At 45.0% G+C, this 125966-nt stretch overlaps 7 protein-coding genes across 16 annotated transcripts in view; 3 read left to right on the plus strand and 4 right to left on the minus strand.

Moving 5' to 3' along the window:
* Window positions 1-7297: 7297 nt before the first annotated feature.
* Window positions 7298-9391, minus strand: LOC146182446 (heat shock protein 68-like). The gene has a single exon (XM_084577562.1). It carries the CDS (start codon window positions 9344-9346, stop codon window positions 7424-7426), a length of 1923 nt encoding a protein of 640 aa, XP_084433688.1. The 5' UTR covers window positions 9347-9391; the 3' UTR covers window positions 7298-7423.
* Window positions 9392-14303: 4912 nt separating this feature from the next.
* LOC146182447 (heat shock protein 68-like) lies at window positions 14304-17065 on the plus strand. Its single transcript, XM_084577563.1, has one exon. The coding sequence runs from the start codon at window positions 15017-15019 to the stop codon at window positions 16937-16939; it is 1923 nt and encodes a 640-aa protein (XP_084433689.1). The 5' UTR covers window positions 14304-15016; the 3' UTR covers window positions 16940-17065.
* A 2353-nt stretch (window positions 17066-19418) lies between these two features.
* Klp68D (kinesin-like protein 68D) lies at window positions 19419-53245 on the plus strand. Of its 7 annotated transcripts, none has more exons than XM_084577564.1 (22): window positions 19419-19632; window positions 21171-21282; window positions 21377-21462; window positions 22059-22166; window positions 23462-23586; window positions 25238-25362; window positions 25466-25549; window positions 26387-26466; window positions 28517-28586; window positions 29107-29199; window positions 29733-29865; window positions 29989-30076; window positions 30198-30293; window positions 32125-32320; window positions 34911-35108; window positions 35876-35995; window positions 37492-37610; window positions 38295-38411; window positions 40395-40446; window positions 41376-41515; window positions 44759-44830; window positions 51378-53245. In XM_084577564.1, the coding sequence occupies exons 2-22, from the start codon at window positions 21262-21264 to the stop codon at window positions 51487-51489; spliced, it is 2235 nt and encodes a 744-aa protein (XP_084433690.1). In that variant the 5' UTR covers window positions 19419-19632; window positions 21171-21261; the 3' UTR covers window positions 51490-53245. The 7 variants fall into 7 exon arrangements, with proteins under 7 accessions (XP_084433690.1, XP_084433697.1, XP_084433692.1 ...); XM_084577566.1 differs by lacking the exon at window positions 19419-19632 and adding an exon at window positions 19648-19849; XM_084577567.1 differs by lacking the exon at window positions 19419-19632 and adding an exon at window positions 19831-19954.
* Window positions 53246-60441: 7196 nt separating this feature from the next.
* Window positions 60442-63376, minus strand: LOC146182449 (small ribosomal subunit protein eS28). The gene is made up of 4 exons (XM_084577574.1): window positions 63265-63376; window positions 62983-63030; window positions 62307-62430; window positions 60442-60514 (listed from the first exon to the last, which is right to left on the minus strand). Exons 1-3 carry the CDS (start codon window positions 63286-63288, stop codon window positions 62308-62310), a joined length of 195 nt encoding a protein of 64 aa, XP_084433700.1. The 5' UTR covers window positions 63289-63376; the 3' UTR covers window positions 60442-60514; window position 62307.
* Window positions 63377-63547: 171 nt separating this feature from the next.
* Window positions 63548-72929, plus strand: LOC146182450 (NADH dehydrogenase [ubiquinone] 1 alpha subcomplex subunit 7-like). Of its 2 annotated transcripts, XM_084577572.1 has the most exons (4): window positions 63549-63694; window positions 63839-63885; window positions 68788-68940; window positions 72805-72929. In XM_084577572.1, exons 1-4 carry the CDS (start codon window positions 63629-63631, stop codon window positions 72845-72847), a joined length of 309 nt encoding a protein of 102 aa, XP_084433698.1. In that variant the 5' UTR covers window positions 63549-63628; the 3' UTR covers window positions 72848-72929. The 2 variants fall into 2 exon arrangements, with proteins under 2 accessions (XP_084433699.1, XP_084433698.1); XM_084577573.1 differs by lacking the exon at window positions 72805-72929 and having other exon boundaries at window positions 63548-63694; window positions 68788-68944.
* A 20606-nt stretch (window positions 72930-93535) lies between these two features.
* Window positions 93536-95999, minus strand: LOC146182451 (uncharacterized). The gene is made up of 2 exons (XM_084575955.1): window positions 95702-95999; window positions 93536-94662 (listed from the first exon to the last, which is right to left on the minus strand). The coding sequence occupies exons 1-2, from the start codon at window positions 95997-95999 to the stop codon at window positions 93536-93538; spliced, it is 1425 nt and encodes a 474-aa protein (XP_084432081.1).
* A 17955-nt stretch (window positions 96000-113954) lies between these two features.
* LOC146182452 (dnaJ protein homolog 1-like) overlaps window positions 113955-125966 on the minus strand; it is a 33576-nt gene continuing 21564 nt past the window's right edge. For 2 of the 3 annotated variants that reach the window (XM_084576002.1, XM_084576004.1), the window contains exons 2-3: window positions 118234-119045; window positions 113955-114211 (exon numbers count right to left, since the gene is read on the minus strand). In XM_084576002.1, the coding sequence (XP_084432128.1) occupies window positions 113960-114211; window positions 118234-119045 (1064 nt within the window). In that variant the 3' untranslated portion in view covers window positions 113955-113959. Of the gene's footprint in view, window positions 114212-115331; window positions 115854-118233; window positions 119046-125966 lie in introns of those variants that run through there. The other variant, XM_084576003.1, reaches the window with a different exon arrangement.

Raw genomic sequence — 125966 nt, forward strand, 5'->3', positions numbered from 1 at the left:
CTTTGTCACTGCAAGTGCTGGGGACTGAAGCTTGCAACTTGAGTGCTTTTTGCAGCACTTGCTGCTGAAAGATCTACTCTAGTTTTGCTTATTGTATTTTGCAAGTAGTGCATGTAGCCTTCAAGTGATGACACCTTTATTTTACCTCTAAAAGCAAACCACATTCTGCCTTGGTTAAAGAGATACTGTAGCCAACTGCATTGATTTATTCATCTGAAAAGAAATTGATTCCTTCATTCTTTCATTTCTCGGTGTCTTAAGAAGCTCCTGAAATGCTGCTCTCAGTAGCTATCAAAAGTGTGCTTTGCGTAGAGAAAAATTCCACTGTGAGCATGTATGCCACATGCAGGTCCTCATAAGTTGGTCGATAATTTACAAATAACTGTAAAGTCCCATTCTTGTATGTCACGGTCACTACCATCCCCGGCCTCTCACATGAATTTCATTTTCCAAAATTATAAGGCACATTCTAACGTCAGCAGTAAAGGGTTTTCAATGGCTCGCCAAGAACTAATAATTTTGGGAGGCAAAACAGCCAAGGACATGGCCCGGCTCGTGTGCGTCACTTCCATATTCTCTCCTCTATATTTTGGCCATGGCAGGGATGCGAGCAATAAAAAAGAAATTCAACTGTGCCAGGTTGGCAAGGTGATGCTTTTGTGGGTCTATGATTTTTTTCTCTATATGCTCAGTGTATGAACTGGAAGGGAAACTGCAGAGCCTGTTTTCAATTGCTGATATCTCTCTTGCTACATGTGAAAATTTTTGTGGGAACTGGTGGCAATTAAAAAGAAGTGTTCTGGCTTTCCCTGTCTTTACCCTTTAGATTCCCCTTTAAAATTGTCCAGAAGCAAAAGAACCATTTATGGTTGAAAAATATATAATTTAAAAATTTTCTTTGCCACTCAATTCAAACCTTTGGTGTCTACATTGAGGATTAGCTGCCATTGTTTTGAAGTGATGGCGCTATAGCAGTGCATTCGAAATACCTGTCCAAAATTTGGTATCGAAGCATACAGTTTCGTTGCAAGAATTGAGCCGTGGTGGAGGCACCTATGCATTGTATTTTGGGTCTCTCCTAAAATATGCAAGAACCACTCACAGTGAGAGTGGTCTCTTTTTTTTTTGTTAGAATGCTAAATTCGTTTGGTAGAGACTAGCTTCAGTTTGTCCTCAATGCCCCTTTATGCATAGTATGTTTTGTGAATTTACTTGTTCGTAGCCCTGTAGCGCCTTCCCCCCAGCTGTGCCAGAAGCGCATGGCCAGCGCATGGCTGCTCGAAGAAGAAAATAAAGAACACGCCTGGCTATGGTGCATGGAGCCACAATTGGCTATTTGGTTTTGGCCTAGATCGGGACTGTCTAGTTCCTTTGCTCTTGAGGCATTAGGCCTACAAGTAGTAACCTGCGCCGGAATCATGTCAACTGAGTGGGAGTGATCGGCATGCACCGCTTATCCCATGTCTCCATACTATGGCCTGTTGTTTTGAACTGTTTTTGTGCATAAAGTGTTGTACTGTCACTTGATGTGGCATTACGAGAGCGAAAGTTTTGTTGACTGTTACATTTACTGCAGAAAAGCACTGATGGCGCTGGAATGCAGTGTGTTGCATCAGCAGTGTTCACTCATTGTGATTGTATACACTTCTCTTATGGCAGTATGCACTTCAAGAAACTCACCAGCCAAATTTCATATAACTCAGCATTAGATAATAGAATGTCATTGTAGTAAATTTATTACATCAAGGTCGACCACTACAACATCTTTTTAGTAGTGAGGAATTTGCTGCATGGAGGTTTTTTAGACTCGTTCTGCTTAAGGTCGCCTTATTACACATGACACCGCATATGTAGACTGCCTTTGCACTTTCCAGGTGGTTGTAGCACCAAATAAGCCTGATGGATAGTTGAGAAAATCAAAATATTGAAAATAATCTGTCTTGCAATGCAGGACAGGTTGAGACTGATGCTGATCATGGTGCATCCTCTGGACCGGATCCTCAACCTGAAGAGTGCTCCGAAACGGTTCTTCATACCACCGAAGAAAGCCCGGAGGATCAAAACGCAAGCGCACAGCAACACAAGTGCAGCTACTGCCTCAAAGTCTTCAAACAACGAAGCCACTTAATTGCGCACCTCCGCATCCACACCGGTGATTGCCCTTTCCGTTGTGACCATTGCGATCGAGGGTTTTCTCAGAAGAGCAATCTGGTCGCACACCTCCGCACCCACACGGGTGAGCGCCCATTTCGTTGCGACTATTGCAGCAGCAGCTTTCCAAACAGACACCATCTGGTGGGCCACCTTCGCACGCACACAGGCGAACGGCCATACCATTGCGACTACTGCGGGGGCAGTTTTGCAGTGAAACAAAGCCTTACACATCATCTCCGCACCCATACGGGTGAACGTCCATTCAGTTGCAAGTACTGCGACAAGCGTTTTTCATTAAAGCAGAACCTAGTGGCACACATGCGAACACACACGGGCGAAAAGCCATTTAAATGTGAGCTGTGTCCCATGGCCTTTGCACGTGGTTATGACCGCGTGAAACACATGCGAACCCACAAGGTTGAAAAATTGCCATTCAAGTGTCGCTTCTGCCCTAAGAGGTTCATAGGGAAGCTCTATCTAAGCTGCCATGAAGAGAGAGAACACGGTGCAAAAACCTAAGTTGTCCAGAGTCCTGGTTCCTCTTCCCAATATTGACTGGGAAAAGCCTTGCTGCTGCTGTACCTCTGATTTCTATTCAGAGTTTAGCATTGAACTAATGCCCTCCATCTACTCTTTAAATACTTTGTTTCTGCAAGAACCACAAGCATACCGAGTGCCTACACATACATGTTTGCTTGAAATCAAGGCCTTGTGGGACAGCATCATATCAAATTTAAAGCAATGCTGTCAGCAATGAAGCGTTTTTGTACTTTGAGTATGCATCATATCAGTGCTATTTATGAGCCTTCTGTGCATAAAAGTTTTCGAGCAGGGATGGTATGCTCACTATAGGTGCATAGGTAGAAATGAAAGGCCCCATTCACCAGAAAATCCGGCCTCAGTGATGTGAGGGAAAAATCACGAGCATGGCGCTTGGCAGGCAGTAGCTGCCAGCTGGCATGGTCGCACACTGATTGGACGTGAGTTGCCTGACATTATGTTTGGCAGGAGCTGCCAACTCTGGCCTGTCCTTTCATATGGGAGGGTGATATCAGAATCAGCCTGCCGGGACCCTTGCATCCATGTTACCCCTAGGCCATGCAGGCAGATTCATAGGGAATTAAAGCAGGGCTTTTATGTGCAGTAGTAGCCTACACTGTCGCGTCAAACCCGGGCAGAGCTTAGGGGGTCTTCAGGATACCTCAGCTTTTGTATTTGTATGCTAGAAAAGCTCTGTTGTATTGTTTCTGTTAATGCACTTGAAGTGTTAGCAGGAGAAATGAAAAAGGACAAAAGGTCTGGCCTCAATATGACATAGCTTTGTTTCTTCACTTAAGCCTCAAAGGTTTTCTTGGTTTGTACGAATAAAATGTAGACTGCACTGCATCATACTGTGCCCTGTGTCAAATGAATGCCTCTGTGTTGCATATAAAGTGGGTGCATTTGTGTAAAGTTGTGACCTCAGTGTTTTTGTTGTCTTCCAGAAACTGTAGTTTAGCTGACACAGCTTTTAAGCTTTGTTAGCATTTTTGGCTAGCTGGACAGTGCAGAGCTGGCCATCTCGGTCTGAGTTGAATTTAGGTCTCATGGCGTAGGTAAATGTGCAGATTTTGCTTGGATTTTAATTTCTAACCCACACCTCCTAAGGGGGCGGGCAGTGTCTCTAACCAATGTTTGCACAATGCTGCCTGTAAAGTGAACTGTACGGAGTCTGCAGGGCACTGAAAATTTTTGTTAAAGTGTTACAGTATCAGTTGTTTTTGGTGTCAAAAATTGTTCTTGCATCACGAAACTGAACTGCCTGTCATAACTGGGATTATGTGGCAGCATAATGTGACCTGTGTTTGTCAGTTCAGTATAGTAACAACCAATTACCTAAGTGGGTATTCTACACCTTTCAAGACTGTTTGGCAAAACCCACGTGCTTTCCACTTTCTTCATTAAATCTTTGCATCTAAAATAAAGCGTACACATTAGCGAGTTGAAGTTATTTGTGCATTTGTTATTAGATAGCAGCAAGCATTTAAAAAAAAAAAATCAAATGAAAATTTTGAGAGGAGAAATACAAACACTAGGTTTTATGCGCTAGAAAAGCACGAACTGAAGTTTGAAGGCAGCTATCATGTTTTTCTTGTGTGCATCTCTCCTTTGTTTTCACTTTGCGCACATAGCAGAGAAAAATGCACAATGTGAAATATAATGTCCTATTTGCATATAATCTCGAAGGAGGGGAACATGCACAGGACTATCGAGTGGCATCAAGTTAGTGACCCATGCCTGATTGATGGTAACTCCTTTAAATGTGAAGTGAAAAGGAGGATGCCATTCAGAACAGAAAAGCTGTGCTGCTTAGGAATAAGAAATGCATTTGACGCACAAATGTAATGAAGAAACTGCTGAGGATCGCCTTCGTGAGCTGTGGCCAAAAAAGGAGTGAGGAACAGAGTGGCATCTTCACGTGAAGCGCAGTTCATGATGTTCTTGTACACATGGCGGAAGCTTTTCTGCTGGATAATGCTTCACTTGAAATCGATGCCGACCACTTATTTGCCACGTGAGGCAACACCACAAGAGAAGCATAATGAGATAGGTGCTTAAAGGTTTGTTACTAAAAGCACACTGTGTACTATATGTATTAGCAGCAATATGTGCCACAATGCATATTTATTTCTCCTGCAGGGGGTAGCCTAGTGTTCGCACTGGCAAGTTTTTTGGCAGGAGCGGGTATACTAGCAGTGCTGTAAACATAGTACGGCTTGTCTGAATAGTACTGTGCAAAGAAAATGAGCGGGCACTTATGTGCAGAAGCTGTGCTGACTCTTGCACTAATAATGGTTCTCAACAAATTTGCCAAGAATGGGCAGCAAAGCTCTAAACATGTGTTTAAAGTACACGAAGAGAAAGTAAGCATACATGTCTGCTGGATGTTCCATGTTCTGTTTCTGGTTGGTTGGTTAGTTTGTGAGGTTTAACGTCCCAAAGCGACTCAGGCTATGAGACGCCGTAGTGGAGGACTCCGGAAATTTCGACCACCTGGGGTTCTTTAACGTGCACTGGTATCGCACAGCACACTGGTGCCTTGCTTTTTGCCTGCATCGAAAAGCGGCCGCTGAGGCCGGGATTCGATCCGGCATCCTTGGGAACAGTAGTCGAGCGCCGTAACCACTGCGCCACCCCGACGGGGCATATTTTGTTTCTAAAGCCTCGCATATGTTCTCATGATGAAATTTACAAGGCAACATCAGATGCTCTGAGTGATAGAGGGAATCAAAGTACAATGTTTTTCATCGTCTTCGATTGACAGTGCAACTTCAGCACATAAATATGTCTACACGAGTAAATACTTCCCTGCCAGGCAGTGCTGGCTTGGGAAACAGATACCTCATAAAAAGGTATATGGCCACCATGAAGCACTCTATCCAGAGTTTTTTATAAAGTGGCTTGCTGAACCACATGCCCTACTGTAGAGGAGTTATAGATTGATGATGTGCAAAACCTGGCTGCAAAGCAATCATGAGCAGCAATTTTTCGACAGTCATGGTGTCTCCATGCTGCAATTCATCCAGGGAGTTCTTGGGTGGCATACACTGCCCCCTCACTTCCAATTGGTACTGGCACTGCACGCAGCTGCTGTTGCTCGAAGCCAATCTGCACAGTGGTGGGGAAAACGTGTCAACCACTGTCCACCAAATAAGCACCACATTAGCCTATAGTCTATGGTAGCTTTAGCAACTGGATTTTATTTCACTGGTGCACCTTGCAAGAATGTACGCCCTATATATAGTCTTGAGCAAGCACAGTAGCGATGTAAGACAATGGCTTTGAAATGCACAGTAACAGCATGTAAGCATTGCAAACACAAGTGTTTGCATCGCATTTTTTTTGGTTTCGCATTGTTATTAGTGTGCTGTAGTCTTCAGTCTCCATATGCCTTTAAAAGGTTGTTGGGTAAATAAGTTGCGATGCACATGACACGAGAAATCTGTGTTAAATGTATAAGATTATAGCAGCTGTGTGTATATTTTTTTTCTATTGATGCTGTTCGTTCATGCCAGAATTTCCATAAAGCTTAGGTGTTGAGGTGAATTTGCTGTGGAAAGTTAAACCCATAAACCAGACTCAAGATTAAAAATAAGACATTAAAGCAAGCAGCTGCAATAGACAGTCAAATGAAGAGGAAAGGCAAGCAGATTGATTGCCGCATAAGCGGAAGAATCCTAATTTTTATAGCTAACATTTGGTTTGTTTTATAGGTTTTAACGTCCCAAAGCGTCTCAGGTTATGAAAGATGCCGTAGTTGAGGAGTCCAGAAATTTCGACCGCCTGGGGCTCTTTAACGTGCACTGACATTGTACAGAACACTTACACCTAGCTTTTTGCCTCCATCAAAAAGCAGCCGCTGCGACCGCGATTCAGTCCCGCTTCCTTAGAGACAGTATTCGGGCGCCTTAACCACTACACCACCATGGCGGGTAGCTGGCATTTGAGACAGCCTTGAAAGATGTAGCTTTGTTTGTATGCCGCAAGATTACAGAAGCATAGCAGTGGTTTCTGTAGGCCGTGTCACTCAGTATTAGGCTGCACTTATCCTTGAATTGAGATCCTGAAACATGTATGCTCAACTGATGTACCCAGCCAGTAGATTCCTGCAAGTTATGAAATGTGCCCATAACAGTTTTGTGGTCACCAATTGGGCTCAAACACCAGGAAAGTAGCTACTACAACATGCACAGGTCGCTTTTCTCGGGTCACTGTCCTCTGACAAAAGAAAGCAGTTATACTTAATATGTATGCAATTCTTTCTCCACTGTAACCCTGAACTTTAATATTGTTCACAACTGGGTGAGCAAAGTTGGAGTGAAAATAGAATATATATATATATATATACTTACCAGTGACTACACTGCTGCAAGAAAATCTTGACAGAAGAAACAAGGCAAAGGAAGGAGATGAGACGTAGGACCGAGGCACTCATATTCTGCCTTTAGCCACTAGTTCAAAATATATGCACAAGCTGACTTGCCGAGACATCTTTTGTGTCACACTCCGCAAGCAGCAATCTTCAGTTCGGTGACAAAGCGAACCAGCCACCGTCGCCAAACTATTAACACACAAACCACATCCTTAAAAAAATAACTGTCCCTTTATTACGGTGTCAGAAGAAACAGCCTCTACAACAGGTACAATAAATAATTTAGATGACTATGAGGGTGTGAGCAAGGAACAACATGAGAGGTGAATGACTATAACTATAATCACTGTTCATTATTCAGTCCACTTCTTCGACAGTGGGTCCCGAATGGTGCGGAGCTGCCGAGGCGTGCTTGGGTCCCTGCGGCTGCTGTTGGTGGAGCTTGCTCATGATGGGCATGCAGGCCTGCTGCAGCTCCTTGAGACGGTGCTCATACTCGTCCTTCTCAGCCAGGCTGTTGGCGTCGATCCAAGAGATGGTCTCCCGACACTTGGACAGCACGGATTCTTTGTCAGAGGATGACAGCCTGTCTCCCGCCTCTTCAGCAGCCTGCTTCACACCGTAGACGTACGACTCGAGGGAGTTTCTGGCTGTCACCCTCTCACGCTGCACATCGTCCTCCTGCTTGAACTTCTCGGCCTCAGCAAGCATGCGCTCGATGTCCTCCTTGGAGAGGCGGCCCTTGTCGTTGGTGATGCGGATGCTCTCCTGCTTGCCCGTGCTTTTGTCGCGAGCAGAGACCTGCAGAATGCCGTTGGCGTCAAGGTCGAAGGTCACCTCGATCTGGGGAACGCCTCGAGGCGCAGGTGGAATGCCGTTCAGGTTAAATGTGCCCAGCAGGTGGTTGTCTTTGGTCAGGGCGCGCTCCCCTTCGTAAACTTGGATGGTGACCGCCGGCTGGTTGTCCGAGTAGGTAGTGAAAGTTTGCGACGTTTTGCAAGGGATCCGCGAGTTTCGCTCCACAATGCGCGTCATCACTCCGCCTGCGGTCTCGATGCCCAGAGACAGCGGCGCCACGTCCACCAGCAGCACGTCGCGGATCGTGTCGCTCGAGTCGCCGCTCAGCACGGCAGCCTGCACCGCAGCTCCGTAGGCCACGGCCTCGTCCGGGTTGATGCCCATAGACAGCTCCTTGCCGTTGAAGAAGTCCCGCAGCAGCTTCTGCACCTTGGGAATGCGCGTCGAGCCGCCCACAAGCACCACGTCGTGGATCTGCGACTTGTCCATCTTTGCGTCACGCAGGGCGCGCTCCACGGGTTCCAAGGTGCTGCGGAACAGGTCCATACAGAGCTCCTCAAACCGGGCGCGGGTGATCTTGCTGTAGAAGTCGATGCCTTCGAAAAGGGCGTCGATTTCAATACTGGCTTCGGCCGAGCTTGACAGGGTCCGCTTGGCTCGTTCGCAGGCCGTGCGCAGTCTTCGCACAGCTCTCGGGTTCACCCGAAGGTCCTTGCGGTGCTTGCGCTTAAACTCCTGCACGAAGTGCTCCACCATTCGATTGTCAAAGTCCTCACCTCCTAAGTGAGTGTCTCCTGCCGTGGAGCGGACTTCGAACATGGAACCCTCGTCGATTGTGAGCACGGAAACGTCGAAGGTGCCACCTCCCAGGTCGAAAATGAGGACATTCTTCTCACCGCGCAGGTTCTTGTCCAGCCCGTAGGCAAGCGCGGCTGCCGTGGGCTCATTGATGATGCGCAACACGTTGAGGCCAGCGATGGCTCCGGCGTCCTTAGTGGCCTGCCTCTGCGAGTCGTTGAAATAGGCCGGCACCGTAATGACAGCGTCGCTCACTTTTTTTCCCAGGTAGGCCTCCGCGGTCTCCTTCATCTTGGTCAAAACCATGGCGCTGATCTCTTCCGGATTGAAGCGCTTCCGCTCACCCTTGAACTCGACGCTGATTTTGGGCTTGCCTCCGTCGTTCTCCACCTTGAAAGGCCAGTGCCGGAGGTCGTCCTGGATCTTTGGATCGTCATAGCGGCGTCCGATCAGCCTCTTGGCGTCGAACACCGTGTTCTCTGGGTTCATGGCCGCCTGCGCCTTGGCTGCATCGCCGATTAGCCTCTCCGTGTCGGTGAAGGCCACGTAGCTCGGCGTCGTCCGGTTGCCCTGGTCGTTGGCGATGATTTCGACGCGACCGTGCTGGAAGACGCCCACGCACGAGTACGTGGTGCCCAGGTCGATGCCGATGGCCGGCACGTCTGACATTGTTCGGCTAGGCATGGTGATTGTGTTGTGAAAGTTGCGTTCAATTCAGAACACTCGATCGCTTGACACAGGGTTGCCAGGTCCAAAAAACGAAAAGTCGCCACAAAAATGGGAAAAGTAGCCAGAAAGTAGCCAACCAGAGGAAGAGCAATAAAAAGTAGCCAAAAAGGAGCCATGAGGCCATGCATGGGGCAGTAAATAGAGCGCTCACTGCAAAAAGACAACCAAAAACATTCGTTTAATCGTCATTTTATTCCAACGCTCGTGAAGAAACAAATGCCACTTGCGTCTTATAGAAACTAAATCACGTAGAAAAGATTTCTGAAAAAAAAAAAAACTGGCTGCGTAAGACTGCGATATTATATAAACAGACATAAAACTAAACTGACCAGATAAACACACATGTTATCAGAAACTTGTCTGTGATGATTAGAAACAATATAAAATGCATAAAATTATGTCCACGAAAATGTAAGTATAAAATGTTAGTGGAGTTGGATGTCTCAAACAATGTCTACAAAAGGAGAACACGATGAAAGGAAACTGCAACCACTCAGGTGCGATGTTCAGGCCTGCCGTAAATAGTTGAGTTGACCTTCTCAATCATCGTTTGGGTTTATCAAGGATATGGCCAATGTGCAGGGGGTGTTCACATGATCACACACACTTCTTTTTGATCATGACTACTAGGCGTTGGACGGGAACCTTCGGTTTCTCAAGTATAATATTACATTATCGAGAGGCGTTTACCTTGCCTAGAGATATAGAAATCATTCTTTCATAGGTATACCGAGTATATTCGTAAGCTTCCTTGACACTAGTGCCTAATAATATTCGGCGAATTGCGGTCAATGAATGGTTGTCCGCGCTCCTTGATCGCATTGAAAGTGCGCAACTGTTTTATTTTGCGAACAAAGTATAAGTGCAAAAGCCACTTTCACACTGATGAGACAAACCTATGGACGGAAGATGCACTCATGACTAATTTATTGTCAGCGGGTGCACGCTAAATAAGACGTACTGCAAGCAAATATGCACGGGCAAAGAAAAACATTTCGAAGCAGTTCGTGGAAAGCCTAGTTAGTATGTTAGCTCTGTTGTGATTTTTATCTAAGTTTGGCTAGCTAGCATAAACCTTTTACATTTGCCCTTAGTTTGCCATCTATAATGCAAAGTTTGGCTTTAAGTGCAGTTAAATAATTAGCACTAATTAATTTGGTTCGATAACTACCACAACTCATTTGCACTCAACCTAAGCTTTCGAAAGGTATATGACGATGCATATAGCTCACTAACGCTAACTAATATGGATTGCTAACTAATTCAGAGCATTTGGAGACATCCTAAGCTTTTCAACGGTATATGACTTGATCGTCTAGCTCAAAGTTTGGTTTTATACAAAATTAAATAATTAACGCAGATTAATGAGGATCACTAGCACAGTGCCATTACACTTGGCCTAAGCTTTCCAGCGGTATATGACTCGATGCTGCAGCGGAAATTTGGGTTTCAAGTGCGATTTACTAAATATCATTTAATTTCGCCCGTAGTTGGTCAAAATAAGTGTATAATTAACCAATGACCCAAACTCAAGGTTTATCACGTGACATATACTATGCTTAGCCAAGATAGCTTGAAAGTAGCGAAATAAACTAAGCGGCCGCTTTTACTTTCTCTGATCTTAAAGTTCAAAGCACCAGCCTGGGTCGTTCTCTCGTTTTGCGAAGTTTTACCGCGGTGACGGAGTTCACACTAAAAAAAAAGATAAAAAAACCCAAACACAGCCAGACAGAGGCAGTACTAGACCCTGCAGCGCAGACCTGGCCTAAAAACGCGCGCTTCGATCACTCACTGCTGCCGCCGGACGGCGGGCGCCAGGGAGAAAAAGCGTGTCGTGCGCAGAGCTCGTAGCCGCCGCGCCCCTTAGCCGCGCGAGGAGAATTGAAGAGGAAAGCGCGGCGCGGAGGAGAGTGTCGCTACTTTCAAATTATCAAGGGGTTTTAGCGGATGGATGTTAAGAGCGTCCGCTTTGAAACACAGTGGGGACAGTCGTCACCATGCAGAGTTAGTTGTATTGCAGTGCTACCGTTGATAGATTTGCTATCTGTCTATCTATAAAAACGAGCATCCTGAACAGCGCGCAAACGGGCTCGTTGGAATAGGCGAAAATTTTTCAAAGTAGCCAGAAAGTAGCCAAGTAGCCAACCTAAAATTTTTGTCGCCAGGCGGCTCAGAAAGTAGCCAATTTGGCGTAAAGTAGCCAAATCTGGCAACCCTGTGCACTCGATGAAAACTGCCGGACGCTTGTGCGGCACGGCATTTATACCATTCGCGCGCTTTTCTAGAAACGCCCAGAAGCCTCGTGTGTATTGCCAACCAATCAGAGGAAAGCAGGGCATTGACATCACATTTGCTGCTCTGCGATTGGTCGGGAGCTGTAAGAACGTTCCGGAAAGGTCTCGTGTCGTCTGCTTCCAGCTCACGAGAGAGAAAAATATATGGTGCTTAAGTTTTCGGCCGCATGCGTTCGTTCTAACAGATAACCAGCATTTGACGCAAATACGGTCACTTTACGAATCCAGCACAGTTATTATTCATTTAGTCGCCACATCAGAATGTTTACGTTTACCATTGCAGACGCAGCAACGCAGCCTACACATCCGCTGTCCGTTTTGTGGGATGGAGACGGTCGCGGCTCAGCGTATCGTGTATCGTGGCGAATACCCTAACTGTTTTAAATTAAGGAAGGATTTCAGACACAAAATTTCGCTTCGCGCTAAGCATTCTCGAAATGCCAGATATCTAGCGTCCGTATGCAAACGTAGCGGCCTGATAGGCTGGTATGGACAAACGAGAGTGCGCGAGAACATTCGAGAACTTGCGAGATCATAACAATCGAGGGAGTGGAAGATGGCCGCTCCCAGCGACAGCGTAACCGTAACAGCGTCACGCCAGCCGTTGAAGTTTCGTGTGGTTGTGTAGTCGGCCCGTCTGTCAGACGTTTCGGTCGCTAGAATTTGTAAGGCTTTCAATGTCGCATTTTCTTTTTGAAATGTAAATAATCACGGCGCGCCTGGTTTATACCTGGCTTGTCAAGCTCGTCGTTAGACAAGCACTCCCTGCATGTCCTAGTTGCAACCCCGTCTGGTTACCGTTTTAAGGGTATCGAATCCTGCCTGAAATTCTTGACGCTTTCCCTTTGTATGCTGTAATGTCATGACCCTGTCTAAGAACCAGCATCTTTTACTCTTGTCCAACGCTACCGATGCCAGATTTTCTCTGATACAAGACTCTGGACCATGAATAGACCAACTATATAGCCCAACAAAAAGTTTGCTGTAGAATGTATGGTTATGTGGAATATCCGCCATGTCACAGTGAAGTGATCAGGAATAACCGACATGTATATATCCATATAAATTAGCATTGTCATATATATATATATATATAGGACCAGACATCCACAAAAATTCCAGGGATGTTCTGGCCACTGTCATCAACCCAGCCGATTCTATCATGCCTACAAGAATTAAAGTGTGCGCTAACGGGGAAACAGCGATGGCATCACCTATTAACATTGTTGCATGCAGCCATATGGAGATGAACATCATCTATTTATAGTCATGCATAATGGCAAAAGTTGTGTCAAATAATTGTCAAGAAAATATCTTTCCTTGCCTGATAAAAAAAATGAAAATAAAATTGTTTTTTTTTTTTTGCTTTTGCTCATATAATTTGGTTGCTTGTTTAGAGTCATATGTTGCGCGATACCTATTATGGACATGCAAAAGTTGTTAAATAATTGTCAAGAAAATTTCTTTTCTTGGCTGATAAAAAAATGAAAGTAAAATTTATATATATATATATATATATATATATATATATATATATATATATATATATGTATATATATGTTTTTTTTTTCCCTTTGCTTTTGCTCATGTAATTTGGCTGCTGGTTTAGAACCATATGTTGTGCGACACCTATTGTGGACATGGCCGGCTACGGTTTCTGTTAGACAATGGTAGGGCAGTGGATTTTCACCTGCAAATTTTGCAGACATTTAAGTAAGACAGGCCTGCACTTCTTTTTCTTTCTCCCATGTCCTCTTACCCTTTCTTAATATGCCTTATGGCAAACATCTGGAATACCTGAAATGCTTCTTCAAGAACTTCAGAAGTGAAATTGGCAGTTTGCCTGCTTGAACACAGCACATCCGTAATGTATCACATGGGGACTGAGAAGTGGCTGCTTCTAGGGACGGCGGTCACGCAGCAGGATACTCATAGAAGGTAGAGCACACAAAAAGAAGAAAAAAAAAGGGGGGGGGGGGGGAGGGGGGGGATATGTCTCTGTGCATTGCTTTTCATGAACGCACAATAAAATGACAAAATGAGCGATACAGACGGAGAAAGAACTAGATTAGGAAGAGTGCTACTTGTCTGATTAAGCTCCCAGCAAACATTTCGAGCAGCCCGGCAAATCTTAACTTGGCGCCTTGTATCTCTATGGACAGCATTCATCATTATACGTTGGAATGAGACATATCAGAAGTCATGTAAGCTTGCGCTTTTACTTATTTGTGAAACAATTAAGGCGAAATGTACGGAAAAATGACATCCACCTATCCTGACATGCTAAGCGGCGAGCACAAAGGTAAAAAAAAGCATGAATTACCAGGTCAGCCGCACGGCAGCAGAAAATATTTCTAAAAAATCATACATGAATGAAAAATGTACAGTATATTGGTCTTGCCAAGAAAATTTTAAATAATTTTAAAGCCAGGTATAAGCCGGCTTTAAAAATTTTTAAGAAATTTTAAAGCCAGGTATAAACCGGGCGCGCTGTGATTATTTACATTTCAAAAAGAAAATGCGACATTGAAAGCCTTACAAATTCTAGCGACCGAAACGTCTGACAGACGGGCCGACTACACAACCACACGAAACTTCAACGGCTGGCGTGACGCTGTTACGGTTACGCTGTCGCTGGGAGCGGCCATCTTCCACTCCCTCGATTGTTATGATCTCGCAAGTTCTCGAATGTTCTCGCGCACTCTCGTTTGTCCATACCAGCCTATCAGGCCGCTACGTTTGCATACGGACGCTAGATATCTGGCATTTCGAGAATGCTTAGCGCGAAGCGAAATTTTGTGTCTGAAATCCTTCCTTAATTTAAAACAGTTAGGGTATTCGCCACGATACACGATACGCTGAGCCGCGACCGTCTCCATCCCACAAAACGGACAGCGGATGTGTAGGCTGCGTTGCTGCGTCTGCAATGGTAAACGTAAACATTCTGATGTGGCGACTAAATGAATAATAACTGTGCTGGATTCGTAAAGTGACCGTATTTGCGTCAAATGCTGGTTATCTGTTAGAACGAACGCATGCGGCCGAAAACTTAAGCACCATATATTTTTCTCTCTCGTGAGCTGGAAGCAGACGACACGAGACCTTTCCGGAACGTTCTTACAGCTCCCGACCAATCGCAGAGCAGCAAATGTGATGTCAATGCCCTGCTTTCCTCTGATTGGTTGGCAATACACACGAGGCTTCTGGGCGTTTCTAGAAAAGCGCGCGAATGGTATAAATGCCGTGCCGCACAAGCGTCCGGCAGTTTTCATCGAGTGCATCAAGCGATCGAGTGTTCTGAATTGAACGCAACTTTCACAACACAATCACCATGCCTAGCCGAACAATGTCAGACGTGCCGGCCATCGGCATCGACCTGGGCACCACGTACTCGTGCGTGGGCGTCTTCCAGCACGGTCGCGTCGAAATCATCGCCAACGACCAGGGCAACCGGACGACGCCGAGCTACGTGGCCTTCACCGACACGGAGAGGCTAATCGGCGATGCAGCCAAGGCGCAGGCGGCCATGAACCCAGAGAACACGGTGTTCGACGCCAAGAGGCTGATCGGACGCCGCTATGACGATCCAAAGATCCAGGACGACCTCCGGCACTGGCCTTTCAAGGTGGAGAACGACGGAGGCAAGCCCAAAATCAGCGTCGAGTTCAAGGGTGAGCGGAAGCGCTTCAATCCGGAAGAGATCAGCGCCATGGTTTTGACCAAGATGAAGGAGACCGCGGAGGCCTACCTGGGAAAAAAAGTGAGCGACGCTGTCATTACGGTGCCGGCCTATTTCAACGACTCGCAGAGGCAGGCCACTAAGGACGCCGGAGCCATCGCTGGCCTCAACGTGTTGCGCATCATCAATGAGCCCACGGCAGCCGCGCTTGCCTACGGGCTGGACAAGAACCTGCGCGGTGAGAAGAATGTCCTCATTTTCGACCTGGGAGGTGGCACCTTCGACGTTTCCGTGCTCACAATCGACGAGGGTTCCATGTTCGAAGTCCGCTCCACGGCAGGAGACACTCACTTAGGAGGTGAGGACTTTGACAATCGAATGGTGGAGCACTTCGTGCAGGAGTTTAAGCGCAAGCACCGCAAGGACCTTCGGGTGAACCCGAGAGCTGTGCGAAGACTGCGCACGGCCTGCGAACGAGCCAAGCGGACCCTGTCAAGCTCGGCCGAAGCCAGTATTGAAATCGACGCCCTTTTCGAAGGCATCGACTTCTACAGCAAGATCACCCGCGCCCGGTTTGAGGAGCTCTGTATGGACCTGTTCCGCAGCACCTTGGAACCCGTGGAGCGCGCCCTGCGTGACGCAAAGATGGACAAGTCGCAGATCCACGACGTGGTGCTTGTGGGCGGCTCGACGCGCATTCCCAAGGTGCAGAAGCTGCTGCGGGACTTCTTCAACGGCAAGGAGCTGTCTATGGGCATCAACCCGGACGAGGCCGTGGCCTACGGAGCTGCGGTGCAGGCTGCCGTGCTGAGCGGCGACTCGAGCGACACGATCCGCGACGTGCTGCTGGTGGACGTGGCGCCGCTGTCTCTGGGCATCGAGACCGCAGGCGGAGTGATGACGCGCATTGTGGAGCGAAACTCGCGGATCCCTTGCAAAACGTCGCAAACTTTCACTACCTACTCGGACAACCAGCCGGCGGTCACCATCCAAGTTTACGAAGGGGAGCGCGCCCTGACCAAAGACAACCACCTGCTGGGCACATTTAACCTGAACGGCATTCCACCTGCGCCTCGAGGCGTTCCCCAGATCGAGGTGACCTTCGACCTTGACGCCAACGGCATTCTGCAGGTCTCTGCTCGCGACAAAAGCACGGGCAAGCAGGAGAGCATCCGCATCACCAACGACAAGGGCCGCCTCTCCAAGGAGGACATCGAGCGCATGCTTGCTGAGGCCGAGAAGTTCAAGCAGGAGGACGATGTGCAGCGTGAGAGGGTGACAGCCAGAAACTCCCTCGAGTCGTACGTCTACGGTGTGAAGCAGGCTGCTGAAGAGGCGGGAGACAGGCTGTCATCCTCTGACAAAGAATCCGTGCTGTCCAAGTGTCGGGAGACCATCTCTTGGATCGACGCCAACAGCCTGGCTGAGAAGGACGAGTATGAGCACCGTCTCAAGGAGCTGCAGCAGGCCTGCATGCCCATCATGAGCAAGCTCCACCAACAGCAGCCGCAGGGACCCAAGCACGCCTCGGCAGCTCCGCACCATTCGGGACCCACTGTCGAAGAAGTGGACTGAATAATGAACAGTGATTATAGTTATAGTCATTCACCTCTCATGTTGTTCCTTGCTCACACCCTCATAGTCATCTAAATTATTTATTGTACCTGTTGTAGAGGCTGTTTCTTCTGACACCGTAATAAAGGGACAGTTATTTTTTTAAGGATGTGGTTTGTGTGTTAATAGTTTGGCGACGGTGGCTGGTTCGCTTTGTCACCGAACTGAAGATTGCTGCTTGCGGAGTGTGACACAAAAGATGTCTCGGCAAGTCAGCTTGTGCATATATTTTGAACTAGTGGCTAAAGGCAGAATATGAGTGCCTCGGTCCTACGTCTCATCTCCTTCCTTTGCCTTGTTTCTTCTGTCAAGATTTTCTTGCAGCAGTGTAGTCACTGGTAAGTATATATATATATATATATATATATATATATATATATATATATACTATTTTCGCTCCAATTTTGCTCACCCAGTTGTGAACAATATTAAAGTTCAGGGTTACAGTGGAGAAAGAATTGCATACATATTAAGTATAACGGCTTTCTTTTGTCAGAGGACAGTGACTCGAGAAAAGTGACCTGTGCATGTTGTAGTAGCTGCTTTCCTGGTGTTTACTGAGCCCAATTGGTGACCACAAAACTGTTATGGGCAAATTTCATAACTTGCAGGAATCTACTGGCTGAGTACATCAGTTGAGCATACATGTTTCAGGATCTCAATTCAAGGATAAGTGCAGCCTAATACTGAGTGGCACGGCCTACAGAAACCACTGCTATGCTTCTGTAATCTTGCGGCATACAAACAAAGCTACATCTTTCAAGGCTGTCTCAAATGCCAGCTACCCGCCATGGTGGTGCAGTGGTTAAGGGATCGAATCCCGGTCGCAGCGGCTGCTTTTCGATGGAGGCAAAAAGCTAGGTGTCGGTGTTCTGTACGTCAGTGCTCCCAGGCGGTCGAAATTTCTGGACTCCTACGGCATATCTCATAGCCTGAGGCGCTTTGGGACGTTGAAACCTATAAAACAAACCAAATGTTAGCTATAAAGGCCCCAATATAGTCCGACGTTTTCGACGCGACTGGCTCAGTCGGCGACGTCGGCCACGGCACGTCGGCTACGACGGGTGCGTCAAAAAACTGCCGCTTCTACAGTCTGGCGCGGCTGGCGTGACCGGTGCCGTGTCGCGCATGCGCACAACACGCCCTCGAGGGCTGGTACGTTTTCGGTGTGCATTTTCGAGCAGACGACAGGTCACCTACAGGGGCGAACCGGCTGCCTATCGAGGCACTAATTACTGTTGTGATCAAGGCAATGATGCGATGTGTTTACTGCGAATGTTCAAATGACACAAAGCATGTACAGCCAGCCGTGGAGACGTCCAGCCCAGCGACTGTCTGAGCCCGCGTCGACGACGGCTACAGACGGAACAATGATTGTGTACGTGCGTGTTTTACTGAAAACTAATCATAATTTAAGTATCTGTACGATTACAGAAGAGTTATAGATTACACAGTAATGAGGATCACTTTCTCGGCCGGCAGCACTTCCTGTAGAATTCCATAAATTTCGCGAATTCCCTGGTTGTTGAGCCGCTGACGTTCCGTGTGGCCAAGTCGAGTACGGCCTTCGATTCCGGCGTGTGCAGGTCACAACTCTATGCGAAGCCGCTTCCGCAGATTTTGGTATTCTTCCACTGATTGTACTGTAGATAAGTGAAACAACACCATCGTTACACCTCCTAGAGCAATGCATTAGAACGTGTATGGCACACGCACCGCAGCGAAGAAGTCACAGCTGTGCCCGGCCGCACTACTGACAGTTCGCATCCCAGGCATATTTCTTTCCTCTGAACTACTCTGTAGTCAATCCGCTTGGTATCATAGACGCAGGGCTGCCCTCGAATGCCTTCTAGCAGCTTTTCCACAACAGTGTCTGAAATGCGCGCGCGGTCGATGTCTACATGCAAGCCGCCATCTTCACTGCGCGTGAGGAATGCTGGGATGCGTGGCCGACGCGGTCGGCGAGAAATAGGCGAGATTCTATTTGCGCGTCGGCGACGTTGGGCTGCGTCGGCTCGCGCTCGCTACGTCCATCACGCCGTGACATTGGACTATAGACCTCAGTTTTTCGCCGACGTAACGTCGCGGAGGCCGACGTGCGCGCGCGCGTGCGTTACGTCGGACTATATTGGGGCCTTAAAAGTTAAGATTCTTCCGCGCTTATGCGACAATCAATCTGCTTGCCTTTTCTCTTCATTTGACTGGCGAATGGGCCATAAGGGCGGCGCGGGTTGTACAAAGCATGGTACAAAGGTTGTCGCCACTATGAACGGTGGAACTACAGACAGTGAACTAGAATAATATTCTAGCGCGATGTCTATGGTAAATTCTCTGGTTCAAGCTGGGCTCAAGCGCAGTGCTCTAATTCAAGCACGGTGAAAAGCCAACGGGAGTCCAAGACGCAGCATAAGCTGTATCCTCGTTGTTATGGTAACGGAGACCACACTTCGCTCACTGGAAGCAGGGAGGGAGGGGCCACGCATCGCTCTCGCTGCAAAGCTGCTACTGAAAAAAAAACAAAAAAAAAAAAAAAAAACAAAGAACGAAAAAGGAATTCATAAACCACAGTGGCTGGCTCCACCGTCATGGCTGGCAGCGGTCCGTGATCCTGGCCCAAAAAAGAAGTTCTACAAAATGTCTCAGCCGACGTAAAGGTACGCTTGTCCGTGCGCTTTACGCAGAGAACCCTAGGAGATTCGAGATGACGTCATGGCTTTTCTCACTGAATGGGAGTTTGCTTTGCTTCATTTTAGACCAGTTGGCACCTTTCAAAATGAGCTGTTGCACAGCTCCGATATCTCATATTCTCACAGTATTAAGCACACTGTGCTGATTCAGTTGATCGAGGTGACCGAGGTGCTACTTTACTAGGTAGGGCTCTGCTTCACGTTTCAGTTTTAGCACTCCGTTGGATATATGGAATTATCAGCCCTTGATAGCCACTCGGTAACTGCGGCTCAGAATTGTGATTTGCAGGTATTAACTTTGATCCAGTCCGAGTAAAGTAAGACCGCAATTCAATCCGATTTGGCTACTACTTTCTTTGCATGTGTACTGTGTATGTTTGCCGATGGTGCGTGAACGCGTGCTCAGAATGCAACCTCATCTGGATTATGCGTTATTACCATATTTATATGCTGCCACTGCAGGTGTGCACGAAGTCCCCTACACAGTGATGGTGCCTCGTGTATTTACTGCAGGGCACCTATGTCACTTGCCAGTTTAGCGCGCTGCTGTTATTATGGCGTAAACGAGCTCATTTATAGTTTGGTTTGTTTGTGTGGTTACACCCTCACTGCGCTTTTCTCGTATCACAGATTTATGTTGTTTTATGTCGCTGCTCCTTGCGGCTAACTGTGATGAAACGTGTTTTTAGGTAGCGGTGGCTTTTGACCATTTACGGTAATGTGAGTGAATGTGACCGTTTACGAACAGTATCGGCCGTGAAATTGAAATGAAAAAACTCGAGTATTACGTACAGAGGGTGAGAACGAAGGTAATATAGTCGTGATTTCGCTAATATTTGTAGTCTAAAACTTTAACTTGTCAATATTAAAGTATGCTGCGTCAGTGCTTTACTTGTTATCGTCTTATGATCGAGCAAATTGAATCTGACCTATATGATCAATTAAAAGTGCAAGTATTAATTTAAGTGGACTTTGTTGCAAGCAGAGCATTATGGCATCAGTGTTTTTCTTTTATTTATGAATCTCTGTAGACTCATTCTCTTTCAGTTGATGGTCATGAAATCTGTTCTATCGTCAATGTCACAAATTTGAATTGAATGGTATGAATAAAAAAAAAAAGTGTATTTTTAAATCAACTTTCCGCAGAAATAAATGCATATTTTTCTGCGGAACGAATAATAATGTTTTAACAGTCTAGTTTTACTGTGAAAAAAACATATTTGGGTGGAGTTGTCTTCAGTTAGATTCTGTGGAGAGAGCAATAATTTGACAGACCTGTCGCCGTCCATTTAATTCTTTTCTTGCGGTGCTAACAGGCACTGGAGCATTAGCAAGGTGAGGAGGAAATTGTTAATTTAGTGCGTGGCCATCTACTTGTTAAGGAACAGAAGCGAGCTCTGGTCCTATCGGCTCTTTCAGAATGTGGTATTGATTGGTATTTATGAACACTTTTGTTAGCTGTGCAGTTCTTTACCTTGCCATTGTCTTTATTGATTTTCTTTCAGATGCTTTTTCCTTAAGTCAAGCGGAATTACCCTTACCTTTTCAAACACTCTACCACACATGGGCCAGTGACCTTCAGAAACCTGGGAAGAGATGGGCAAAACTGTAGACATGGTGAGGAACTTGGTTTTCCTTTTTTTTCTAGACATAGCTATGTCATTTGGCCTTGTTATAAAATGCCTGCTTCTTTTGTGAATCCCTTTCACAGGCGAGGTCAGCAAAGTCTGAATCCGTCAAAGTTGTGGTCAGATGTCGGCCACTTAGTGAGCAGGAAATTGCCGGCGGCCATGAAAGGTAATACCCCCAACCTGACTTCTTTTCTTCTGCAGTTTTTTAGTGCAGGTTTGAGTGCTTTTCCAAAAACTGAAATTGATTTGGGCTGCTGTGTGTTGTGAAAAGCTTGTGCAAAGCTATGCAAGCTCTTTTCTGGCTGGCCTGATTCTTTTAACACATTAGTAATATTCTTATTTGCTTTCTGTGTTTGGAAAGTACACATTTTAAAGGGGGTTTAAGCATCAGCAAGAAATTACCACACATGTACCTTTTTTTTATCGAGGGTTTTAACGAGGGTTGCTTAGTAGACAAATAGGAAAGTGCTGGAAGTACTGTACTGCTACAACCTAAAGCTCTACTTTTGTGCTGTTTTGTAGTAAAATTTTAAACTGCTATGAAAAAAAAAAAAAAAGGTACATGTGTGTTTATTTTTTCTGATAAGTAAGCCCCAATGATGATAGAGCATGATGTTATGCAGCATACCATGGAAGTCTGGCTTCATCATTTATTCTTAGCTTCTGACCTACTGTATTTTTTTGTGCTCCTGAATTTCAAAGTAATGTGCAAGGGCCACAGTAGGTGCACAGCATCTGATGGGTCGCTCTTTGCAATTGCAGGATTGTTGACCTCTACCCAGACACTGGAATTGTAACCATACGCAATCCAAAAGCGGGAGATGTTGATTCTTTGAAGCAATACACATTTGATGCAGTCTACGATTGCAAGTAAGTCCTTGTCCTAGTAATCACTTGCAAAGGATTGACCACACAGAGATGAATACCAGTATAGAGCACTGATAACTTAGTTTAACATCATGTTTGCTGAAGACACTGGACACCTATCACATGTACTTCTTAGCCGGCTTCGTGCAACTTGTAAAATACTTATTCCCTACCTAAATATTACTGAATGCCTGATAATAGGTTTCGCAGTATGTGACTGCTAAGAAAGTCGCTCCCACGCAACTTCTGAAATACTTTTTTAGGTGCTGGTTTGGTGATGTGTGCAATGTGCTTTTGACTGCGTATAGCAGTTTCATCTCACATTATGCCTATATATTAGTTTTATGGGCTGTTAATTATTTGAATGTGTGTACTCACGTATGCACATTTTGGCTGTAAAGGATGTTGTAATGGAGTGCCGTTGATTAAATTCAACCATCTGATACAATATCTTCCGTTACCATTGTCAGACACCATGTTATTTTCAACTTTACAGTAAAATATAAAGATTTTTCTTTGTATGCTTGGGACTGCTTGCTAAAAATGTCTTTATATTTATGCACACCGCACACTTCCATGGTAGCCCTATACTTAAAAAAAAAAATTAACCTCACATAAGGCCACTTAATTGTTTTCTTCATCACGCTAAGCTGTTTCCACAATGAAAAGTTGGTAGCAGTATTCTTCAGTAAAGCTTTCCATTGTGTAAGGGAAGAGAAAAGTTGCAGCGCAAGACAACGCTTCCTAGTTGCACTGCAAAACTTTTTGTGGCATCCACTATTATTTCTTGTTTTCAACGGTGATCGTTTTTTTTTTGGCACGAAATCGCCTTACCATTTCGTCCAGCATGGATTTCAAACGTAACTGGTATCGCTGACTTTTTGAAACGCTTCTGGCCTGTATTTCGAGTTTGCGTCGTTTTCAGAAGCGTCATTTTCACCATTTCTACCCTCATCTGATTGGTGGAAATGCCTGAACCGGAAATGCTGGCAACTGAATTGACATCTGGTTTCATCGTTTCCACCAATCACATGACTCGAGGTCAGGGCAAAAGCGACGCCCCTGAAAATGACGTGAACTGGGAATACGGACCCTAGACGCTTCAAAAAGAAAAAGTTTTAAAAGCTACATGCACTGCATAGGTTACACTTGCACTGTATAGGTTACACTAAAGGTTACATTTGCTTTTTAACTGCGACTATCTAGACAGCACACCTTTAGCTTTGATTGATGAAGCTCGTGGATTGTTGCTGCTGTACCAGATATAAGTGCACTTCTTACTTTTGTCTCCTGTACAGCTCGAAACAGGTGGATCTCTATGATGAGACATTCAGGCCACTGGTTGACTCTGTGCTGATGGGATTCAACGGCACTATTTTTGCATATGGCCAGACTGGGACTGGAAAAACATACACTATGGAAGGTTGTATGCAGCTCTTCTTCTCACTCTCGCTTGGCTCTTATTCTGTTTTAGTTCAGCCCATTGTGGCGAAAAATTGGACGAAAAATTGAATAGCTCTTGGAGCATACGTGGACATCCCTCAGATGTTTTGGTCCCCATTCGCAGATTCTTATTCCAGAAGAAGCGAAGTATAATCTTATAGGATCTTCACAGAAAAGCAATGTTGTCTTTTTTATCACGTAGAAGCCATATGTGTTAGCATGGGCAGAATTATCTGACCTCTTACTATTGCATCAAGTTGTCAGTAAAAAAACTGAATGGTTTTGATGTTGCTTAAATCACCAGCCATTGCTAATTCACGAGGAATCTTGGTACTTAATAACCGCTTGTGAATTGGTTAAGAATTTCTAGATGGAAATTCTTATAACCAGTTGTAAATGTCAGGTTGGTAGTAATTGAAGTGATGAATATCTGCACTAATTACCCCAGAGCTGATTGTTACATCAAGGGGCATAGACACCAAATTTTTGGATGTGTGCTTTCCTCTCTGTAACGTTGCACACCCTGTGACATTTATGTGTGGCCACTAAATAGTAGTTTGTAATCGAAGTCCTTTCCTTGCTTGTTTTGGTTTCAACAGCGGAACACTAGCCATGATATCAAACATCGTTATGAACCACACGAGCCATGGCAATAGGTGCAATATATCGCTCTCTCGTCATTTAGGTTCATTACGACACTAAAACTAGCCTTCCTAAGAGCCGGCATTGCAGCGAGTCAATGAGGAGCGGTAATATTGCAACCGTCTTAATGCCTAACGTGACCGATGCCATAGCCATTATTCAACTGCTGAAGTTAAAACCGAAACAGGTAAGATTATTTCATTTAAACTTATGTAGCAGTTATTGGTGAATACCTTCCATTCATAGGTGTACACTAATGTCTTGTGCAAAATTGCTTGCAACCGAAATTTGGTGACTGTGCTCCTCTAAGATTCTTATTTGCCTCTACATCAAGTATACCAGGTGTTGCCCTACTAAATCAAAAATAATGATATCGGTGCATTCACAGTGGCAGTGGCCTTTAAAAGGGCACTGAACAAATTTAGTTCAACCCGTAGCGATAGGCTATGGCATTCGAACAACGAAAACAGCACTCCCACTAAAAATGTAGCTTGAATATTAGCTGAGAAAAAAAAATTCGTCTTGCTATTGCTTCTCAATTTCACAGGTAAAATCTTACAGAAACCTTTTTTTTTTAAGAATAGCAACCGGTTTGCCTTAGCACCCAGCCGAACGTCTCCAGTTCATTCCAGGAGTGCTGGTTCTATGTTTTCATTCTTTCGTGTGGACACATTCAGGTGAAGAGGGGTTCGTGTGCTGTGGGATGTCAGTGCATGTTAAAGATCCCCAGGTGGTTCAAATTACTATGTAGTCCTCTACTATGGCTTCTCTTTCACTTTCGCTCCCACCTTCCTCCCTTCCTTTAGGGTGTGGTTCAGGTGGCCACAAACAAGTGTGACAGATAGTGCACCTTTCCTTTCTTGTGAACCAGTTATTGTTATCTTTTTTTTTTCTTTGTGATTGTCATTCATTTTAAATGCCGCTTTACTGTTCCTCTCAAGTAAAGGTGGTCGGTCTGTTCTTGCTCCACCCTCTCTCCCCTCGGACAGGTATTGCGAACAACCCAGAGTGCCGGGGTGTCATTCCGAACTCCTTCGAGCACATTTTTAGCCACATCGCGAGATCTCAGAATCAGCAGTACCTTGTCAGGGCCTCTTATCTTGAGATTTATCAGGTGAGCCTGCTCTCAGTTCAAGTCTCGCAGCGTTTTGTTGTGCATGTGCTTCGTCAGCAAACTCATCCTCCTGTGAGCAATGTTCTCTTATTGTTTGTTGCAGGAGGAGATTAGAGACCTGATCTCAAAAGACCAGTCGAAGAGGCTGGAACTGAAGGAGAGGCCCGACACTGGCGTTTATGTTAAGGTAAGTGTCGCGTTGCAGATGGTGCTAAATATGCTACAACACGCAGCTTGCTTTTAATAATATGATAGGAACATTTATTCCAGTTTATGGAATGCAGAAACTGAGGACGTACAGACTAAAGGTGTTGCAAACACCTGACAAGGGCCTGTAGTCCTGAAAAAAAGAAAAAAAAAGAGCGTCGAACAGCAAGCAGCAGCTTTTTTAATACTGTGTGCGCAAGTCTTTTGCAGTTAACAAACAAGCAGCGTAAAACATAACTCAAGACCGACATAGGTATACAAGAAGAAAACAAACAAACAAACAAAAAAAGAACACAGAGCTAGGGGGGAAACATATGTAAAATTCTCAGAGTTGGGTTTTCTCTTGTTCATCTACGCAGCTAGTAATGCATGAACTTCATGCTTAAATTTATTCTTGGCGTCGTTTCGAAATGCTAGATATAGAATTTCGCGGGGTTTACCGTATTCAGTATCTTATAGGTGTGCTTTTGGAAACAGTAATTTGTATGGGGCCTGTAAGCTTTGTAATTGTTTCGCCGGAAGCTATAAGCTGGACACGAAGTTGGGCACTGCTCTTCAGTCTTGTTTATTAGCTGTAACTACATTTTTAATCTGCTTTGCTAGTTTCTTCTTGTAACTGTGTTCAATTGTTAACAAGCTATATCAGGAAAAAAGGTCAGACGTGCGCTTACTAAAAGGAACGTTTGCTATGGCGTGAATAGCTCTCCGCTGCAGAGTATAAACCTTTTCCTGGTTTGTAGTGGCTGTTGTGGCTGTGCAACTAAACCATAACACATACTAGGAGGAATTTGTTGCAACTGTCACATTTTCGATGCAGGACTTGTCTTCGTTCGTCTGCAAGAGCATCAAGGAGATTGAGCACGTCATGGCAGTTGGAAATCAGAATCGATCCGTAGGGTATGAATTCCTTATCTTCCATTTTTGAAACTATTTCACTGGTTAAAGGAAAAGGGAGAGCCAAGCTAAAACATAAGTCCATGGTGCACTTAAGCTTCTGTGCAATCGAATCCTGTGCTTCAACTCTAGCCCAGTGTTTCTGTGTTGAACAGGCAGTTTACAGCTTGTTGCGGTTGCGGTTTGTTAGGCTGATTCTTTTTTTTTCTGAAGCTGCATTGTTCTCTAGGATCATCTGAGCACACTTCTCTTTTGTTTTATGAACTCTTGCAAACTTAGTTATTCAATAGTTAAGACTGAATAAGGGTAAAGGGGGTAAGCCTCAGTTCACAGGTTGAGCCAACGTTTCGACAAGTGGACTTGTCTTCGTCTGAGACAAGTCCACTTGTCGAAACGTTGGCTCGACCTGCGAATTGAAGCTCACCCTCTTTACCCTTGTTCAGTGCTCCTTCATACCGTGTAAACCATCTTCTTCCTATCGTTCTACCTTATTCAGTAGTTTCAAGATAGCATTTCATCCCTGGTTCAGAACGTCTCTTCATTTTTACTGGACTCACTTTTCAAAATTTCAGGTACTCTTTTTGAGGCGTTTGTTCCTGAATCATAAAATTGATTAACTTGATTGCCGTGAAACCATAGTATTTATTTCACAATCAAAACTGACTGGTAATAGTCGTATATGCTGATTTACTGGTCGATGACCAGCCCTATGACGAGCACTTAATCTGAACTTAAGCAGCAATTAGAGCTTAAATTAAACTTATGAGCCCAGCACTGATTATGAAGTTCAGTGCTGGGCTCTGTTTAATGAGTCACTTCTTCAAGGAACAGAACACTGGAATTGAGGTGTCGATTTTTTTTCCGGTGCAGTGGAAATATTGATGTCTAAAATTTTCGATTCCTAACAGTTTTGCTAGAAACGCTGTAGAAACATTTTACCGAGAATTTTTCGATCAGTGCACGTGCCCGTTTTTATGTAGTCCGATGCTGGAAACCATGAGCAGTGACTGCGATGATGACTGGTTGTCAACAAAAAAGACGTACTGAAAATTAATATAACTTTCATTGCCAGACAGTAATCAGACATTTTTTTGTGAAGAGTAACGCCTTTTTCAATTTTGCACTCAATGCTGTTGCGGCACAATAACGCAGGACGCGTCTACGAAAATTTTAGTGGGCACTATTAGCGCTTCATTCACAAGTGCAAACACTGTGGCACCATCTAGTGCCAAAACCTGAAAGCATACCTCACGGTTTGAAAGGAGGAGTGGTTTTTATTTAAGGACGCACTGGAGAGAGCGCAAAATATAATAAATTATGACAAGTACTCTTAGAAGAGAAAAGAACAATGTGCAGTTACAAAAATCAGCGATATTTTGCTGTCATGCTGTCACGTGAGGTACTACACTGAAAGTAATAGGGTTTCTCCGCTAGATAGCGCCTCAGTTGCTTTTATGTGATTTTCAATGGCAAATTAAAATTGTAAAACCTCTTTTCTTTGGTATTGTAGTGCTCGATTTGTACTATATGAGGCAAGATCTTTTCATCTCCACCATAATCTCATGACATATTTTGGCCAGTGTTCTGTCCCTTTCATTTGCCGTGTCGGTCCCATTAATTCAAGAGAAATTTCTCTCGTGTTTATGTTATTTCCCTGAGAGATCTCCTTCTTCAATGGCATTACATAAGCGGCAAGCTACAGACTAGTGAATAATGCTAACGCAAGTGTGTAATGTGACTGTATTTACAAAAAACCATTATGTGAAAGTAACTCGTGCATGAAGCTCGTAATCACTTTCACCTGTCTGTCTGTTACTCCTACTTATTGCTATCATTTTCTTTTTTGCTTATCTTAATGTTAAATTAGTTTATTTATATGCCTGCCAGGTAGAGACATTGTTTCATGCCTGGTTTGTACTGGAGATTTTTAATTAACCACTTCTGCTCATATCTCATTCCCTGCACAACCTCCTTGAGATTGACCTTGAAGAGCACAGCAAATCTGCATTTGTTAGTGTCCGACAGTCCACCATCGTCTTTTTTTTCCTTGCAGGGCTACAAACATGAACTTGCACAGTTCGAGATCGCACGCTATATTTATAACCACTGTGGAGCACAGTGAGGTAAGCCATCCTTCCCAGAAGGACTTCCTATTCGTGTGATTTAAGCGTTAGTACCCTTTATGGCACTGACCTCAGACTCATTTCCTCACGTGGGCCACATTAGCTGACATTTGACTTAATGGGTTCTTATCAGAAAAGGTAGGAAAGTAAAGACGAAAATGGCAGCCATTTTTTTTGTGTGCCCCTCATAACCTTGGAAGTCTTTGATACGTACAAAAGATGTGTTTGTCCTTTATCGCAAATAAATGCTCACCAATCAACCATGGTGAGCGTCATGCAATGAAACGCAATAAAGAGCTGCTAAGTGGATTAAACAGAAACCAAGATGTTATTGGCACTGTGCTTCAGAGATGAAGGTTGGAATTTATGTTAGTGGGCTGCACACCAGTGCCTTGTGGGTCATATATTAGCGAGCTGCTGTTCTACAGTTAAGAGTAGCTTTGAAACCACGAGCGTTATATTTATTGCACATGTGCAGATATATAACCAAAAAATGCGCTGTTTCAAACAATTCCAACAGCTTGGTCCTGACGGCAAGCATCACATCCGAGTGGGGAAGCTTAACCTCGTCGACCTGGCTGGCAGTGAGCGGCAAGCCAAGACAGGGACATCTGTAAGCCACTTGTGTATCCAGTCCGCCGTTTCACAAAAAGCAGCTTGTCTTGTGTGATCAGATTTTGCCTTGATCATTGCTTAAAGTGAAACTCTTTGTGATGACCCGTCAGGTTGGCACTGCAAAATGGCAAATGCATATAAAGGTCCACTTTCACTCCTACCATCCTTCCTTCTTTTAAGGTGGGGTTCAGATGTCCACAGAAACAAGTGTGGCAGATGCTGCGCCTTTCCCTTCCTGTGGACCAATTATTGATTATTATTATAAATGTTAGGCATGCACTGAGTTATTTTTATATATGTAAGATGGGGGCTCTGCTTTACAGAAGTTCAGAGTTCAGTATAGTGCTGTGTACATGATGGCATGGGTGAAGAGAGAACGACACTGCAACTGTTCAGGGCTTTACTGCATAACTGTCACTATTAAATCTATTTTACACTCTCGAGTTGCTAATATACATGGTGGGCTTGCAAAGGCGTTATTGTTTCATTTTGCTAATGGCGTTTTCGTGCTTGTTTCTTTTTTGTTGCTAGGGTGACAGACAGAAAGAAGCCATTAAGATCAACCTCTCGCTGTCGGCCCTGGGCAATGTCATATCAGCGCTTGTTGACGGCAAAAGTTCCCATGTGCCTTATAGGGACTCCAAGCTGACACGACTATTGCAAGGTGGTTGTTGAGATGATCATCTTTACCATGTACTTCTTTTATCAGCTTTTTTGTATTTGATGTTCATTAACCAATGCTCCCACATTTTGGTCTCTTGGTCAACCCCCTCCACTCCTTGACCAGACTCTCTAGGGGGCAATGCAAAAACCATCATGGTGGCCAACATTGGACCAGCAAGCTACAATTATGAGGAGACCCTGACAACACTAAGGTATGACGATCAGGTCCTGGCTCTCTGAAACAACAAAGATACATTACTGCTGCTGGCTTTTATATCTGAGTACCTTGACATGTTTAGTTTTTTTTTTTCCCTTACATTCCACTCGGGACAGGTATGCCAACCGGGCAAAGAACATTAGGAACAGGCCTCGGGTGAATGAAGACCCAAAGGATGCGCTGCTAAGGGAATTTCAGCAAGAGATATCGAGGTGAGTTGGCATGGTGGCTGTGTACTTTGCTAACCTTCAGCGTCTGTACAAAGCAGCATTTAGCGCTGTATTGTTTTTCGCATCGGTAATGCTGTTTGCTCCTTTGTTTACTCAACAGCTTTGCAGGAAAAAGTTAAGCAGAGCGGCTGTGCTGATTCCTGGTGCCTCTTTTCCTTATTCTTTTTCCTTTCTGTGGTAGGGAGAGCAGTAATGTTTGGGATAGTGCTGCAGCGTAGACAGTGATGACTTTGCTGCACTGCTATCAGATTTCTTGCTTTGAAGTATTACTATACATTGAGACAACATTAACAATGAAATGAAGCTCATGCCTGTTTACTAGTGAAGGCATCTCACGTGGAGATGGTTTTACCATGCTCAAATGTACATATTGCATATGCGGCAAATAAATTATGGTTTTACTGCAAATGTCAGAGTACTCACAGGCCTTCGTGGATCAGCAAAATTTCCTATTTGGGAAATAACCTGATGCTTCCTTTCATGCACAGTAAAATATTGTTACGAGGTAGCGTGACAAGCGATGGTAACACGGCGACACAACAGAAACAGAACAACGTGATGACATGACGATAAAAATATGCTTTAATGGCCAGTGGGCCTAGCGCGAGCACTCCGCCCCGCGCCACTGCCCGCTTCGTCATCTTCGTAGCAATATCGTTAATTTGACCCTCATTAATTTGGAAATTCGTATAATTCGAACTAGGAGCGTGGCCTCGGCCGACAGCCATGTAAATCTATGGCATCGGACGCTCTTTATTTAGGACATGGTCAGCTCTCGCTTCAGGTAATTCGGACGGGCGATCACGTCGCTGACTAAGCCGGGAAAAACGGTCATTCTCACTTTGGTTTCATCTCGGATCTAGACAACCATCGTACAGCAGTTCATTAGATAAAATTACTTTAATGGAGATGTTCGTAGGCAGTTTTTTCAGGCCCATCTGATAATTTGAACTTTCAGTTAATTTGAATATTCTTCCTGTTTTCTTGAAAGCTGAATTAACGAGAGTTTACCGTATTGTGACTGAAGTGTCAGCTTATTGCTGATTGTCATAAATTACGTGGATTGATTTTCCTTTACTGCTGTGAATCCTCCTGCTTACTCTTTCAAAAAATAAAATGACAGGGGTGCTCTTAAGCCTCCTTGTGCGTGGAAATACGGAAACATTGCGAGTTCCAGGCCTAGTTTCATTATGAGCTCATTCTGCGTTTCATTGCTTTTCCGAAGTGTAGAAGTTCGCTTTTGCTTTACTTACTTTACTTACTTAATCAGTGGTTTTAATTTTTTTCTCATTTTCATTTTTTACTTACATACTTACTTGGTTTTATTATCATCCTTATATTCTTTTTTTTCCTTTCCCTTAATGTCTGCCAGCATTCTTAATCAGTGGTTTTAAATTTTTTTTCTTTTTCATTTTTTTACTTACTTACTTGACTTTATTATCAACGTCTTCCAGCGTTCTTACACTAGACAAGGGCAGTTATCGACACGTTCGCATGAACTCTTTGTAGAGTAGTGGCTAGCACGCTCGGCTGGGACACAGAAGGATGGCGGGTTGAGACCTGGCATTTACATAACTTTTTCTTTTTCTTATTAATGATCGACAGCAGGATGTGGGCACATCCTGTCCACACATCGTTTCCACAGCCTGTGGTGACACGCGCTCTGAGGACGCCACTAATTAGGCAACAAATGCTTTCACATTAATGAAGCCTTTGGTACCATGGAAAAGTTGTGGTCAATAACATGTAAATCCTCTTCCTTGAGATCCAGCTGAGAGTGACCACAATTTCGAACATGTGCCACAATAAACAGGTTGAAGGCCCAGCTGGCAGCACGTGACACCAAGAGGAAAAAAAAGCGACCTTCTTCCAAGGAGGTGTCGCCGGGGTCAGACGAAGGGGCCGACGGAGACACCGACGATGACCGTGCCTGCTCCCCGTCTTCGCAGCAGCTCACACTGGATGAGGAGAGGGTGGCCATCATGAACGACCACAGTCTCATAGCGGAGGCAAGTCGCTTTTCAGTCATTTTTTTGTGTCTCATTTCTTATTCTGAGACTATGATTCACTAAAGTGGGTCTTTACTGACGTGATAGAAATTTCACGATAGTTACACTGCTGCGGGAATTCCAAGCACTATTGATGAGGCCACAGAACCCTATTGCTTGTTATGGCGAGAACTGATGAAGTCCCAGTCATAGGGGCACAGCCTTACTCACTATTTACACCACATTTCATGCATTGTTTAGAAGGCAGTGTTTTCACTTAATTTTCAGATGTGGTAGTACCCTATCCAGCAACGCACCTTTCGTGACTAAAGGCAATTTTCAACATGATTCCAGGGAGCATTGGGCACGAGCTGCAAACACATAAACACATAGTTGTAGTCTGTACAAAACGGCTTATACACTAAAATTAAAATAGAAGACAGCACGTGCACCAGAGGCAGCTGTCAGGACGTATAGATCTAAATGTCAGCAGATCATGCTAATTTCATGGACAAGGAAAAAAAAAATAGCTGATGGCATTATGATAGCACATAATCCGCAGCACAGAGTGCGTTTAAGTGAACTAGTCCATGTCCAGCTCCTATTTGCTCGTGTATTAAACCTGACAAATTCTTTGGACCTTGGGAGGGTCTCTGTTTTAGTGTTGTGGATAAAGGAGGCATTTCAGTTTTACTGCAGAAAGCCAATCCCAATCACTCCCCCCCCCCCCCCCCCCCCCAGGAGGTCAGAGTTGAAGTCTGCATAGAGGGAGGTGTAGTGACACCCTGAAGTGAGCGGCGAGTGTAGAGAGAGAGAGAAAGCATCACTGAAAGTGACTGCATGTTACCGAGGCATAAAGCCAGCCAGGTAAAACTAAAAGAAGTTATTTGGTGCGATCTTTAGACAGTGGGACATGGCAGAAGGAAGAAGCAATTTTCTAAATGCTCATTTTATTTATGCATTCATTGATTCAGACCATTTTATTTTTGTTTATTCTGGAGAGGAACTAGTAGTGGAGCACGTGAGCAGCAAACGAACGCAACAGTTTTATCTTTATACAGTGGTTAAAGACTGCATTTGTAAGAATTACAGCTGGACTTGTGTGCTGCAACACGTGGTAGTGAAACGAGGTGATCATTAAAAGGTTTGAGAGCCAGGCCTCTCAATTGCCTTCATGCCTCCTTGATAAATTGTAGGCTGCATCCATATTGTGGGGCCACTCTCAAGTGTGTGAGAATATGTTGTATGTGTGTGATCGTTCCACATAGAACAACCTGTCGGGTGTTTCAGCTGGGCAACGATACTCACTGAGTACAGTGGTACCCCTTTATAGTAAAGTCACTGAGGCCGATGAAAATCTTTACTATATCAGTTGTTGGTGATGACATGGTTCTGAAGATGCTGTCTGCTAATTAAATGTCTGCTTACTGAACACGTCTTGTTGCCTAATGAAAGAAACATTCTAAAATACATGCCATATCTCTTACCTCTCTTCGTGCCATTTTCTTTTCTCAGTTATATGATCTTTTGTTTACATTTTGTGGAATCGTCTTCTGTTGTTTCTGTCTTTTAAAAAGCAGTAGATGAGAAATGCGCTCTCCTACCGCGTCTCCAGTTCTTGCCACTGCTGCCTCGTGCTTCGTGTTGCATAGTAATGTGAATGTTCAGCCGTTTCTTCCCTTCCATATTTCTCGCTGCACTTTTACTGTCAATTATTTTTTGAACAAACCGCTCCACCTTCTTTCTATGTTTGTAGACAGCTTTATTTATTTTTTTTCCCCTATGCACTGCATGCTTTTCCTCACGGCTCCAAGGCTTACGTAACGCTGGCTACTCTTGTGTGCTGCTAAGCCTTGTGGTAAAGCCATAAAAAAAAAAAAAAAAAAAGAAACACTCAGTGGTGTTAATTTTTTTTTTCTTTTAAATAATTTGCCTCGCGATCCTAGGTAGTGCGCATGCGGTGATGTCATTTCATCGTAAGTGGCCACCGTGGCCAGACGAACTTTACTATAATCAGTTTTTAACAAAAATTCCTTTACTATAAAAGGTGAAAAATGTACAGTTCATCTATGGAAGATGAACTGGGACTTTGGTTTCACTTTACTATATCCGAGTTTACTATAGCAGGGTTCTACACTCTTTGGTTTGTGTTGAATTGGATTGTATTGGATTGGCTCTGAGGCAATCCGCCTTTTTTCACAAACTGTGACGCCCTCTGGGAGTGGTTGAAAATTCGTCTGCTACTGGTTGAAAACGTCCTTGGCGCCAGAGAAATGATGGTGTGTGTTCTTGACAGCTAACGCCATCTATCGCGTACACCTGTCACGAATATTAACCACACATGGCCTCCGAGATCAGCTACGGCTGCGCCGATTAGCGGAGGCCAAGAACTGCATGCGCATGCGCAGCTGGGGTTGGTGGTTTGTTTTCAACCAAGGGAGAGGCGCGCATGTGCAGAGCGGCCTTGTAAAAAATGTGAACTGTCCCTTTATGTCGGATAGACAATAAAAACTCCTAGCCAAGTGTTGGCTGTGGTGGAGCCTCTTCCATCTCTTGAGGCGGGGAGTAGTTGTCAGCTCTGAAAGGTCATGCCGTGACCCCTGGTTTGCAGGAGCGGGAGCGCCTCCTGGGGGAGGTGCAGAAGCGGCAGGAGCAGTTGCTGCGCGAGCAGGAGGCTGCCGACAAGCTGTCCCTGAAGGTGCGGGCCATGGAGAGCAAGCTGCTGTCGGGTGGCAAAAACATTGTCGACCACACCAACGAGCAGCAGCGCGCCCTCGAGCAGCGGCGACAGGAGATCGCCGAGCAGAAGGTACCCTCGCTTGCTTTTACTGGCAGGGCTTAGAAGAAAATACAGACTGCTTTGTTGATCTCGGCTACATTTTGACTGAAGTCTAATATGCTTCCAGCTTTCCATTTTGTCCGTGGTAAACGAGCACGAAAAGACAAACACAGCAGACAAGACAATGCAGCACAAGTACTCATGCACAACTACCAACCCTAGCTACCAACCAACCTACCAACTAGCCCAACCTCTCATGTTGTCATTTTGTCTTCTGCTAAGTGACTTAATGTTGTCTGCTTAGCCACCGGTACAGCTAACAGGCAGCAGATTGGAGTGAGGATATTAAAGCAAGGAAAATATAGGCTGATGCGGCTGAGCATAAGGTGTAATGGGGGGGCTGGGAGGTTCACAATTGGATGAGGCTGACTCTGAACAGAATATTGCAGTGAGAGGTTGTTGGGAAAACCCGTGTGTCACGCAGCCAATGATGATGGTTATTACTCGTTAGCATTCATTTGACTGCAACCATAGAGCTACAAATGGTGATTGCATGGCAAGGTTTGAAAAGGCAGGCTCCGCTGTGCCTCTAGAGAAGCCCTTGAGCAAATGCGAGTGAGCTGTAGATTAGCAGCAAACATTGCCAGCAAGCCTGTCAGAGTGCTAGATGGTCTTGTGTGTCAACATCTGACTGCGTAATTGTGACACTATTCTTTTAACCTTATGTTGTTCTGGTCTCGTGCTAGTTGGTGGAAACTTTTCCTGTGGTGCATTTTGTTTTCATCTTCGACTTGCAGCGGCGGGAGCGAGAGATGCAGCAGCAACTTGAAATGCAAGAGGAGGGCACTTCGGAGATAAAAGAGACATACACATCACTCCAACAGGAAGTGGACATCAAGACCAAGAAGCTTAGAAAGGTGTGTGTGAGTGTGTGCGGGGTGGGGGGCTCTGAGAGACGTGTTTAGTAAGCGCTGTAACTTTTTGCTACTTTGAAAGAGCCTTGCAACTTTAAATACATAATTTCATAGAGAGCATTCTGGTTTTCATGAGCTTTTTTCTTTTCCCATGCATCTGAAGCATACAAGGCTAGTGCAAGCGTAAAATATAAAAAAATTCGTATCAGTCCTTGTAGATTAGGCCTCAGCTTCTAACAAATAAGATGCCGCACACGCAAATAATATTCAAAGCAAGGCGCACAGAGCAGCTAATAATGACTGTGCAAATAATTTGGTTGCAATGCAAATACATTGCACAGTAAAAATAATCAAGTATCATGAGGCAGAAAAGTGGCAAATTCAGCTTGAGGTCAAAAGAAGCTTGTGCTAATTTACGGAATTTCAGTAGTGTACATTTTTTGACAGTGACAATGACACACAGCTATTTTCTGGTTCTCCTCTGCCCTTGCCCTTATGAGTCTCTTAAATTCATTGAAGGATGATGTCTTCCTGTTGTTTAAACTTTGAAGTCCTCCCACTCTGAGATTACATTATGGATTGCACTGCAGTGATTATGGAAGAGAACCAATCCGCGCATGCACAATAATTAAACTTGCTCCGAGATTCCAATTCAAGAGAATGAATAAGAATGGAACGGTGCCTAAATTTGCATTGGTGGATGCTCTATCGCCCAGACATTATTAATGTCGCTAAGGTGTGGTGGTTCTCTGCGATAAATAAGCCCCATCTTGGCAACTGATTGGGATTAAAGAGATCTGCACGAATGCATTTCATTCACTTTTTTGCGCTGGTGTTGTTCATCTTGGGATGATGCATAAATATTTCCTTGACCTTTGTGAGGTTTATATTATTGAGAGAGAGTATACTGCGATGCTGCCTTGAGCTGTTTTCACATGCAAATCGTGATGACGTCTGGTGCATGCTGTTTGCAGATCTTCGAGGATAGATTACATTGCTATCCACCTCAAAGTGGTGACCATGCAGTCCGTAACTGTCTGGATGTAATCATCTGTAATGCGTATGCACTTGAGGGTAATAAAAGGAAATTAAATGAAATCAGAGTCACAAGTTTGAATGAAAGGGAATGAAATTTTAAAATATTCCTTTTCAAATCCAAATTTCTCAGCAGAAGACTGTTTTTGCTGACAAATGAATGTAACCAGATCCCCAAAAAAGCTTAATAATAAAATTTTACTAGGAATAGTTGGTGAGTCGTCCTCGGTGTCCCTCTAATTAGTACTGCACTTTTATTTTTTACGTGCAAATAATAATATTCATGTGGCACCATCTCAGTTTAATTAGCTATAAAGGAAATTTCTTGTTGCATTTCAATTTAATCATTTCTAAACTATGCAGCTGCATGTGAGGCCATGAATATTGTGCAATTGTTTTTATGTGTAGTTTCTGAACACCTGATTGCCTCCTTTTCTGCTGCTGTGGGGGAAAAAAAACAACAGCTTTTTGCAAAGCTACAATCGGTGAAGACTGAAATCCAGGACCTCCAGGAGGAGCACTCGAAAGAACGCCGCGACCTCGAGCAGACTCAGAATGAGCTCACCAAGGAACTCAAGCTCAAGTAAGCACTCACTTGCGGTAACAAGAGACAAGAATATTTTAAACGTGTATCAGCACAAAAGTTTCAGATATCATCAGATATCTGTCCGGTACGCGTTGTTGTGCTAGTTGGTGGAGCATTGTCTGACGTAAGGAAAACAGCGCTAATTTAACACAAAGGACACAGAAAGGCAGTGCCCACCTTGTTCCGTCTTTCTGCGTCCTTTGTGTTAAATTAGTGCGATTTTACCTTACGTTATCTGAGCGGCTTTGTTTTGTACAAGTCTAGGCGTTGACGAGGCCTTATGGTAGTGGTAACTATAGTAAACAGCGGAAGTGGTGGCAGATGTTGTGAAGATCGTGTTACAACAACCTCGACGCAATGAAGATTGTTCTCACGACCTTTTTCCTCTTAACTGTTCTTATTTATTGATGTATTTCAGCTTGCGTTATTTCTTTCAGTGTTTTGTGCATGTAGTCCATCAAATTTTGGGCTGTGCTGTGAAACATTCGGAGTACTTACTGTATTTGGATTCAGTAGTTGATATGAACTCAGACAATATGAATTTATTCTTCAGGGAATACATAGCACACACGCCATGCACCATGGCCCATAGTTAGCTACCGCTGTTACTATAAGCTGTAGCCTACTGTAGGTGTCAGTTCAAGACCTTTTCCCAACTCCTCTTTTACTTTTTACATCCAGGTACCTCATAATTGAAAACTTCATCCCACCGGAAGAGAAAGTTAAGATTCTGTCCCGGGTCGTCTATGATGAAGATGAGGATCAGTGGTCTTTGCTGCCGCTCTCTGAAGTGCCGGGGTACGTTTGAACCTTCGTTTTATGCTTGTGTTTTAGAGCGCAGCTCTTTGGCACCCATTCCTGCACTTCGCGGCGGCGTCGCCATCGCCGTTGTCCTTCGTAACCAGCTCCGCAACCAAGTGTACCCCCCTCCCCTCTCTCTTCCTTCGTGGTGGCGACCGTGCGTGTTCTCCGGTTGCCCAAGCGCCAGCTCGGCATCAGCGGATCACGGTGCATGCATCCCAAGTCAAGACTTGACTCGCTAGCGGCATCAGCAGCATCAATCAGTCGCTGCTATCTCTTTGCCGTGCAACATTTTCATGGGCTCGCGTGCTGCCTCCCTCGACCTCCCGATAACTTAATTGCTCTCTTCGCTCCTCCTCCAATGCCACCCCTGTGTGGCGGCAATCACAGAGCTCCAGATTGGTGGCGACGGATCTCGATATGTGCACTGCCCGAGCGGAAATGCACGCCTCAATTTGTCGAAAAGCTGAAACAGCTGATGAGCTGCGCTCAAAGTAACATAATTGTCGGCAATTTTGTTTTATTATCTAGTTACTTAAAGACAGATTTTTCAACTTATCTTTTGAACTAACTTGCACGGAAGCCTTTCAAAGAAATTGCGAGCAGCAGAGAATGAAGGCCTACCTTTAGTAATCCTAAATTAATCCAGTATGCCAGTGTCCTACTTATAGGACACCACTTCATGCTTTTTTTTCACAATTTATGACATTTACAGTATATAAATGGTAGTGCTCACTAGTATAGGCTCAAGCAATTCTAAATTGTTCCTCTGCAAACATTGTGTTGTGTGGCTTACGCACTGCATGCATTGAAGAAGGGCTTCCATTCCTCCCTGGTAGCAATCACCAGATTCAACTGTAATAACCACACTGTGATTATGCAGGTAATGCAAACAAAATATGCACACTGATATGCGAAAACCCCGTGCATGTTCGGAAATGGGACATCAGAATTGATGTTCAAGTGTTTCTAGTTCAACCATACACAAAAGCTATATTTGCTTAGTCTCCTATTTTGTGGGACAATTCCATGTGCTGCGCGATGTCAGTGCACTTTAAAGAACCCCATGTGGTCGAAATTTTCAGAGTCCTCCACTGCGGCATCTCTCGTAGCCTGAGTCGCTTTGGGACGCTAAACCCTACAAACCAAACCAAACCAGTTCCATCAATAAAATTGCTTCAATTTCTAGAAGATTAGGCATGTATGGGTCAAAATTGGTCTATATCGATTGAAGTTGCTGCATTGCAATCACAGTCTGCTGCATTTCACTGAAAATGAAGTGCTTATAGTCACAGTCCGACGGAAGCACGAAAATAAAATTCACGGAATTAAGTACAAGATTAATTATATGAAATTCTTTTTTTTTCCCCAAAACAAACACTGAATGCAATGCGCTTGCAGCGCATGTGCCGGGCGTCATGGCAGGAAAATTTGTTTCTGCACTGAGCGAGATTTAGTTCCATCGAACTACTTTCTTTCTGTTTCAGTTCACAAGATTTGTTGGCAGTTCATGTGACATCAGAAATACTATTCGTATGTTACTGGCTGCTGTCCACATGTGAAGCAATTCTTAACACTTGGTATTGTTTGTCCCGGATATATCAACTGAAAAAGCTTTGAGAGTCGACCAAACGTTAAAAATTATTATATTTCAGCTCCGCTACGTGGGCTTTGTTGTTGCCGTCATTGTTTTTAATGATTGGTTGGTGATCGGCAGCCGAGCAACCAGCCATCAAGCCCTCATGGTGGGGAAGAAAAAGAGCCTTTAATGTGCTCCTCATTACCTTATGAGCGGAGTCAAAAGAGTGCTTTCTTCGCCGTTACTCTACATCAGTCCCATTGATTGCTGCTAGATTTCAAACTCTCGCTGTATTTGAGTCATTATTTTTTTTTTTACATGAACGAGGTTGTTTGCATTTTGTTTGGGTTAACAAATGCAGCGGCTCATTTTCAGTGGGTCGTTGTGTCTCTGTTTTTCAGGGCTATGGAGCCACTGAGACCACCTTCAGCCAAGTCGAGCCTCAAGTCCAAGGTAAAGCCATGCTTTTAGACACACTGCATACAATCTGCCAGATCAATGCTGGAGAGACCATGCATCAACACAGTCTTGTTCATAGACTGAAAAAACACAAAATATATTCAGCATTCTTCATCTCAGTCCATGTATTTCTACCATCACTTGCTGTGGCCACTTTGCTGTTGCAGCTTTCTTAATCTTATGTGTAGTCATATTTTTATGGATGGTAATTCAGTAATTTCTTTTCCTCCCTTTTGCCTCGTCATATGATATAACCATTTCATATCCATGTTCTTGGGTTTTAATCTTTCTGCATGATGCCTTCCCAAACTCGTGTATGCCCTCCAAGCTTCCTGTTCATCCTGGTTCAATCTTCGGTGTCTTGTTGCCAGTGTGTTTCTTGTTTTTTGTCATACCATGGTTGGAGAGTGCCAGTTTTTTTTCTTTCTAACTAACGTTGGCTGTGATGTTGGCATTTTCATGGAGGGACAACAGTGTCATTACCATGTGATGGGCATTCGGAAGCAGATCTGAAACCAAACGAAAATTAATTGCAGTCAGCTAAGTTCCACGTAGTTCCTGTTCTGTTTTTGCAAGTTGAAACTGGTCTTTCTTGGCTCGATGACACAGTGGCATACAGTTGGTGCCGATCTCCAAAGCTGACCAACTTGCTTCTCTTTTACTCTCTGCTTTTGAAGGCTCGTTAAACGTCATAGAAAATGCTTTGACTTCGTACGGCACTGCTGACTGCACAATTGTGAGGCCGGTCAGAGTGCTACACAATTCAGTTATTAAACTAGCCTTACTTTGTCGCCACTGCTTATTGCATTTGTCCATTTGCGTTCAGTGTGGGGTTTATTTTTGAGACTATGTCATTCTTGACTTTAGAAGAAAAAAAAAAACTGTGTAAGCTTGGCCTTTTCTTTTGGTCTAACTGTCCACAGGGGGAGCACATCCTCCAAGTGGAACTGGACATGCCCGTGAGAACGACGCGTGACTACGATGCGCCAGCAATGTCACCCCACCTCAGGGCAGTCCTGGATGACGCTCTAAGAGAGGAGGAGGACCTGGACATAGATGCCAGGTGGGTGCTGTCAGAATGCAGGGTACCAAAGGCTTGAATCTGCTTCTGCCTCTGGTAGCACGTCTCTCGAGGTTCTTTTCTTATCGCATTGCCATGGGCCGATATGCAAGAGAGAGGTCGCACTGACTCGCACATGGCAGAGTGAGCACTTTCTGCATATCAGCGGAAGGGCTAGAAATTCTCAGCAGAGTTTCTGTTGTTCTTTTTTTTTTTTATTATTATTTTTTATTTTATTTTTTGCTGATGTGCTTTTGAAAATCTAGTCCCCGAATAGCAGACAGATGTAGGGAAAATGAGGGAGCTCGTTGTGACACGCAAATAAAAAGCCAGCAGCCAGGAGGAGGGGGAAGGAAGAAAGAAAAAAGGCTTGGAGAGGCCAAGAAAGTCATAGGGGATGTTTTCTTTTTAAAATTTTTGCTATTGAGGTGAGTTAGTGCTGCATTATTGTCTAAGTGAATGATAATTAAAGGGAAGCTGAAGCGGTTTTCAAATTGCATGAAATGCTGTGGTTGGGAAGAAAAGACCTCGAAAATCATATATGTAAATTTTTTCTCGATTCTGTCCGTTAGAACAGCCGCAATCGCCTTTTAAAAACCCGCCGCGGACACGCCCCCGTCGCCTCCGGAAGCGCCGGGTTGGGGGATGGAAAAATTGGAGAGCTGGCGGAAGTGACGCCATTCACGGGGAGCCGGCCAGCCGTCCTGCCCGTCCCGCATTGCTTGCTCCGCTGCGTCTCGCGCTTTGGCGTGGCGAACGACGATTCAACGTAATTCTTTGCTAGTGCCGTTTGGTTTTTCTAGTTCGAGCGTTCTGTGTGGAGTGGGTGTACCAACAAGTGGCCATCATGCCGTCGTTCTGCGCAGCATTCGGCTGCGCGAACACTGGCGGCCGGGACGATGTGGTGTTTCACACGTTTCCAAAGGACAAGAAACTTTCAGCGCGGTGGGTCTCTGCCGTGAAGAGGAAAAATTTCGTACCTACGAAATCAACTGTGTTGTGCTCGAACCATTTCCGTGACAGTGACTATTATCGGAGCTTGGAAACGATGCGGGCACTCGGAATTCCAATTAAATCAGCGCAACTGAAACACGGAGTCGTTCCGTCAGTGTTCCCGCACAACAATAACGCCTCGCCACCTCCAAGAGCGGCTTCCTGGCAGCACGAGCAGTCCTCTTCATTATTCATCAGCGCGCAGCACATGCAGCTGCACCTAATTGAACAAAACCCGATTATGAGCAATGCAAACAATTTGCATTCGTGAACGCTTGACAAGGCTGATGATCGACAATAGTATAGCGTTCGTGCAAATTTTTCCTCGAGTAAAAATGGCAAACTCGTCGAGCCGCGGTATGCATATATCTGTTGTAAGTCATTCTGCTGACTATCTCGCTGCGCAACACCACCAACTACATCCTGCCGAAACAAGACCAGCGGAAAGCCGCAGACAAAAAGAGGTGCACAGGACGACGCGGCAAAGATCTGCCTCGTTTTCTAGCTGGCTTTACTTGTTTAAAATGTGCCAATTCACCTAGCTCTCCACTCTACTACATCTCGTAGGACGACAGAAGAAAAAAAATACAGGGGCGCACTTAATAGCACACACGAATAGCTTCCTCTCTCATCTCGTTACACTGCAGTCCAGCAGTGAACTCACTAAACAGGTTTGGCGCTCTTTCGTAGTAATAAAAGGCCTTCGGATGTAAGTAGACACCGTTCTCTAAATAAATGAAAAACAAATGCTTTACCTCGCGTGACTCGTGTAAGCATGGCGGCGTTTTGAATTCGATATTACAGGTGTCTGGTGTTTCGGCTGTTATGCAGCAGCCAGTAAGCAACAGCGTTTCGACGTGATTTACTTTATTACCACTTGCACATCTACATCGCAAAGATATGTAAAAACAAGCACTTACACAAAACATACGTACAAGAGGAGATTTCAAACCCGTGAAAATGTCGCGGCGTCACTTTCTCCATCGGCGCACTCCGCGGCGTCGTTGGTTCCGCCGTTTTCTGCAGCCGCTGATGGCTCGAACATATATGGCGAGAGTCCAAACTGTTCACTACTGCCCGCACTATCCATAATTTTCAAGACTAGGCCTTCCAGCCAACTGAAGCAACGTGCTAGCAACGCACTACGCAGCAACGCCGTCGGTGCAGGCCGGAGACCCGCGGGACGCCCGTAGATGACGTCACGACGGTCCCGACCACTCACAGGCGACAGTGGCGTTCGCTCGGCGCCCTGAGGCGCTGGCGCGCGTTTTCTTCTAAAAAACAGCTGTTTGCGTTTATTTAAGCCCTTTTTTCATGCGATATTCTTGTTCAGTGGACCAAAAACAACTAAATGCTGCCGAAAACTCAATTTTTTCGAAAAGTGCTTCAGCTTCCCTTTAAATGCAAAGTAGAAAAAAGAACAGCACGTTGCTGATCATGGGATTCATGCGGACGGCCTACAAACTCCCAAATGCTATTTCGCTTAGTTTAGTGTTTGATTGTTTGGAATTTTGTGCTTACTAGCAAAGACAAGGTTTGCTTCTGAAAAAAGGCACCCAGCCAACAGTGCGGTGAGGTTTCTTTAATTGAGCTAACTGTTGGTTCTGCAGTGTGGTCGCCATTTCCTTAACTCCCAATGACTTTAAGCTCATTAGTATGACAAGAATAATCACATGATTTAGCTACTTTTCTTACCATGAGGATAATTCACAATAATTGTTCAGAAAGCAAATCTCATGACTGCAGTGACTTGGTGTGTGTTTATGCGAGGCACGGTTACTGAAACAGCAATTTTTTGTCCCCGTAATATATATCACTGTGGATTCCCAGTTTTCTTTTGTTATTATGAGCTGTCTGAATGCATGGAAAGAAAATATGTTTGGCGTACTCGACAGGCTTTGACGGAGCTGAATTGCACAAGTATAAAGTAAGCTCCAAAGCAAGACTCAAAGTACCATTGAGTCCTCGGGTCAGTGAAAATTGCACCAATTTTCCAATGTACTAGTATGCGGTTGTGCTATATTAGCAAGTGTGCAGGAATCAAAAATGTGATGCGTGGTTTTCCTTTCTTTTCGTTACTTGCTTTTCCTGGTAGTGCTTGTTCTTTGTGCAAACTAGCAACTTTGTGGCTGTTCGTTTTAAATGTTCTGGAGTGTACCGACAATAGCGTGGTGGTGGCCATTCCGCCCTCCTGTCCTGTTCGCCTATGGCCTTTCACAAGGGGACGCCGCCCTCTCCGTCTTTTCTGCGCAGTCTAAGCATCTTTCAACTGCATGGTGAACCCAGGCATAGCCGGAGGGAGAAAAGCCATCGCTCTTCTTCTAGGTGCAACTCTTTTTGCTTTCCTTCTTGCACAAGGCATGCTTTTGAATGCACCTACTAAATGTGGCCATTCTATTATACACAGTTGCCAAACCAGTACCAGTAGTTTTACCAATAGTTTACTAAATCTTTTACCTCAGGCTCTTTATTACCTGAAAACAGATATTTTGTGAGTACAGAGTTTGCCCTGTTGCGGTGGTGCAGTTGTAAGATGCCCGACTACTGTGTCAGAGTACCCAGGTTCGATCCCGACCAAACGGAGAGGCGTCCGTGTGCTGTGCGATGTCGGTGCACGTTCAAGATCCCCAGGTGGTCGAAATTACTCCGTAGCCCTCCACTACGGCTTCTCTTTCTCTCTTTCCACTTTCCCACCCTCCTCCCTTCCCTTATGGCGTGGTTCAGGTATCCACAGAACAAGTGTGACAGATACTGCGCCTTTCCTTTCCTGTGAACCAATTATTATTATTATGAGTACAGAGGATAGAACCAGTTTATCCAGAGAGCCCCTTCAGAGCGAAGAGTTGAAAACATACCATGATATTCTAAGTCATTACAGATTAGAAAGACAGACAATGCCCTGAGCAGACAAAGCTCTAAGCAGAAAGGAAGAGGTTATCCGGAGAAAGTTGCAGGCGAGTGTTTTTCCCAACCCACTCGCACTAAGCAGATGACATCCGGCGATACAGGACCCGTGGTGCAAACACTAACGAAATTGCAGGCATGATTTACATGGTATGGACATGCCCTAGCTACAACAAGCTAGATAGGAGTATGGAGTCCTGGGAGGCTTTAATGACCAGCCAAAGCAAAGACGGCCAAAAGAAAATCATCCATCTAGCCCTGGATACCGCTGAATCCCAAGGGATTCCAGCCTTCTGAAAGGGGAGGAAGATTCCTTGATGGGAGTAAATAAAGTTATTCATCATCATCAGACGCGTCCAGGGCGTCCACAGGCTGCTGCACTAGTTAAGAACGCTGGGGCCACCGAGTCTTCGCCAAATGTGGAAGCCTGTGAAAACTTTAATTGCTCTTTGTTAGTTTGCAGAAAGGCTCAGTATATTTCTGCCTTTCATAAGTGACTGCTAACAAAAGTTGCTTCAGTTCCATTGCTGGAACCTACGCTGGTTCTTTTTTTTTCTTTAAGTGTATGTCTTGTGTTGCAAGGCATTACTTGTGGATAAACAAATGGTGTGACATTTCATGCTCTTTCGAGAAAGTTCTCTGCGAAATTCAGCTCATCCGCACTACTGTGACAAGCTGCACCAAGTATATTTTACTGTGACCTCAGTTTTTGTCACCAAGTTTGTTTTTTAGTGCATTTGCTGCTGATGCTAAGGTCGCGGGTTTGATCTTGGCTGCGGCCACTATGTTTTGATGGGGGCGAATTGCATAAGGTTGCATATGTTAATATATGTTAGCGGACACTAAGGAACCTGAGGTGTTGTAAATTAGTTTGGAACCCTCCACCATGGCATCCCTGTTTACCCATGTGTTGCTTCACGGTGTTGAATCCCACAGTTTACTGTTTTCTTCCCTTGAGGGCAAAGAGTGGAATTCAGATTCACAGGTCAGCTCATGAGGTAATTATGTGATTGTAAGCTTACGCTTGCCCCGCCGCGGTGGTGCAGTGGTTAAGACGCCCGACTACTGTGCCGGGGTACCCGGGTTGAATCCCGACTGCCAGCGGCTGCGTTTCGATGGGGGCGAAACGAAGAGGCGTCCATGTGCTGTGTGACAGGTTAAAGATTCCCAGGTGGTCAAAATTACTCCGGAACCCTCCACTACGGCACCCCTTTCTCTCTTTCCATTTTCACTCCTACCTTCCTTCCTTCCCTTACAGTGGGGTATAGGTGTCCACGGAACAAGTGTGACAGATTCTATGCCTTTCCTGCGAACCAATTATTATTATTGTTATTTAGGCTTGTGTGCTACAGAAGAGCCATAAAGCAAATACATATTGTAGCCATGCCTTAATGCTTTAAGTATCTCGTTTTTCTCATCTATATCTGCAGTGCCATGTATTTGTTTCGATTTTAAGTGAGCCCACCTCTCCTGCTCTAGGTTTCCAAATGTAAAAGGCAGGTAGCCTTACTATTGCGTTACCACAATATTCAGCACACCTAGCCCTTGCTCTGTGCTGGCTTCTTAGGAGGAGTAAGTTAAGTTTTGGAGTGCTTTCTGTACAGAATGGACTATGCACTGATGGCAAGGTGGTACTTACTCATAACTACCATATTTGCAGTGTATAAGATGCACCCCACATATTTAGAGACTTTTACACTGCATTAAAGTGGTTTTTAACAGATTTAGACAGCATTAAGGCTCTTTGCGCCGTGCCTGTGTTTCATCTAGGAACATGCAAAATGAAAAAAATAAAAAGTATATAAGATGCACTGTGTTATAGGACGAATGTACCTGTTTTGTTTAAAAAATGCATCTTAAAAACTGTAAGATATGGTACTATTATGCTTTTTGCACTTGTTTTTTCTGCACCACACTTTCTCTCCTAGCCTGTATCATCATCATTATTAGCCTGACTATACCCACTGCAGGGCGAAGGCCCCTCCCATACTCCTCCAATTAACCCGGTCCTGTGCTAGCTGCATCTACTTGGCCCCTGCGAACTTCTTAGCCTTATCCGCCCACCTAATTTTCTGCTGCCCCCTGCTATGCTTTCCTTCCCTTGGAATCCACTTGGTTACTCTTAGCGCCCATTGGTTATCCTCTCTTCGCACTACATGTCTTGTCCATGCTTATTTCTTTTTGATTTCGACTAGATTATCAGTAACTCGAGCTATTTTTCGGACTCACTCTGCAAGCTTATGTTCCATAGCCCTCTGCGTTGTTCTCAACTTAAGTAGAACCCTTTTCGTTAGCCTCCACCTTTCAGCCCCATAGACGAGTACCGGTAAGGTGCCGCTGTTTTATACTTTCCTCTTGAGCGATAGTCATAATCTGCGAGTACATTCCAAATGCGGTCCATCTCAGTCTTATTCTCCTAGTTATTTCCCTTTCGTGGTCCGGCTGTGCGGTAACTACCTGTCCTAAGTAAACATTTGCCTACTACTTCCACTGCTTCGCTACATATTGTTGCGCTATGACGAAGGAGAGACTAACCCGAGATGCCACATATGACCACAATACACTAGGAGAGACCCGAACGACCATATTTGACCCCACTGACCTGATGTGCCGACCAACGACCCCACGACCCAAGACACCGCTACACATACTCCCCTGCCTGTGCTATGCGGTGCGTGCTTTGGCCTCCGCCATCGAGTCGTGGCAACGTGTGGCCCGAGAGTGTCCTGGGCCAAGGTTCATCGGGAATCATCGTGCCGGCAAGCCGTTCTATTCTTACTTCTTCCTCTTCTTCAAGCATCCAGACACGCCCATCATCATGCCATGGAATCATCATCGGTAAACTTCCTCGTCTACGATCGGGACGATCGCTTGGTGGCCCCGGGTCATTTACGGACGAAGGAGGAAGAGGGCAGTAGCGCGAGCAGGAGCGCGCGCACTAGGCTCGCTCAGATATTCATTAAACGTCATCTCATGACCATCGAGCATCTTCTCTCTGTCCTCTGTTCTCCTGTTGTCATCGCTTGCCGCCACGTAATATTTGGTTGGAGGTGCTGGGTACTTCATCATCACCCCCTCATCCTGGTCCGGAGCATCGGCGCCCTGCGACTTCTTGCGCCGTCGGCGAAAGGTTAGGAGAGGCACCGCATGGCTGTTCCCCAACCTGCCAGACCCAGCAAGACCTTGCCGTTCCTCCGCCCCGTCCCCCCGCCTCGACCACAAGACACGACGAAGAAGAGACTAACCCGAGAATAAGGTCGGCTTCTAGTTCCCATAACAGAGTCCAGCACCAGAGCGCCTCTCTAGCCAACAACCGCATCGTCGTCGTCAGCACCAAGCACGGCAGTCGCGCGGCGCTAGGCACGTGGCAATATTGTGAACTGCTGTTCCTTCCCGAGGCTGTTCAACATTACCTTAGTCTTCTGCATTTTAATCTTTATGCCTACCTTTCTACTATTTCTCTCTAGGTAATTAATCATTCTTTGCAGTTCATCCCTTGAGTTACTTAGTAAGGCAATGTCATCAGCAAATCGCAGATTACCGAGGTATTCTCCATCTACCCTTATTCCTAACTGCTCCCATTCCATGTTTCTGAATACGTCCTCTAAGCAAGCTGTAAATAGCTCTGGGAAAATGGTGTCTCCTTGTCTAGCACTTTTCTTAATTGTAATTTTATTACTTTCTTTATGCAGAACTATGGTTGCTGTGCAGCCACTATAGATACCTTGCAGTACTTTCATATATGGCTCACCTACTCCCTGATTGCGCAATGCCTTCATGACAGCTGAGGTTTCGACTGAGTCAAATGCTTTCTCGTAGTCAATGAATGCTATATATAAGGGCTGGTTATATTCCGAGCACTCTTCTGTCACCTAGTTGATAGTATGGATATGATCGATGGTAGAGTACCTATTCCGAAAACCTGCCTGATCCCTTAGTTCACTGAAGTCTAAGGTTGTCCTGATCCTATTAGCGATTACCTTGGTAAATACCTTGTGCATAACCGATAGCAAGCTGATTTGTCTGTAATTTTTCTAAGTTCTTAGCGTCCCCTTTCTTATGAATTAAAATAATGTTTGCTTTCTTCCGTGATTTCGGTACCTCTGATGTCATCAAGCATTGCATATACAGGGTGGCCATTTTTTCTAGCACGATAACCCCCCCCCCCCCCCCCCCCCCCCCCGTCTTTCAACAAATGTAGTTACCTAAATGTCCCCAGCTGCTTTACCCTTTTCCATAGCTTCTAAAGCTTTCTTGATCTCAACCTTCATTACTGGCGGAACATCTGGTTGCTGTTCACTACTGCCAATCTTATTACCGTCCTGACTACTTCAGCTACTGTATAGGTCAGTATAGAACTCCTCGGCTATCTTGATTATCTTGTCCATATTAGTAATGACATTGCCCGCCTTGTCACTCAGTGCATACATCGGATTTTTGCTTGTGCCCAATTTCCTCTTCATCGCTTTCAGGCTAGGACCATTCTTTAGAGTATGCTCAATTTCCCCTTGTTAAATATTGTATGTCAGCAACTTTGCGCTTATTGATTAGCTTTGATGTCTCTTGGAGGCTTTCATATTTTAGCGTTTTTTAATCATATCTTCCGTCTCCATAGATTGTTTGCCGGTATCCTCTATAACTGTCCTACCGCCTACTTCTACCGCGCGCTCAGTAATGATATCTCTGAAATTCATCCTCACTAATCTTTTTCGTTCCCTCTTCAGATCTAGACTAATTCGAGACCTTGCCATCCTGTGGTCACTACATTGAACCTTTGCGCTTACCTCTACACCCTGCACAATTCCAGGGTTAAAACACAGTACTTCTGAAGTCAATTTCATTCTTAGTCTTCCTGCTAGGGTTTTTCCATGTCTACTTCCGGTTCTTCCGTTTGCTGAAGAAGGTATTCATGATTCTCAGGTTATTTCATTCAGCAAACACAACTAATACCTTCCCCTTGCTATTCCTTGACCTAGTGCCATAGTTACCTACTGCCTTGTCTCCAGCCTGCTATTTCCCTACCATGACATTGAAGTCGCCCATTAGAAAACTATACTGCGTTTTTACTTTCCCCATTGCCGATTTTACATCTTCGTAGAAGCTTTTGACTGCTTGGTCATCATGGCTACATGTAAACGCGTAGGCCTGTACAACCTTGAGTTTATACCGCTTATTAAGCTTAATTGTGATGCCCACCACCCTCTCATTATTGCCGTAGAATTCATCTATGTTAAATGATTATTGACAGAAAAACCTACTCCTAGTTCTCGCCTCTCCAGCAAATCTCGATAACACAGTGCATGCCCATCCATCAGTACAGTATTATGCCTCATTCGGCCTCCTAACTTCACTAAGCCCTATACTAATATCCCATTTCATACTCTCTATTTCCTCTAACAGCACTGCTAAACTAGCCTCACGAGCTAGGGTTTTAGCACTAAACGTTGCCATGGTCAGTTTCCAATGGTGGCCTGTTCGGAGACAGAAGTTCTTGGCACTCTCCGCTGCGTCACAGGTCTGACCGCCACTGAGGTCAGTTCAGCAGCTGCTGGGGACTGAGGGCTGGGGATTTATTGGAGTATTCATAGAAGGTTGTGGCCAATTACTGCACCAAGGTGGCCAAATCCTCTTCTTGTGAGAGAGTGTGTTACTGGTGTTCGCTGGCATCAGGTCGCACCCCAAACCTGTTTATGCAATTCCATTTACACTGCCATTCGATGCAATTCCATTTCCATTTCTTTTTAATCCGGTGGAGAATTGCGTGGGAATTTGAACCACGGCCCTCTTGCACGTGAAGCGGATGTTCTACCTCTACGCCACCAGTGCCTTATGCTATACTCTTAACTCTGTGTTGTGACAGTTGTGTAACGAGGAAAGACCTATTGGAAAGCAGTGAAAGAAACGAAGTAGGACTTGTTTCAAGAAAGCAAACTTGAAAAGCTGAGAGTTGATGTGCCTTCGCACGCAGAGCGAAATCTGCACGCCATCGTCACCAGGAGCTGTCCGAGTCGGAAGCGTCGTCATCATCGGCGGCCGGAAGCGAGTGCTACCCTGAGTCGAGAGGACTGGTGCCTAAGTGAATGTCAGAGCCCCTACAGGATCCCCAGAGAACGGCCACTCTTCTGCTCCTAGTGCAACTGCTGCTGCTGTTTGCCGCCTGCCTTGAATGCTCACTGCGTGGATGAAGAGGACGTGATGGCAGTGTCCGTCACGGCAATGTGCATTCTTTTCTCTTGACGAGAGGAATGGGCCAGGTACGCAGTTGAGTCTGCTGCTACTCCCGTTGCAAATCAAAGCGGATATGTTTTACGTCATGACAGCTGCACTTTTCGTAACACGTGACGAAGACTGCCTCGACGCGGTTGTGTGATAAGTGAGATTTTGCCATTGCACGCATTTATGACTGGGTAAATGACAGAAGTGCTGTCATTGGGTCAAAATGCGACCCACATACAGGGGTGCTGATAAAGGAAGCACCTTTGTCACGAGCTTGAAATGTCACGATGACGAGTCTTATGTGGCAGCTAATATGGCTGTCTGGTAGTCATACTCAATGACGCAGGACGTCATGTGGCGACCAGGTTATAGTTTCTTTGTCCCATTAATAAGAAAACACGTAAAGCGACTGAAGGTTATGTGGCGTGAGCTTTTGGTATTGTCATACAAGCAGGCCAACAGTGATGAAGGAAGATAAAGGAAAAAATAATATCCGAGCATTAGCCTGCCGAATATTTACCGATGCATCAAAAAAGCAGGTCCCATGAATGTGCATTATTTGAAAATTAGACTATGTGAGGTGTGGCTGATACAACTTTGTTGATAAAAAAATTCTTCAATATTCAACACATTACTCTTGACACTGGACCAGAAAGTTACTGGTGATGTGTACTTTCTGCCAAATGTGAAATGTCTTCGGTCAAACTGAAAAAGCTCAGAAAGGCTTCGTGGACTCATTTTATATAGAATATTGACGTAAGTTGCAAGTACTGATTGTGTCGTGCAAACATTCCAAAGTTCGAAGCATCCCCATGCTTGGTGCAGTCGAAATGTGCTTGCCGTGCAAGATCTTTGCACATAGCATCTTGCTAACTAAAACCACCGCATGTAACATGAATGTCATATGCAAAGCAAAATACTTGTAGTGATACCGGCTTTTAGTTCTTAATTTTTTGGGGGTCATGAAAGCGTCAGTGTTGTGCAGTTTAGCACTGTTCCAATGGAAGAGCATGCTAGCTGGTGGTTTGTAAACAAGTCTTAGCACTGGGAGGTTGTCTGAGTGTGACTGATGCAGTGAATTCAGTGCATGGTTTGGTGTCTTGTCACACATTCAGATCGAGCACAAGTCACAAGCGTGGTGTTTAGCTCGACACCAGCTCTTCTTCCTAATCCTTCCAGTGAGGCGTACAGTGACCGCGATTAAGCAAAACATACCTTGCTCACTTGTGTTTAGTTAGACTTGGTGAAAACCATTCTGGATGCACGTAAAAGCTGCGAGTTAAATAAATGAAACAGAACTGCAGCTTGCAAGTTTAATATTCTGTAGCACACGACGTACACCTTTATAGGTGTCCCCACTGTAGACTTTCTCCCCTACAGTTATGCAAAGCCTTTACTTGCACAGTGCAGTGTTAGTATAGCATTGTTTATTCTAAACACATAGTGTATATGTAGCTAATTTGAAGGAGTAGAGGCAGAAAATGTCTGCGTTCCCCCTCTTTTATTAATCATGCAGAAGGCACTAATACTACATGTGAATCGTTATATAGAATCCACTTATGGCCGGGAAATTATATTAAATCTCAGTTTCTGCTTTAACGTTCCTTTCTTTTTTTCAAGCGGCTAAAGGGTGGTTATTGAAAGCATAACAACGGAAGAAAAAGGAATTTGGTCATAAATTACTTACTGAGTACTAACGTGCACATTTCACATGCTGATTCCAAATAAGAAAGTATGCAACCAAAAATTGGTGTCCGTACTCCTTCGAAAAAAGACGTGTTCAAGTAGCAAATGCTAGTGCTTACTACAAAATAAGCCGTACCTTCTTCGTTGTCCCACGTCAGTGTCAGCAAGTCAACAAAATGATGCAGCTGCAGCTGAGCTCTTGAGTTTCACTGTAGTTGTGCTCCAGTTAAACAGAGTTGGGATGTAAGCTAGATGAGAATAGCAGCTACGTGCCTCGAAAAAAAAAAAATGAATGATGAATGTCTGCAAATCTATGCTTGCGCATGCATGCTTCCCAGGCCAGCTACGATGTCGGTTTGGTCTACTCTGCTTGCATATCATTTTTCTTCGCTGTGGTGAACCTTGAGCTGTGATAAACAGCAGCCAAAAGCTGAAACGAGTGTGTATGTGTGCGGCTAGCTAGTAGTGCTAGTTTGTCGCGAGTGTTTGCATGTTTAATTGTCGGCGCGCACGTGCCGTCGCTAGCTTATAGTATCGCGCTGGGACTGAGTGTTTTAACAGTCCCGCTCACATTTGCCGGCATTGTGAAATTAACTGTACAACAGGTACAAGAATTACAGTCGGTCCTGGCCTCAAATGTGCATTCCATTCTAAAACAGCGACTTGTGTTGCAGTCCTGATGCCCAGTGCAGCAAGGACTGCGGAGATGGCAAAAGAAAATGAAATCAGATTTTTTTTCCGCCAGCCTAAAAGTGTCAGTGCGGATAACAACCTGTTACCAAAATATACCAGCCGTTATAAGCTATCACACTTCGCAGTAGCAACGCACTGAAAGGGTAAAAATAAGAAAAGACAATAATGGAGAGTGTGGCAGTTTTCCTTTCTTGTGATAATGCGTTTGCGAGCGATGAAAACTCAGCAAATGTTCCTTGTTTATGAGAGGGATGTCTTAAAGCACTGTTATCAATACTGTCCTCAGTCTCTTCCAGTTCCTCTACATCATTCATGGTTTTGTTTCGAAAGCAACACTACGACAGCCAAAGCGACACCTCGTGTGGTCACAGCTACGCCGTGAAGAGGCATAGTTACGGTCTCCTCATAAAAAAAATGAGAAGGGTTCAACGCTGCTGAACCGAATATGGAGTGAAAGCATTAGCTGCAGGTGACCGAGCATTCTTCTTCTCCTTCTCCTTTTTCTTCTTCCTCGCGGCTGTTAAGGTCATTCGTGACTGCGGCCACGGACTACGCGACGGGCCGAAACTTGGCGTAGTATTGCTTTCACAATAAAAATCAGCCTGCCTGGACATTTGAATTCACATTACCCTTATGCCATGGGCAAGAGCTGCCAACTCGAGTCGCTCCTTTCATATAGGAGGGCGATATCAGAATCAGCCTGCCAGAACCGTTTGCATTCTAGTTACCCCTACAACACGCAGGCACGTCCATAAAGCTTGGTTGAAGCGTGACTTTATATGTGGGCTGGTAGCTTACGCTCTCACGTCATACAGCTTAAGTGTCCCCAATAATGTAGCACCTTACATTGATAGGGCGTGATAGGGGAATAATGTTGTGGGCAAAAGAAGCTTCTGCCATTGCTTTCGCAATTCAACTAGGGTTAACCAGAGCTAAACCGTATCTAATTTTTTCTCTTCAATAATCACTGGAATTCAATTGTTGCCAATAGTGATGTTTCTTGCAGATTGTGCTCGCAAAATAAAATAAAAATATATGTGAAAACGTGCAGTCGAATTGGGTAGGGCACATCAAAGACTGAGGAATGTCGGTTTTGGTAACAGTTCTTTAAGACTATCATATCCCTTGATTAAGAGCTAATTATTTGCCGCCTTTATTGGCCTTTGCTGTACTAATGCATTAAGGTTTGGATGGTTTTAAGTCTAAGTGAGCTTCCACCAACTTCATCTTGCTCACTTCTTTTTTGCATCTACTTTTGCACTCAATGTGGCATGCCATCTGATGCCATCTGCGCGGCTTTGCATGGAATTTTTTGTTACGGTAAAGGCCTGTTTTTTACCCAGGCTTCTTTGTTAACACACTACAGCTGGACTGTGTCGGTAATGTTATGTGGAATTTATTTTTTATTTTTTAAGGAGGTACAAGAACAAATGAAAAGCGCAAAGTATTTGTTTCTAGTCTGTTGATGGTACGTGATATTTTTGTATACACTGTTTCAGATAACTAATTCATGGGTATTTATTAACACCGGCTGATTGCATATGCATTTTAAACATGGCAATTCTTATTTTCTTTTTCACTTCAGAGGAGTTGTGTTTATTTTTGGTGTGTGCATTAATTTTGTATGCGGCATTGTCCATTTATTTTAGATGGGTTGCAAATAAAGACTAAAGGCAATTGTGCCGGAGAATATGTGTATTTGTTATTTTGTCATGTGTGTAGTTGTGTTTGTTGGTGCTAGGCTAGTGTTTGCTGTAGGTTTAAGTGTCAAATTTTATGTTAAGAAAACATTTCCAAACCACTTGTTACAGTTTTACGTTCAATCTTGGCCACTCCTTAAGTATCAAATTCGTTCACTGGGCTTTTGTGAACACCGTGAAATCAATGGACTTATGTTGAATAAGTGCAATTACTTTTAAAAGGCAAACGCTGTAGACGCTGCATGACAAAGATTAAAAGTCCCAGAATAAGTCAGAATAAGAATATTTTCCAAGCATGAAACAATTTGTGAGAGGTTATTACTGTGACCGATCGTGCTAGTTTCCTTGAGGACATCGACCTTCAGTGACCTTATCTGCATCAATGCCAGAAAAATTCTGTGAAATATCTTATTCATATTTTCACATTGATTGCTGATATATTTCAAACAGCTGTACTGTGGCCATACTTTGTACAAATTTGTTTTGCAGCTCATTCTTGTTTCCTCGCCATCTGTAAGCCTTGCCTTCAACGGCAGATTACAGCTGCTTACATTATATGCATACTGTTATGGGTTGGCATACTCACTCATGAAGAAATGTACTTTAATGGAGTTAAATGCTGAGCTAGTTGGCTGTTAGACATGAGTCCACTCACTCGGGCTCACATTCAGATCATGCTCAGTGTCATGAGTGAATCCGGACTCACATTCAGGACATGATCGACTCACATTCAAAACATGCTCAGAGTCGCGAGCAAGTCTGAACTTGCATTCAGGTTATGATTAGAGTTGTGAGTGTGGACTCGCATTCCAATCACGATGATTCATGTTTGGACTCTTATTCAGGTCATGTTTTGAGTCACGAGTGAGTCCGGACTCAAGTTGAGATCATGGTCCGAGTCGCAAGTTCAGTGTCACGCTCAGATCTGAGTCTATGCTAGTCTGGGTTCACATTCAGATCATGATCCGAGTCATGAGGAGTCCAGTTTAGCAAGCTCCTATGAAATCAAATGAATGCTTCATCAGAATTGAACAGTCATGATTGTGAGCTATTGGGAAACCGACACAAGTTATTGTCACTCATTACATCCTAGCAGACACTAATTGCTTGCATACTTGTTATACTGAACAAGCTTCTGAATAAGCCAATAATATCGAGCAGTTTCATTGTTTTCGTGGTATGCAGTTATTTTGGCTAAGACATTTTATGTTGATTAATCGCAGCATTTGTTCTCATTGGTGTGCTCTATTGAGGTGGCTCTCTGGTTATTCCTTTGCTGTTTTTTATATTTCGGAAAGTCTCACAAACGGTTTCACAGGTTAGCTGCTCCTTGGCCCAGAACAGCACAAACGAGCCAGGCTAGCCATGCATAGCTAGCAATGATATCAGGCTAGTGATGTTGGAGCCCATCGTGACTACGTATCTTTAACATTTCTTTTTCCCTGAAGCTAGGGCAACATGCAATGAAGTGAATATTGCTGCATAACAGCAATCGAGCTTTTAAATATAGCGACAGGCTGACGAAGAGGTAGTGACATGCTGTAGGGCCACTTGACGCTCGTCGCTTAAAATGGAAATATCACTGCATAGTGTGTGCATTTTTTTTTACCAGCTGGCCTTGCAGATAACAAACCACGATTTTAAATGGTATGTGACATTTAAAAAATTATTACATGCATTCAACATAAAAATTAAATTTATAGCACGGGCTGATAACTTCGGCAAAGGCTGACTCAAGAAATGGGATACAGAGACAGTTTTTAGCAAACCATTTATTCGATCATTCAAGTTCACTTAATCTACTCTTTTCCTTGTTTCATATTAGTTCCGATACGAGAACAAGCTGTTCCATGTTTTTGGCAGCAGGGAAGCTCTTCCTGCTCTCTGCAGTTCTCCCAACATTGAAAAAAGTAGCTGTACTAATCCCAAAGACGCCAGAACGCCAAAACAATAGCGGCCAGTTTTGCTAGCCGAGGCAGCTGGTAGGAGTCAGACTGTCTAGGGAGGTGTATGGATCATGTGCACCCCAGATCGTTTGGGTTTTTGGAGCCATGGCTCACGGAACGGGTGGTTCACACCGAAAAAGGCAAAACAGATGTATAAGTGGAAGTGTTTAGTAATGTTTTGCGTCAGTTAAAATCTAGGGACGCAAAACAGTTTTATTTTTGCCTATTGAATTAGTTTTAGCACCTGCTTTTTCAAAAGTTGTGAATGAGCCCGTAGGTTTATCAAATTTTTTGTGAGCGAGCACTCGTGATTTTGCTGAGCTGTGGTTGTCAGTCATGACATCACATCATAATTACGGAGAGGATGTTGAAAGGCAGGTAAATGAATTTGGAACGTAATCAATAAACAATACAGCCCCTAGCTTCATTTCACCTCCCTGATTATCATCGTTTTTATTGTTGAAAGAATTGTTCAGCTGAGCAGGATTTGTCCAGCTCATTGTAAAGATACCATGCACTCTAGCACACTACGTCACTAGATTCCAAGACCTAGCGGCGAAGGTGCTTCACCGATACATAACAGAGAAGCACTGTGCACTCGCTGCTGTTGGTTATTCACAGATGCTGCAGTCTAGTAAACAAAACGAGCCGTGCTGCAGATTAATTTCAACCACTTTGGATTCTTTAATGTGTGCCAGCATTGCATGCACACTAGTTCCTGCACTTCACTTCCACTGAAGTAAGTAAAGGAAGTTGCAACCTTGTGTTTTTGGCTTCCTGCGAACCCTTTATGCTGTGTTTTAATTCTTCCAGTTGCTCATTAGCTAAAAAGAACTTTACATTTTCATGATGAACACACCAAAATTGCATGCAAAGAATTCCCACGCTCACAAGTGATGAAAAATCTCATTTCTATCGAGGCCATGTCCATACAAATATTTTTCAGGGTCTCAAAAAGTGCAACACCTTCGGCGTTTTAATGGATACTAGAAATGAAATTTTTGCTATTTTTCTTGAAATAATGCGTTAATATACATGATCGCCCCGCAGTGTTCATCTCTGGCCATCCAGTCATTTATAGGTGAATTTGTGCGCACTACTATAGTTTCCACAATCAACCAATGCTTGCTTTATAGATTTGATTGACTACTATGCTCTAGCCAGCCTACTTTAAGAGGCTGTGCTGTGTCAGGTGATATATTTTTCCATGCCTTGCACAACCTATAATTAAACTTCATTTCACATCACAGCCATTGGTTTATCAAACCAGAAAAGCACAGAAATTTCGTTGTCAAATTGTGAGGCAACTTGCATCCTAATGTCATACGCATCATTACAGAGCAAAACCATGCTTGCAAAATTAGCAAATGCAGCATGCGCAATGGAACCACATTGGAGCCGTTATAGTGCAGAAGCATGAACCTTAAAATTATCTCTTCCCTTGCTCGGCTTAAAGAACTATAGACACCTAATTTTCTAATTAGTGTTTTATCATTTGTAATGATGCCTAGAACGTTACTGTACATGGATCACCACGACACATTAGCCTACGGCGCCCGATTAATTTATAATCGAATTTCTTTTCTCACCCGTTTTTGGTTTCAACAGCCGAGCGATGGCTCCGACGTCACAGTCAAGTCTAGGTCACGCGAGGGATGAAAATACAGCGATATAATCATTGCTGTGTCATTTAAATTCATTACAATGATAAAGCCAGCCTGCCTCAAGAATGCGAATCACTACAAATGAAGAGTGAGCGAATATATTGCTGTTCTTTCACGTCACACATCAAGACATGATTGTGACATCACAGCAATCTCTCGGCTGTCGAATCCAAAACTGGTGAGAAAAGAAATTGATTATATATTGTTCAGCAGTCATAGGCAAGAATTGCGTGCAGGTTGATTTAAAAGAATGACTTACACATCATTAACAAAAAAAAATGCGATCAAAATTTGGCGTCTAGTCCATTAAAGGTCACCCAAATGAAAGCTGCAACCTGTGGCATGCACCAGCAAATATGCTGCTGAAAGTAGCAGCAATAACAATCCCTTGCAATGTGTAGCACAATTATAAACTGGCCTTCACTTGGGACAAATCCTACCGTGAGGTGCTGAATGTTAAAGCTTCTCATGGTTGGTTTAGAAATCAATGTGTATTGGGAACCTGCACAGGAGGTACTCCATGCTATATTGAACAATGTCTTGCTCTAACTGAGAAGTGATGTACAACAGCATTAACAGAGAGAGAAAAAAAAAAAAAAAGTTATGCAGCTTGCTCTTCACAACTCTGCAGAAATTCAAGCATATAATTCTCAGCTTTTTTTTTTTGCATCCTTCAAATAAATTCAATAGTTCTGGTAGTTTACACACATGCCTTTTCGACTATGAAGAAAACACCATTTTGTTTTCAATGTTAGTCTGACGTAATTGAAACAAAGATACTACCATCCAAATGTTTGTATTGCTGTATCTTCATCTTATTCTAAATCTGTCCAATTTAGGCCATGCTTAGGTGCAGAGACGCTATATCCCACTCTCACATTATTTGAAGGTCAACCCAACACAAGGTCTTGCATAACTGAAATCCCGGCACGCCCACGATTTTGTTACCCTCCCCTATCTCTCTAAAGCTTTACATCATTGCGTACTCATCACACTACATTCTTGGTGGCACATACCCTTTTCTTACGCCATGATTAGGCCAGGAACACTACTGTAACCTTATCAAGCAACATCCCATGAGGGACGACAGCAAAAGCTGCTCCATAGAACAATCAGCAAAGCACATGCAGGGGTGTAGCATGTTTATTTGTGGTCGCCAAAGAAGCCTGGAGTCATCCGGTTATTCTCCAGCGCCACGGTCTGAAAGCAAAATATGACAACTTGAGCTGAAGTTCTACAGCATGGTTCATGAGCTCACCAACGAACACCAAACCATCATCTTCACCTATCTGAGCACATGCCATTTCCGGTGACAAAATTATAAGCAACCTTCAGATCCTGGATTTCAAGAAGGGTGGAAAAGCTACAACCAATGACGAACATATTGAACCCTGCTAACTATACTAGAAAAGGTGGACAGAGGAAGCAGGAAAGAATATTTCTAGCGACTAGGGAGTCTGCAGTCTAAGTTTGAGAGTATGTGCCCAACTCCGGTACACCTTAACTGTATGCCCTTTCCAATTACCTCCATTTTGCTTCAAGCTTTTGTTTCTAAAATGCAGAATTCCAACCCTGCGCATGTATTTGAAGAAATCATAATTTGGGTGCACTATTTAGCTAGTTTGTCGGAACAGCCAAGTTATGGTGATGCTATTACCACTGGTTGCAACACGACTAGTTCAATATGTAATATTTTCTTTGTATGAGAAACCAAAATCATGGTACTAATTGTGTTGGCACACAAAGGTAATCCTTTGCAGAGGATATGACTTCGTCGGGTGAGCATTCGAAGATTTGATAAATAGCAGATACGCTGAAAATTGTGTCTAAGTAAACCTAAGTTATGTCACGCTGTAATGTCAACAAACCCAACATGTCTGCTGCATACAAAGCGACACAAAAAGCACCAATGGAGGCAGCGGCTGGTCACTAAAATCAAAGATTTTCGTGTCCTATACTCGTGGACAGTTTTCTGTGGCTATGCAGCCAAGGCTAGGCAGGAAAGATATGTCATCACCACTGTAAGATGCCGGAGGCTGGGCAGAAAGGGGTGGTCAAGGAACAGGCTCACATGAAGAGCACAATAGTTGGGGGGCGCATGGTGACAAAGGAATGTCTCCTGTCTGCTTCTGTTCTGGTTGTTCCCCATTCTATTTCTGAGCTGTCAGCTTTAGTGAAGCGACATGTTACAGCAAGCGGCCAACCATAAAAAGCCATTATCTGTGATGGATAGACTGTTTCGACTGGTCCCATCTTATGTTATCATTGGGCATGTGAAATGGAAAGGAGGACTGAGAAAATATAGCTGAGGCCAATTTTTGGTTTGCTTGTGTTTTGAAGCTTTTCCTTACAGACTCCCATTGCAGCGCACCGATTCCTGTCTTTTCTGAGTCTATATTTACGTGATAGAGATTTCACCTAAAGCATTACAGACAAGCATTTTGAGGCACCTTTAAATAATAAATGCATCTAACTAAAAGTGCGGTTTCCAGGGGACTGGGAGTGCTTACCGCACTGCCTATATACCAGCGAAAACTAAAACCCTTCGTTACCAGGACAAAATTTTCAATGCCATGGCGGCAACTATCTGAAGCGCCGATTCGCGTAGCATTAGACATAGATCTGTGGGCTAGTGGGCCGACATTAGACTGCGCTGACTGTGCAGAGAACCATGCGCCCTTCTGTTTGTATTTCTGTTATCAAGATTGTGCACAAGCCAATCACCCTTGGCAACCATAACATGCTTCATAGGTTACACACTGACATCCACATGCTGTCAAATGCACTGTCTCATGATGGACAGCAAATTTATAGGCCTTACTTTTGTGCAGATTACCACTAGAATCTAGAAACCACCATCAGCATTTCTCGGGAGCTCTGCACAAGTTTGACACCGAATGCTTTGTGCAGTAAACTCAAATACACGAAGAGGTTGCACTAGCTACGAGTTACATAGTAAAAATTTAAAACGACGCAAAAGGTGCAGACTCACATCATCTTAACCTTCTGGCTTCCCTCTCAGACTCGAGCAAGGTGAGGATGTCGCCCTCGCGCACGGGGCCCTTGACGTTCCGAATGATGGACCGGTTGGACTCGTCCAAGAACTCGACGCGGACCTGGGCAAAGACAGGGGATACACCAAGAAGTTTGCATCACCATGCGTAAATAGGCCTGGTATTTGCCGTACTGTCGCTGTAGGATTGTCTGCTGCAGAAATAACTGTTTAACTGTTAGTCGGCACTACTACCGATTGGCAAACGAGTTTCACACTGCCGTGGCTGAACACAATTGGTGCTAACACAATAACTCACACTACACAAGCTGCTTAAAAAAAAAAAAAAGGCTTTCTCTTTAAAGATTTGCTTCTGTTCATTCCAGCTCTCCAATAAGCAAATAACTGATAGATGTTCAACGGCTCTGCGCTTCGAAAAGCATTAGTAGTGTCGATGCGTGCAACAACGCTCTGTACTGCGGACGCCCGTAGATATGCTTCGTTAAGGTATAAACTTACAGACGCGATTATACAGGTGCTCCGTGTTGCTTTTTAAGCGCATCCGTGACGGAAGTTGGGATGCCTACAAGGCTGCAAAGGTGTCGACACAGCCTAAGCAACGTGAACAGCTCATGCGACGGCGACAGGGATCGCCTGTGCAAAATGCAAAACTTACCTGGGTACACTGTCCTTGGGATCCGGTACGACCCAGCACTTTGGTCACCTGCAAGATGAGACGGAAAGAACCTGTCACACTTCAGCACGTGTGACGCGAAACATTGCCGCCGAGCATTCTTCGTAATTAAGCCTAACAGCACGCCTGAAGCAAAGAGGCCAAATAATGATTAGAAACCTAAATTACGTAGAAGCGGGCCGCAGACGACTTCACTGAACACGCGAGTGCTACCTTGTTCATTTTCAGGCTTATGCGTGTAATAGTAAACACAATTATACTCACACGTGCCAACTTGACTTTCTCCATGTCGGCGGCTGTAGCGACTGGAAGCGAAAGGAAGGAAGAGGAGCAGATTCGGCCGACAACGCGCGCCGGCAACGCAGGCAACAACGCGTCAAGAGAGCCATCCAGCAAATGACACTTATTTTACACAAGTATTACCTAATTATTTTAGAGCACATAGGTAATGTTAAAAATAATTTGACAATTAGTTTTATATCTAAATAATCAGTAATTCAGTAATTTATGTTTACTTGTACTTCAACGCAAAAGTGTCATTTCTATCCAAGCTAAGGGCCTTGGCGATCCGAGTGAATCCACACGGCGAGGTGATCGAAGAAGGACGGTCGAACTAGTCGAACCGGCGATGTCTTCAGCTTCAAGGCGCAGTGTATCGCCAGCGGTGGCAATGGTCCGGGAGTTTTTACTCGGAGTAAGGAAACGCAGCTGTGCGCGTACATTTTCTGTCAAGTGCACTGATTGTTGAATCGTGCCTTCACACAGCTAGAGTGACTGATACTTGGTTCCGTTTTGCAAACTTCATTTCGTTTCATTACTAAGTGATTTTCTTTTGCAGCGTCAGTGGAACGGACAGCTGAGGTATCCGGACGCTATTGCCACTAGGTAAGGATCACGTTTGATCTTTTCTATGCCTAGCTGTTTTAACATGGATTTTATAAAATTCGAACGACCATGTTTGTTCGCGGTCCGGTCTTCAGCCTTTCCATTCGACTTACTCGAAGATTGCGAAGCGTGGAATTACCAAGGCATGCATAAATGTCGCAATGTAAAGTTCATGTGTGCATCAGACGACAGCCAGTTTGAACACAGAGGTGAAAATGCTATCTGCAGCAGGATACCCTAGCCCTGTATACATGGACTCGACAAAGTCGGGTCGAGTAAGCCTGTCGAGTAAAAAACCAGTTGTCGGGTTCATGTATACCCAGTCGGGTCGAGTAAAATAGCCGCGGAGCGGGTCGCGTTAACTCGCTTGCAGGGGGTAGGTTAACTCGCTTGACCCGCTTGTCTAAAAGCATGTAGACGCTGTCGAGTCAGCGAGTCGAGTTATGGCGAACTCAGGGATAAAAAAGCAACCGGAGCGGCGATGAGCGTCAGCGAAGTTGAATGCTTTTTAGCCCTCATCAATGATAAAAAAGAATAATCGAAGCTCTCAAAGTAAAAGACAACGGAATCAAATACGAGTAAAAAATTTGCACAATAACTACAAATCTCGACGCTACGCGCCGCTGCGATACTTACTCGCTAGAAAGCGAGTTCGTGTAGACACCAATCGGGTCGAGTAATGGTGACCTCACTTACTCGACACTTACTCGACCCGGTGCTGTCGAGTCCATGTATACAAGGCTCCTAAGAAGATTGTGTCGAACGTTGCTGAGTCCTTGCTTGCCGAATGTAGAATGAAAAGAAAAAAAAAAAAAAAAGCGAAACGATACTGGTCAGCCAGAAAACAGCATGTATCCGTACGTGCATAGAATTTCGTACAACCAGATTTAAAAAAAAAAAAAAAAGATAGCAAAGCAGGCATTAGGTTGGTTTTTTTTTTAGGCCAGGAAATAACTAAGCAGATTGTGTGAACAAGGATGGAATAAGAAAAAAAAAAAAGAAAAAAAGGCTGCCAGAGGAAGCACAAGAAGTTTGTTGACTAGGGTTGACATTGTATATGACATTTAGACGTCGCGAAGCCGTTTTTGCATAGGTGAAAAGAGACCCTGCATTATCGATTGACTACATGAACACACAAAAGATATGCAGAACATGGGCCGAATTACGGTTCTCGCTCTAAAGTTATAGAGCGTGACGTCAAAATGACGACGCCGTGACGTCTCGGCGAGACGTCAACGCGTGACGAAAATTGGAATCAACCAATGATCGCCAGGGTGCCGCCCCGGGCCGCTTATTTTCACGGCAACAGGTTTATTCGCACGTCAAGGAGCCGTTTGCTAACTTTTTTATAGATATAGCGTATGAATAAATTAACTAAAGTTTTATATTTTCAAGAAGCCGCATTTAAAGTTCAATGTCATCAAAAAAAATCAAAAAGCAGCTACAGTTTTGCAATTAAACGCTCTCGTGGGTAGCTTCTTTTGCCGCGAGGGCGCGCTGGCAGAGGTAAACAAACCGTAAAAATGGCGATTTTCAGTAAAACAGCTGATTCCACGGCTAGTGCCGGCTTTTGCGCATCGTCTGATGTCAAGGTACTGTGTGATGGTCCTAAATGCGCGGAGAAATCATATCGAAAGCAGTGTAATCGGGGCTTTATTTTTCTTTAGGAAACAGAAACAAAAGAAAGATCGATCGCGGAGCACAGGCAAAATAAACTTTTATGTCCACACGAACGTCTCACACACAAATGCTTCAGTTAGAACGAGCACGGGGAAAAGCAAGCGTACACTACCAACCTCGCTCGTTTTCATTCGTTTTGCACTGTATGTCACCTTCGCCTCCGCCTTTTGCTTTGGGCGCACTGCGGAGCCCAACCACCCTTCAGCGCCAACTTTGCAGTAGTTGAGTTCAGCCATTTGACGCACGCACTTGCTCACCGTCAGTTATGAGAGGCCGACTACCTGTGGAGACGAAATCCTCCAGAGGCAAAAAAAAAAAAAAAAGATGAAGCACGCATGACAGCCGCACCGTCAGAGCGGTCGACTGCAAGCTTCATCACAGTTCATCGGCGCATTCGTCGCACCACCATTCCGCTTTCACATTTTCAAGTCGAAATAGGCATCGGAACAACTCGCCGAACAAGTAGAACGCATTCTCACACACCGCCCTTCGTCGTTGCTCGCGCCGGCGTTGCCGCTTCAGCGCCGCAGCCACCACTCACACCACTCCACCGCGGACGCCGCCGCCATTTTCGCTCTATAACTCGCTCTAAAACGTTTTAGACCGTCTCATCGCGCTCTACAAAAATAGTCTAAAACTACGGGCATAATTAGGTGCGCGACGTCATCTGTTTTTTCGCCTCCGCGACGCAATCGCAGCATCCCGTGACGCAACTTTTCAAGATGGCGACGGCGACCAATAGGAGCGGGCGTTTTAGAGCGCTCTCAATTATAGAGCGGTCCGTAATACGGCCCCATGTCACACAAAAACCATCTAGCCGTACGTTGTGCAGAGCGTGAAAATTGTGACGCGAATCTCAGTAGGACCAAACTGATTTTCATATATAAAGACGAGACCTTGAGGCTTGCTTCCGAGGCCTACAATATAGGCAATTTTAGTTTTGATGCCTGGGCGCAGCCATTTTAATTTGATGGTGGTGCCCCGTATGAGGCAATTTGGGAAAGTCCACTCCGGCTCCTCTTGACGCCATCTTGGGCTGTGCTGTGCGTGTATATGCTGCGATGCGGCAGTGTAAAAGTGCAGTTTCGCGGTGCTCGTGAAAACTGTCCGATACCTTGGCGCTATTTTGTGCTTTGTTTGAGCGTGCTAACAAACCATATACTATCCGTTAGGCATGGCGGCAGCTGTTGGAAACAGCGCTAGCAGCCGGGGCGACTGCGAAGGACTGAGCTCTGCTTCCGTAGGCCGAACTCGTCAGAGTTAACTGTGATGATGTATCTGTTGTATCTTTCACGATATATGTATTTTTAATTATATTGTATAATTGCAGTGGTAACTGTACACATAAACACAAAGCGAATGAACCGTACGGGCAGCTACTGAACGTGGAATACAGATACTACGAAAGATGCTTTCCATTAATTGCTGCGCTGATTTAATGTGAAGCGCGACCCATTTCGATATACGAGCTTTAACAATGTATACTTTCAAGTTAAACCATGGTACAAAAACAGCACATAAAAGTAGTGTCTAAAGTAACATCCGTCGATGTTTTTATACAGCCTTGGTGTTCGTCCTGCAGCGCAACATCGTATCCCCTCCACGTCTCGTGCTTTGTAGCAGCATCGTTTGCAAGACGTATTGTTTAGCAAAACAATATTTTTTTTTTCCATTCCGGGAGCTTTCTGCATTTTTGCAATCTCATGAACATGCACAATGTGAAAGGGTGATGGTGTTTAATGCGTTCTTGTATTGCTTTTTCCAGTGCATTGTCACATTGTCTGAATATTCCCCAGTGTTCTTATATTTTTTTCACAATGTTATGCCTTGTCAACTACATGTCTGCAACAAAAAACAAACTCACTCCTGTAAAAATCCCTGAAGGGATTGTCAATATTTTGAAATTAAAAAAAAATGTCGAAAAACGTGCGCTCTCAGCTGCACCATGAACGCAGACGACAAATTTGCAGCACATACAGCAGCGCTTACGAAAGCGGCTCTGCCCGCTGGAGCGATGAACGACGGCACTCTCACCGAACGCTGCTCCCTGGTCATCGCTAGGCCTAAATTGTTTCGCATCGAAGGCACATCCGACGGCGCTTTGTAATTGTTCAGTGCTAGTGTAAATGGTCTCTCTCGGAACTGCCTTATTGCCGATCCCATTGTATCAGTAAAAGAAATGTAAATTTTGGTGATGCTTTAGCAGTGGAGCCAGCGTGCAGACAATGAGTCTTGCATTGCGAAACTTGTTTGTATTGCAGTTATCAATAACACGGTATGGGTCAGAAATTCACAAGAAAGAATTTTATTTTATTTTTTATTTTGTTTCGGCTTATTGTTTAAGTGAAGAACAGATTTTAGCACGCTCTTCTTGCGCTGGCAAAAGAGATCCACCGTATCGTTCGCGAGGAGGGCTTGCGGGAGGCACATCCTGCCCGGCGTACGTGTTTACTATGACGGAGGAAGTAAAATGGGCATCATATTCGTCAGTCCGTCATTGGTAATAAGTCTATCTGGTTTACACAAAACGTTCATAGGCGAATTAAATCAGGATAGACTGGAAAGCGGGGAAGCAAAAACATTTCACAGCCGCATTCCGACTGTCGTTGCAGTCTACTCCCGCATACACTCTCGGCAATCATCTTGCGATTTCTTTGATTGTTTGTGCAGTCCGGGATCACGCATTGCTGTCCCGATGATATTACCATTAAAAGGGGCACTAATAAAGTTAAGTCTTTCAAACGACAATATACTGAGGTGTAAGGCCACTCTGCTGTGCATGAAGCATGCGAATGCGCAACCCACTCGGTATTGGCAACAATGGGCCGGCGCTAGGAATCTGGTTAGAGAGTATTTTCATCCTCTCCTGCTTGCTCTCGGTAAAACGGTGTATACAAAGGCTAGATGACACATGCATCAGCAGCCCGTTGATAGCTCTCGTCCGAAAAGAATATGCATATCTTAATCAGTGACGTTGAATGATTCCAATCACGTTGTGTGGTCGTGCGGTTTCCTTTTTTTCTTGTCATTTACTTGTCTTGTTTTCTTATATGTTGCCTCACTTGTAGCAATAAATCATTTAGTTGCTAATTAGCGCAAGTGCTTGTCTCGTTCTCTTGTCCTGTCTTCCTAGCACTGTTTCTTTTCGTCAACATACATGTTTCCTAACTGAGCTGCCTAAATGACTTGCTGTGCTTAACAATTTTTCTTTTACATTTAAAGGTCTCCACCACCACCTAACCTGCCCCCAGGGCCAGCGTGCAAGCTTTCCGATAACTACTACTACACCAGAGATGCCAGGAGGGAGGTCGGCCCCCCAAAACTCATTGTCGATGGCACAGTACCGTTGAAGCAGATTCCTGACTCTAGCAAAGGGTAATGTATGAAGCAGTTGGTATTGAGGGCTATTTCGCGTAGGTGCATGTTCAAGATCCCGAAGCAACTTTGAACATGAAGGGTAAACATACTGTGTTGACTTCTCAACCAAGTTGCACCATCTCACATGTTCATAGCACTGTCAAATAGAATGTCAGGAGGAGCTCTCCTTGGTTTGTTATAGCAGCAGCATTTCTTTCCGGTGTCTGTGAGGTGCATTTGACCAACAACTACGGTCTTTGGTGAACACATGCAAGGTTATACCAGTGCACAGATATGTCATCTACTGGTTGTTGCCAGGTTAATATCTGCATAAAATTCATGTGAAAGTTTGCAAAGCCTTGCAGAATGTGTTTAATTTCTGCAATAATTTCATACTATATCAAAACTAATTAATTGAGTTTGTTGGCACAAGTAGCCAGTTTCCGTAAAATGGTGCATCTCATGTTTGATGTAAATGTTATCTGCTCAGACTTGCTCTAACTGGGTGCCTTCCTACAATGGCAACGTTGCGATATAATGTTCCATTTTTGCTGTGTGAAATGAAAAAAGCATTATCTCCTTACTATGAACTTTTTTTAGAAACATTATTTCTTGTTTGTCTATGTCTCCACCTTATTATTTGACACTACAAAAAGGTAACACCTTTGTAGTTGGTGTTGGAAGCATGGATTGAGAAGGCGGCGCCAACATCTAAGTGTCAGTACCATAGAAGAAAACATGGGCATGCATACGAAGTCAGCCTTTTATTTATTGACTACTTGGTCATTACAGAGCAGTTCTGAGGAACACATTTAATGGAAGTATGGCATTGGTTGTTCAGGTGTTTTCACAATGCTACAGGCAGCTTCTGGGATGGGGTATTGATGTTGAGTACTGGATTGCAAGGATGGTACTATACTGTACGTGGAGAAAAAGTGCAATATGTTCCTGCATTGCTTGGCCTGCACCGTTTATCAGATGCACAGAGACATTGTTTAAGCACTTTAATTTGTACATTTATCGATTTTAGCGTGGTCATTTTTGTACACAGATGTGGCCAAAATATTGTGGTGCACACATTCGTATTTAAACTTTTCTCATGTGATCCCTGTGGGAAATACCAGAAGCTTCTTTTGTTGACCCACGAATGCACTAACGGTCTTTTCTAGCTTATCTGTAAAGTATTGATTTTTTAATGTGTAAGGGAAATCACTGAATTAGGTGAGCTGGTAAAGGTTTATGCTGGATGAACAGTGCTATCTTGTTCGTCATTTTTGCAGTGTTTTTTCAGCATAGCGGGAGTTTGATCACCGAAGTCTGTTTCACGCTATTATAGTTGCGTGTCTACCATGCTTGTAGATATGCTTTGTACGGAGTGTTTGGTGCATGCATTGGTAGCGAGGCTCTGCTTCTAAGCTATGGAGTATGGCTCCTTTATCATTGGGGAAAGACCTACTCATTGGAGAGGGTCGGACCAAAAATCTTTTTACCTTCAGGAGATTTGGAATGATGGGGATGTAGTGCAAGCTACACGGTGTGGCTCAGAAAAGAACCGCCTCGACTCTAAACATTTGGCAATGACAGTACATGTGTGTAAAGTTTGCCTGTTTGTTGACTTAAGGCTTCAGAACCAACCCCAGAAAGTTAGCTCTCTTTGTGTATAATAATAAATGCTTTGTTGCAATTATTCTCTCTGCAAAGGCATTTTTTTTATTGTTTTCACATAACTTACGTTTGGGTGTACCAAAGATGGTTACATATCATTTTAGGCACACTTCTGTCAATAAGACGAACATTTCCTGTTCCCTTCAAGTTCGTCTTAAAGGAAGTCTTTAGTCTGTGGTTGTCCTGACAAGTTAACAATGGGTATGCTTCGCATTTTGTTTCTGCGCCTGAATCTGCATTTGTGCAAATTATTAGCATATTTTAAGCGTTAGTCAAGGAGACGAGCTAGTTTTGTCATGCAGAATCTGGCCACAAAGTAATGAGGACAACCTCGCACGACAATATCAGATGCTTTTTATGTTCTGCAGGCTTTTAAAGGGACAGAACACACTATGTCATGAGATTATGGTGGAGATGAAAAGACCTTGCCTCATGTAGTAGCACTAAAATATCAAAGAAAAAGGGCTTTACAATTTTAGTTTGCCATTGAAAATTGCATAAAAACAGCTGAAGCGCTATCTAGGGGAGAAACCCTATTACTTTCAGTGTGGTGCCCCATGTGACTACATTTCAGCAAAATATCGCTGATTTTCGTAAGTGCACACGGTTCTTTTTGCTTCTAGGAGTGCTTGTCATAATTTATTATATTTTGCGCTCTCTGCACTGCATTCTTAAATAAAACCACCCCTGTTTTCACACAGCGAGAGGCATGTTTTCAGGTTTTGCCACTAGATGGCGCCACAGGGTTTGGAAATATGTGAATGAAGCGATGATAGTGCCCACTAAAACTTTCTTCGTCGAGGCGGCTTGCATTATCATGCTGTAACAGCCTTGCATGTGAAACTCAAAAGGACGTTGCTCTAAGCAAAAAATGTCTAATTACTGTCTGGCAAGTGAAATTTATATTTGTTTTCGGTACATCTTTTTTGTCGACCACTAGTCGTCATAGCGGTCGCTGCTCATGGTTTACAGCATCGGACTACATAAAAATGGGCGCATGCACTGATAAAAAAAATTCTGGGCAAAAATATCTACAGCATTTTTACCAAAACCGCTATGGAACTGAACATTTTAGACATCAACCTTTCCATTGCGCCAAAAAAAAATTGAAACCTAAATTCCAGTGTTCTGTCCATTTAAGGAATGGATTTGGTTCCATAGTACATATTTCACCATTAGTTCTGAAACTGACTAGCCTGTATTCGTGGATTACTGTGGTGTAACGGCATAAGGGCTAGGTTCTTTTAGAGTGCCTCTTGTGTAAGTTACAAGAATAAAAAAATAAAGTGAAGTGCAGGCACTGCCATCGCTGGCTATTTTCTCCATAGTTCTCAAACCTTATCAGTTGGGGAACTAGGCTTCAGAAAGCAACTACTTGTAGTTCCTGGAGCCATATTTTGTGTGGTTTTGGATGGTGACACCATCTAGAAGCAGCCAATCATAGCGGCTGCCTATCATAATCATTGCCTTCTTAAAACTGTTTCTTATTTGCCTTGTACCTCTAAATTTATCTCCGACTGTTATGTCTGGGAATTTTTAATACTGCATCTGTTTCGCCAAATCTGTTGCCAGGTTCATGGACTGAGTTTACTTTAGTAACGACAGGCATCTCTACAATCTGTAAACATTCCAATCTTGGCCCCATCAGGCCACCACTTTTTTGATACATGGACCCTGTTAGAAGTTTTGTAACTGGTAAAAATGAAGAGCTGTGGCTTCTGCAAAGAAACAATAATGGGCGACCATTTCTCTGTAGTATGCACCTCCAAGACAACGCTACACCAGTGTTCACTAAAAAAGTGTGACCACAAGGTCATTTTTGGCCTTGACATCATTATTCTAATCGAGTGGTGGGAAGAAGCTTAGTTTTCAAATCCTAATTTCAAAGCATTAAATACTTCTCTTGCTGCTGTGCAAACATCAGTACAGTCACAAGAAGCCCAAGAACTTATTTTTACTAAAAACAGAGATTGGACGCAGTTCCGCTTAGTGTCCCGTGAAGTGCTCACAGAGAGAGGAGCAAGTAAGTCCTCAAAAGCTGTTTTGAAAACGGGTTTTCGAAGAAACAATGGAACTTTCTCAAAAGCTGACCAACTGCACTACATGTACCAGCACAGTTATTCTTCCTAACTTGAAGTGGCTGATTACATGGCTGTTTGGTAATCAAAACACTGCAATTAATATTGCTTATCAGGCACTTGTGTTATTCTTTCACAGGGCAGCAAAGATCCCAACTCCTGGCGTAACATACTTGCCTTGAGAAAGATAGAAGATAACAAGCATTGTTCACATGTGTAGGTATGTTTTCAAAATAAACGAAGGCATTTGCAGCTGCAATCGTAGTTTCTATAGTTTCTGTATATGTTGGGTACCCTCTTCCAACTGCACTTGTCCTGTCCGGATTCTAGCATGCACTGGGATGATTTCCAAGTGACTGTGCTTGGTTTGGAGGGCAAACCAGAGCAGTTTGTTTCAAAATGAATTCTGTTTAGCTTTTCAAAAAGTGCACAGGTGCTCTGGTTTGTTTTGTATCTTCTGCTTTTTGCCGCTTGGGCTGATTTCCTCAAAAGACATTCTCAACGCTCATAAAAAGCAAGCTGAACATGGGAGTCCAGCTTTTTATTCTTATAGTGACTTTTACTTTAATTGAGCACAGCTTGATTAAGTTTAAGCTTCTTGCTTGCTATTTGTTTTAACTGCCAGTGCTCGCTTATCTGCATTGGAGCTCATTGTTACTGCTCGGTAAGAATTAAGCATGCTGAATGTTTACTGGCTTTGGTGCATTGTAGTCTAGAGATAGCAGCCTAATTCATATGAGTGGCAAAAACCAGTTGTTGGGTTCATGTAAGCGCTGTTGGAAGGAGCAAAATAGGTGGTAAAGCAGGTTAAGCTTCCTGCAATGGGTGGGTTAATTCGCCATTCTCATTACCTAAATAAAAAAGTTACCTGAATATAAAGTTGCCTAAATAAAAAGCTAAGCATCAGAGTAAATTATAAGCTGAAGAGTTTCAATGCCTGTGGCTTGTTTGGTGAGGTCAAAGTTTGAAAACCGGTTTCATTTACTGTTCAGCACGCACGCAACATACAATGATTTGAGTTCAGATTTTTCGGAACCGCCAGTTTCTAGGTACGATGGTACCTAAACAAAAGCATGTTTGATTTTACCCCGCCTCTTTCATTAGCCCGACACCCTTAGTTGACCGCGTTTACATGCACTTAGAAAATAGTGCATATATCTTGGGCACCATATTATTTCCATGCTCGTGCTGCATATTGACAATGGATGTAGCTGCGGTTGCGCTGCTCCTTAACTCGCCAAGATCAAGTTCACTTAAATGTGCAGTTGGAGCGGGCTGGTTTTTCTCCTCTTGGCATCATAGTTTAACCACTCCTGCTTGTTTTATGTAAATGAGGCTGTAGCTTCGTTTGCATAAGTACGACACATTTTATACGGCATTGAAGTGTATATGATGGAGCTGATGCCACGCTGTTTACATCTACCGCATCAAGTCTGACTGGATGGACGGTGATGCTGTGTTCAGTGCACGTCACCGTGGTGCACAAGGTAAAGGGTCACCCTCATCTTTTTAGTGCAGCTTTCATTACCTTGCAGAGGGCATATTGTTAGATTATTAGTGTGACAACAAGTGGGGCTGAAACGTGGAGGCTAAACAAGAGAGTTCTACTTAAGTTGAGGACAACCCAGAGGGCTATGGAACGAAAAATGGTAGGGGTAACATTAAACGATAGGAAGCTTGCATAGTGGGTCAGAGAAATAACTCAAGTTACCGACATTCTAGTGGAAATTAAGAAGAAGAAATGGGCATGGGCAGGACATTTAGTGCGAAGAGAGGATAACCGATGGTCGCTTAGGGTAACAAACTGGATTCCAAGGGAAGGAAAGCGTAGCAGGGGGCGGCAGAAAGTTAGGTGGGCGGATGAGGTTAAGAAGTTCGCAGGGGTCAAGTGGATGCAGCTAGCACAGATCCGGGTTAAGTGGAGAAATTTGGGAAAGGCCTTCACCCTGCAGTGGGTGTAGTCAGGCTAATGATGATTCTTGTTCATTTTCCACTGTTTGATGAGTGCGATATGCCAGAAAGTTGATTAAATATGTCGCTTTCGCAATAGTGTGCGCTCACAAAATCATTTATTTTCTGCTGACCTCATGCCTACAAAAGTATGTACAGAAAGTGTTTTGTCTGCACTTCCAAAATTGGCCTCCCCGAACCCCCAAAATTTCACCTTTTCAGAATTTGACCAGAATTGGTGTCTAACCTAATATGACTATGATTAATGCAATGGTCACCTCTGAATCTTGTAGGCCATCCTCCAAATTTGGCCCCCCCTGGACCTCTCAACTTGATTTCATTCGAATTTCACGAAGATTGGTATCTAACCTAATTTGAGTACGGCCATCTTAGTGATGACTTTCAAATTTAGGTTGGCCACCTCTAAAATTTGGCGTACAGGTGCCCACAGAAACAAGCGTGACAGATACTGCACCTTTCCCTTCCTGTGAACCAATTATTTATATTTATATTGCGCATTATCCGCACATTGGCGGCTACAGGCTTTCTTGTAATGCTTTTATGTAAGCCCCGTTTTCTATTCACTAGGTACTGCGTTCATATTTGAGAGTCTCCAGGTGGCCTGTTCTGTACCACTTCATGCCTCATCTACTATAGTTGAATGCAACTCATGTCTGCAGTAGCCACCGCCCATAAATCCTCCGTGATAGAAAATCTGCTGTTAAAGCTTTTCTGGTTACCTAAATAAATAGCTAAGCATCAGAGTAAATTATAATCAGAAGAGTTTAAATGCCTCTGGCTTGATTGGTGAGGGTCAAAGTTCGAAAACTGGTTCCGGCCCCGCCAGGGTGGTGCAGTGGTAAGATGCTGGACTACTGTGCCGGAGTTCCCGGCTTCGAACCCGACCACGGTGGCTGTGTTTCGATGGAGGCGAAACGAAGTGGCGTCCATGTGCTGATCCCCAGGTCGTCTAAATTACTCCCGTCCCAAATGTCCCAAATTGCCGTCTCAAATGTTATGCCGAAGTTGACAGCTCTTGCCAAAGGCTTCACGGTCGGCATCATATAGGCAGACCACGTCGATATCGGTGAATGGGGGCTCTACTTTTGTGCACTCAAATGAAAATGAATGGCGTTTCAGTCTCACTGAGCGTCGTCGCATCGCGCTCGCTTCCCGTCAGACCGAATTATAAGCTCAAGAAGTTTGATGCGTGTGGGATATGTTTGGTAGAGCGAAAACTGTCAAGAGATTTAGTTTACTGTTCAGCCACGTATACTGGCCGTTGCCCATTGTTACCAGCTTCTTTTTAAAGCTGTGTCCTACTACATTTTCTCATCCAAAGATTGGTATCGCCTTGTGATTCTGACTCGGTAGTAAGTAACGTGTGTCCGCATCGAAATAGTGGTTATACGAATAGAGACACCAAATTTTAGTTATAAGTGGTATGGATTTGCATTGATGCGCTGTACATTGGAAAATACAGACAGCTACATTTATTGCGCGAAAAAGTGATCAATAATTTATGATCAAGATTTCCTCGCGTGCTTTGTCGATTTCAACCGTCGAGAGATAACCGTGACGTCACAGATGAGTTTAGGTCACGTGAGGCATGCAAGACGAAGTATGGTTGTGGTTTTGTTCAGTTTAAATCGCACCAACTGTTGCACAAGCATTGTCTAACTGTAGAAGTCACGTAGAAGGAGCGAGATACCACTATAAAAAGTAATATGTATGGCGGATATGCAGCTCTAATTTTTGTGAATTTAATAAATTTTGAATAAAAGTGCTCGTGAAGAAAACAAAAAATCTGAGGGACACTTGTTTTACTGCTCTCCTAATATTATTCGCAAACTCGCTGCTTTATACCATCTAGACATCGTGAATAAAGGCACCATTATCAGCTCGAAGGACTGGTTCGGTAGGTTCGACGAATGCTTTCTAAAGTGAATATTTGTTCAGAAAGCTGGCCTATATTTTCACTTTATACAAAAGGCGCGATTTTGATGACACTTAAATAAAGTCAATGCAGCGAAGAAAATAAATTTTTAGCAATAATTTTTATCAAATATTATAAATTATTATAAATTTGTTTATGATGCGTGTGCCAAGTAAAAGAAACGTAAATTAACAAATATTACACGAACAAGGTTTGTCTGCTTTTGGCATGTAACTGGCTCCCAGTTGTCTGAACGTTGTGTGTTTTGCAGTCATGCAGTTCCTACATCCTAGCATGGGGGACCTCAGATCTCTTATCAGTACTACTTTGAAGTCTGAGACACTTCTGAGAAGTATTGCATCGGAAGAACCATATCCTAAGGTGAAAGCCTTTATTGCCTTACCATTGTCGTCAGCAAAAGTGTCACGCTTTTGCGGCGGCTTTGATTGGTCGAGACAGGATGATGTTATAGAGGTCTCGACCAATCACAGAGCACCACCACACTATGCGCGAATGCGTGTCCTATATGGCTATATGCCGATCAATGATTGGTTACTAATTAACGACCAATTAATTAAGCACTAAACAATTAATAACAGATAAATAATTACTAAGTATCAGTTACTGATTACTACTTAATCACTAATTACTAATTAATGCATAATAATTAATAATTACATATTAGCAACAGCTGCGTAATCAATTAATTTCTAATCAATGCCGCGCACCCGGTAAAATGAACCACACAACCGTAAACGAACATCTGCGAAGATACAAGGAGCGCGATCTCGTCGCTGCCAAGCAGAATTCACTGAATAAATGCACTCGCAGAATAAAGAGCAGTCACTCTCTTTACTTGTAGCATCATTCATCGCTACATGCGCAACAGTCGCGTAGTAGAATGCAGCACTGAGGCTTTCGCCTTTCATCACTTTAGTTGCCAAATTGTCTTCGAATTTTACTCTCACAAACGGTGCTCGCGATAATGATGTAATGGCTATCCAGCGAACACTTCAATGTAACTAAGTAAACAAAGCGGATACCGATACAACACTTGAGCGCCAGCCGTAAATCAAGCAGTGTTCGAACAAGAACAAAAATCGTGTCTTGTATGTATGTATGTATGTATGTATGTATGTATGTATGTATGTATGTATGTATATGTATGTATGTATGTATGTATGTATGTACGTATGTATGTATGTATAACTATTAGGGAGCCGGCAAACGACGGGTTAAGGCGTCGTGACGCTGGCCAAGCGTCTACCCGGGGTTAAGCCCTACTCTGCACTAGGTATCTCATTTGGCCCGTTTGTGGTGGGTTGTGAGGCTTGTACTTTTCGAGCGCACCCCGGGCCTGCTGGACGGCCCATAGTTGCATGTCCTTGTCTGTATTCTGCACAGCACTTTGAAGTTCCGCCGGGTATGTCCTGGATGCAGCTTCGGTCGGGAACCTGGCACAGTCCCACATGATGTGCCATTGGTCCGCCGGACCCACTTGGCATACACTGCACATAGCACTCGTGTAGATGTCTGGGTGGAGGACGTGTAGCATTGCCGGGGCTAGGAGTGACCCGGTTTGCATTTGCCTTACCTCTTAGGATGACCGCCTCCTCCCGACTAAGTGCCGGGTGAGGCGGCGGCATTGTCCGTCGAGCTAGGCGGTAACATTTTGTCACTTCCTCGTAACTGGTCATTCGGTCTTTTGTTTCGAACCACCATTCGGAACGGTCCTTCTCGGGGGCGCGGAAGGTAAGCGCTCGCGCCGCCGAATGGGCCGTCTCGTTGTGATTCGGTGAGGATGCACAATCTCCCGCGTGCGCCGGGAACCACTTGATGCGGATAGTGTTGCCGCGGTCTTGAAGCTGGAGCTTACTGATGATGGCGGCCGCCGGCGCGCACACTCGCCCCTTGGCAAAGTTGCGCACAGCGTTCCTCGAGTCGCTGAGCATGGTGCGACACTCGGCCTCCGAGATCGCCAGAGCGATGGCAACCTCCTCGGCGTCTGTGGCGTCCGTGCTCCGCACGCTCGCTGCCGTTGTTTTGATGCCGGTAGCCGCCGCAACGGCCACTGCCACGAATCCTTCTCGCTTGTATTCCGCAGCGTCCACGAACCGGGCGTGCGGGTCCTGGGCGTGTTGCTCAACGAGGACTTTGGCCCGCGCCTGCCGCCGTTCTTGGTTGTACTCGGGGTGCATATTTTTCGGGATGGGGTCCACGTGGATGTGGGCCCGCGCCTCATCGCTGATCTCGCACGATTGCCGACTGGGAGCTCGGGGATTGTAACCCAGGGACGTCAGTATACTGCGGCCTGTCTTGGTGGTAGAGAGGCGCTCCATTTGCGCCGTGAGCTGCGCCTCGGCTATTTCTTCTAAGGTGTTATGGACGCCGAGCTGCAGGAGCCGAGCCGTACTCGTGGTCCCCATTAATCCCAGCGCCGTCTTGTAAACCCATCTGATCAGCGTGTTTATCTTTGTCCGGTCAGCGGCCTGCCAGTTGAGGTAGGCCGCAACGTAGGCGATGTGACTGATCACGAACGACTGGACGAGGCGCAGAAGACTGTCTTCACGCATGCCTGCCCATCGTGTCGAGACTCGGTGTATGAGCCGGATAGCGTCCATTGCCTTGGTGGTAATCTTGTTGATGGTCTCGTCGTTGCGACCGTTCTTGTTTAGTAGCAGGCCCAGGACCCTGATCTTGGGAACTTCGGGGATGCGCTGCCCCGATGCAGCCACGATCTTTATGTGATCGCACTCCCGAGGGGGAGCGCGTTTCCGTCCCCGTTGTAATGGTGTGAGGACGAACAGCTCGGATTTGGCGGGCGAGCACACTAGGCCTGTGCCGTTAAGGTGTTGCTCGATGGCAGTAACAGCCTCTTGGAGCTGCTGCTCAATGCTGGCGTCGGTGCCACCTGCCGCCCACAGGGTAATGTTGTCGGCGTAGATCGTATGCCGGACGCCGGTCCCCTCTACTGCCCTCGCTACCCCGATCATGACAAGGTTGAAGAGCAACGGCGAGATGACTGAACCTTGCGGGGTACCCGTGCTTCCGAGCTTGTGTTCGGGGAACTTAAGGTCTCCGGCGTGCAGTTCCACCGTGCGGTTGGTCAAGAAGTCTTGGATGTACTTGTAGCTCGCTACCCCCATGTTGAGTCTCGATACTTGTGCTAATATGGCTGAGTGTTTGACTTTGTCGAATGCGCTTTGTAAATCAAGTCCCAGAATTACTTTGCTGTCTTGTGTCTTGTTGTCAATTATTTCTTGTTTGAGTTGTAGCATGGCGTCTTGTGTGCTGAGTCTGCGCCTGAAGCCGATCATCGTATCCGGATATAGGTTTTCCTTTTCCAGGTACTCCTGCCACCGGTTGGAAAGCACGTGCTCAAGCACCTTGCCCACGCAGGACGTGAGCGAGATGGGACTCAAGTTGCCGATATCCGATGGCTTGCCCGGTTTCGGGCAAACCGAAACCATAACTATGCAAATGCCGGATCATAATGCGCGCGAAAATCTCCCTATGCAACAAAGCAGCACAAACAAAATGTTTTTAGGAAAACTCAAGAGAGGGCGCCACCTTATCGTAACCGGTTGGTCGGACTCGGTTAGCCCGACGCATAGAGTTAATACAAAGACTCTAGAGGGAAAGCTGCCCGTTCAGCCAATGCATTCGAGTAGTGACCGCGTGATTGCCGCCATTATCACACTGTTTATTGGTTGCCAGATGAATTTTACTTGCTAAATCTGGCACATGAAGATGGTTTGAAGCTGGCAACTTGGATCGTGGGAAGATGGCGGCGTGCAGCTAACCGACGGCGAGCGGCTACTGTTTAGTAGGTGCTGTAAACAACGGCAGAATCGTCGCGTGTGGAGCATTTCTTGTTATATATTGCGTCGCGTACCTACTGTAACATCATATAGGTGTCCTGATTCTTCTGAGTTGTTATCGCAAGGTCGGCTATCCCTGCGATTGTTTCGCGCTTCGCATGCATTTCGTCCGTCGAGCGCGCATGCATCTCCTCTGTGCCTGATCACCTGAAAATATGTCAGAAATTTGCTTTGGCGCAAGACGACGACCACAGTATATTAAAAAAAAAAAAGAAAACAGTGACGAATTCCACAGCAACGGCCCTTGGTCTATCCGGGATGGCTATAGTGCTGCATACAGTAAATGTCAAAGGGTGCTCGTGTGTGTTTACTGTTGATCTGCTAGGTCTGCTCGCAAACATGGTTTCCAATTGTTCTACATCATTCCTTTATGGCCAAGAAGGTGCCTGAAAGATTATATAATATGCTTGAAACTTGAAAACAATGTATAGAAATTTCCTACAGTTGTGTTATCGGCAGCGGTTTTTAAAACTTTTGTTCAAACCTTTGTTCATTTTTGACGCAGTAAGCAGAAACTGTGCTGGCCACAATGATAAATTTGATGATGGCGGCGAACCAGTGAGAAGCTCGTTTCCCTGCCCAGCTTTCCCTCTAGCGTCTTTGTATTAACTCTATGGCCCGACGTCCACCCGTTGCAAAGGGCACGACCGATATATCATCATCACCATCGGTTTCAATATGGCGGAAGATTTCGAACACACGCCATGTCTTAGCTCCACTATAGTGCATAGAATATACTATAGTAGTAGAATATACTATACTATAGTATATTCTAGGCACTATAGCTCCACCGGAGTCTTAGTTCAGCGATCGAAAGTGGTTGCGATTTGTTTCTTAGGTGTTCAGAGATGACACCTAGTAAGCAAAATCGCAGTCATTGAGTAATAATCTATATCTTTACTTCTATGTCAACGTTCCCAATATCCGCATGCAGAACACTCTCAAGGTTCGTATACAGACAACATAAATACCCAAGAAAGTAGCAGGGGGGACAGCGCCGATGTAGCTCAGTTGGAAAAGCACCGGACGCGTTATTCGGAGGTCGCGGATTCGGTTCCCACCATCGGCACGTTGCTTTTTCTTCTACTTTGTGTTTAATTATCTTTCCCCTAAACAGATTACATTACCAATCTCTGTGATTTTCCAAGTAAACATTAAAAAAAAAAAAGACAAAGTACCATCCCCATCGCTTTACTTGGCCTCGCCGACTGTTGGCTTCTTTCCTTCATGTATTATAACGAGCACCCTCATTTCCCATTAATTGATCCGCATGCATAAATGTGATTTGAATCGCGCTTGGAGAATTGAGGAAGGTGGCTTGAATCACCAAAGTGACTTAAAAAAAAAAAGTGATGTATTTTGAAAGCGTTGGTTTCTTGATATGGAAGACGACTGGCGTGCTTGCTCTTACGTAATGTATAGACTCAACTGGCAAACTTCTCATGTCAGATTTCCGAGCCCACATACGAGTACACCGACGTTCCTACGAAAAAAAAAAATCTTGAGAATGCGTGTTGTGTCACGCTACCAGGCTCCGCAAGCTACCCTTTCCTTTCCTTTACCCACACACCATTCGGGATGGGCCTATCGGGTTGCAGCCTTAGCCAATAAAACGCTCCACAGATGATCACGTGACGACATAATTTTTATTTCTAGGCTTCAAAACCGTCACGTGATGCTCCCTCTTTGGTGTTCTTTCCTCCTTGACTCCAACTATTGAGGGAAGGATGCCAGGGAATCTCTTAGTAGAAAAATTTATTATAGTCACGGAAAGTTCTGTCACAGTGTACCGATCGTTAAAGACAAAGCACTGACTCCTCTTGTGGCCAAGAGTGCAGGGAATTCTTATTTGTTTGTTTCCTTTTATTGCTTAAATGACCTTAAACACGTACAGCGTTAGTGCGAAGTAGTGAATTGACTGTATCACAATACTGAATGTTGTCTGCGACTATTCGCAACAAAGAGGCGATAATGGGACTACCAATGAAAAAGTTGCACGAATTTTTTTTATGTTGCTGCTTTTAGCTAGATTCAAAAATAATACGGCGCGACGGACGAGGACAAAGAAGGCACACAAACGACAGGACTAGTGGCACTAACACAACTGAATTTTATTTAGCACCACTCCTATATTTTTGTAGTCAACAAAGCCGTATCACACATACGTACAATCACCCATCTATCGCATGCTCATGGAGCAAAAGCTGACGCAGTGCATCAGATCAACACAAAAATTTTCAACGCAAAGGACGAGAACAAACCATCTTAATCAGTATTTAACAAGGCCATCAGGGAGTAAAACAACGACAAAAAGAATTTCGCTCTGCACCAGCTCAATAAGAAAACAAGCATAACAAAAAAAGTGAAAAAAAAAAGAGAAATATTCTAGTCAAAGTCTGCGGCAAAGGTATAAAAGTCGAAAAGCATGAACAAGACAAAAAACTTTAAAAACGATAAAAGCAACCGCGTGTATCCCCAACAAAAAACATGAAAAAAAGAAAGTGGAAAATGAAGTGATAAGACCAAAGTCTCCGTCAAGGGCATAAAAGTTGAAACAAAATCTGCACGGACACCGCCACATCGGCAGAAAACCTTCTAGCAAAGAATTTTCCTCATTGCTAAGCGTAATGGAAGGCTTGCTAATGCATCTGCATCCTTCTTTCTAAATATAATATGCTTCTACAATCTCTCTTTCAATTCTATGCTTTCCACTTAATACCAAGAAAATAGTCGTTTTTTTCAAACCCAGCTAGGGCGGCAATTTCTGCACACTTTGCAGTAGTCGACTAGGAAGCTGCCTCTATTATTGCGACGATTTCGGCAGTGTTCCAATATAAATGAGTCCGCAGCTTAGGGGAACCTGGTGCACAACGTGAGTCCTGCACTTAGTGAACATCTTTTGTTTCATTGTACAAGCCGGTTGCTTTTATCGTTTTTGAAGGTTTTTGTCTTGTTCCTGCTTTTCGACTTTTATGCCTTTGACGCAAACTTTGGTCCAAAAACACTTCGTTCACCTTTTTTCCATGTTTCTTGTTGGTCATCATATATCACTCCTCATGCGGTTGCTAATTACTGTTTCAGGTTTTGACTTCTAATTGAGCTGGTGTGAAGCGAATTTTTTTTATCGGTTGTTTTCCTTTCTGATGGCCTTGTAAATAATTGATTAGAATGGTTTGTTCTCGTCCTTCGCGTTGGCATTTTTTCTTTTGATCGGATGTACTTCGTCAGTTTTGCTCCAAGAGCACGCGTAGATGGATGATTGCATGTGTGATACAGCTTGGTTGACTGAAAAAAGACAGTTTTGATGCGAAATAAAATTCGGTTGTTAGTGGCACTAGTCCTGTCGTTTATGTGCCTCCTTTTTCCTCGTCCGTCGTGCCATATTATTTTTGAATCAAAGTGTACCAACTAGCCCAAACAAGAGTTCTACTTGCTTTTCTCTAGACTGCCGTTTTTCCGTTAGTGATCATCGTTTGTTTGGGCAGCTTGCGTTCAGATTGCTGGCGGGAGCATTTTATTTTTGCACTTGTCTTCTCCTTTTAGCTCCTATCAGTCTCTTCTCTCCGCCGTGTTGTAATATAGTTGCCAGACCTACACCAATTGTACACCGCCAGCCTGTTTTTTGATCAGGGTTGTATCTTTCACGGCCACGCCCCAGAGCGAAGTCGTCGTAAGGAAGAAAAATTGAACTTATGGTACGGCGCCCATGTACTCACCGTTATTCTCGTACCTTAGGAGGGGAAGGGGCTCATTACGGGGCCGCAGCCACACAACATTTTGAGCGGGAGTCCGTCCTGCAAGCCGGCGCGTCAGACCCACGCTGCGCGGCAATGACCTCGCTGTGTCCGCCCGCGTACGCCTCCGGTTGAAAGTAAAATGTATGCACCCGCACATTCTGCCACCGACGTGCCAGCGTATAGAAGCTGAGATATCGTATGCTTGGCCGACCTTTGAATGAGAGGCGTCGCCCGCTATCCTTCCACTTCTCCCAATGAGCAGAGTGTCTCGTAGATGCATCGGAAAGTCATGGATATACGGGACACATAAGACATCTGCAAGAGGCTCCTTGATACGTGCCTAGAATACATCTTGCCTAAGACGTCTGGAAGCTGTCTTCAAAAAACTGCGCAAGCGCAGAGGTTGCCTACATCTCCTGCTCCCTCTCGAGTAGCCTTTTTAGTTAGTCGCTCTGTCCCCACCATCACACATCCCTTGGCGATTCCAGACATTGATAACCTTTTAATTGAACTTTTGCCACAACACACTCGAGCGAAAAATGTTTTTATCTTAAATGTATACAGTCATCCTAAGTGCCATAAAAACAACTATGAACGGCGATTTACGCTTGCGAAGCGCGTAGCTAACAGGTGCCCGTTACTTATTGTTGGAGATTTTAACGCTCCACATACAGCCTGGGGTTACCCGCATGACACACCGAAAGGACGTCGCATGTGGTTAGCCGCGCAACAAACAGGTCTCTCCCTTCTCACTGACTCTACCTTTCCTACCTGCACGGGAACCAGTGTCTGTAGAGACACTACACCAGACCTTACTTTTGCACATCGTCTTCCTCACGTGTCTTGGTGCAATACACAAGAGAATCTAGGAAGTGATCACTTCATCATAGAAATTCTTCTGAACATTCAGCTGCCCTGTAGGCCGCCCAGAGGTTCAACGTTCACGAAGTGGGATTCTTTCCGAATGTGTAGAGCAGCCCGCGCCTATGCCCCCATTAATGACATCACCAAATGGACCAAATAACTACAAATTGATGTCCAATCAGTATCTTGTCCCTTAACAGATGACTGCCCAAGCGACACGGTTGACTCCCGCCTTCTACATTTATGGGAAGCTAAAGACGGTCTAGAACGACGATGGAAACGGCAGCGTTGGAACCGAACACTTAGACGCCGCCTAGCCCGTCTTAACAAAGAGATAGAGATGCATGCAGGGACGCTTTCACGACAGAATTGGGAATCTCTATGCAACTAGTTAGATGGAAATATGAGTGTATCTCAGACTTGGAACCTTTTTAGGCACTTCATAGACTCTAGTAAGAATAGGACTACCCAACGAAGCAACCTTTATAAACTAATACATACTTGCGATACACCTCCGCCGGAACTTTTCCAAGAAATACGAGATCACTACTTCCCCAAGTACCCTTCTATAACACACCCCGGCTATTCAGGGCCCCATAACGACTTCCTCGACCAGCCCATCACGGTATCAGAGATGCAGGCTGAGCTTCAGAGGCTATTCAGGGCCCCATAACGACTTCCTCGACCAGCCCATCACGGTATCAGAGATGCAGGCTGAGCTTCAGAGGCTAAACACATCTTCAGCCCCCGATCCAGACGGAGTACATAATAAGGCACTCCGGAATCTCGATCCCCATTCTATTGCCGCCCTTACCGAATATTTTAACAAGTGCTGGCAACGGGGAACCCTCCCGCCGCAATGGAAAGAGGCCAAAGTTGTGTTTATACCGAAACCTGGCAAACCTCTGCTAATTTCAAACCTTAGGCCCATTTCGCTCACCTCTTTTGTCTGGAAACTAATGGAGCATGCACTCCAGACCAGAATCTGTCAATATCTAGAAGGCAAAAATCTCATGCCCACCTGCATGTTTGGGTTTCGTCCTGGCCTTTCTACACAGGATGTCTTCTTACAGCTGAAACATCACATTCTGGACAGTCAAACCTATGACACCAAAGCCATCCTAGGCGTAGATCTGACTAAAGCATTTGATAATGTTACATATTCAGCAATCCTTCAGAATCTTACAACCCTGGGAGTCGGCGCCAGGCTGTATAATTACGTCCGAGACTTCCTCAGCCAGCGCACAGCCACACTTACCTTTGGCGACCACTGCCTTCCGGATATCATGCTAGGTGCACGAGGTACGCCCCAGGGCGCCGTCCTCTCCCCTATACTATTCAACATAGCACTTCTTCACCTACGCGAAAAATTAGCACAAATTTCCGACATTCATTTCAGCATCTACGCCGACGACATCACTGTCTGGGCTAACCGCGGCAGTAATGCCGAAATAGAGGAACACCTACAATCGGCACTAAACACCATCGACACCTATGTAAGGGAACGTGGCCTATCTTGTTCCCCTTCAAAATCAGAACTCTTTCTCTACCGCCCCAAGCAATATGATTCAGGCAGTCCGCCTATTTCCCTCAAGCTAGACACCCATTCGATCCCACTAGTATCCAAAATCCGTGTACTCGGTCTAGTTCTTCACTCCCATGGCGCACACGGAGAAGTCATAAAGACTCTCCATACACAATGTCAACAGACCACCCGACTGATTCGCCGCATAGCCAACCGCCGGGCAGGCTTACGCGAGCGAAACACAATTCGCCTCACGCAGGCTTACGTTATAAGCCGCGCCACATATGCCCTCCCATACCTCCCCCTCAAACAAAAGGAGAGAGACCGGGTGAACGCGCTCCTACGAAGTTGCGCGAAAACGGCTCTACGACTCCCCCCCCCCCCCCCCCCCCCCCGCACATCTAATGCCCGACTCCATAAACTCGGTGTGCACAACACTTTCGAGGAACTTAGAGAGGCTACATTAACGGCACAAATATCCCGCCTATCCAACGCGGCGGCTGGCCGCACTTTATTAACCCAGTTACACACCCCATTGACGATGTCCCCCTTTCTCCTAACCTCCGCGCTAACCTCATCATCCCTATAAACATGCACCCTGAGCGAGACCAGGGCCGCAGAATAGCCAGGGTTCACGCCCTTCACAGACAATACAGCGACGACCAAGAGGTGGTATACGTGGACGCAGCGGAATATACGTCAGGCTCCCGTATGATCCTGGCAGTAGCCGACAATCAAGCAAAGCTGCTTGCTTCCAGCTCCATAATCACCAATTCCACCACAGAGGCAGAGGAGGCAGCCATTGCACTTGCTCTCATCTCTACATCTGCCACAAAAATTATCTCCGACTCCAAATCTGCGATTCTAAATTGTGCCAACGGCTGTATATCCTGCACCGCTGCTCGCATATTACGCTTCTGGCAGCCCCGGCACCCCATCACCCTTATCTGGACGCCAGCACATGCTGGCCTTCCTGGCAACGAGGAGGTTAATTCCCTAGCCTGAGGTCTTACTTTCCGGGCTAGAGGAATGGAGCCCCCTCTACATGCCGAGGAGCGCCTGCTCTCCTTCCGCGATATTCTATCGTACTACCGGGACAAACGGAGGGAATATACACCCCCAGCCCCCTCTCTCATCATAGCGCAGGCCGTACACTGGCGAAGCTTGCAGACTCGGACTGCTCCATACCCTACACTGCTGCATGCCAGATACCCAGACCAGTTTTCCTCATCATGCAGACTCTGTGGCAAACCAGGACACTTCCTACACATCCTTCTTACCTTTCCTCATCCCCCATCACCGAACTTAGCAGAGTCCTACTGGGAGTCTCTCATGAAGAGCGCCTCAAGTCAAGACCAACGGAAGATAATTTCCAGTGCTATGAGGAGGATTGCTCTTCAAGGACTTTCTTTTGCCTTGTGAGGGTGTCTCCGATGTAGTAAGGGAGCACCCAAGTGCCATGCAGGGGGCTTCGCCCCGAATATTTGTTCAAAATGGCAATAAAATGTTTCTACCACCACCACTTGTTTTCTGTGGACACCTCAACCGCGCCGTAAGGGAAGGGAGGAAGGTGGGATTGAAAGTGAAAAGAGAGAAAGAGGAGCCGTAGTGGAGGGCTACGAAGCGAAGAAATATAAACAGAGCTTAACAATGGTAAAACGTGTAGCTCTCATAAGCCGTCTTAGCCAGGTAAACCACGAGTCTTCTTTTTTTTTTTTTTTTGTTCTTTTCAAATTTAGCACTTGTTCGTCGATAGCAGGCAGCCAAGGGGCTCCAGCCTATAAGTTAGTGTTCCGATGGTGCAAAGGAACAAATGAGTTTTCTGATTCGGGCTTGCAAACACCTGTGAGAAAGCAGAGCAATAGATGGCCGGCGTGCGTTTTAGAGATTTTAGGATCAGTGACATCGCTGCAGAAGACAACAGCTGTAACAGTTGAGCGAGAAAAGAAGAAGCGCATTTTTCTCCATTCAGTATTGCAGGTAAGCATAACCCAAGCGAAATTATCTTTTTTTGGTTTTTGCGCAGTCAATGTCACTTCAGTTTTCAACTGGTAAAGGTGCACCTTTTTGCATTCTTGGTTCTCGAAGGTTTTTGTTAACCGCATACTACTTTAGATATCAATGTAGATTTTAATCACTCGCATATACGAACAACGAGAACAATGACGTCGCTGTTTCCTTGAAGCAAATAACTGCGCCTTTCCCTCGTACCACCGAACATTAGAACAATATTATAGAAGTGTTATGTAAGTTGAATTAACGTTATATGCTACGTTGGAGTATTACAATAATGCAAATAACTGACGAATAACTTCGTTTAATATTGGTTTGGTTTGTGGCGTTTAACATCCCAAAGCGACTCACGCTGTGAGGGACGCCGTAGCGGAGGGCTCCGGAAATTTAGACCACCAGGTATTCTTTAACGTGCATTGACATATGGTTTAGTTAACCATTCCAAATAGAATGATGGTTTAGTTAACCATTCTAAATCAATAATTAAGATATAGGGAGAAAAATGAGCATGATAGCTACTGCTACCACCCCGTTTCAAAGGGGACGCTCCTATATTCCATCCATCCATCCACATCCCGCTAAACACGGACACCTCTCCGTTTCGCCTCCATCGAAACGCAGCCGGCGGCGGTTGGGTTCGAACCCGGCATAGTAGTAGTTGGCATCTTAAATTAATCATTGCGCCACTGTGGTGAGGCGGACAGTTGAAACAATTTTCATTTTCCTTCTAAGCTGTTTCACTGATCCTTTTCCAACACTGCGCTTTACGTTGAGTGACAGAATGTCGGCCTCGTGTCCATTTATATGCACGCAATCAGGGGCTCCTGATGACTGAACCACCCTCGAACACTCTGTCCATTCATACGGCGGCTACAAGTTCGCACCCAGTTACACACTACGAATAGAGCCAACGGTACATTCGGCCCGAACTCTCCCAAGCACTGCGCGGTTAATTTGCACGTACGAACGGGCTCACTAGAATACAGTGCTTTATATGAGGGTGTGCCAGCTTTGGCTTGCATAACCGACCTTCGAGAGAGAGAGAGAGAGAGAGAGAGAGAGAGAGAGAGAGAGAGAGAGAGAGAGAGAGAGAGAGAGAGAGAGGGCACGCTTTCACCGTCAGGATGGCGCTGGAAGCTGGAAGCTGCCAAAGCTTGTTCCCGTAACGTAACTGCTTTGCATATTAGCAATCCGCGCGCAGCCGACGCTTCCGCGTCGACATTACAGAAGTGCGGAGGACTACGAAGTGGGCGAGGACGACAGTTAACCGAAAGGCGGGGAGATAAAGATGCGTGGGTACGCGAAGAATCAGTGTCTGGTTCGGAATGCAGAGAGTAAAAAAGAAAAAGGCGAAAGGCAGCGTTGTCACTGAGCATGTGTGCGTGAGCGTTGGAAGACTTGTTCGTTGTGAAATGGTAATTTATCCATTCGTCGTCTTTGTGGCCTGTTTTTCTTTCCCTTTCTTTTTGGTGCTTCGAATTCCTCTGCCCCGCCCTCTCGTGGGCGCTCTGCGCTCTTCTGTGCGGGCTCTTCTTCGTCAGGGCCGTCGCTTCCGGGGTTTCTGTACGCTAGTTTTTCGAGGGCCGCGGAGTAACAACGAAGGACAGGGACGGCGAATATCAGGCGCCAGATTAATGATACATGAGCTACAAATACGTAAAAGTTCAGTCCGCATAATAGCACGCTTGGCATATTCGAGTACTTGAGCATGCGTGTCAAAACATAGCAGTTCAATTTTTTTCGCTAGAACAGTGCACGACATGGCAGCTGTTTGTAGAGTAAGCCATAGAACACATAACGGAGGGATAGAACGGAGCGCTGACGTCGGGCTGAAGTTTGCTTTACGAACGCTGAACGCGTGTGCTATTTTAGTATCACATTATCCCATGTATACGTTTCCTTAGGACACACGTTTCTCTAAGTGGCCTCAAATCACGTTCCAGCTGCAGCCGTCTTATCATTCACAAGCTCCCCTAATCTATTCCTCTCATCTATATATCTGACTCTGTCATCCCATGCTATGTTTGCCTCCTCTTTAAGTCGGTTCCGTTAGTTATACCTTAGAGTATACCACCACTGCTTATGCCCATGTCTTCACTTCATTTCACTGCCTTAAGGCCCCATCAGAATGGGGCGTTACATAAGGGGTGGGAAACATTATAAAAACATTGTTATAGTACATATTTTTTTACACTTTCAAAGAACTTTGATGAGAAGGTGATAACAGCGATGTCACCTGGAAGGCCTTTCCAGTCTGCAGCTGCGCGGGGAAAAAGGGAATTCGAAAAGGTAACGGTGCGTGACAATGGACGGGCGACGTGCAGGCGATGACTGGTGCAGGCTGATATGCGTGCTGGAGGAAGAATATAAGGGGCTGTTCGCATGGGACTGTTCAATATTTTATGGAATAAAGAAAGGCTTGAAGTGCGACGACGGAGAGATAGCGATGATAAACCTGAGGCTGTTTTTAGGGCAGACATTTTAACGTCATAAGAATACAGTGCATGGATGAACCTGGCAGCGCGATTTTGAACGGACTCGAGAGAATTAACGAGGCAAGCTTGATGAGGATTCTAAATGGGTGACGCAAATTCCAGTTTAGACCTGACGAGTGAACTATAGGCTAAGAGTTTAACCTGTTGAGGCGCGCAATGCAGATGACGTTTTAAGAATTTTAATGTTTTATTGGCCGATGTTATTGTGTTAGTTACATGAAAATTCCAAGAAAGATCACTAGAAAGTGTTACGCCTAAATATTTATACGACTGGTTGTACGGTTGTACGGTTGTACGGTTACTCCAGGTTGTACGGGTACTCCAGAGATTACGTAGGAAAACATATAAGAGGATTACGACGACGGTGGAAGGATAAAAATTTACATTTATGTGGGTTAAGTTCCATTAGCCAGTGGTCACACCAGTTATGTACAGCATTAAAGTCATTTTGTAGTGTTGATTGTTCAGTGGGACCAGTGATAGTACGATAAACTACACAATCGTCAGCAAACATGCGTATGTTAGAGGTTACATATGTTGGTAGGTCATTAATGTATATTAGAAACAGTAGGGGGCCAAGTACTGATCCCTGGGGAACACCTGACGTCACCGGAAGGGAGTTAGAGAACTTATTGTTAACAGTAACAAACTGGGAGCGATTAGTTAGAAACTCTTCAATCCATTTTAAAATGTTGGGGTGCAGGTTTAATAGGGAAAGTTTTATCATTAAGCGTTTGTGGGGTACTTTATCGAAGACTTTAGCAAAATCTAAAAATATGACGTCGGTCTGTTGATTACAATCAAGGTTAATGTGCAGGCCATGCACGAAAATGGCCAGTTGGGTTCCACAAGAGTAGCCTCTACGAAACCCATGCTGCGCGGGGTGAAAAAAGTTGTTAGAAAGGTAATTTAATGGCGAGTTCTTGTTACCTGATTTAAAGACTGGAACGACCTTCCCACGTTTCCAATCGTTGGGTAGTTGGCCTGTGAGTAGTGACTGCGTGAACAACAATGACAATAAAGACGCACATGTGTCTTTGGTGTATTTCAGTATTTTAGTGTTGATTTTGTCGATACCGGCGGAAGATGACAGCTTCATGTTTTCTATCAATGATAAGATTCCTGCAGGAAAGAATATTAGGGGAGTCATAGGGTTGGGAATAAATTTCAGTTGTACAGGAAGATGTGGATCGCAATCGTTAATAAATACGGATGAAAACGCTTCAATAAATATATTGGCGCAGTCTGTATCAGAGATTGTTTCACCTGACTCATCAGCGATTGAAATGGTACGCGCATGTTGTGTATTGATTACTTGCCAAAACTTCCGGGGGTTAGTGGTCAGCATTTTAGGTAAATCGGAATGAAAAAAAAAAAAAAAGTGCGTTTGGCTTCACGAATTTTCTTTAGGTATACTTTCTCGGCCTCGTAATACTTATTCCATGAGTTGTCAGTGTGTTGTTTTTTAGCTGAGCGGTAAAGGCGTTTCTTTTTGTTTTCCAAACGTTTTAATGTGTTGGTAAACCATGGGTTTTGTTGGTTGTTTCGTACGGTCATTTTAAATTACATTTTTCAATCAATTCTTCAATTTTCCTTTTGAATAGTGACCAGTTGTCATGAACTGTTCTTTGGTTAAATTTGACTAAAAAAAAAAATTTGGAACGCGCGATGACCGTTATTAATGGTATTATAGTTTCCCTTATCATATAGTTTATTTGTTTGCTTATTTATTATGCGAAAAAGAGGTTTAATGGTGAAACATGTATATATTATTATGTGATCACTGATACCTGGATGATATGTGACAGATTGAACATAATCAGGACAGTCCGTCAATATGAGATCGAGGGTATTAGCGCAGTCATGGGTTACACGAGTTGGTTCCGATATTATTTGTACGAGGTTGAAATTAAGGCAAATATCCAGAAATTCGTTAGCATCGCTGTTACCCATATCTGTTAGTCTCCCAATTGATGGTAGGAAAATTGAAACCACCAAAGAGTAGAATGGTGGTATTAGGGTGCTTGATTCTGGTTTCATTCAATGCATTGTTGAATTTACGGGGGAAATCTGAACTGTTATTAGGGGGGTTGTAGCAAACGCAAATGAGAACCGAGTGTGGTAAAAAGTGAAGTAAGGTCCACAATATTTCGATATCTGATGACAAGTTATAGTATGTGCCTGATAGTTCCTGCTTAGTTGCAATGAGTGCTGCTCCTCCCCTTTTGTCTTTACGGTCTTTGCGGAAAAGACGAAAATTTGGCAAGTCAGTGGGGACCTCCCAGGGATGTCAGAGTGCAGCTACGTTTCTGTCAAGATTAATAAGTTGCTGGATGATGATAAGACCAGATTAGAAACGATGTCGCGCTTTGAAATAAAACTGCGGATATTCGTGAAAATCGCTGATAAGGAAAGAGTGGGTTGCGGTGCATGTTTAGAACTGTTTGCCGTACGTTGACAGAATGGTGGCTATTTAATCTCTTTTATGGTTTGTGAAGCCTCGTCGTAAGTGTAACGTATAGGACCGATGTGCAGGGTTTTAAAACGCAAGGCGAATATATCTGTTATTGTTCGTGCGTAGGTAACTAGCTGTTTTCGAATATTACGGACCGCAGGAGAAAAGTCCTCACCAATGCTATAATTTGTGCCTTTAAGCTTTTTTCTATAAGAAAGGATGGTTTCTTTGGTCTTGGATGATGAGAACTTTACAATGATTGGCCTTATGCGATCTCTGGAATGACGGCCGAGGCGGTGAGCGCGCTCGATTTGATTCGGGTCAATTTCATAATCTAGATGCGCGGAGCAGTGGTGTATGATTGTTTGTTCTGAGTCCTGATAGTTTTCGGACGCATTAGTGTCAGGGATATTATAAAATATCAGATTGTTGCGCCGGGAACGATTTTCTGCGTCATCAACACGTTCTTCTAGTTTGATGATCTGCTGGTTCAGTTCAGTTGTTAAAGTTTTCAGGCTGTCTATTTCAGAGTTAAGGGCAGAAAGAGTGGCGTAGTGCGATTCCAGGGTAATCATGCGTTTGTTTAAATCGGTTAAGGTTGTGTCAGTTGTTTTGAGCTGTATGTCCTGCAAGTCGGAAATTAGTGTTGTTTTCCCAGTTGTTAATTTCGGCAGTTCGGACAGTATAGACTCCGAATTCTCGGGCCCAGGGTTGGTCTCCACATCTCCAGACAAGAGTAGTAGTAAACGGATGGCACGAGAACAATCAACAACACTAGCGCAGCACTGCAGGCTCGGCAGCTGCATTAGGAAGTAATTACTAGTCTTTTTAGCGAAAAGAGAGAACTTGTTACCAACCTGCATTACGAAGATAAACGGATTAGCAGTCTGCGCTTTTGCACAGCTACCGAGCCCACGGAGCGGCGGCGACAGATGCGACACATTTATAGCTGGTTCAGGCGATGATGGTTGTCTCGCTGGGAATGGCCATGCACGATCCAGGATGAGGTAATCCGGCGGCGGCGCATGCAGGTCTGGTGCCGGTGAGATAGCAGGCAGGAAAGCTGCATTTTCATGGTGGCGAGTGGCCACGCGTAACGGGGAACCAGGTGAAGCAGCAGGTGAACGGTGACTGTAAACGCCTGCATTACGAAGACAAACGGATTAGTACTCTGCACTTTTGCACAGCTACCAAGCCATAAGACATCATTAATTCGCGTTGGCTCTCTAAATGAATCGACAATTAAATCTTACTTTCCATAGACCGCTGCACTTTTCGGAACTCTCTGATGGTGTTAAGACGAGGCGATGGACGACAGCCTCCACTAATTTTGCTGCTCTACAAAAATCTTGGCGAGCGCCTTCCGTATGTCCCTGGCAGGGAAGACGTTTCCTGATGCTGCGGCCCGTAATAGCCATCGAGAGGCAGGTGCGTGAAGCTCTCGACGCTGCATTCTGTTGGTTCCAACTATTCAATCTTTTTTGAGGAGTATACCGCTAACGCGTCATGCATTCTCAAATTACTGCTCCACCACAGCGTCATGTCGGATTGCCTGACGCCTGTCGTGCTTGAAAGTTCAAGCCTTATTTCGTTAGCCTTCAAGTTTCTACCCCTTGCCAAACACTACAACGATACGTAACTATAATATATTCCATGTGAGAAAGATAGCTAGAACACCAGGCCACACATAAAAACCTGCGGATGAAGAACAAATGTCATATAATATCGTCTTGTCGCCTCTCTCGTCCTTTGGTCTCGTAAGCCGACACAGGTGGTACCTTTATACTGTAATGAACTATGAGAGGATATCACGAAGACGATCGAGGGAGAGAACGACGAAGTGTCGCTGCGCTGCTCGACCTCGCTTGCGTGTGCCTAGAGTGGCTGTGTTCTTGTGTTGTTCGCCGTGCAGCTTACAGCTATATTCCCTGTTAAAACACAGTAAAACCCCATTTCCGTACGGGGTGGAGGTTGGAGGCAGCCGGACGGGTCTTTAAGAGAGGACCGCCAACAGTACTGGTTTTCGACATTGTCTGTTTTCCGGCCGCCACGTTGATAGCTCAAAGGTTATTTTGAGTCGATTGTGCTCACTGTCGACACTGACCTGTCTTCTTCATCAATATGAACTCAGAATATGAGCTGTGCTAGTTTAGGTATATACCAGTACGTAATCAATGCACGACCGCCCATCACAGTCTGGTCGTGGGTTGACAATCTGTAGGGAAAGCGTCTCTGCAGCTCCAGCATGAGCTTCCCATTTTCATCTTGGAAGCTATCGAGGTTTTCAATGGGACCGTTGAAGTCACCCATGATGGCCACTTCTCTTCCTTCAGCCCACCGGCCTGCATCATTGATGACGCATTGGAAGACTTCCGCATTGCATGTTGACGCATGTTGTTGCCTACTGACCGGCAGGTACACGACACCAAACAAGACCGGAGCACGCACAATTTCGTCATATTGTAGAACTGGCGCCATCTACCCACCCATTAGCTAGAATTTCACTGTGGGTATTTTTGCAATGACTTAGTGATTTCGAGCGTTTAACGCCATACTGTATACACGGCAGCCATACAGACAAGAAGTATTTGTCCAGGTTTCGTGGACATGGCTGCAACATCGGCCCAACCGACGTAACGACGTGCCCGACACGAAACAAACGGCATTTTATCGCGCTCTTCCTGCATGAAAAGTGTTGTACTGCTACTGGCATTCAGTGTATTCAGATATGTGGCGCAAATAAACACAAACACAGGAGGAGATACACAGCACACGCGCACACTACCAACTGTAAGAAGAACCGGAAAACACTTCCTCTTCTACACTCAGGCACGTCTCAACTTCCTCTTCTTCTCATTTTCCTCTTCTTTGCCCAGGGGGAAAATGCCACTCACTTCCTCGCAGACCTGAGTGTAGAAGAGGAAGTGTTTTCCGGTTCTTCTTACAGTTGGTAGTGTGCGCGTGTGCTGTGTATCTTCTCCTGTGTTTGTGTTTATTTGCGCCACATATCTGAATACGATGATGCACCAACTTGCCCCTCAAGCCGTTATTTTGGCATTCAGTGCTTTGTTGCAAATGGTGTGGAAATCGAAAGAAGCGTAAACAGGGGTTTCTGAAGAACATGAAAATATGGAGTGTCTGGATTTCTAGGGGAAGGGGGAGGGGGCATGCATGGTAGAGGAGAATTGGTAGCTATTTTAATTTTTATTGCGTAAGTAATACTATGCCAGGTTTCAGCCCGTCGCGTAAACCCGGCCGGTAGCCACGTTTGACCTTTAGAGCGAATGCAGATGGGGCCGCTCTTCAAGCCGTCGGGTAAACCCGTTCGGTAGCCACGCCGCGCCGCGGAAGAAGAAAGAACAGAAAGAGAAGCTACGTCGGCTTTGCTTACGCAACCTACCGGGTTTAACTAAAGCTAAACCTAAAGACTAGCAACGTTTATGACTCCGCCGCTCATGTAAAAGATCGCGAACGATTACTTTGTTTTACACAGGGACAGTGGTCTTATTTATGAACAGAAAAATAAGCTAAAGAACAAGGATTATACAAAATATCTTTAGGAACTATGTGGCAGTTCAAGCTGCTAGCTAAAAACATTAAAAAAATTGCTGTTCAACACCACACACGTAACGCAGACGTGGAAAGCGCAATAAAACGCGCGCTCCTTCATACTGAAGTATAACAGACAAACACAGTAATAGAATACATACCAAGAATTCGAATACATGTTCAACACTGCGCACGCACGTAGAAATGTGTACGCGGAGCTCTGATATCAGCGGCTACGAATTGCATGACCAGACTTTTCGCAACGAAGTTAAAGTGAACTAGATATTCTAGTGCACTTTGACGAAGTCAACGATGCGTAGTGTCAGTTGCTAGCGCCATATCGCGGAAGACCGCAGGCGCGGCGGCCCCAGGCGAACAATAGGAACGCAGCCGATATGCTAGGCATCTAAAATTAGAGGCGCTGGTGACATAGACAGTGACCACGTTTAGATATGAATTTACGGTTGATACACACTTCACACGTCCCGATCATTCACTCAGCAAAAAAATCGTCTTGAGGCACGCTTCCCATGACCGAGAGACCAGTTTGACTTGCTCTGAAGTGTCCTTAAATCAACGTTGTTCAGCAAGTGCCCATCGACTTATTCCGCGACAGACTTAGCGGTTCGCCCTTGCGCCCACAGGTGGCAGCACTGTCTGCGGAGAGCGAAGTTTCGGACTAGCTTCGTTTGAATTCCGTGCGAGGTTTCGCAACTGGTATGATTAAAGAGCTCATGTTTCAACCGCCTTTGCGGCTTTGCCCAGTCAGCCGAGGTGGAACGCGTTGGCGACGATGCGAGCCGTGTTTAATGAAAGAAACCGTACAGCGGACGTGGGAAGTGGAGGGGGGCATAAAAATGTACGCCTAAACGTTAGCCTTTCGTCTTGGTGAAATGGTGAAACTTGCGAAGCGCGCGTTTTGTTTCGCGGTTTATTTCGTGTGAGGCCCGAAATAAAGGGGCCATTGTTTTTTCGGCGCCCGTTTGGCTGACGCGTGTGATGCGTGACAGCGTAATGGTCTGCGAGACTTCGCCGCTCGGATGCAACCAACGGTGCAGCAACATCGTGCGTCATACGTTCAGAAACACAGTCGTCACGCGGGCTGGCTTTGCAGAGAGGTGTAAATATAAGAGTACCGGACATCGTTGGGGAACGCAAATATAAACTCCGTAGCTATGCTCCATTTCACACGTTGTTTGCAACACTATGGAAGCGACAGGTTATTCGTAAGGCTGCAGGCTCACAGAATAGATTCCCTCGGATAACTAAGCAGTGTACAGCTATTTCGAAGAAAAAAAAAATGCCGATATAATTAAAAAAATGCCTGCGCGGAAAGTACAGCCAGCGTTTTACTCACGGCCCCGCCGGGGTGGTGCAGTGCTAAGACGCCCGACCACTGTCCGGAGCTCTCGGGTTCGAACCCGACCACGGCGGCTGCGTTTCGATGGAGGCGAAACGAAGTGGCGTCCGTGTGCTGTGCGATGTCAGCGCACGTTAAAGATCCCCAGGTGGTCGAAACTACTCCGTAGCCCTCCACTACGGCTCCCCTTTCTCTCTTTCCACCTTCACTCCCACCCTTATCCCTACCCTTACGGCGCGGTTCAGGTGTCCACAGAGCAAGTGTGACAGATACTGGGCCTTTCCCTTCCTGTAAACCAATTATTATTATTATTATTATTATTATTATTATTATTATTATTATTATTATTATTATTATTATTATTATTATTATTATTATTTTACTCACGGCTAAATTAGCAGAAAAAAAAAAGTCCACACGGACATGGCGCTCTGCGGAGGCCTGCTGCGAAGTGACGCGCCGTTATTCGCAAACGTGCCTGAAGTGTGCAGCAGCTGCACACTGGTTATTTTTCCTTCCCTTTGATGGGGCCACTCGTCGCGTGATAACCGGCGCGTAGGGATACATTTATGCTGCTCAAACCGTTCTCATTGGCTGAAATCGTCGTAGGTTCAACGCAATTGTGGAATGAAGTAAATGCGGAAGTGATTAACCAACAGCACTCTTTATTGCTTGTACCAAAAGTGCTGTTGGAATGTTTGATGCGAAGAAAACCAGCTTGGAGCGTTAGTGAATACTTCGTATAACTTCAGTGAGGGAATGATCTTGTTGAGTCATGTGACGTAGACGCCGCATCTGGCTAAAGATGAAATGAAGGCAGGTGTACCGCCGTATAGCGAGTTCGATAAAGGAGTGTAGGTCTTTCGTTCGCAACCTATCGTCAGTCCGTTTTAGTCCAATTCTTTTTTTTTTTTTTTTCACTTTTAAGTCTGTGCTCCAGTCTAACCGGTAATCCGCTATAATTTTCCCACTGGCGCTGAAGGGCTGCAACCCTGTGCCTTCAAAGCCTTCATTGACAACAGTTCGTGTTTATTTCGTGTTTCAGGAGCTCGGTGTATTCGTGTTTCAGGAGCTCGGTGTACAGCGCAGACGCGCCTCACGGGACGGGAAGTTCGAAGGCGAAATTTAGGAAAATGCAAGTACATCTTTGGCTCATAGTATGACACAGCACCGCGTAGTCTAACTACATTCAGTAAAGTTCAGTCACCCTTCCCTTTCAGTCCTATGGACATTTCCAGAGGGTTGTGCGGTTCGCCATGAGGCAACATGCTGCAAACTGCGAATCACCTTCAGCCTAACAGCATGTCCTAATGAACAACAGTATCGCCCCTGTTCTTTTCTCTTCGAAGCTGCCGAAAAAACCAGCTGGATCAGAACAACAGACCCCGCCAGCCTCTGGAAGGGAAGCTTGCAGATCTTGCAGCCAATCGGGCGTTCGTGACTGGGCTTCGATTGCAGAAACGAGGCAGTGAAGCTTGAAGAGTTGTGGTTACAATATAGGTGGCCGTTGCGTGGTCCACAAAGGCAACTCCCCATTTCACGCCAGCGGCTGCTGTGACGTCACTGTGAGGGATAGCTGACGTATGAATACGCTTATTGCTCCTCGCTTGCCGGCCTATTTCACCACTTGTTGGCAGAACGGGCGGCAGCGAAAGAAGAAGAAAGGAAAGAATGCGGGCGGTATATGAAGGAGGAGAAAGAAGAAAATGGGGGCCAGTGTTTCCAAAAGCAGACGCGAGAACCGGAGCTGGAAACCCCTTGGCCCAGCTTCAAATAGAACGCCACGTTCTTTCTATTTCTTTCCACGACTAGTTCGAGGAGAAGGGGGAAGGGTAACGGTTTTGAGCTCTGGGTGCAACATGCTAAGAGTTTTGCTTTTCATTCATTGCATCTCGATCTAGTGTATTTTGTCTTTTGTTTTTGTTCACTTCATTCTCGCTTTTTTTTTTTTTACTCTATTCGCGCTGTGACTTTTTTCTTTTTTTTTATCAGAGTGCTGAGTAGTAGGTGAGAGACGCCCGCGCCGAACACGCAGTTAGATGAAAGCCCACCCACCGCCTAAGGTGCCCGTCGTAGCTGTTTCTTTACTTTACCCATCCGCCCCAGCAAAAAGGGTGCAGTACAACAAGAGCTTTTAGTGCATCCAGCATACAGCATAAAGCTAAATGAGCGATCACAGTCGTGGTGACGTCCTCTCGTGCAAGGGGAAGGTAGTCGACTGTGATTGGTCAATATTTGACTGCAATGCCAAAGCACTGCAGCCAATAAGGTATTGACCGGAATCGCTTTGCTCGATGCAACCCGTCAGTGGCTGATGCCGGCATGTCCCACACTGCTGCACGGTATTGGTCAGGACTGCGGCCTTCATCCGGCTCACGGGCGCTTCGAAGAGTTATGGCTTCATGGGCACCTCTGCTGAAGACAGGGGCTTCTTCTTGAGGCTCGCTCTTTTTGTTGGTCACGGCCGCATGGGATATGCGCGCGTGTCAGTGAGATATATACGCCGCTGGCTTACCTTTGTCAATAGCGCGAGGCCGGGTCGAAAGGGCGCCTGGAGGGAACTGCGGTCAGCCGAGCAGCAAAAACCCTGTGGCGGTCAATGACTTTAGGCCACGGGTTTCCACAGAAATCACAATTCTTCTTCGGGGACGAGGGGGTGGGAGAGGGGATGCTGATGTAGAGGGAGCAGTAGTAATTTTTGGTAGTTATCAGCGTAAACAAAATTGCTTCAAATTAAGTGTTTTCAGAAAAGCAAGGGTTCATGTACAACACCTCGGGCGGTCGGGGAATTCGGGGGGGGGGGGGGGGGGGGGGTTGCTTCGGGCGAATGTTGGCTGTGGGGTTTACGCGTCATTACTGGCCGTTACTAATGCGTCAGACGCTGGACCCACGCAGTGCGACCAGTCCGGAAAAGACATATATCGAAAAGCAACCACAGGGCTCGCCTGCTGTAATTCAATTGGTTTCGTTGTTCTTGTTCTTCGTCACAGTCTCAAGAGACGCACGTCCCCGTAGTCTCGCGGGATCACAGGGAATCTCGTAGTCAGTCTCACGAGACGCACGTCCCCGCAGTCTCGCGGGATCATAGGGAATCTCGTAGTCGGCGTGATATAAGAATGAAATGGATTCAAATGTCACTATATTAAATTGTCAAGCCCGGCGAAAACGCCGGATTGTGTAGAAGTATTTATGGTATTTCACAATATAGTTTCCTTCTATTGTGGCTCAAAGAGTGCTCTAAATTTATTTATTTATTTATTTTTATTTAAAAACATATTTACAGCCTGAGTGTTAGGCTTTAGGCAGGAGCAGGCATACAATGCATACATAGTATCGGAGAAGAGAATAAAAATTTAGATATATGGAACCGTAACTAATCATCATAAATACAAGCCAACGCTAGACCGGCAAATTGGAAAATAGAAGTAAGAATGTAAAGCGAAACTTGTTGCAACAAAGAAGCTCAAATGCTACCAACTCGACGCCACGACTTGAGTACAATGCAGCAAATGCGTTCAAATGTTCAGGCCAGCGCGTGACAAAATGAAGATACACTTGTGCGTTGGACAACATCAGCAGCAGGTAGGGCATTCCACTGGCGAGTCGTTCTAGGAAAGAATGATTCTTTAAAAATGTTGGATTTACATGAGTATTCTTTAACCTTTTTAGCGTGATAGGAACGTGTTGTGCGTGGGTTAGCGGTTTCAATGTAAAGCGTTTTATCAATTCCCAATTGGTCGTGATAAAGCAAGTAAAAAAGCTTCATTCTTTCTCGGTAGCGTCTTGAGGCCAGGCTTTACAAGTTGGCATCCAGTAAGAGTTGGGTTGGAGATGGTGCGCCAGTTATATGCGTTGTAAATGAATCTTACTGATTCACGTTGTACTTTTTCCAGTTTAATGATGTTAGTTTACAATTTCCAACTTTCTTGAAAAGTGTATATTGTTGAAGGTTGTGAGGTAGGCGCTCAGAATGGCGGTGTCATCTTCAGAGGGAGAGAACTGATTCTGCTTCCTCCGGAGCCAATTTTTAAACTTCAAGAACAAATCAGTTGTGGCCAAACATTTACAACAAAAATGAAAGAAGGCAATACCCTATTTGAAACTAGATTCATGCTATTTTGTCGTCAGGACTGGGGTAATGTCGAACAGTATATTTTCGTTTTCAGTGAGCACTTTCTTATTCGCCTGCTGAGCCCTCCTTCAGCTCCACGTTCAAGCAGTCGAATTAAAAAGTACCGTAATTTCCGGCGTACTGTCCGCATGCGATGCATAGTCGACGGTGCTCACTTCTGGCTGAAAAAAATTTCTTCAGTGCATTAATCACGCCGGGTAGTAGAATCACGTTGGACATATCGTGCTACATTTAACGATACTGAATAAAGCGAATAAAATGCTGTACCCACTGCAAAGGCCAAATTTTCAACTTTTGAACATGCCTATATAACCACCAGGCTGTACAATTATAGCACTTTAGTATTTTTTTTCTTGATTGCCCTTTTGCTATTATTCTGTAGGGATGGTTCCTTATATATAGAAAATTTGCGTCACGCTTTCAGCCCAACCTTGACTCTGCTTTGACAGCTGTTCTACTCATCAGTGCAGAGGTATATCTGTGCTTTGTCCGCGCGCTGAAATCGGCGCAGAGTCTTGTGAATTGTACATGACCACTATTAATAGTCCCAAAATTCCATAATTCACTTCTGAGTATAAATATTAGCAAGCATAGGAGATTGGTGATATATGTTTAACAATACTATGCACTAACACTGATCGCGATGATAATACAGCCGGCGAACAAAAATGTTACGAAATAAAAAAAAAATAACAGTACAATGGGATTTCGAGGCGGACATGAAATAAGAAACTTTTTGAATTTCCCTTGGCACTGTTAAGAGCCACGGACACGGCTGAACTTCTTTAAACTGCCTTCACTCAAGATATTTTTTATTTCTAGAGAGATGCGTGCTGTGTCCCAAGACAGTCCTTTAAGAAAGGAAATTGAAGCAAGTTTCTGGTGTAAAGAGTTCGATCACCTTCCTAGAGCAGGAGAAGGGAGTACCCTCGCTCCTAGTGGCTTTGAGTTCTGATTAAAAAAGAAAGTAATATTAGCATTCATATAACTTTTAACAGCAATTACCCCCTCCCCCCCCCCCCCCCCTTTTTTTTTGTCTCGTAACACCGGTATGTGAGCCAAGACAAAAATCTTTCTGCAATTCGACTCTTAAACCAGAATCGCACTGGGATCAGCAGAATGGACAAAACCGCGGTGCAAATAAAGTTGAGTGCATACACGTTTCACTTTGAAAAAGAAATTAATAATAATAATTTAGTGTCAAAATAATGGTACTTTGCTCAAAAACCAGCCGTTAAAAACATTTCAGATGCTTTCGTTTTATCTGCATGTATAAAGCGAACAGGGCCTGACGAACCCTTGGAGTCTTGTGTGAAAAGCTGGGACACAGCGACAACTCTCAGGAGTTTGGAGTTGCCCGTGTGACGCAGGATTAAAGAGATAGACACAAAAAGAAAAGGAAAAGGAAAAAAAAAATGGAAACGGTAACCTCCCTCCCCCCAGCGATTTCGTTAGCAAAACTGACGGGGCGTGTAGATCCCCTGACGTTGAAGTTGAAAGTTTATTTTCGAATCAAAAAAACAATGTACAAGAATATACAGCGAGAGTTCCCATGGTACAAGACCGCAGGTGGGACCTTCCATGGTAATAGATTTCGATAGGCAACATAAAGAATTATATTATTGTAAGAAAATTTATGAAGCAACACTGAAAATAACGAAATACATAGTAAAGAGTGCATTGCCGACAAATTTAAATACAAAAACAGAATACAGAAAAAAGTACAAAAGCACTTATGAATTCCGCGACACAAAAGGTAAATAAAGAAATCACAAATTAAGAAGAAAATTTTTTAATTTAAACTTGAACAAAGAAAGTGTATTAGTTTGCTTAATGTCGAAATTCAAAGAATTCCAAAATGATATGGACGAAAATTGAAGGCCTTGCTTCCTGTAGTTAGTACTGACCCTAGGTAGTAGAAAATTATTACGTAGAGCGAACCGTGTAACGCTGTTGTTTTTGATCATGCCGGGAGGCAAAATGCTAAATGGGAACTGATGGTGAAGAATCTTAAAGAACAGAGTACCGATATTATAGCTGAGAGGGGTAGAACAGTTAAATTCATGAACAAAATGTGCGACGGTGACGTTCGAGGCGAGGAGGTTATGATGTGTATGGTTTGCTTTTGCAATTTTAATAGTGGCCGAAGATGAACATGATAGGCGTTACCCCAGGATGAAATGCCGTAGTTTAAGTGGCAGTGGACGAAACCGTAGTAAAGTGATAGTAACGTGTGGATTGGGAACGTTGTGGGGAGACAGAGAGAAGGTAGATTTCTACATTGTTCTTGAAGGCAGTGAGGATTTTTGCTTCATCTGTAATTATATTGAATAGAACTTGAGCGGTCATTGAATCAGTGAATACCCTACCTCGAGTGAATATTCTCTCTCTCATTCAACTAAGCGGATGTACAAAACCCTTGTTTTTCAGAATGTAGCCCCTTAATTCGTAACGAAACATATTTTAGACTGATACTATCGTAAATATTCACTGCTTCTCTGCTACTCTCTGCTGCTCTCTCTGTAAATATTCTCTGCTTCTCTGCCCTTCACCCCTACCTTTAGAAATTTAGTAACATGCCTAATTTCAGTTCCAGGGGAATCCTTTAGCTACGATGTCACCTAATATTAGGGCACTTACTCCAAGGACGCGTCTAAACACGGCACAACTCTTAAAGACGTTATCTTAATGTAACCGGACCATATGAATTGGTGTTTTGGCTCGTTCCTGGCCAGCAAGTAACGACATAGTTCCTTCTTAGTTGTTAATTTATTTACTCACGCAGAGAGCGGCCAGCAAAACAATCAGAGAACAAAAGTTGAGCCTTGCTGATGTAAATTTGTGGAAAAACAATGGATATGCTATGACAGTCTTTATGGCTGCTAGTTCTAACTATTCTTGCCGTTCATCCAGATCGCTTAGCAACCATTTTTAAATCTCTAATCGCGCCTTTGTGCGCATTTTTCTGCGCCCTAGTTGCCGAACAGCCGTGTTTCCTCAGAGTTGTGCCGGCCAGAGCACACATCCACGTGTGGCCCCTCTCTGGTGAGTCAACGACGCGAGAATGTTGCTTGTTCCGCCACAAAAACAGTGTGCCAGCGGTCGCGCCGAGGCATCAGGGCTCAACGAGCAGCTATGCGGCAGCAGCGGCGGGTACCATCATCGTCCTCTCTGTTTATTTGCTGTTCCGTCTTTGATAGCGCACGAGAGCAGCCACAGAGCCCGTGACAAACAGTTCCTCTTCACGTCTGTCCCTCTTTCGCCTTCTACCCCCCTCCTCCTGATCCTCCGTTTTGGGAGCGTTTCTATATTTTCCCCGCACGATCCTTCGTGCTTAGTCAACACACTCTCTCCTTCATACCCTCGCCTCTCTTGCGTCATCCGCTCTCTCCGTCGCTGTCTTTTCAGTGACGTCGCAGGCGCGGCGCGACGCCACACATCAACCTAAATCCGACCGGCGAGACAAAGTTAACCTGTTTGCTTTTCTGTATTTTTCTAAAAAAAAAAACGAGGGAGTAGGGGAGGAAAAGGAAAAAAAAAAAAGAAAACGCACTTGCTGACTGAAGAAGCGCGATTGTCAGACCCGGGGCTGACAGTCCTAACCCATTTTATGCGCCCCTGACACACGCGAGAGACTGTGACCTGGCCGCGACTGGTATTGGTTAGACAGGTGCCCTGAATCGGCCTCTGTTGTTCTGTGGATCCCCACTGTCTGCACTGAGTAGACAAAGCAGCGATTGCTCTCGTGTAGCCGCTCCTTGTGAATGAAACTACTCCCGGCGAACTGCTACACGTAAGAGTGTCAGTGTCATTGGCAGTAGCAGTAGTAACAGCGGTAATAGTAGCAGCAGCAGCAGTGCTATTATAAGCACCACTAGTAGCAACTCCACGAGACGAAAAAGCCTAGCACTCAAGGCATCGTTGGTTATGGTCTACGCATTTTTCGCGCCTTCAAATCTAATCATCGTCATCAGCCATAATGGCATCTACTATAGAGAAAAAGCGGCTAACAATCAAATGAATTCCTTCTTGTGCTCGCTGCATTCGATCCCACTCCGTTAACCTGACAGAATACCACTTGTCAATTATACACTTTACTTACCCTTTCGCAGGTGAAGTCGCCGTGAATATTTAAACGAAACTTTGACCCAATGCTATGGACGCTCTCTGATGTGGTCATGTGGGGACACACTTTACTTTTGTTCTTATTACAAGGATGGCAGCCTATGGGTTCCGGAGAATCTGTTTTCGATGATGTTAGTATATCTCGTAGGTTTCTTGATCTTCTGTAAATTGCCCTGGGTGGCTCTACGAACATGTTCCTAAGACGATCACTTTGCACGAGAATGTTTTCATGCTTTTTAAGGATTGCCGAAACTTTCGGAGCAGAAGCAGAATGAGTCAGAACTAGGTTAGTATGCAAGAGGGGAGTTTTTGGTTTGTCTTCGCTAAGTAGAATTCTACGATCTTGTGTATCAGCGCGCTTAATGGCGTCAGCTATGAGCTGCGGGGGGTATTTCTGTTTGGTGAGCGAGGTGCGAAGCGCAGCACAGTTATGTTCAAAATCAGATTGCTTTGAGCAAATTCGTTTGAAACGAACTGCTTGACTGTAGGGGATACTGGTTTTAACGTGCTTGACATGACTACTATCGAAGTGCAGATATTGTTGACGGTCCGTCGGTTTCCGGTACACTGTTGTAGTTAAGCTGCCTTCCTGAAGCGAAATTGTGACGTCAAGAAAATTGATTGTATATCTAGAGTACGTACGGGAAAATGATATAGAATGGTGCAAGTTGTTGAAATCGGCTATGAATGATAGAAGCTCGGCATCGCCATGTGGCCAGATAAGAAATGTATCTCCAATATAACGTTTGTAGTAAAAAGGTACTAAGGATCGGCTTTGCAAAAATGTGTTTTCCAGCATGGCCATAAATATGTTTGCGTAACTGGGTCTTATTCTTGTACCCATTGAGGTACCACTGATCTGAACATAATGCTTTCCTTCAAACTCGAAATTATTAAGCTCTAATGTAAGTTTGAGTAGGGTGGCCAAAGTGTTACTGTCGATCATGTTTTCAATGCAAGCTTCATTGTAGGCAGTCACAACGGCGTGTATACCATCTGCATGCGGGATGTTTGTGTAAAGTGAAGTGACGTCGAGCGTGACAAGCAGATAATCATGAGGAATGATAAGATCAATGATGTCAGACAAGAAGTTCGTAGTGTCCTTTATGCAAGACAAAAATGTGGACGGAATGCTATTAATGAGCGCGTCGACGTAACGATACATATTTTCTGCAACCGTGCCGATACCCGAAACAATGGGTCGACCTGGAATGTTTCCTTTATGGATTTTCGGTAACAAATAGAATCTACCGGCCACAAGGCTGAGTGGAACAATTGAGCGAAATACGTTTTCTGTAATCTTGTTATCCTTGTAAAGTTTCTGTATTGTATTCTTCAGAATACCTTTGAAATGATCTGTGGAGTCGCAATCTACAAGTTGATAACAAAAGTTATCGTCTGCCAGCTGCCTGTGTGCCTCTACGAAGTAATCACTTTTATTCATTACGACCAAAGCACCACCCTTGTCAGCCGGATTAATGATTATTTCTTTTCTGGAGGCCAACTCTCCCATTGCTTTTGCCTCGCGGAATGAGAGATTTCGATGAAAAGTAACGTGTTTTTTGTGCACTTCTAAGACATCTTTTTGTAAACCACGAATGTACAACTCTAGACAGGTCCGTTGTGTTGGAGGAACCTAGTGTTTGTAAGACGGCAGCGTGTTGCGCGAGGTGTTTGAATTGGGCTTATCATGAAAAAATTCTCGAAGGCGCAGATTGCGGGCGAAATTGTCCAAATCTTTCAGCAGCTGGAACTCGCCGTAGCCGCCCCGTAGCAGGGCAAAAGCTAAGGCTACGGGACAGTACTTTAATTTCTTCAACGCTTAGATCATGATTCGAGATATTTATTATGTTTCCGAAATAAGGTGGACTACGTTCTTTGTTGACAAATACATCCGGGACCGAAGAGGGCACTCCGTGGATTTAGAATCAATAAGGGATTCATAGCAGAGAGGCTCTTTGTTCGGAAAAGAACAACATGCGTTGTCTCGAAATAGCTTTCTTGTTTTGACCTTGTAAAGTTCATCTCGCTTCTTCATTTTATATTTTTCTGGAGCGGATGCTTCAATGGAACCCAGTTTATAGCGAGAGTGCAGTTGTTTCTCGGTGTTAGGCAGCATTTTAACGGAAGATGTATAGTGCTCTAGTTCCAGCGAAGCACTCTTGAGTATCCTATTCTACCTTTTTATATTGGTGTCGGACATTTCACATATGTCGCGGGTTTTATACTTATCTGGAGGCCTTTCGGGGGGATCGAAGCTGTCAAGTGCTCAGGGTGGTAACATGCGATTCGTGGCGAAGGAGTTTCTCGGGCAATTTTCTAAGCTTGAGAAATCCAACAGAGTGGTAGGAAGGGGCATCATTACCGGGAAATGACGTGGCTAGTCACTGCTGCTGTTCAGACAGGGTAGCCTTGGAGTTGGTACTGCGAAGTTTGTAATGATGGCATTGAGAGGCAGCAACGGGAGATGCTGCCATGCGAGAGTCATTTTGACAGCGGGCATGAGTCTTGGGGGCAGTCGAAGAACTTATGGGTTCTGAAGCAGGTCGCAGGTGATCAATCACAAGGCAGCAGGGGTGTACTAGACGATTGGCTCTTTGAACCTTGGTTGCCTTGCGCTGAACTACCTGCTTCGATTTTACCGGATGATTGAAGTGGTTGCTGATACGCTGACAGTCGACTACTAGTGGGGCTAGTCGACCGATGGTTGTTGTGAGAGGCAGCTGCGGAAGTACTAGTTGCGGCGGCTGATATGTTATTTTCACAGGACTGATGAGTTCGGAAAAGAACAACCTGCAAGCGCCGGACGCTAAAGTAGGCCATTCGTTTTCGTTAGACGGATGAGCAGGAGGCGGATGGGCTAAGGATAGACTGCTCTCGGAGGGAGCTGTGACTTGAGTCCGGTTGGACATGAGCTGTGCATCTGTGCTCTCAACAGAGTCTTGGGACACATGGGTAGTTGTACAGTCATTCCAGGATGGTGAATATTTGTTGGGAGAAGACTTGAAACAAACCTCCCTAAAGTGGCCAGCCAGTAAAGCGACACCCTCATCATTGGAGTGCAGCCCGTCAGCTGCGAGGAAACGGGCAGCCATTCAAAACCGTGTTGCAGGAAGTAGGCTAGCTTCGAACACCGGCAGAAGTGCTGCAGAAGATGATCGAAGTGGCTGGCTTTTTGGTTGCACCAGTGCACGATTGCTTCATTTTGGTCCTCTCGACGGCGGTTTGGCGTCTTTGGCAAAATGAGGCTCGCATAAATGCGCGTGATTTTTGGGCGTTCTTTCGAAATGTAATAAAATAACGCAACGTATTTCCCGGAGGCTGTTCTTCTGGAGCTTGCTACTATATCGCTAGTGCCAACGTGAGGGATCAGTGTCGTTGTCGTCTGTGGCATGAAATCCAGGGGTGCACGCGTACATCGTCGATGACAGCACCGCACTGCGAAACAAAGGCTGCAGTTGCGCTCAGGTGTGGGTCAAAGTGATGGAAAATGTATTTCGTCTGGGAATCACCAACGATGGTTGTCGAGGCTCCTGTCTTTGGCAACTTCCAAGAGATACGTTTCAACGTGATCTTTCCGTGATCCATTGCTTGATAATAATACACTAAAATGAAATATTGGCCACGCTCAATTGTAGTGAAAAACGAAGAACAACGAGTGAAACAATTTATTGACGTTTCGGCTGTGGAATATATATATATACTTTTTTTACAGCAGCAGCAGCAGTAGCAGACTGAATGCACATGCGCTTAACGGGCTTTAAGACACTAGTGTTAAGAAAAACCGGATACAGTGTTGCCGATGCAACTGTATGGGGAAAAGAGACAGTAAGGACCCGGGTATTCTGCCTTTTGGTCGATAGGCTATACAACTAATCTAAAGAAAAGTAGCCGCTGAAAAACTTGTAAGGATTCCCCATAGAGTCCTTGACGCGCCTGTCCAGTCGGTGCAAATAGGTAAGGCAAATGAGCATTAAACGCCTAATAAGCACAGCTAAATGAAATGAATGGCCTGCAAATGTAACAAAAAAAAATATATATATAAAGTGATGCGCGAACGTGTAAACAAGACTGACATTTTAGCATGTTTTTAGCGACCTCCCTCGGCCATTTAGTATCCTTTGCGTAGTTGCCGAAAGCTCAGATATGGTTCAGACTATAGTGTTAGAGCTCAGACCGAAGCTGTTTCAACCGCGGTGTAGGTGCGACATCGGCCCCGGTTCAACGTTCAACGTTGCACGCTGCATTTGCACGAGCGGCGCCTCGCTGCATCTGTTTTAATTGAACGGTGAAGGCCTTCCGTTTCGCTTCCCTTGCCGCGTGTTTTGCGTACTGCGTCGCGTTACCACACCAACGTTCGCTGAATGTGCTTTAGCTGATATCACAGGGATGTTCTGGAGTCTTTCTGATCTATGTGAGTGCTGAAGTTGTAAATTTGTAGCCTCACATCCTCTCAGCGACCGAGTAAAAGAATAGAGTCGCGAACAGGGCGAAATTTTAGTTCTAATAGTTGTAGGGTGCGAAGCTGTATCGCAGTTGTTTTCATTTCTCAGACGCATTAACTTCTAAATATTAACTATCCCCATTTGAATTTCTTACCGAGCTGAGTGTTCGAACACTAGCGTTATAGTTATCCCGTTCGTTTTTCTTTGTTCTTTGACATTGATATGTAGTACTTTACTTGTTCGCAGAATCTCTCACCCTTTTATAATCTCACCGCGTCTCGTTTGGAGACCTACGCTCAGGTCATTTTGTTACCACGAGTATTTCACAGTTCAAGAGTTACATTGTCGTGATACGTCTATGTAAGTAATCGTGAGTGAATAAAGCCTGGCTTTCGGTGCAGCACAGCTTCACTAATTTAGTGAAATCCCTTATGCCATGTGATTCTTATCCATGTACTTGCAGAATTAACTAGGCCCTTTATGTTCAGAAACGTGCCCGAAGAAATAAGCTCCAGAATGCGTTTACATGACGCCCGACGAAAAATTAGGCTAACGACGACGGAGCCAGATCGATGCTATGATGAAAGATGCCGAAACATTTTATTGAACGTAAAACTTGGCAGTAGAAATCCATGTCAAGTAATGTTGGCTGAACAGTTACGGTGCCCATTTTTCCGCCTTAAACGATCATTCTGCCTCCGTCGTCGTTGGCCTTGCTTTTCGTCCAAAGTACGAAAAAAAGAAAAACATTCCCCGCCCATGGTACGTCACTGTGACGTTACGAGCTTTTGTGACGTCACAACGTCACGTGTTTGCTTTGCCGCACAGTTCGCAGCGGGCGCCAAGAAACAATCCTCGACCAGAGTCGACACGCAGGCGTCTATGGGAGTTACGCTACCATTCACTCTTTCTACCATGGCTACGCCGTGCGCGTCAACAGGCGTAGCTACGGTCACCTCTACAAAATAGAATTTGTCACAACCGGGAATCGCACTTCCATCCCTCGGATCCCCAGCTGAGCGCTTTAACCAACTGAGCCGCGCCTGGGACTGTGAATACCGCATCTTGATTCTCCTTCCCTAGCGTGAGGATGACAGTAGTGATGTTGATAGGCTAGTCAGCGGCGTATTTTGGGCGAGCGTGCAATCAGCAGGAGCGCTCACTCGTGCCTCTCCTTTCATGCGAGAGGTTGACATTAAAATCAGCCTGCCATGACGTTAGCCCCACGGGCACGAGCTGCCAACTTGGGTCGCTCTTTTCATATGGGATGGTTGACACCAGAATCACCATGGCAAAACTGTTTGCATTCTCGTTACCCCTACGACACAAAGGCACGTCCATACGGCTTGTCTGAAGCGTGAATTTATATGCGGGCTGGTAGCTTACGCTCTCGCGTCATACCCTTGAAGGATGAGCTTAAGTGTCCCCAATAATGTAGCACCTTACACTGATAGGGCCTGATAGGGGAATAATGTAGCAGGAAAAAAAAGCTTCCGCCGCTGCTTTCGCAATTCAACTACGGTTAACCAGAGCTAAACCACAGCTAACTTTTTTTTTTCCAACACCGGGCGAAAAACGCCGGCTTGACGCTGCAAAAACGCTACTCAGGTCGCTGTCAGCCGCAGCCACACAGAACGGATCTGCATACTGCTTCTTCTGACGAAATAAATGTACTGCAATCCATTATTATACAGCAGCAGGGCCATACCATTGAGTTAATGTAGTTACGCCGCGCCGATATCCACGTTAACTTATTGAATATAGCAAAAAGGGCGCGACGGTCACAACCGATGTATTAAACTTTCTACTGTAGTAATTTTAATCCAGACTATTTTATTAATAGTGCATTTCACTTTGCGTACTGCGGTGTATGCTAGAAAAAAGCGTAAGGCTTTATTGGCTTGCTTTTCGTTGTTTAATTTTTTTGTGACGAACCCCGCACTTCCGTTTCTGGAGTTTTCGGGGAACATGTAGGGGAACGGAAACACGCGGCGCAGCCCGACATTTCAGGATTCGCTGCAAGGCGAAATATGTGGCGCTGCAGTCGTGCGACCAAACTTAAGCATGGGTTTGTAGCACCCAAAGCTATACATAACACACTTGATACGTAGAACATTATAAAACAGGTTGTCCTTTATAAATAAACTTCATACACATTACACGCAGTTGCACATAAAACCTGACTAGTCACACACTCAGAAACATACATACAGACCGGAACAGCGCAGATGATCTCTGATATCAATAGTTAAAAGAAAAAAACAAACAGCATCACAACCAAACTTGAGCATGGGTTCCGTAGCACCGAGAGCTATACATAACTTGACACGTAGAACATGAAATAACAGGTTGCTCTTTAATGAGTAGTCTTCACATGCACTACACGCAGTTGCACATACGACTACTCACACACAGACGCATAAAAACGGAACGACGCAGGTGATCTTTAATATCAATAATTAAAAGAAAAAAAAAAACAGCCCCGTAACCAAGCTTGAGCATGGGTTCCGTAGCACTCACATTTGGCACGTAGAACATGAAAAAATAACTTGTCCTTTATACATTTCCATACACACCACACTCCGTTGCAGAAAAAACCCGACTACTCACACACACACACATACATACACAAACACACATACAGATGCACAAGAACGAAACAGTGCAGGTGACCTCTGGTATCAGTCGTTAAAATTAAAAAAAAAAAAAGCTCAGCCTGGTAAGCACACTGCAGGATGTTTACGCTCCCGTGCAGTCAATAATCCTTATATGTAAGAAAACATCTTCAACATCCATTCCAAACCTTAGTGGGAATGCCCCCTGCACGCTATAAACTCACACTCGAGGCACAATAAAAAAATTGGGGTAACACTTCTATGTAAATATGTATCATAACCCAGTTTGCTATCTCCAAATGCATTCTGAGGTCGCCTCGCTCTGTGGTGTCATCGTGGTGAGGCAGGCCACCACCCGAGACGACCATGTCGGCGTAGCACATGTTGATGTTCCTCAGCGTCAGTGGCATTGTTATGTGTTCACCGGTCAGGGTAGGCACCCTCGCTTCGTAATAACTTATAGCCTGTAAATACAGGAGAGAGAGAGAAATAAAAAGAAGTCACGTTTGCAGTCGCTCCGGAGTAATCAGTTAATAACTGCGGGCAGTGTTAGCATCTTCCAGGCCCTTTTGTGTTTTCTTCCTGTGGTGTTTCTTCAGCGCTATAAAAGTCAAGAACATGTACTAACTAACCCGTCAGAAAGTCCTGCTGCGACAATGATCACGGCCAAACGCCGGGCTCAGTAACAACGTTTGGCCGTGATCATTGTCGCAGCAGGACTTTTTGACAGGTTAGTGATCACGGACAAACGTCGAGCGCAGTAACATCGATGAGCTGTACTCCCCTGATGGGGCTGGGACAGGTAGGTCACCGCCACTTGCGGCGGGGGCTAGCCTGCCACAGAATTTTTATCTGTTGTAGGCCGTCATTGCACCCACCATTTCGGTGGTGGACGACAGCTGTTGTTGCGGCGCGCGTCTTTCTCTCCCTCTTCCTTTTCTTTCCTCTCTATTTTCTCTTCTGTCTGTGGTTCGAACCCGACCTCGGCGGCTGCGTTTCGATGGAGGCGAAACGAAGAGGCGTCGTATGCTGTGCGATGTCAGCGCACGTTAAAGATCCCCAGGTGGTCGAAATTACTCCGCAGCCCGCCACTACGGCTCCTCTTTCTCTCTTTCCACTTTCACTCCCATCTTCCTCCCTTCCCTTACGGCGCGGTTGCGGTGTCCACAGAACACAAGTGAGACAGTTACCGCGCCTTTCCCTTCCTATCAATAAATCAGTTTTTCTGTCTGCACGAGGCAGCGGAGGTGGCTCAGCTGCAGAGTCAGTAGCAGGCCCGTGCATTTTCTTTTCCTTCTTTCTACAGCCACAACAACAACAGTAATAGTTGAGCCTTGCCCGTGCTAGACTTGAAAATATTCATGTGGCGACTGATGATGATTAAAACTTAATTTCCACCGATTTAGGAGGCCCCCTACTCCCCGCTCCTGGCACGCAGGCCTGAGGAACGGGGGCTGGAACCTCTGCGAATAAGGACGCGAATAACGGGGGCTGGAACCTCCGCGACTAAGGACTGGCGAATATACATTCGTGTCCTTATTCGCAGAGGTTCCAGCCCCCGTTCCTCAGGCCTGCGTGCCAGGAGCGGGGAGTAGGGGGCCTCCTAAATCGGTGGAATTCCAATTTTACTTCGTGAAGCGATACTGCGCTGCCAAAACTTCTTACGAATGGTGGCATCAGCGAAGCTACCACACGGCAAAACGCAAAACATTCATTGCTGCTCCGGTGCATTCCTTGATACACTGCTCAAATACGCGTCCATGAAAGTGCAAAACATATCCATATTGCTTCCGGGTGTAAAGCATGTCTGCGATGTCAAAACTGTCAAAACTTGCTGACAGTTACAATCTGTCGAACATCAGTGTAAAAGCTGAGGGCAAAATCCGCATTGTCTTCTCATTTCTCGCTCTCCTTCGGGCGTATTCCTTAATACACTGTCAAATATATTCTGAGGTCGCCTCGCTCTGTCGGGTTATCGTGGCGAGGCAGGCCAAAACCCGAGACGACCCAGTCGGCGTAGCAGTAGTCGATGTTCCTCAGCGTCAGCGGCATACTTATGTGTGCACCGGCCAGGGTAGGCACCCTCGCTTCGTAAAACCGTATAGCCTGTAAATGTAGGAGAGAAAGAAAAAGAAGTCAGGTTTGCAATCGTCCCGGAGTGGTCAGATAATAATTGCATGCAGTGCTAGCATCTTCAAGGCCCTCGGAAACGCCTCCACTATATAGATGATCACGATGATGGCCAGTCCCTCTGTATCGGGTGGACGCCTGGTTGATGTCCCAGCCGAAAAAAAAAAAAAAAAGCTATTGAAGGAAAGACGAAGAAGACGGATGGATGAATGGATGGATGGATAAGGTTGATCCCTTTGAACTAGGCGGCGGCTTCACAGGCCGCCTAGCTGTGAGTAGTAATACAATTTCTGCCTATTCTTTTCTTCGTTTCACCCACCAATCAGCTAACCTTCGTTTGGTTATTTCAACCCTTTCAAAGTCTATTCTCCTCCACTATCCCTAAACCCAAATGCTTTGGCTAAATCTGCCCCCTTGGCTTGAAGGGCGGAGCCCTTTACAGGAAATTATTAATTGTTCAGCCGTTCCCTCATCCTCTCCACACACACCGCATAGCGTGTCTATCATTGGTATTTGACTCGGTACACGTTAGTCCGATATACTCCTGTCCTAGCTTCGAACAACAATGAGCTGCCCCTAGAATTATCGTAAATGCTTTCTTTGGCTATTTCCTGCTTGAAATAGGCTTCCATGAATGAGTTTGACATTGCATCCGGGTTGAAAACACGCCTGCGATGTGATTATACTGCCTCGGCCGCCATGGGAGGCTTTCGAGTCCAGCGCGGGCCAGGTTCGGCACGTGCCCGGCGCTTGACCTCGATCATTGACGTTTCATAGTACGTTGTGCGAACACGCGTACGCGAAGGAGCTTGATATTGTTTTTATGCAGTAGTGGTACACTCTAGTAGTGGTGCCTAATAAACACTGCGCTGCGATGGACCTGAAAGTATTCACAATACAGCGCGCACTACTGTTCCCATGTCCTCTTTGGACCTTTAGCGGTAGACGTATATCTCGTTAGCGTGTAAACAAGGATACAACTCCAATCAATGTGAATTTGCCAACGAACTGCAACAGGATAACGACGTTATTCCGCTCGCGCTGATCCTCCTCATATCGCCGCCATGATCGTGGTTCCATTTCGTGAAAATCGATACATTCTAAACGGATAAGGATCTAAGAAGAAAAAGCCAAGGCATCGATAGAAAATCCCCAGCTTTCGTAATCACATCGCGGAGGCTGCCTTATACGCAGGCGCAATGTCAAGCGTGAACGCGTATTCAAGCAATGCATTGTGGGATTAAAATTTTGCGTTTTAATTAAAGAGACCAGACTGGCGGCTTTTAAGTGCTGCAACTTTTCATACCTAGGCGTATACATATGTAGAAGATCACTGGACAGCTTCCCGTCCTATCAAACGTACCTCGCCTGCCGGAAATGTGCGCTACTGGAAAAAAAGGTCTATTGTTCACTTGTAAAGAGCTCCTTGCCAGCGGCAGAATGCGTGGAGCACGAACATAAGGGAAATGGGGAATCTGGGATAAATGGACCATAGCCCAGGGGAATTCTGGCTTTTCTGTTACCATCACGTGGCGTGACCGAGTTTGCCCCCAGACCCGCGCCCTCGGAATGACTATAGTCGAAGATACCAATCTACTCTGGAATCATTTTGCAGAAGGGACCACGATTACACTTTTGGGGCTCCGTCGACGGGACGAAAGGCGCCCCATATCTTCTTTAATGCGTGGCCTGCCTTAAGACCTCCTTAACTTGACCAAGTATTCAGCAACACCTAACCATTTTTCCCGTAATTTGTTGAAAAATGCTTTACGCTGTGCCAAAGATAAAAAAAAAAAATATATGCACAAGGACGCAACGTTCTTCATGGTCGGGCGTAAACATGTAATGCAAGAAGTGAACACATTCGCAGTACTTTTCCAGTAAAACAAAATTGCGAGAGACTTTAGCGACTAAAGTAGTGAAATGCGAAAGCCTGAGTGCCGCATTCTGCTACGCAATTGGCAGTGATGCGTAATTAATTATTTAGTTGATTAGTCATTAGTTTTTATTAATTAATCACTCGTTAAGTAGGTAAAAATTAAACACTTAACATAATAATTGATCATAAATAAGTTAATGAATTATTTAATAAGTCATCGATTTGTAATTAAACTATTAATTAGGAATCGATAATTGATTGACAGGGCCATATACGGCACGCATTCGCCCATACGGTGGTGGTGCTCTGTTATTGGTCGATACCTCTATGGCGTCATCCTCGGCCAATCAGAGACGCCGCAAAAGCGGGACACATTTTGTCCACGACATTATGAGCCAATAAAGGCTTTCGCCCTAATAAGCGCTTTGGGACCAGACTTAGGTAGTTTATTGAGGGGCTTTAGACTTAGGCACTTACCTCATCGTAGGAGACTCTAGCTGTGTAGTAGAGATCTGCTCCCATCCTGGTGAAGTGCGTATGTTCCCTGTCGCGTATGGTGACAACAACGTCTGCCGCGATGGTATCAGGAAGCTGGTCTCCTTCGCGGGGGAATGTGATCCTGGTGCCCGGCAAACAGCCCGGCTCAACGCGAACGCTTAGCACCTTCTCCTCGCGTATTGGCGTGCAGCCGTCCGCTGCCAGTACCGTTCTCTTAAAACGGATGACCTTGACGGTGCCTGTGAGGACCTCTTCCAATGTCACGAACACGTCTAGCTTCATCTCAGGACTCTTCACACGGGGTCTCTCAGGGCGTGTTCTCTGGCTGTCGAACTGTGCCTCCGATGAGGGTCTGAACCCGGACCAGTGTGGTGCGTTAAATGTCTTCGAACATCCTGCGCATGGATCGTCACTCGCTGTCCGGGTTGGTGATGAGCTGGCGCCGAACCGAAATGGTGTGTCATATGTTGTGCCCGATGGTTCATCGGCAGTTTTGCTGAGCGACCAAAAATATTTGGGATCAAATCCGAAGCTTGTGCCCATCTGCCAATTTGGTGCGTCGCCTCTGGAATCGTTATGTTTAAGCTGACTGTCGTACTCTTCACGCTTCTCCTTGTCGCTTAGCACTTTGTAGGCCTCGCCTAGTTGTTTGAACTTTTCCTCGGCGTCGGGGGCTTTGTTCTTGTCCGGGTGGTACCTCAGGGCAAGACGCCGGTAGGCTCTCCCGATGTCAGCCTCGCTGGAATCTCTGTCGATGCCGAGGACCGCGTAGTGGTCCTGGTGCATGGTACCTTGTAAAATCAAGCAGAAAGGTAGTACACCAGTTAGCACCCTATGAAAAATCACTTCAGTTCAAATTGCTTCACGGACAGTTCATGGAACATTCTACACGCTTTACAAGGCACCAGTATTTCACATATGAGATATACAGGGTGCTTAAATAAAGTTTATTCCCTCTCTCTCTTTCTCAGGAAGACTAAGTAGTTTTAGAAAATAGTAGACTCAAAACAGAAAAACAGAAAAGGAACACACTACACCAGCGGACATCACTTGTTGCAAAACACCTCTTTATGATTAACAAATTTTCACTTTTAATTATTGTAGTTGGGCTGTTAGTACCAATGGGCAGTTTGATGCCGTGAACCAGACGATGCCATATCTGTATTTGAAACGAAGAAAAACTCATTTTTCTAGAGTTCTGCAGCTCGATGAAATCCGACGGTTTTTTCCGCACGCGACCGAAGTTGAGCGCACGAGGAGCGCCAGAAGTATGGCGCAAGCGGAACGTCCGACGGTGACGTGTCGTAATGAATGTAGCGCCAAATTCGAAACGCGCGTACTAATTTCCCTGGCAAGGGAGCCTAGGCGCTCCATCGTCAGCCGCGAGAATGTCGGTTCTGAGAGCCCCGATGGGCTGAGCCGAAGTTTTATTTTTGTATTCGCCACTTCTGTCCGCCCGGGGAGCTCGATTTGAGTGGTCATCATGCATTCATTAGGTTGAGCTTCCACCTTCCTATAATCGCTGCGTATGTGGTGAACGGAGTCCGACAAAGAAAAGGTTGGTCCGGGTAGGGGCATGCGCGGCAGTGGCTGAATGCTATCAGACTGTTGTTCTTGCGGTTGTTGTAAACATGTGTTAGAAACTGTTTTCCAAAAAGCGCAGATGTTTGCATTTGACACGCACTTTTTTATGTGCGCATGTGACAAGGTCCAGTGCCAGTGTTTCAAATCACTTCAATATGTGAAAGTGCCGCCTAAGATTAAAGCGTCACGTCGCATCGTGTTAATCGTGAGAATGGCCACGCCAGCGCAACTGCGATACTCCACTACCGATAAGGTGGGCATTGTGATCGCTGATTTCAGAGCGGAAATGGACGCGGAGTTGGCATCCAGACTGTAATGCTGTCTAACATCCTGGTCGCTGTTTGCCGGCTCGTATTAAGTTCACATCGATACTTAATCGATTTAAGTGCACACTGGATCAGTACATGTTCAGAAGAGGAAAAAGCCAGGGAGTGGAAACGATCATTTTGGCATCAATGTCCTCACTTACGTTTTGCGAGGCCGGAAGCTTAGTGTCAAGTAAATTTTCAATGGGTACGGAGCTATGTCTACTTAGGACAGGCAGTAACCGAAGATCCAGACCATGAAAAGGAAATAAGAAGAATAGGATTGAGATGGAGCACTTTGGCAAGCACTCGTAGAATATGACTAGCAGCTTACCGGTATCGCTCAAGAGGAAAGTATACAACAGTTGCATCTGCTAACCAAGAGAGTTCTACTTAAGTTGAGGACAACCCAGAGGGCTATGGAACGGAAAATGGTTGGGGTAACATTAAGAGATAGGAAGCGTGCAGAGTGGGTCAGAGAAATAACTCAAGTTACAATCATTCTAGTGGAAATTAAGAAGAAATGGGCATGGGCGGGACATGTAGTGCGAAGAGAGGATAACCGATGGTCGCTTAGGGTAACAAACTGGATTCCAAGGGAAGGAAAGCGTAGCAGGGGGTGGCAGAAAGTTAGGTGGGCAGAGGTCAAGTGGATGCAGCTAGCACAGAACCGGGTTAAGTGGAGAAATATGGGAGAGGCCTTCGCCCTGCAGTGGGTATAGTCAGGCTGATGATGATGATGACGAAGCTAGCACGTCTTAAGTTTCGAGGTTACTTTAAAGACACAGCGGCCACCCACATAATGTGCTTTCACCAGGAACTGTCATCGCATGAATTTCAGAAATGGCTCGATTTTTACAAATTGTGCCCATATATGTGATGAACACCCGAAATTTCTAAGCATAGTGCTTTGGACAGACGAGGTCCGATTTTGCAGGGACTCGAATGCCATTTTGTACACTGCCCATTATTGGCGCGACAATATAACCTACATGGGCTAGGTCATAGCAAGAACAATGTAAGATGGTCAGCAAATGCTTGGTGTGGCATTTGTAACAGCCGTATTGTTAGTCCCTACTTCACCAACGGAAGCATTGGTTGGAAAAAGAATAATACTCAGACTGCGTTCTAAAAGGCGCTGTCTCTGAATTTCCATCGGAGCTGCTAGTGGTCGTTTGAAAAAACAAAAACAAAAAAAGAATGAATTCAGCATGACGTAACCTCGTAGAGATCTTATGTCATTCCTGGCAGGCACCGTCCCCAACCAAAAGATTGGGCGAGAAGGTGGGGGGGACCTTGGCCCAGGTCGCACGATTCGTCACTGCTGGATACCTTCTGAGAATATGCTAAGCATGAAGGTTTCAAGACAGCGCCAGCGAACCTCGAAGACCTGAAACCACGCGTCGAGATAATAGCTGAGGAGATTCCCGGAGGGATGCTCATTTCTGCATTGAACTTATTAAAGACTGCATTCTTCTGTGCAGCACTATGAATGGCAGTAAGTTTAAACACGTCATGTGACAATCATTTCCTGTCATCCCAAGCAGTAGTGGCGTCGCGAGGGGTGTGTGGGAGGTGCGGTCCCCACCGGGTGCAATGCTCAGGGGGGGTGCAACAGTTAGATGGGGGAAGGGGGAAATAAATTTGGTGTAAAGACACGAAAAGGCGCGCATTAGTGGAGACAGTGAATTACAAGTGTGATCTCCCCGTAGAACGAATTATTCTGTTGTGTGAGGAGCGCTTGAAAAAGACTCCACGCCTTTTTAACGTTGGACCGGGCCTATGCATGTGCTTGTACCCCTGCGTTGGAGCATGTTCGCGACGACACCCGTCGGCAGCTGCGCCGCCGCATCGCCTCTTCTTGTTTACGTGCACCTCACCCTCTTTTCTCAAGCTAGGGCCGCTGGCAGCATCTTTCCAGTAGTCTTTTGTATTTTGTCTTTCATTTATCTCCTGTACCTTTCTCGCTCCTCGGTCCAGTCACACATCCGCCTCACGCTTTCAAAACGCCGAAAGGCTCGGAATGCCTGTTGCTCAGGGGATGGCAAGTCTGATCATGTGTTATTTTCACCTGCGGTGTCCAGTTTTTTACGAAGTCAATGCTGCGCAGCTGTTTTTGCAGACAAAAGGACTACCCCTTGGCAAAGTAGTAGTAAAGTTGGAGGCCGTAAAGCTTTTTCTCGAAAAGGAACGTGGTCGCCTAGTGGAAAATGCTGTTGAGCAGGCACTCATAAAATGCAATCAACTTGGAATTGCAGTTGAAGGTTAAGGAAGAGGATGGCAGGTGAACAAGCCAAAAATTCGAGACTTTCGTTGCAGGAAGGAAATAAGCGGGCGATGCTGGAGTGCATTGATAGATTTTATGCCGAGCTCTGCACAAGATCCAAAAGCGATTCGAGATGTGGCAACTTTGTTTGGACCTCTTGAAGCAAACCTTTGTTCAACTGAGGAAGAGCTCAAAGTTTCTATTCCGAAACTTACCGAATTCTATGACGGACTGTCTGACACCACTCTCCTTATCGAAATTCCTAGGATGAGGAGATACTCAAAGCAGCCGGAATTGCCCTCGATGTCGCCAACAGTTGGGAAGCATTGGACTTCTTGACATTCACTACGAAGTGGGATTTTGTACACTCCCTTTCCAAACTGTCATTAGGGCTGTAGCTTTTTCTCAGTGTGTATCTGTGGCATCTTGTTAGAGAAGTTTTTCTAATCTGAAACTAATAAAAAACTTTCCGAGATCTACAATGGGTCAGTTTAGGCTATCAGATTTGTCATTATCTATTGAAAGAGCTGGCAAAAAGCACCGATTTTGATCAAGTGATCAGCAGCTTCGCAGTTTTGGAAGTCAGGATAGCAAAATTTTGATTTGAGTTTCGATTTTTCTTTACACTCCGTGAATACCTGCTTTCATTATAACCGTGATTTTTCTTTTTTTTTTTGTTACAACTTCCATGAATAAAAGTGGTTTTTAAGCGCTCAAACATTATGTAACAGTAAAACCTCGGTTATACGAATCTCACCGGGTCGCGAAAGAATTCCTATCACCCGAACATCGGTATCATCAAAACGAAAGAGAATGAGTTGGCAGAATCATGGGAAAGACAGTTGCGCATAGCTGTTTACGTCCGAGGAGGGTTATTACGGTCACAGCCCGCGGCGCGCGAGGAGCAATCGCGACGTCGTGCGCACCACGTGCCTCCGCGACTTCTCGCGGTGCGTACAGCACGACTATAGTTACTATATAGGCTTAGCACGATAAAAGAGGGCGACGCGCCGGCCGAGCGGCGCCGCATACAGCGTGCGCCGTACAGCGTGCTACGATGTGCGAACCGCGCCTCACCGCAAAACTGCTCGTGATGCGTACATACAGCGCGGCTAGCAATCGCGTAGTGCTCAAGGTTGCGGTCGCAGTTCACGCGTTCGAGCTCATAGTGGCGCTGGAGAGCGACCGGAACATCCGAAATTTTGCACATTGTACACAATGCATTCCGGTCGGGGAATTTCGCGAATTCGTATCATCCTAAAATTCGTATCAACCAGATTCGTATCACCAAAATTTTACTTATATAGGTCAGTTCTTGATTTTACTTTGGCCTTGCGCACTTTTCGTGAATGCCTGCTTTTAAAATAACCGTGATAATTTTGTTATAATTTACATGAAGAAAACTGGCCTTAAGTGTTCAAATTTTTGTATATCGGTCGGTTCTTAATTGTTTAACGAATGCGTTCGAGGGATACGTGTAAGCCTTTAAAAGTCGCAAAAAGCAAATAATTATGTCTGCCGCATATACAAAATTTTAAATTTTGCATATGCGGCAGACATAATTATTTGCTCCTTGTGACTTTTGCGAGTGTCGTGTTTTCTGGCATGCCCATTGAAGGTCCTGATTAACGGCTTGTCTGTTTCATGACTTTAGTTATAGATTTGCCTGTCTAGTTCTCACCTGTCATTCCTATGCATATTACTGCGCGCGTGATAACGTGCACAGTCTGGCATTGTTTCTGTTCGCCATTCCTTTCCTCTGAGCCATTATTACCGTCATAAGTGCAGTTGTTTATTGCACGTTGGAAACTTATTCTTGCGCCGAGTTCCTGCAACCAGTGTAATAAGCACTAACGCAAGGAGGACACAGGAAGGCGCTTCTATTCGGGTTGTCACGTTTTCTTCGCCGATTCTTTTTGATCGTCTCTAAATATGTATGCGAAGTTGCATTGCTACTCCGTTATAGTCATTGTAGCATTCATCACTTCACATCCTTGTTATATTTGTGTGCATGCGGCTACAGTGATTCACACGCTTAATGTTTAGATATTGTATAGTTCAGAGGCCATTTTGTTCTTATGGTCTGATACTGGGCAATCACCTGTCTTAAGCCTCTTGCTCAGTGAATTTTCTCGCAACTTACACGTGCTAATGTTTCTGCCGTTTTCGGATATATGTGCTTTTGATGAAATGTTTTACTGAATTATCAGTCGTGGGGCACGATTACTGCGTGTGTTAAAAAAAATGGCACTCGCACCAACGTTACTAGGTAATTTAGTAACGTTGACTCGCACTGCGTGATTTGGTGCAAAGTGAACTTCAACGCAAGCCATGAGCACAGAGGAGGTAGAAAGGAAGTTGTGATTCGGTGCTTAAATCGCGGGGACAGAGGAAGGGGGGGGGGGGGGGGGGGGCAACGTCGCGCCTCCGCACCGGATGCGGGCAACCCTAGCGACGCCACTGCCAAGCAGTATTACTTTCGTGCAGTGTGCAAGTGGAGCTGTAACGAACTGAGTCCTTAAAGTTAACCGATTAGATTTATTCCCATTTGTTAAACAGACAACTACAAAGTGCATACTTAACATCGACAGTCGAGGCCTACGAAACGAGTGTGATCCAGCACACAGCAACCGTATCCAACTAGCTTGTGCAAAGCAGTGTAGAGCGAAAAACCGATATTTCCAGCAATTTTTTCAACTTACGAAGAGATTCTCGTTTTTTTTTTGTTTTTTTTAGCTGTCAAGCCAATACTAGAAGCTCGACACAAATAATGAAATGCATGTCAGTATAGACCAACACCGTGTTTACAAACAACGGCGGCGTTCGCGGCGCCGCAGCCGACTGGGATGATGTCGTTATTCGGTACAAAGCAACTATGAACATCTTAGAACAGGTCGTCGAAATATGAAATCTCATTACCCAGGCGAAGTATTTTTAAAATACCGCGAAACATGTTAGGGTGCAAGTTGGGAGGGCGACCCGTAGAAATACATGTAAACACAATTTCCCGGAACATTATTCTCATTTCGCAGAGCATCAGAAGTGGTGGTCGGTCGTTAAACGTTGACCAGCGCTTTGAAGAAGTGTGTGATAAAGTATGCTGCGTCATTATGGAGGCAGTCTACTTTTAAAACTCCCCGAATAACCTGTGTTATGAATCCAGACACCACCAAAAGGCAAGCTGGGTGTAGCGAATCGCGCAGTTTTGCTTACAGTCTGATATGCTGTCGCATAGGGTAAAAAGCTTGATAATACTGTCGCTCCAGTGATACGTGCTAGAGATTCGCGCATTGCAGCAGACGACAGCGTAGCTGGTGATACCCACCGCAGCCGCCTCCAGCTCCGGAGCGTCTGCTAGCGACAGCGGGTGGTGCATGGTCGTCTGCAACTGTGCGCGGTCAGTTTATCGTGCTGTGAGCGGTCCCGGAAGTCGTCAGACTTTCATTACTTGCAAGAGAAGGTAGTGTGTCATGCAACATGACGTCGGGGCGTCGTACAAGACGTTCACCAAACAATACGAAGGATTGAACGTTGCTGAACCGAGCAAAATGTTGCGG

This window comes from Amblyomma maculatum, chromosome 8 (assembly GCF_055883805.1).
Source record: "Amblyomma maculatum isolate TAMU_Amacu chromosome 8, ASM5588380v1, whole genome shotgun sequence".
NCBI lineage: Eukaryota > Metazoa > Arthropoda > Arachnida > Ixodida > Ixodidae > Amblyomma > Amblyomma maculatum.

Coding starts and splice junctions, on each gene's coding strand:
- LOC146182446 (XM_084577562.1), bottom strand. CDS start 9,346: ATGCCTAGCCGAACAATGTCAGACGTGCCGGCCATCGGCATCGACCTG.
- LOC146182447 (XM_084577563.1), top strand. CDS start 15,017: ATGCCTAGCCGAACAATGTCAGACGTGCCGGCCATCGGCATCGACCTG.
- Klp68D (XM_084577564.1), top strand. CDS start 21,262: ATGGGCAAAACTGTAGACATG. Junction 21,463..22,058: donor ATTGCCGGCGGCCATGAAAG/GTAATACCCCCA, acceptor TTGCAATTGCAG/GATTGTTGACCTCTACCCAG. Junction 38,412..40,394: donor CCGCTCTCTGAAGTGCCGGG/GTACGTTTGAAC, acceptor TCTGTTTTTCAG/GGCTATGGAGCCACTGAGAC.
- LOC146182449 (XM_084577574.1), bottom strand. CDS start 63,288: ATGGAGAAAGTCAAGTTGGCACGT. Junction 63,031..63,264: donor AGAAAGTCAAGTTGGCACGT/GTGAGTATAATT, acceptor CTCATCTTGCAG/GTGACCAAAGTGCTGGGTCG. Junction 62,431..62,982: donor CCCAAGGACAGTGTACCCAG/GTAAGTTTTGCA, acceptor GTCTTTGCCCAG/GTCCGCGTCGAGTTCTTGGA.
- LOC146182450 (XM_084577572.1), top strand. CDS start 63,629: ATGTCTTCAGCTTCAAGGCGCAGTGTATCGCCAGCGGTGGCAATGGTC. Junction 63,886..68,787: donor CCGGACGCTATTGCCACTAG/GTAAGGATCACG, acceptor TTACATTTAAAG/GTCTCCACCACCACCTAACC. Junction 68,941..72,804: donor ATTCCTGACTCTAGCAAAGG/GTAATGTATGAA, acceptor ATTCTTTCACAG/GGCAGCAAAGATCCCAACTC.
- LOC146182451 (XM_084575955.1), bottom strand. CDS start 95,999: ATGGCGCCAGTTCTACAATATGACGAAATTGTGCGTGCTCCGGTCTTG. Junction 94,663..95,701: donor CCAGACTGTGATGGGCGGTC/GTGCATTGATTA, acceptor TTCGTAATGCAG/GCGTTTACAGTCACCGTTCA.